Source organism: Anolis sagrei, chromosome 3, assembly GCF_037176765.1.
Source record: "Anolis sagrei isolate rAnoSag1 chromosome 3, rAnoSag1.mat, whole genome shotgun sequence".
NCBI classification, from domain to species: Eukaryota; Metazoa; Chordata; class Lepidosauria; order Squamata; family Dactyloidae; genus Anolis; species Anolis sagrei.
In genome coordinates, this window is record NC_090023.1 from 14,662,928 (window position 1) to 14,804,606 (window position 141,679).

General features: G+C 42.1%; 4 protein-coding genes across 4 annotated transcripts in view; 1 reads left to right on the top strand and 3 right to left on the bottom strand.

The window, feature by feature from the left end:
• The window catches only part of LOC132772259 (transmembrane protein 126A-like), an 8,832-nt gene extending 3,172 nt beyond the window's left edge, over nt 1–5,660 (top strand). Inside the window, exons 2-6 of the mRNA XM_067466509.1 lie at nt 388–507; nt 1,043–1,163; nt 2,965–3,158; nt 4,435–4,549; nt 5,445–5,660. Coding sequence (XP_067322610.1) covers nt 1,051–1,163; nt 2,965–3,158; nt 4,435–4,549; nt 5,445–5,646 — 624 coding nt within the window. The 5' untranslated portion in view covers nt 388–507; nt 1,043–1,050 and the 3' untranslated portion in view covers nt 5,647–5,660. The remainder of the gene's footprint in view (nt 1–387; nt 508–1,042; nt 1,164–2,964; nt 3,159–4,434; nt 4,550–5,444) is intronic.
• A 4,270-nt stretch (nt 5,661–9,930) lies between these two features.
• CREBZF (CREB/ATF bZIP transcription factor) lies at nt 9,931–16,481 on the bottom strand. Its single transcript, XM_060771163.2, has 3 exons — nt 15,327–16,481; nt 12,354–12,432; nt 9,931–11,188 (listed from the first exon to the last, which is right to left on the bottom strand). Exons 1-2 carry the CDS (start codon nt 16,109–16,111, stop codon nt 12,384–12,386), a joined length of 834 nt encoding a protein of 277 aa, XP_060627146.2. The 5' UTR covers nt 16,112–16,481; the 3' UTR covers nt 9,931–11,188; nt 12,354–12,383.
• A 3,024-nt stretch (nt 16,482–19,505) lies between these two features.
• Nucleotides 19,506–23,304, bottom strand: CCDC89 (coiled-coil domain containing 89). Its single transcript, XM_060766972.2, has 2 exons — nt 23,243–23,304; nt 19,506–20,860 (listed from the first exon to the last, which is right to left on the bottom strand). Exon 2 carries the CDS (start codon nt 20,655–20,657, stop codon nt 19,572–19,574), a length of 1,086 nt encoding a protein of 361 aa, XP_060622955.2. The 5' UTR covers nt 20,658–20,860; nt 23,243–23,304; the 3' UTR covers nt 19,506–19,571.
• A 4,567-nt stretch (nt 23,305–27,871) lies between these two features.
• On the bottom strand, nt 27,872–95,234 carry SYTL2 (synaptotagmin like 2). The gene is made up of 19 exons (XM_067466217.1): nt 95,036–95,234; nt 77,984–78,132; nt 74,557–74,680; nt 70,726–70,807; nt 64,458–64,560; nt 62,470–63,354; nt 56,188–60,099; nt 52,839–52,940; nt 52,396–52,449; nt 50,369–50,416; nt 47,336–47,430; nt 44,057–44,176; nt 41,790–41,959; nt 39,922–40,024; nt 38,428–38,598; nt 36,753–36,831; nt 34,634–34,733; nt 31,606–31,811; nt 27,872–29,373 (listed from the first exon to the last, which is right to left on the bottom strand). The coding sequence occupies exons 1-19, from the start codon at nt 95,134–95,136 to the stop codon at nt 29,228–29,230; spliced, it is 6,750 nt and encodes a 2,249-aa protein (XP_067322318.1). The 5' UTR covers nt 95,137–95,234; the 3' UTR covers nt 27,872–29,227.
• Between the last annotated feature and the right edge of the window lie 46,445 nt (nt 95,235–141,679).

A 141,679-nucleotide genomic window follows, 5' to 3' on the forward strand; every position in this document is an offset into this window, starting at 1 on the left:
ACTTCTCCCAGGCTCCTATACTTCCAGAATAACAAAGTAAATAGCAGGTAGTGGTGGTAAAGGGGAATTTTCTGTACTTTTGAGGGGGATACGAGTGCAGGGAAGGCAGGAAACAGAGCCCATGCCCAGCCCTGCTGAACCAGCTTTGGCACAGATGGGCCAACAGCTGCTGTCCCACTGCAGATGTGGCATAGAATGGCCTAGTGTGCAGCTTAGAATCAGCATTTTTAATGCTGGTTCCAAATCTTATTATGTGCCCTTGTGAAAATGTCCGTAACACTATGTAACACGACTTTTGTTGCTGGTTTATAAATGTCATTTCCTAATTGGTTCTGTCAGAAAAACATGGAAAAGGTTTACTAAATTGCAAAATCTTTGCTTTTGCAGGACACCCAGCAGCACATTTTGCTATAATTTTTCAGTGAATCTCTCAAGAGTCTCAACCAATTCAAGAGTTTGTGGCAGCCACAAAAACGAAACTTCTGGAGTATAACAACTGCTTTCAAAGTAAGTACCACATAATTAAACAGGAAACAACTTTCAAACCAAGAAGACTTCCCCCGCCCCTAAATTTTGTTTGTTTATCCAGTGGCTTCTTTCCTTACAGCTGTTGCAAAGGCCGTCTTTCCATCCTTGCTTACGTCAGCATAGTTACACCTGTGTAGTGCACCTTTAAGATTCAGGCCAAGTTATCTAGGTAAATCAAAGTGGTTGACTTGTACAACTACAACTATGGGGGAAAGGGCGGGATAGAAATGTACGAAATAAATAAATAAAACGTAACTTTTAGGGTAACTTCTGGGGAATTACCTGGAGAAACTTGAAAATTCCTTGAAAGGAACTATTTCATCAGGTGTGAGTAGTAAGTGAAACCACAGGCACAGCAGTAGTACCAAACTCTTGATTTTAACAGCTTCATAAATCTTTTTGTTTTTGCCATTTGGTGTGTTGCTGTTTGAATTGACTCAATTTGTTTCAGGTGTTTCTGATTTTCACACACACTTGCAGACAGCCTCATTTCATTACTTTCCCAATGTTTCAGGTACTAAAATGGCAGGAGGCGAATTTCTTGAACCGGCTTTGGAGAAGGAAGTTAATATTGCAAGAAGAGATCGAAATGAAATCTTAAAAGATAGATTTGGGCGCCTGTCAGAAGCAGATCAGTAAGTGACAAATTGTTGCATGTAACACACTTCTGCTGGATAGTCCCCATTTGAAAATCATTCATGAATTTGCAGAATGGAATATGGTGTTACTGTGTGGTGGCGCTCATGTTGAAATCTTGCACAAAGGTTTAGCATTCAGACCTCTGCCCAAACTCCTTCCCCCCCCCCCCCCCAACATACATATATACACGCAGGAGTAATAGCGTAGTCCTCTTTCATTCCAATGGCATTTTCTCATATTTATTTTCTAAAATAATCTAGTTGTTTGCATTAAACTCAAGGCCTGAGATTTAAAAAAATTAAAGATTTGTTTTTTTAAGAGTTGAGAGAGGGTGCATTTTCTGGTTTTCCAGACAATTAATCTCCTGCCTTGTCATATGCAGTGCCTGCATTATTTCTTTGCAGCTGAGAGGATTTTTTAAAAAAAATATGGCCGCAGTCATATGAACACTTGGTGAGGCCTGCAGAATTACAGCCTACATAACTTGTTAAAGCTGTAGTGATGGTTGTCCTATTATCTCCGCTATGAATCTTGTTGTCTCCATGAATCTTTAAGCTCATGCGTCTGGCACAAGAGAGACTATATTCCAACAACTTAAAATAAGCTTATGTACATTGCGTGCAGAACAGAAATCCAATTATGCACCCTATTGGCAAGCAAGCAATTTTTACTGGGATTGGAGCAGCCAAGGCAATGACTATAACACACGATTTCACTTATACTATAAATAATCTAAACACCCAAAATAATACATTATTACATTTGCTTTGTGGTGAAATAGAAATTACTCCAAGTTTATTGCATTCACATATAGCTGTCCAATTATTTCTCCTGTAAAAACATGCTAGATTTGGCTAAAATGGTGTACATGGTGGAAGTCATGATGATTACAAAACATGTTATCATGCCTTCCACTAATGGTAACCTTATTCTAGGTTTTTCTTGGCATGATTTATTTGGAGGCAATTTGTCATTCCCTTCCTCTATACATGCATTCAAACCCTGGTCTTTCAGATCCAATACTCAAAATCACTGCAGAACAGTGTCTCACGCTTTGTGGATTAAAGTAGTTCATATCCAACTGAAACATACATTGATGAGAAATTTCCACTTAAACCATTTGTTTTTAGTTGCTTTTAAGTCAGGTAACATATAGTGACCTTGTGAATGAGATACCTGAAACCACCAATAACCTTGCAGAAGTTCTGTAAACTCAAAGCTGTAGCTTCCTTGATTTGAATGTTACCATTTGTAATGTTTTCCTACAGCCTCCCACTTCACTAAGCATTATCTTCTTTTCTAACATCCAGAGCTCAATTTAGTCATTTCCGAGTGGGTTTTTTTCCCATGTACATGAAATTCTTGGAGAAATGTGTGAAACCCCATATTTGACATTTTGGCTACTAAATCCCAGCCAGAAGTAGGAAGAGACTTGAGGCAACCAATACCTTTTACAAGAAAGGTTTGATGCCCACAATACAGAAAGGGAGCTGTACATGTGCTTATTTGAAAGCCCTCATAGAATCAGATTTTAATGACTTACCAATTGTGAATGTCTTACAAGTAGCAGATGAACTTTGGGAGAAAGTAGGCAGGGCAATACACTGACGTGTGTCCTGCAAATGCCATGTGGGAAAATGCTGTCAATGCTTGGAAGCTGGATATGGATCCTTAGTTAGGACTGCACTTCATTTTAAAAATCGGTTTGTGTTTGGGGATCCTCCTTATTCCAGGAGAAATCCAAGAGGATAGACAGTTTAAAAAATGAGGCTAAGCTAACTTTTATCTTTCTAACAGGAGTCTGTTTCAATCTGGATCTGTCATCCTTTCGTTAAACTCAAGCTTGTGTGGCTTAGTAGCTAACACTTTAGTTAGGAGACTCCTACATGTTACCCAGGCTCCTTTCGCATCCGGTTTGCCCATGGTGGTCCTACCATTCATCTCAACTATGGTCGTTTACGAGGCATCAATTAACCAGCCATTAATGGAAGGTATGTTTCTCTGCATCCAGCTAAACTATAACGTTTCACTTGTATGGACACTTTTTATTCAATAATGAATGGTATAATGCTTCCAAAGTTTTAGTGGGTCCTAGAAACTACATAAGGCTTGGCCCAATGCTGACAAGTAAATAATAGCAAAATCATTCCCTGCTCATAGCAGTAGGGGACTATGAATACTTCTATTTTAATCAAATCACTTGTACATGTACTTGTACATGTGCATTAACTTGTGAACAGAAAGTGAATTTGACTGGTTGACTACCAACAAGTCGACTTCAACTTTGAATGAGATTTCCAAGTCAACCTGTCATCAACAGCCCCACACAGGCCTTACAGACTCAGGGCCATGGCTTCCTTGATTGAATCTACCCACCTGTAGTTTGGTCTTCCACACTTCCTGCAGCACTCCAATTTCTACCAAGCACTGTTGCCTTTTCTGAGTCCTTATCTTCTCGCGATATTGCCAAAGTACAAAGGGTTCAATGTAATTGCAGTGGCTTCTTAGAATCCAGGCTGTATTTAGTTTATAATGCATTTATTTTTTGGCAGTTCAGAGGAGCCTCAGAATTCTCCTCCAGCACATTTTAAATGATACACTGTTTTGTTTAAAACTGGGACACATTTACCTTCAGTATTGAAAACATTGTTACTAGTTACAGAAAACATTTTAACTTTCATGTTTCCAACCTTCTATATTGCCTAGTTGCTGAACATGGCTTCTTAGAAACCAGGTGAAATCTTTTAGGGAGGGGCTGAGACAGCAAACAAACACCACAGGAGTGTTAACCCTTCCCTTCCCGATGCTATCCAAAGCTACAAAATATGTATGCTATGGCTGGAATTACACTTTTAATATGTATCCATTCTGACTTACACACACATTCAACTTAAGAACAAACCTACAGAACCTATCTTGTTAGTAGCTTGGAGACTTCCTGTACTGTACTATGACAGATCCGAAAGAAATCTAAGCAGGTTCCTATTTATCCTGGAAGTTTATGTTCCTAACACATTCTCGGGTGTTTTCTTGGCAACTTTTATTTGGAGTTGCCTTTGCATTCCTGAGGTTATATAGATGAGGAGGGATTCACACCCTGTTCTGCAGAACTGTACTCCAATGCTCAAACCATTATACCTTGCTGGCTCTCCATTCTAGCAGTATCTCATTCAAATTATGAAACCAGGTGTCAAATCCTAGCCTGTAATAGGGAAGCTTAGCAACATACACTTGTCAAACTCTCTGGTGTCCACTTTCCTTCTTCAGGTGATTTGAACTGTGCAACCTGTGCTTGGATTAGAGGTGGTGCAATTGGAGCCTTTGTTGGCAGTGTGTACCCTATTTTTCTAGCTTTACCGCTCAATGCAGCTCTTGCATCAAGGTAAGTCTGCTCTGTATTTCAAATGTTGCATATTGACCATTTTGGAATGTGGTGGTGTTCAATGAAATGAAAAAGCAAATGGCTAAACTGCAGTGCCTTCCAAGTTGCTTGTAGGATTGGAAAACTTTAGGGGAAATAGTTTTAGAGGACAATAGACTACACATTATCTGCAAACTGTATCAGTATCAACTTCTAAGAAGATACAGCTTCATTTTTTATGAAGCACACATTACTTTTAATAAGAGACCTTTGTTTTTGGACTTATGCGTGTGAACTTCAAGGCTCTATCATTTTTTTTAAAAAAAGCTCTATCATTTAAAAAAAATCTATAAATTGTTTTTGTGATTATCTTACACCACACTGTCTAAAATATTGTCATAACTCTGAGGAAACTGCTTATATATGGACTTGTTCAAAGAAACCAAAATGCACAGAAAAATAGCAGTTGCCACAGGGCTCCAGGTTTCAGAGTTATTTTAGAAAATGGCTTATAATCCATTACATAGATAATGAAATGAATTATAATCGTTCTTAGTTTGTGTTTGATTCTAACATTTGTAAGGTATTCCGTCAATAGTGTGACAACACTATTCTATACAGAAAAAAATCTGCAAAGCACTCTTGTCAACAATAACCTATTAAGCATATTTCTACATAAATGGTTTCCCAGTTATTATACTGCAGTTAGATAATGCATCGATGAGCAATCGCTTTGAAAACCTACCACTCACATCTGAACACTCAATAGATATTGTATGTTAGGCACACTTCAGCGCTTGCTTCTTTTTCAGCTAGCAAACTGTTTATCTTCAACTGATTTGCACAGCAGTTGCAATTTTGTAGCCACTGAAGTATGTATTTACCATTTTTTAAAATACCACTTATCCTTCTCCAGGTACAAAACATCTCCCATGCCAAGTAAAGAAAACACTTTCCACTACTGGAAGTCAATTTGTAAACCAGTTTTCAGCAAGATGAAATTTGCTATTCTCCTGCAAATTGTCTTTGGCACATATCTGAGCTCAAAGCATCATGAAATATATTTGAAGATGCTGCAGCAGCCTGCCCCTGGAAAGGATCCTGAAGAACTCGAATAAACTTTGAAACTGTAGTCACTGCGTATTCTTTTTTCCTACGTGTTTACCTATGTGTTTATTATACTTTTTCTAAAAAATATTTCGAGGCAACATATATAGTAGCTGATGTGACTAAAGTTATCTTAACTGGACTTAGGAATGTTTGAGACATTTATGAAATCTGACTTGCCTGCTCCATTCCTCTCCCATTTGTGAGGAATGTGACTCCTCATATCTGCCAGACATCAGGTTTTTTTATAGGCTAGAAGTATCAGAAACATGCTGTATAATTAACAGAATTGGAAGAGATCACAAGGGCCATCCAGGCAAAACCCCTGCCATGCTAAAATACTGTCAAAATTTTTGATACATGACCTTATCCAGTTCCTGTTTTAAAACCTCCAGAGACTCCACCACACTGAGGCAATGCATCCCATTGTTGAGCAGCTCTGACCATCAGGAAGTTTATTCTAATGTTTAAGCGGAATCTTTAAGGGAAGGAGAAAGACCCTCCACATTTGCATGGCTCACCACTGCTGTATCCTAACTGATATCAGAGCCACAGCCAATTATGCTGATTTTGCAACAGTACTTTGGGTCCAGAACCAAGCAGTTCCTAACTTATCTCCAAGGATACAAAATGGCAATTACTTCTAGCTTAGAATACGAACACGTTGGGTAGGAGTGGAAGGCAAGCTGCTGACCACACAGTAATGCTGCTGAACCTTTTAAAAGTATGGGGCCAGCCCTACCTGGTGGCTTATTTTTGTATGTTCTTGACAGTGAGCTGACCGTAAACAAGGTCTTGTGTGAGTCAAATTTTGGCAATCCCAACTAGAGTAAATCCAAACAACCATTAATGGTGACTCAATACATGCACAAATCCAACTGAGTCAATATCATCACTGAGGCTGGGATTTACAATAGGATTTAGGTCTAAATTAGAGAGGGATAAGATTCTGGCACTCAAGTGAGTAACTGTAGGCAAAGTGTCTTCCCTAGTATTCCAATTTCTGTAAGGATCAGCATCTTTGAGAGATCCCCTTGGCCTCTAAGGTAAGAAGAAATGATACTAGAATTTTTAAAAGGCTCTTCTTAGGCATGAGGAATTTACAGACGCCTTCTGCAGTGCCCTTTTGCTTACTCACATATTTTAACCTATGCTGTTAAAATATTTTTACCCAACTGGAATAATACATAAGTTTAACTCAAAATTTTCATTAAATATTTTTAATCCCCACAAATAGCATAAATTATTATTTTGTCAGTGTGGGGATCTCAGCATAATCAATCTTAAGCGAAAGTCTAAAGGTATAAGGACCACATCTAAAAAGGAATACCTCCCCTACTTCTATTCATGTTAACCAAATACATGTGTGCATCTCTTAACCCAAAAATGGCCAACAGGCAGGTAGATTATACAGGCAATATCTACAGTGTAAGCAGAACCACCCAGGAAAAACATACAAAGTGCCCGGTGGATCTAAAGACATACTATCTGGTTCAACAGGTGCCTCATATTGCATAGCATCAACACCCAAAACAGTACAACAAATCACATGGTATTTTGCAAATGTCCTTTAGCTAAAAGTTTTCTGCCCAAAACCAATGGTATGCTTGTTCATTTTGCAGCAACACACCCCCTATTTCAAGCACTACTTACCTGTAAGTTTCTGATTTTTGGCAAGTCTAAAAGGTCATGAAAATTCTTTTAAATTCTCCAAATTTTAAAACTCACAGGTTCAACTTTATAAAGATGTGGACAATTGTAGCTTTGGAGGTATTTTTAAACAGCCAGTCAATTGTTTACATACAATTATGTATGCTGCCTAGAGTTACTGGATGTTGCAGTATAACATTTAGAAAATTGCAATTATTCTTTCTGACCCAAACCATGTTTGCAACAAACTCTTCAGGGATTCAGAGAATAAAAGATTATTTTTGGTCAAGATCAATAAATTACCTTTCACCTAGAAGGCGGGTAAACCTTACCTAACATTTATGACAAATCTTCTACATAAACGCCTCAAATAAGTGATTGAAAGGGGTATGTTTTTAGTTAAATGGTAAGACTGATATTAATCCAGTATTCATTTTGTTGGATGACAATGTGAGATATGGCTCTACACTTGATCTTAGCCAAATAATAGTATTTCTTATTGTATGGAGGCACTGGATGTTTTCATTTGTTGGAATCCACCCTGAATCCCCTTGAGGAGATAGGGCGGAAAATAAATAAATAATAATTATTATTATGGCTCTCCACAATTACTTGATGCCATCTCACTCCAAGTAGCTTATGAGGTGACGAAAAATGATTCCACCTACAATACTACTGTTTAAAAGGGAAGAATGAAACAAGAGAATGGTTAATTTGCAGTGTTAAGATGTACATACACATTACACCACATTTTAGAAATGACAGAATATGCAATATAACATAAGCTCGCTAAAAATTGTAATACAGAAATATTTATGTACTTGAGGTTCATAAATATTGATATAATGCAAGTTGCCCAATCTTAATTATTTACATTTATGTAATTCTTGGGACATTTCACAATTTTGTCCAATACACCTGAATTAAACAGTAATTGAGCCCTGAGTATTCAAGCCATAAGCAAAAATACCACTTTTAATCATGTTGAAGTCTCTTTCCTGGAGGTATCTTTCAGGGCTTTTGTTAGTCTGATTTAGATGTCTAGATTACTATATCTCTGATTTAAGCAACAGGAGTTTCATAATGTCCCATGTGCCACTTATTTATTCTGCCCTATCAGAGTTACCTAAGACACCTTTTGTTAACAAAATGCCTTACGAAATCTTGTAGTCTCCATATAGATTTCACAGGCCTCTTACAAGTTTAGCCAGGAGACTCTTCACTATAGACACCAGAACCAACTGAATACATGTTAGTGTTTCAAATAAGGTAGTACCATGAGACAAACATCATGCCCATGATAATGTACCTTAGATTACCAAGATTTCTCTGCAGAGATCATTCTTAAAAAAACAGGCTATGCTGAAGAGCAATATAATCTTTCACAGATTATTGAACTGAGATCTTTTGTTACAGCCACATTCTCATTTTTGTTCAGTTACATAAAGCACTGAAGAAATTCCATTTTGAAAGACAATGTGATAATAATGGGCAAGGTTTTGGACGAAAACAAGAAAAAACTATTGAACATATTAAACAGCAACTCTATCATGCTATTTGCAGTATTACCGTTCTTTTTGCATATGTTTCAGGAATGAAATGTGAAAAAGAAACACCTTAAACAGCACCTCAAGGTCCTTTGAGGAAAGATAGGCGGGCAGAGAGGCAACCACTGGCAACACAAGAGCCAGGCCAAAGTATCTCAAAACCAGAACAAAGATTTTATCAGCAACCCAGTCCCAACGATTGGATTTTTAAAACATTCAACAGAAAATATTTAAATATGTACTGCAAGGTGATAAATACACTGCAGCCATACCATGTTTTCCCATGTTAAACAAAGTATGTGTAAGGTATATTTTTTAAAGCCAACACTTATGTCAAATGGAAATAATTTCTTTTGCATATTAGTTATGAGTTATGTTTATAGAAAATGAGGGATCAAAAGGCTAAAGCAAGCTAAATTATACGGACCCTGGAAGAAAATGGTTTTGGCCAAATTTACTGTGGCAATATTAGTTATCAACTGTGCTCATTATCTCAGCCTCCAAAGAAGGAGCCTCCACCATACTCTGAGGCAGCCAGTTCAGCAGCAGAACTCTCTGCCCCAGAATGTGGTGGAGGTTCCTTTTTTGGCCATCTATCGGGGGTGCTTTGAATGTAATTGTCCTGCTTCTTGGCAGGGGGTTAGATTGTTTGGCCCACAAGGTCTCTTCCAACTCCATGATTCTATGATTCATGTAGGCAAAATGGCATAAAAACGTGAACCTGTTGATGTTGAGAAAGTAAATGTGACTATAACATATGTTGATTAGTTTTTTACACTCCCCCGCCGCCATTGTCTTATTTTTTATAATTTAAAGTACTCTGCTCTGAAAGGTGCTGCTGAAGGGACAGAGTACAAAATTCATAAACTGAGCAACAACTCTACAAAAGTAATATAATCAGAATACTGCCTGTAAGTGATATTCTGATTAAATCATCCCCAACCTGAACAAAGAATAAGCATTTGTAATCCTTCAAGAGAGACTAGTGTTTATTAGCTCCTGCACAACCATTTTTTTTCAGAAAGAGACAGTGACTTTTAAAATGTCTTCTAAGTTAATTTAATAACTTGAGATAAAAGAATCCTTTGAGTCTGTAACTGGAAGATAAATACATCTTTTTTATTATGACATTGTGTTCTCATAAGAATGACAGAACTAATTACACAGAAGTATTCATACATACTTTTCAAGTACTGTTGTATTATTCAATTCAAGGTTTCCATTTCAAAGAAATATTTAACAACATCCACCAACAGATTAGCAAGATAGGGAAAAAGTTGCAATTTGATTTGGCTTCAACATGCATCAAGAGGCACTAAAATCCCTGCAGTCATGTTTCTGGGGGTTTTGCTAAGCAAATGTGTCACTTGCCCTGTTTAAAAATTAGCTATACTTGTATTCAAATACAACATCTTAGTCAAGAGGCAATGACACACAAGATGCAATCAAGTACCCAGGATGTTTTTATCCAAATGTGGTACTCATATGAAAGAAAACTAGAGTAGACTTTTCACTTTCACATCAATGTCCAATCAACAAAATATGCCTATTGTGAAAAGCAACTATAAAAATGCAGCAACTTCAGAAAATATGCACACAAAAGAATGTGTAGAAAATGACAATTACTCAACTGGAGAAATCAACTAACAAAAAGAAAATAACATGTCAGTTACTAGAGGAACAGTATAACTGAAAACTAATGCACAGAACACTGAGCAAAATTACAGGAAAGGAAAATCCTTTGCACAGATTTCATCTGTAACAATTGTGTCCAGTCTGTCAAGCACTGGCACAGATATTTAGATAACTTCTTAAAAGGGCTACTATTAAGAGCAAACAGATTATGGGGCTCTGGATATGAACCAGCAGAGATTACTCCCCATTTTCTAGCTCTTCTAGAAATGAGTGTGACTTATCCTGCATAGAGAATAAATATACTACACTAAATATAACATATGAACATCCATACAATTGGAAATATATTAAAGTCTCCTTCTGGCTGGAATCTTAAATTTATCTCAAAAATTAACTGCTAAAATAAAGCCAATGTATTTTGCTATCCCCGGTGAAGGGAAAGTTTTGCCCATCAAACAATGACTATACAGCAAACTAATAGGTGAGAAGGTGCATGCTTTTTTACCTTGTTACTTTTCACAATAGTGCTATGTTGACTTTCTTCACAGATTATATCAGCTACTCAAAATCATTCATATTATGCCATTGTGGTTTTAAAGTGAAATACAGCAAATGCCCTGTTACCTTTCCCCCTTTTTTTCTCATACTACCTTTTAAAATAAAGCAGGAAGTGTGGCCAGCAGCTGGTCCCGTCTCTTCTGCCCCATGACAGCTGTATCCACTTTAGCATAAAAAAAAACAAGGATGCTAAATATACATATACTTTGTTAAACAGCAAGGTTTCACAAAGAACTATTTCTTGTTGCAACTCATGAACTCCAATCAATTCTGAGAAGGGAGCATGTATTTAATTAAGAGAGAATCTCCAACACTACTTCTAATTCAACAAAAAATTAAGAGAATAAAAAGTAAAGCAAGAAGCCTCCCTTAAAGGGACCTTCTTCCAGATTTAACATTCTTTGTGAAACCTCACTTTACATTTATTTTTTCACAACCCTTATTTCCCCAATGTACAGAAATTTAATTTTAATACAAACAGAAAATGATGATGCAGAAAAAATCATGGTGTTGGCCCAAAGCCAATTTAGTGGAAATTTAGAATTTTTTTTTTCAGTTCTGGACATGGACATTTCCATGAACAGTATGGAGAGTTTGTTCACTTCCTCTCCCCCCTTTAAATTATGAAAACATAAACGGCATATCAGCTTAGTGATATGTCAGCTGCTAGTTTTAAAAACCTTGTAAGATAGAGGATAGTGAAAATGAAACTAGATTAAATATGTCCCTTCATGTTAAGAACTTGGAACTGAACTTTAAAAATTCTCTATGTTGCTGTTTTCAAATTGTCTATACCTGTTCAGTGATAAAACACTGACAGACCTGTGAAAATACAGCTGTAGTTTCTTGCCTCCAAAATCCCAATTACTTTTAATTTTTGAAAGACCAGCAAGACAGATGGACCCAACTTAGTAGCCTTACTTGACCATGTGTCTCACACTTCACACTAAACTTGGAAATTGCAGGTCCCATTAACTGCAGAGATCGTACTTTATATCACTGGAGAAATGAACCTTATTTCTGCCTCCAAAGATAAAGATAAATCCTCAACATCTAATTTAAGCTAGTCTTGACCTTCTATTATCATACATTGCCAAAATATACAACTTAGCAGCAAATATTTTTAAAGTTTTTTTTTTCAGTGTGCAGAAACGTTACATTAAAGACTTGTCAGACATGCCCTGCTCAATTTCTGTCAGAAATCAATGTCTACAGCACTTCTGAACGCTTTCAAAGAGTGGTCCAGGCCAAATAATTTTAAACAATCAAACTAAGTATCAATGCAAAGCTGTCTGACACCATATTATGGGAATATTATGGATCCTTACCAGGTTGCGAGGTGGAAAACGACTTTTCTTTTAACCCCTACACAACGGAGCCTGGCAGGGCAAGCACCTAAAAGAGAAACTGTCAGAGAAATTTAATAGTAATGTATAACAGATGCGTTATAATTTCACATGCACGGTTAATGCTGTGCAACAAACTACTATTTTGCTCTTAAATCTGTCCAGTTGATGTCGAAGTTTACGCGCTGTCAGGATTCCCAGCAAAGCAGGCTAGACTCGATCTTATAGGTGGCCACCAAGTTCTCGCCAGTTTTGGGGGGAGTTCGACCTGTCAAGTCTCCACAACTGCAACCATCTGCACATCAGTGCAAGAGATGCTTTCACCACCACTGTGCCTTAACAACATGTCCTCGGTTACAACACTTTGGCCTATTTTACAGGCGGCAGACTGGCATCTCAGAATGATCCCCATGCATAGGTTTCACTTTCATTTTTTTTCCTATGAGTGACTTCCTCCCATTTTCTGCTTCCCTCCTTTGACTTTCCCCTCTTCCACTAGCTACCCTCTTGGGTGAAGGCAGGTAAAAAAAAAATACACACTCAGAGCATCAATTCTGTGTAGAATAGCTGACCCTACATTTTGGAGGTGAAGGAGGAGGAAGGCTGAGACAGATGTTAAGTCTCCCAACTACACAAAAGTGCATGGGATGCTTTGACCATTGTTGCCTTAACAACACGTCCTCAATTACAACACTTTGGCTTATTTTACACACCAGACTAGCAAGTCAGTATGATTGGCATGTAAAGGTTTCACTTCCATTTTTTCTGACTTCCCCCATTTTCATGCTTCCCTTCTCTTCCTTTCCCCCTTGACTGCCTCTTCCACTAGCAACCTCCTAAATGGAGGCAGGCAAAAAAAAAAAAAAAAAAGACACCCAGAGCATGAATTCTGTCTAGGAGCGGAATAGTTGACCCTACATTTTGGAGGCGAAGGAGGAGGAAGGCTGAGGCATCTGTAACCATTTACACAAAGTGCAATCGTCCTCGGTTACAACACTTTGGCATATTCTATGCCACCGACTGGCATATCTCGGGACGATCCTCTCTGTTCAAACATGCGTGCAAAACCTTTTTTTAAAAAAAATTACCCTCTTGTAAGAAAAGAAGGCACTTCCATTGCATGCTGAGTTTTGATACTTTATACACTTCAGGGTGACTCTCTCATAAGGCCCAGATTTCTGATTATCCCTCCCTCCTTAGTTTTCTTTCTTCCTTCTCCCTCTGAGGCCCCTTCCACACAGCTGAATAAAATCCCACATTATCTGCTTTGAACTGGGATATATAGCAGTGTGCACTCAAGGCCCTTCCAGACAGGCCCTATAGCCCGGGTTTTCTGCTATAAACTGGATTGTATTGAGTCCTTACTGCCAAATAATCTGCTCATGCAAAGCAGGTGAACACAGCACTGAACGAAAAATGCAGAATAATCACAAGATGTCTTAAACCTACACCTGTTGACCCCACGAGGGTCTTCCTCAAGGGCATTGGTTCTCAACCTGTGGGTTCCCGGGTGTTTTGGCCTACAATTCCCAGAAATCCCAGCCAGTTTACCAGCTGTTAGCATTTCTAGAAGGTGAAGGCCAAAACATCTGGGGACCCACAGGTTGAGAACCACTGCTCCAGGGGAAACCAAGAATGGGCCACTTGGAAGTCCCTGAACAGGCTCCGAAGTGGAGTGGGCAGATCAAAAGACAACCTGGCAAAATGGCACTACCTAGAACAGTGGTTCTCAACCTGTGGGTCCCCAGATGTTTTGGCCTAACAGTTGGTAAACTAACTGGGATTTCTGGGAGTTGTAGGCCCAAATACCTGGAGACCCACAGGTTGAGAACCACTGACCTAGAAGAATCCTCCACCTTGTGCAACTGTGGAGCAGAACAAACAACTCAGCATCTATATGCTTGTCCACTGTGCCCTGCCTCATGCACAGAGGAAGAATTGTTGGAGGCTACAGACATTGCTGTTGCCCATTTTTGGTCAAAACATATTTCTCATCTCATCTCAAATTACTTATTAATCGCCCTCCATCCGAGATGCTCCAGGCGATTTACACTGCAGAAATTACACAGGATAAAACACATACATACAAATATTAAAATTAACATGAGTCAAATGCTCCAGTAAAAAGCCAGGTCTTAAGCACCAGGACAAAACGCCCCAAGTCGCGCATGGCTCTCAAATAGGGAGGCAAGGAATTCCCACAAGGCAGGGGCAGAAATAGAGAAGGCCCTGCATCTGGTGCTTTCCAAGTGCACTTCCCTAGGACCCGGTATATAGAGCAGATTGCGTTGGGATGGTCGTGGCGACCTCCGATGATGGTAGAAGGAGAGACGGTCTCTAAGATACAATGGACCCTGGCCATTGTATCTTAGAGACCCATTTCACCACCTGCGCTCCTTCTATTTTTATTGGTTTTATACTAATTTATGCAATGCTTTTGATGTGAAAATAAAATAAATCTGGGATAAACAGAAAGCCTGGCTTGTCTGGAAGGGCCCTCTGATATTCCAGTTCAAAGCAGATATTTGTGGGTTATTCTGCCTCGATATTCCGGATTACAGGGCTGTGTGGATGGGTTATTCTGCCTCGATATTCCCGATTATAGGGCTGTGTGGATGGGTTATTCTGCCTCTGGTATTCCGGATTACAAAGCTGTGTGGATGGGTTATTTAACTGCCTCTTCCACTAGCAAACCCCCTTGAAGGTAGGCCAAAACAAGACACCCAGAGCATCTGATATTCCAGTTCTAAGCAGATATTGTGGGTTATTCTGCCTCGATATTCCAGATTACAGGGCTGTGTGGATGGGTTATTCTGCCTCTGATATTCCGGATTACAGGGCTGTGCGGATGGGTTATTTAACTGCCTCTTCCACTAGCAAACCCCCTTGTTGGTAGGCCAAAACAAAGACACCCAGAGCACGAATTCTGTGAAGGAGCAGAATACTTGACCCTACATTTTGGAGGCGAAAGAAGAAGAGGAGGAAGAAGTAGAGTTGGTGGCTGCCCTCCTGGCGCAGAGGGAGCAAAACTCCACCGAAACCTGGTCCCGATCCACGTGGAGGCAAATGCCACCTGGGCTGGGAGAAGATGCTGCTGGTGCTGCCACACTTTTGTTGTTGTTATTGTTGTTCTCTTCTTCATCATCGTCTTCTGGGACGGGCAAGGCGTAGTCGTGGTCACTGCTGTTGCTGTTTTCCCAGGCAAGGCTGGAGGAAGACTCTTGCACAGGCCTGTCTTCCTGGGCGAAGAGGCTGCTGTTGAGTCGCATGCCGACCCTTCCGGCTCCCAAGCGGCTCAGGAGGCGGCCTAGCGCGCTCTGGTTGGCCAACACCGCCCTCAAGTAGCCCGTCTCCCGCTCCAAGTCGCGTAGGCGCCGGCACAGACCGCGGTTGCGCTCCCGAAGGAGCCGGTTCTCCGCCGCCAAGCCTTGGAGGCGGCTCTCGAGGCCAGAGACGTATTGCTTCTTCTTCTGGCGGTTCAATCGGGCTGCTGCGGCCGCCTTGAGACGGTTGCTAGGCCGGGATGGATGCGGATGGTGATCAGGACAGTGAGGCGGCTCAGGCTCGGGGCCTTCTGTCATGGCGGCCTCCAACCAACCGTCGAGGTCCAAACCCAGGCCTGGGAAGAGCAGCTCGTCGCCGGAAAGGGCGGCCTCCTCATGGCTGGACGCCGCTTCTGCGTCTCGGGGGCTCTCTCCGCCGGAGGACGACGCCATGAGCTGGGCCAGGCTCTGGCGCATAATGGCGTCACGTTAGGCCCAATCCCCCTCCTCTTGAGTCCGTGGTACAGCCCGAGTGATGTTTAGAATGGAATCAAAACAGGCCGACGCTACCACTCTGTATTTGTAGGGGGGGAGGAGAAGTCTCACCTCAACGCCGTCGCCTCAAAGTCCAATTCAACTCCCTTCTTCCCCCCCTTCGGAGTTCTAGTCAGCTCTCGTCGCCCCCCGCACAGTTCGTGGTAGCGTCCAGCATTGAGTTAGGCAGAATGGACGAACGCTACCTGGGCGTTTTGTACAGGGGGATTTAGAGAGAGAAAGCGAGTCCTATTCAGCTCTCTTCGCCCCCCACATTGTTCGTGGTAGCGTCCAGCATTGAGATAGGCAGGATGGACGTCTTTGTACAGGGGGGTCGAGAGAAAGAAACCAAGCAGGCCTCTTGAGTCTTAGCTCTCATCGCCCCCCACAGTGTCCGTGGTAGCGTCCAGCATTGAGTTAGGCAGGATGGACGAACGGGATCTAAAGAGAGAGAAAGCGAGTCCTATTCAGCTCTCCTCGCCCCCCACAAGGTTCGTGGTAGCGTCCAGCATTGAGTTAGGGTGGATGGACGGACGCTACCACTTCGAATTTTTAGGGGGAGGGGGGGAGAGACGGTCTTGCTCACCTCCGTAAAGCTTTCCCCATGAGAGAGAAACAGACAACAGCCGGCGCGACACTCCCCCGTAATGGCGGCCCAAGCCTGCCCCGCCCCTTTCTGCGCATGCGCAGTGGCTTCAAGGCGCCCCGAAGAGCCAAAATGGCGGCGGCTTCATTAAACATAGAGTTTGAGGAGGGGTACTGCAAGGCTATCTAGTCTGACCCCCTGGGGTTAACAATACGCAAAACAAATGCTTTCATCTTATGATATAGTATAATATCTAATCCTAATAGTACAATATACTGGTTGTGTATTTTATACATATTGTGGTATACTAATATTTATTTACAGGATTTATATACCGCCCCTCTCAGCCTTCCGGCGACTCGAGGCGGTTTCCAAGGCAAAATTCAATACCACCAAAAACACAGTTACAATATAAAAGCCGATTTATATTCTCCATAGGAAGGGTGTTCCATAGCCGAGGGGCCACCACTGAGAAGGCCCTGTCAGCTGTGCTTGCGATGATGGTGGGACCGAGAGCAGGGCCTCTCCGGACGATCTTAAGGTCCTTGAAGGTTCATAAGGGGAGATTCGTTCGGACAGGTAAGTTGGGCCAGAACTGTTTAGGGCTTTATAGGCCAAGGTCAGCACTTTGAATTGTGCCTGGTAGTAGACTGGCAGCCAGTGGAGCTGGTGCAACAGGGTGGTTGTATGCTCCCTGAGAGCCGCGTCAGTTAGCAACCTGGCTGCTGTCTGTTGGACCAGTTGAAACTTCTGGACAGTCTTCAAAGGCAACCCCACGTAGAGAGCATTGCAGTAGTCTATACGGGATGTAACAAGAGCGTGGACTACCATGGCCAAGTCAGACTTCCCAAGGTATGGGCGCAGCTGGTGCACAAGCTTTAACTGTGTGAATGCTCCCCTGGTCACCACTGAGACCCGAGGTTCCAGGCTCAGCGATGAGTCCAGGATCACACCCAAGCTGCAAACCTGCGTCTTCAGGGGGAGCGTGACCCCATCCAACACAGGCTGTATAGTACAATATAGGAATATATAATACTAATGTACTATGCTAATAGGTTAAGGTTTCCCCCTGACATTAAGTCCAATTGTGTCCTACTCTGGGGGCTGGCGCTTCTCTCCATTGTCAAGCCAAAGAGCCAGCACTGTCCGCAGACACCTCCAAGGTCAAGTCAGCATGACTACATGGAGCGCCATTACTGGTAGTGTATTTTATACATATTGTGGTATACGAATATAGTACAATATAGGAATATATAAGACTAATGTGCTATGCTAATACATTATAGTATATACATATACATGCCAGCCACATGTATATGTATATATAGTCAAGACAACTTGGAGGTGTCTATGGACAACGCCAGCTCTTCGGCTTAGAAATGGAGATGATCACCACATCCCCAGAGTTGGACACGACTGGACTTAATGTCACGGGAAAACTCTTACCTTTAATATAATATATTGTAGTAACAATAATATACTATAATAATATTGTTGCAAAGACAATCAGAAAACACACTATTTTCTATTGGTCATGGGGATTAAGTGTGGGAAGTTTGGCCCAATTCTATCGTTGGTAGGGTTCAGAATGCTCTTTGATTGTAGGTGAAATATGAATCCTAGCAACTACAACTCCCAAATGTCAAGGTCTGTTTTTCCCAAACTCCACCACTGTTCACATTTGGACACACTGAGTATCTGTGTTTGTTCCAGATTCATCATTGTTTGAGTCCACAGTGCTGTCTGGATGTAGGTGAACTGCAACTCCAAAACTCAAGGTCCATGGCCACCAAACCTTTCCAGTATTTTCTGTTGGTCATGGGAGTTCTGTGTGCCAAGTCTGCTTCAATTCCATTGTTGGTGGAGTTCAGAGTGCTCTTTGATTGTAGGTGAACTATAAATCTCAGCAACGACAACTCCCAAATGTCAAGGTCTATTTCCCCCAAACTCCAACAGTGTTCACATTTGGGCATATTGAGTATTCCTGCCAAGTTTGATCAAGATCCATCATTGTTTGAGTCCACAGTTCTGTCTAGATGTAAGTGAACTGCAACTCCCAAACTCAAGGTCAATGAACACCAAACCCTTCCAGTATTTTCTGTTGGTCATGGGAGTTCTGTGTGCCAACTTTGGTTCAGTTCCATCATTGGTGGAGTTCAGAGTGCTCTTTGATTGTAGGTGAACTATAAATCCCAGCAACTACAACTCCCAAATGACAAAACCAATCTCTCCCCCCACCCCCGCAGCCTATTGAGCAATCTCCACTGGCGGCTGGTCTGCTACCGAGCACAATTGAAAGTTCTGGTTTAGCCTATAAATCCCTAAACAGTTCTGATCCACCATACCTATCTGAATGTGTCTCCCTTTACAACCCAGCTAGAGCGTTAAGATCGGCTGAGGAGGTCCTGCTCTTGGTCCCACCACCGAGGGGGTAGTGTCCAAATTTCGTGTCAGTTTGTCCAGTGGTTTTTTAGTTACGTTAATCCCACAAATGAACATTACATTTTTATTTATATAGATGTCTAAATGGCATTGAATGTTTGCCATGCATATGTACATTGTAATCTGCCCTGAGTCCCCTGCGGAGTGAGAAGGGTAGAATACTGTAAATACTTAGCTTTCGTTGTGCAGTCTTTCTCTGAGCTGAGCTACCAACTTGGGAATCATCATCATCATACAAGTATGTTTATCCTAACCCTGAGCAATAGATTTTAAAAGATGTGGATGACAATAGAAAATTAATGCTTTGTTTTATTATGTTTTAAATATTATAAAGAAAGGTTTATATTACGGCATGGTTCAGCAGGCGTCCAAGACCTATGCCATGAAATGCCGCAGTTTGGCATTTAACTCTTTCTCCTTCGTGAGCAGCTCTGTGCTGTGCTTCTTGTAAGCTTCAAAATGCATCCGGAGTTCGGCATACGCTTGCTGTGCGCGGCCCAACTGATGCTGCAGGTCCCGCACGCGGAGGCAACTGTCCACCACGGCGGCCTCAATCTCAAAGCGCTGTTCCGCGTCCAGTTTGGCTTTCTCCATCTCTTCCACCTTCTTCTCTAGTTGCACGATCTCACATTGCCTTTCTTGCAATGCTTTGCCTCGATCTATGGCCAGCTTCAGCAGCTCCTCTTTCTCCTTGATCACCTTCTCAAGCTTGGCCTGCAAGTTGCTCTCGCTTTCCTTCAGCTGCTTTTCTGTTTGCTTCAGCTCCTCGGTGACATGATAGTGCTTCTCCCCAAGGATTTCCAGTTGGCTTCTCAGGGACTTCATTTCCTCAACATGAACTCTGGCTTCCTGGCTCTGAGCTTCTAGAAGCTCCTTCTCTCGTTCCTGAGCCCGCCGACTGTCCTGCGTGTAACTTTCCTTCAAGGAAGCCATTTCCTCAGAGAGCATCTTCAGCTCAGATGTGACCTGCTCCAGCTCTGCTTCTCTCTCTTTCAAAGGCTGGCTGAAGAGGTTTTGGTTCTCCTGGCGCAGACGCTGATTTTCTTCCCTCAGCAGTACGTTTTGCCGTTTGTGTTCATCTTTGAAGTGGATCATGTCCTCGTGGTTGGAAGCCAAGTCCATAAAACGTTCTTCCAGCTGCTGAATACGTCGGGTTTGAGTCTCCAATTGGAGGGCATTCGCCATCCTCATCTCTTCCAGCTCCGTATTGATCTGTTCGAGGGTCTTGCAGCGCAAGAGATGTTCATCCGCTCGCTTCTTCAGGATACAGATCAGTTGAGATTGCTCATGGATGCGTGCACGCAGCATGGCTTTCTCTCCTTTCTCCTCACTGGTGAGACTCTGCAGTTTCTCCAAGGCCTCAAAGGGCTCTCCCACATTCCACTCTACGAGATCGCCTTCTTCCTCTGTTGGTATTGTATTTGGAAAACCCATTTCTGGATTCTTCTCATCCTGAGGCATGTTGGGGAACTGTTGCTGGCACTCAGTGCTCCAAACTAAAGATCTTCAGCACTTTTTTTTTCTAAGTCACATCGGAGATGAGGTTGAAATGACCGTTGGTGGAAACGTTCTAAGAATTCTGTGATATCACAAGGCATGATATCACAGAACTAACATGCTTGACAGGTGCCTGTAGACCTCATTACATCTGTTCTGGTCTATTGCTGGAAAATAAATTACATGGAATTTAGCAGTTTGCTTTTGCCTAAAGCTACTGGGAAGGGTAGGCCTAAATACTCTAAAGGTAGATCTAAATACCGTAAAGGTGCCAGGTTTTGGAAACTAAGAAGGATCAGTGCTTAGATGGGAGACCACCAGTGGATATCAGGTGCTGTAGGTCATATTTGAGAGGAAGGAAATGGCAAAACCACCACTTAAGTCTTCCTTGTCTTAGAAAATAGGAGGCAGGCTTACCAAATTTGCAGATAACACCAAATTGGGAAGGATATCTAATACCCCCAGAGAACAGAATCACAATCCAAAATGACCATCACAGGTTAGAGAGCTGGACCAAAATTAACGAAATGAATTTGAACTGGGAGAAATGTAGGGTACTACATTTTGGCAATTAAAATGAAATGTACAGATAGAGCATGGTGACACCTGGCTTGAAAACAGTCTATGTGAAAGGGATCTAGGAGACTACAAGCTGAATGTGAGTGAACAGAGTGATGCAGCGGCTAAAAAGGCCAATGCAATTCTAGGCTGCGTCGATAGGGGTATAGTGTCAGGATTGAGGGAAGTCATAGTCCCACTCTAATCTACTTTGGTCAGACCTTATCTAGAACAGCACTATGTCCAGTTTTGGACATCATAATCCAAGAAGGATATGGACAAGCTGGAAAGTGTCGAGAGAAAGACCACCAAAATGATCAAAGATTCGGAAACCAAGCCCTATGAGGAATGGCTGAGGGAGCTGCATATATTTAGCATAAAGAAAAGAAGGCTGAGATCAGAGACATGATAGTCATGTTTAAATATTGAAAAAAATGTCACATTGAGGAGAGGGGAAGCTTGTTTTCTGCTGCTCTGGAGACTAGAGAGTCCACCTAAAGATCAGGTAGAACTTCCTGATGGTCAAAGCTGTTTGACAGTGAAATATGCTGCCCTGAAGATGGCCATCTGTCAAGGGTGCTTTGATTGTATGGCCGAGCTTTGGACTAGATAGTCCTTTTAGTCTCAACCTTTATGAAAACCCTATCGAATCCCTGTGGTTTCCATAACAGGTGACTTGAAGACACTTCTGTGCAGGTTCCAATGGCAAATCCCAATACTTGCTAAAGTTATTTCTAAGTATATATTCCATGGATGGATTTGCAACCTATGCAGTTAGCACAATTCATTGTTGGACCAGATGCAAAAAAGAATTGGAGAAAAAGAGGCACTATTGGCATGTTAAAAGGACAGTTAGCTGAGGGTACCAAGCTTATTCATTAATCAAAAGAGTTTAATATAGTATGTTCTGAGTAATTACAAGCCGAATGCACCGATAAAAAGGCAAAGACTAATAAATCTCCCTTAAAGCAATTGCCGGTCTTTGCAAACAAAGTAAGCATTTATGTGCAGGAATGGCTACTGATCGTATCAAAGAGATTCCAGCACCTGATTCTATATTACTTAATGAGAGCGGTCTTTTGCTCTTTATCAAGCCATGGGAAACGTAGATAAATATTTCATTATGAACCTCTTTGCTTAAGTCTCTGCAAGACATTATGGAGGTAACTCACACAACAACAGAAAGGAAGAGACCATGAAAATGAACAAAATCTTGCTCCCAGTATTTAAAAAACTCAAAAATCATAACAGTAAATAAAGAGCAACACTCACAAACGGGAATTCCAGACAAGAAACAATTGGGGCCAGCTAATCACCTCCCAACAAAGGATTCCCCTGGGCCATAAGAAGCCAAACCTTGAAACTGCTAGGCCATTAATTGCTAATCAAGGTGGCCAATTGAAACATTCACACCTACCTCAAACAGATAAGAGTTCTTTCTCTCACCCTGGACAATCCACAGATATATAAACCCCATTTTCCCAGTTTCCAATAAACCTCACAAACTCTGAGGATGCCTGCCATAGATGCAGACAAAACATCAGGAGAGAGTGCTTCTGGAACATGGCCATACAGCCCAGAAAACTCACAACCCAAAAGAAAGCCAATGTTGACAATTTAGAATGCATAAAGTAGTTATGCAAAATCAAAAGCTAGCCGAAGTGATATAATAATTTATTTTAAGAAATGGTCTAATTACACAAGCTTTTTCAATATGCTTTTAATTTGTTCACCAAGTAATGAAATGGGAGAATTGACTTTAGAGTTGTTATATTAAAATCATCACATTAAGTGAGTTGTTAAAATTGTTGGAACAAACATTTGAAAAAAGGAAAGGGAGCATCCAATTTCCTTTGAACAGATTCTTAACTTGGAGGGGGTTCTTTTGTATATAATCTGTTTCTGTTTTAAAAGATTCCCATCAAATAAGAACTATATGCACAAGCTTCCATTCACTTGTCATTCGCTGAAATCATAAAATGATTCCTTACCAAGCCTTTATTCTTTGGCCATTCCCGGTCTCACAGTCCTCTGGAGTTTGCATCTCCATGGCAATAAGGGATCAAAACAGTGTTCAACTATTCCTTCCTGGGCTCAATGCCTTCCGTCTCACTGACTTGGAAACATGAAAGAAAGAAAAAAGGGAACCTAGCGGGGAGACAACGCCTCCTCCAAACTGGTCAGGACTGAGAAAGCTGAAACCCCCTCATACTTCCCTTCTCCAGGAAGCCTGGAAAAAGGAGCTGCACACCCCTGCAAGACCTACAAGCAGCTCCAGAAGACTCTTACTACTCCAGGGATTAACTACTAATGAAATCTGTACCTCAAATAATTATGGAACCCATGGCTTTACTTACATATACCTGGAAAGAAATTTGTTTCTCTAGCAATGTACTAGCTCCTCCAGGTGATTGTATGTTATGCTTCTCCTCAGATGTTATTACCAAGTTGTGCCTAGGAATCTCTAGATCCAATGCAACTTTGTGATATGCTAGAACTTGAGGTGAGGTCATTCAATGTTGTCCAGTCACATCAGTGGTTTCATGAAACTAGTTAGGTCAGGAACTTATTTCCCATAAATCCAGGTGCCTTACATTATGCTAAAGCAGGGGTCCACAAACTTTTTAAACAGAGGGCCAGGTCATAGTCCCTCAAACTGTTGGAGGGCCGGATTATAATTTGGAAAAAAATGAATTAATTCCTATGCACAGTACACGTGTCTTATTTGTAGTGCAAAAACACTATGAGAAATAGTGTGCGTTAATCTGCTCTGGGGCTGTCCTGAGTTGCCCTTCAAAAACAGGCTTTAGACAATGTTGAAAGTAAAAGAAAAATGCTTTACTTCAGCAAACACAAAGGATACGCAACTGCAATTGAAAAGTGCAAAGGAAAGCAAGGAAGTCTTAATCCAGACACAAAGTAAAGTCTCTTACGAAGTCCCAAAAGAAACACCAGTCTTCCGTCAGACAACGGACAATGAACTAAGTTTTTAGCAGCAGACACAAAGCAGATTCCATGGGAGTGAAAACATCAGTATCAGGGTTGTTGTTACCAGCGAAAGCTGACTGCTCCTGCTACTGATTTATAGCCCTGAATTTCCCACGCAGGAGGTGCTAGGGCGTCTCCCAATTAGCTCAGCGTTTTTAGCAGCTATCCTAGCTGAATGCCATCTGTACTGTCTCCTTTCGTCTCTCTAGAAATGTGGGCACTTTCAAACCCTCATCATCTGATTCTACTTCTCCCTCCAATTCCTGAGCACTTCCCTGCTCCCCTTCATTCTCTGAAGATGAGAAATCCCTAACAGGGACACTTTAAAGGGATTTTCCATGGTGTTGAACCCATTGAAGGTAAGATCCAGCACCTTGGATCATAACTTCAAAGCTCAAACTAAAACTTATCCACCGTGGACTTCGTGATCTACTGACATGGAATTCTTTTTGCCATTATATAAAATTTTTGTAAAATATTCACTTTTAGAAGAAGGAATGGCCAAAGTTTCACAGGTAGCTAAAGGTTGCATGCTATTGCTATTCCCAACTTGAAGAGACTCATTCATATAGTTCCATACCCTATATATATGTGTGTCTTAAGTATTGAAATTTTAGTTTAAAAACAGAACCCAAAAAAACCCAGGTCAACTTACCCATGGGTCAATGTGAGTACTATAGCATACACCTTATCAACACACACAAAAAGTACCACCCCCTTCTCTGGGGAGAATGGCAAAAGGCAGGAACATAATCCATCCCAGGATAACCCAAAAAAAGAAGCACCATCTCTCTACTTTTTCAGCCATGGTGCCACTTCGGTCCTTTTTGAATTCCTGTGCAAAAGTTTAATTGCAAAGCTGTGTCTTTCTGTGCTAATAATTGGAATGAAATCCCCACTTTTCCCTTGTTGCAGTTTTGATTTTAGTTTAGTGACCTTTCTGTTTGCAAGTTGTGCTTTGGCCCTTTGGTTTATTTTCATTTTTCGAAGACGTTGCTATCATGTGGATAAGACTGCTTTTGCTTAGCATTCCAGCTTACTAGACATGCCCTTTCTCAGGACAACACATTCTAGGCTGAATATCCTCTGACCTTCTTAGTCTGTTGCACAACTTCTAGGATTTTTAATGCATTCCGTTCCAAAATAAAACGCGTTTTAACATAAGCTAAAATAGTTTACGGATGGAGAAACCTTGCTGCCCAGATGTTCTTATCATTGGGGAAAACAACTGGAGTTGTAGAATCACAGAGCTGGAGTTTATAACCAGAATTTCTCTACCATTGACTCAAGGTTTTTCTGAGTCACAGTAACAAGTATTTGCCCGTCTAGGGCAGTTTTTTGGTTTGGGCTACCAGCAGCTCTTCTTGTTCTTTTCCAACCTTATTTGGAGCATAGAGTCATAGAGTTGGAAGAGACCTTGTGGGCCATCCAGCCCAACACCCTGCCAAGAAGCAGGAAAATCACATTCAAATCACCCCTGACAGATGGCCATCCAACCTCTGCTTAAAAGCCCCCAAAGAAGGAGTCCCCACCACACACTGGGACAGAGAGTTCCACTGCTGAACAGCTCTCACGGTTAGGAAGCTCTTCCTAATGTTCAGGTGGCATCTCCTTTCCAGTAGTTTGAAGCCATTGTTCCGCGTCCTAGTCTCCAGGGCAGCAGAAAACAAGCCTGCTCCCTCCTCCCTATGACTTTCCCTCATGCTCCTCACAGGAATTGTTCTCCAGACCCTTGATCATTTTAGTTGCCCTTCTCTGGACACCTTCCAGCTTGTTGTGCCCAGAATTGGACACAATATTCCAGGTGTGGTCTGAGCAAGGCAGAATAGAGCATGGGTGGCATGACTTCCCTGGATCTAGACCAGTGATTCTCAACCTGTGGGCTGTAGCCCAATAGTGGGCCACAAGAACAAAAATCTGGTCCGTGAACCTCCTTCCTCTTTATTTATTTTATTTCCGCTCCTTTTGGCAGAGCTAACCAGCCCCACACCTTTTGGTACTAATGTTGGAGAGTGGTCCCTGCTCAAAGTGTTCCCTTAGCAAAGTGGTCCCTGGCCAAAGTGTTCTCCAATCAAGTGGTCCCCATTCAAGTGATCCCTGGCCAAAATGTTCCCCAGTCAAGTGGTCCCTGTTCAAGTGGTCCCTGGCCAAAGTGGTCCCCGTTCAAGTGGTCCCTGGCCAAAGTGGTCCCCGTTTGAGTGGTTCCTGGTCAAAGTGGGCCCTGGTAAAAAAAAAAGGTTGGGAACCACTGATCTAGACACTATACTCCTATTTATATAGCAGGCTTAATGTATCACATACTGAATTCATATATATTGTCCCTAGTTAGGACTCACAATTTTGACTATGCACTTTACTACTGTTTTATCCAAAATTAGAGTTGACCTCTTTTATATTGCTCTTATCCTTAACACTGCTACACGCCCTATGGACTTTACTCACTGGCCCTATCCTCCAAACTGTTGTACACCAGGCCGCCCACCCATATGGAGGCTTGAATTACGTTATTGCTGTTGGTTTTGATGCTTGTTTTATATTTTGTATAATGCTGTTTTATGTTGTTTTATATTGTTGTGATGCACTCTAATGGTCCACATTCTTAACTCTGTCTTAACCCTGTTATTTGAGCTTGGCCCCACATAAGCTGCCCCGAGTCCCTTTGGGGAGATGGAGCCGGGGTTTACAAATAAAGTTGTTGTTGTTGTGTTTCAAATAATAACAACAACATGAGTCCACAGCAGACAAGATCACTCTGCTGGCTGTTGAATTGGATCACACGTCGGACACTTCCCAAGTTTCTAGGACTGTGTGATGTAACGGCGAATAATGCGTGCAGATCCCAGTAAGGTGGCCTTCTGCAACTGGCAGATGGTAATTTTGTCAGCGCCGATTGTGTTTAAGTGCAGGCCAAGATCTTTAGGCACTGCACCCAGTGTGCCGATCATCACTGGGACCACCTTTACTGGTTTGTGCCAGACTCTTTGCAGTTCGATCTTTAAATCCTCATATCGTGTCAGCTTTTCCAGTTGTTTCTCTGCAATCCTGCTGTCACCTGGGATTGCGACATCAACGATCCATACTTTGTATTGTCAAAGGCTTTCATGGCCGGAATCACTGGGTTGTTGTAGGTTTTTTCGGGCTATATGGCCATGGTCTAGAGGCATTCTCTCCTGACGTTTCACCTGCATCTATGGCAAACATCCTCAGAGGTAGTGAGGTTACTTTGTTTTTTAAAATGATACTTTGTTTTTTAACACGATTGTGAGGTCAGGAGTATTATGCACCAAAACTCTATCTGTCTGAATCCGGAAGTCCCAGAGGAGTTATTATTATCATTAGTTTTTTCAGGCTATATGGCCATGTTCTAGAGGCATTTCTCCTCTGAGGATGCTTGCCATAGATGCAGGTGAAACGTCAGGAGAAATGCCTCTAGAACATGGTCCTATAGCCCGAAAAAACCCACAAGAACCTAGTGATTCCAGCCATGAAAGCCTTCGACAATACATTATTATCATTATTTCAGCTTTAAGAGGATATAGGAAGTAAATTTAGCTTTCCATATTTCACAACAAAAACTCCCCAATTAAACCTTCCATTTAAAAAAAAAATGACAAAAACACATGCTTCTGCAATTTGCAGTTCAACGTGTGCTCATTTGAGCACGAAAGCAGTTTTAATGGACTTTAGAGTTTGAAAACTGTATACAAATAACATCATATATTTTCAGCATTTGATTACATACAGTTCTTTGCATAAAGGTTTATTTGTACTTCAGGCATCATTTCCATCTTTACCCGATTGGTGGCACCAGAGAACGTAAAGAAAAACCATGACACATCCAGCCAGTGAACAGCAGCATATTTTAGAGCTTGGTGAACATGGTTTCTTTAAAAGCTTGATGTTAGTTTTACAATAAATAAAAATCAGGTGTAATTAAAAAAAATGAAGAGTCATGTTTGAACCAAGTGAATTTTATCTTGCTTCCTGGAAAGAAAACACATGGTTTCAATATTAGCAAGTTAACATTCTCCTAAAAGACACGTGCGGAGAACAGTTTGGGCCAAATAAAATCACAGAAAATGTAAACATTTAAGACTAGAACCAGACTTCGCAGTAGAAATAAGGCCATGCCTTCAACCTAGAGTGTTTTCCAGAGTTAAGAGCCATGCTGAGAACCAGAGTACAAAATCCCTAGTTCAATCTACGAAGTTTAAAACTAAATGGCTGAATAGGTTTTCAATGCAAGAGGAGAGAAAAGAAAACACAGGAGGGTTGTTTTAGGATCAACAATATATCTGCTATAATATGTATTCCCAGCTTGAAATATAAGAAATCAATACAACCATATAATATCAGCTTGAATGTGCAAATGTGAGGAAGAATAGACTCACCAAATCAACTGTTGAATGGTGAGTCACCAAATAAGTATATCACAATTATTCAATGGTTGAAATTTAGTTGAGATTACTAACGTTATATTAAATAATATGGACAATTTGACAGGTTGGCAATTATTATAGATTTCCTCAATGTGGGCATCAAAATTTTTCAAGGCAGTGAGTGCACATAAATAGCACCACAAAACAGTGCCACTTTGCCAGGTTCTTTCACATATTGGAAGAATAGCATGTATTGAAGTTCAACTAACTTAAGCAAAATCATTGATTTTCTTTTCAGGCCTTAGTCAAGGTGGCCACAGAAAGCAACTATACATAGCTTTTTAAATACTATTTAAGTTTCATCTTTAATAGAGCATTAAAACTTAAGTTAAAGAGTACCTGCAGACAGGCAAAAGTTAACATGCATTATCAAGGTACCATTGGGCAAAACGATACAAAATTATATTGAAGAAAAAGACACCATACGCCAAAGTTACAGAGAAAGACATTTGCTCTTAAAATGTATCAGCTTCGTCTCTGCCTGCCTTTTGTCACCATTCAGGCTCCAGGAGGACGCACAAAAGAGTAGCGACCAACCAAAGCATCATCCTATTTGGTCATTTTTGTCGTCATGAGCATCCTGAGTGGCAGCGTGTCTTCTGCCCAGGTGTTTGGTGTGTCAATCATCCTCTCCCATAAGTTGGATTCCTCTAATGTAGAGTCCATCCAGTCTACAGGTGTGCCATAGCTCTTTCCTAGGAAGGAAATATTTGAAGGAACAAAATTAGAAGAATGTTTTTTTCTCTGTGTGTTCTGGTACGGCTGTACCAGGAGCTCCAATTTTATTTGCTTTGTATTAAATGTTTGCTTGCAGTCCAAGGTTTCAGGGACTCTGCAGAAAGGTGGCTTCCTTTGGCTGCAGTCATAGGGCAAGTCACCTGTACATCATCGTTAAGTTTTGGTTCCGCCCCTTGCTCAGGGCAATTGGGAAGGGAGCAGTTTTTAGTTAGTGTCAGCAAGGAAAGCTAATGTACAGGACGTGTGCAAGCTTCCCCTGTACAAAAGCTTCAACCCTTAAGACTTTCCGGGGGAGAACAGTTTTAAGAGCATCGAAGACCTTCCGGGGGAGAACAGTCTTAAGCGTCTCCAAAGATTTCCAGGGAAACAGCCCTATAGACCAAAGAACTCCAGCTGGAGAACATCTAAGCCTTTACTGGTAGGTCCACTCAGCGTTCGAGACGCAGTTCGACCTGGTAGCGGAGGCCACATCAGTAAGGGTTAGATTCCAGTCAGCCTGGGAGAAGTTAAAAAAAGGATTTCCATTTAAAGTAAAGAAGAAGTTATTGAAGACAGTTGCCTGTCCTTTGTGGGCAGGTTTAGGAAGCTACCAGTTGCATAAAAGCCTGGAACCATTTGTTTATCTTTACTGAAGAAAAGAGAAGTTCCTGTTTGATTGTTCATTAATAAAGAACTTTGTTGTACTTTACAAGCCATCTAAAGACTATTTGTGGTGGAAACCCTCTGAGAACTTCTCTTTGGGCCCCCTAGCTTCTGGCTGGGCAAAAGTTGCACATCCTATTCTAAAGGAAATTCTTTACAGGCCCAGCGTACAACAGAACACTCTGGTTTACATCAGAATTACAGTTCTCTTCAGATATTTTGGGGAATACAACTTCCAGATAGATAGAAATGGGATAGCATTTCTAATCCCAGAGAAAATACTGTTTGATGAATATGTGGTATATTGATAGCACCTGGGTATGACTGTGAACGTCATGATGCAGTACCTAAGGGAATGTGGTAATGACTGAGTCACCATATGAAGTGAGGTGTATTGTAAAGGTGTTGCATCAGCCCGTGTCCCTTACTGATGACATATCAGCTGGTGGCTATATAAGGAGGATAGAATCATAGAATCGTAGAGTTGGAAGAGACCTCATGGACCATCCAGTCCAACCTCCTGCCAAGAAGCAGGAAAATTGCATTCAAAGGATGAAGGAATCCATCTTCCTCTCTCCTGTGTGACTCAGTGGGAGTATCTGCTTGTGTTCTGTAGTTGACTGATTATTTTAAAGAAAAAGGAAAGTTGATCTGTGTATCCTGTTTGTATATTTGTATGTAATGCAACTATGAAGATTAATGCCTTAGGTTTTGGATGAAAACCTGAATCGATGAGTTTACTAATACAGCGAGTAGATAGGGTCATATGCTGGCAGTTAGACTCTGCTGATAGATGGACTGAAGCACATGTGTTATGCTGTGAAATGTCATGATGCAGTACCTAAGTACCTAAAAATCTGCTGCTGGATTTTTGCTTGCTTCTGGGACACTTGCTATCCAGCTTGCAGGGGTTCATGATTTGGAAACTATAAATCACTTCACGACCAGCATCCCGTGACACAGGATTCCTCACCATTAGCTGTGCTGAAGAGGGCTTCTTGGATGTGCAGTCCAAAAATGTCTGAAATTCCACATAATCCCTTATCCTTTACCTAATGCCTCTGGACACGAGTCTTCATCATGCACAGAATGTTTTCCAACTAAATTTATTACAATATTCTGCATGAAATTGTGCTTATTTTATTCTGTAGCTTTGGTGTAAGAAATATAACTCACATGACATTTTAGAAATATATCTGAATGAAAAACAATGGCCAGGTAATTGTGGCAACAGTTTTATATTTTTCTACACTTTCTTTAAGCTCAGGCATGGGCAAACTTGGGTCCTCCTGGTGTTTTGGACTTCAACTCCCACAATTCCTAACAGCCTACCGGCTGTTAGGAATTGTGGGAGTTGAAGTCCAAAACACCAGGAGGACCCAAGTTTGCCCATGCCTGCTTTAGCTGAAGATGGTTTGAAAAAGATGATTTAAGAGGGTGTATTTCTGACCCATTATGTCTCCTTGGTTCTTTCCAAAACAAGGTACCAATTTACACACCATCCATTTATAGAGTGAACTTGGGGAGGTCAATTCAGCTGAACCCACCTGTTCCAAGTCCTATTCTGAGGCCTCCAATGAAGTGGTTGGCTAGTTTGTTGTGGTCCCAGACAGTGAGCTCTACACAAGCTTCTTTCAGGTCTTCAGGCCTGAAGCCATCATAGACCATGGTATGGTTGAACACAGGATTTGTCGTCTTGGACACGGCTCTTGTTTTCTGGCGGCTTTTTCTACTTGTATCCGGCAGAATAGTACTTTGGACAAAAGGAGAGAAAAGATCACACTGAGGATGTGCATGGACAGGACAAGACAAAAGCCACAGATTCGACTATAACACTTTTAATCAGTATCAGCCAAACTTCCATGGCTTGCGTTCACCATGATTTGAGCCATGAACTGCAGAGTAAAGAATCAAACAAATTATGACTTGTCTTCCCAATTTCTCATCCCTTTTTGTCATCTCCTCTTTCCAAGAGGAAACAGCCGGAAACAAACCATAACTGTGGACAAATATGTCACAATAAGCCATGATTTAAACAAGCCATAGTCCAAAAGTCAACAACAAACTATAGGTTCATAAATAGTATTTCTAAGCTATGGGTACACATAGCATAAGATATTGGAAACATCCAATGGAAACTGATATTAAGTAGAAACAGAATCTCAGTATGTGTATAAAAATATTTTTTTCCAAGAAGCACCCCAGTGAGTTTATATAAGGAACTAGCTGTGCCCTGCCACGCGTTGCTGTGGCCTATAGTAAAACTTATCAAAGTTGAGGTAGATATCTGGACTATTATGAAAGAGAGGTACCTACCTATTCCTTCCCTCTTTTCCTCCCCCTTTCTCTCCTTTCTTCCTTCTCTACCTCTTTCTTTTTTTCTTTCCTTCTTTCACTACTTGGTTTCATCCTTCTCTCTTTCCTTCATTCCCTCCCCCTTTCTTCCTTTGCCTTTCTTCCCTCCCTGTTTGCTTCCTTCTTTCACTTTTTATTTCCTTTTATTTCACCACCATCATAACAATAACAATAATGCAATGCATTGCCTCTGGGACCTGACACCACTCCTATTCCCTCAGGGTCTAATAGGAATAATAGCGTGTGTGTGCGGCGGTGGGGGGAGTGATGGAGCGTGGGGTTGTGTATGTGTGTGCGGCGGCGGTGGGAGTGATGGAGCGTGGGGTTGCGTGTGTGTGTGCGGCGGTGGGGGGAGTGGGGTTGTGTGTGTGTGTGCGGCGGCGGGGGGAGTGATGGAGTGTGGGGTTGCGTGTGTGTGTGCAACGGCGGAGGGGAATGATGGAGCGTGGGGTTGCGTGTGTGTGTGCGGCGGCGGGGGGAGTGATGGAGCGTGGGGTTGCGTGTGTGTGTGCGGCGGCGGGGGGAGTGATGGAGCGTGGGGTTGCGTGTGTGTGTGCGGCGGCGGGGGCAGTGATGGAGCATGGGGTTGCGTGTGTGTGTGCGGCGGCGGGGGAGTGAGGGAGCGTGGGGTTGCGTGTGTGTGTGCAGCGGCGGGGGGAGTGATGAAGCGTGGGGTTGTGTGTGTGTGAGCAGCGGCGGGGGGAGTGATGGAGCGTGGGGTTGCATGTGTGTGTGCGGCGGCGGGGGGAGTGATGGAGCGTGGGGTTGTGTGTGTGCGTGCGGCAGGGGGTGTGTGTATGCGGGAAGCGGCGTGGCGGGGCTTGGAGTGGGCATGGCTTCCGCAGAGGGAACATTGGCCGGAAGGCTGTGTGTGCACCCAGGGAACTTGCGGCTGGGCGCCAATGCGCATGCTCAGTTGTTTTGCTGTTTTGTGAGTGTGTTGTTGTGTTGTTTTTTCATTTTGAGTAGATATGTTTGTACCTTGTGGGTTGTGTTATGGGCATGGGAATTTTGGTTAAGTTTCGTTGGGGAGTTTTTTAGTTTTGTTGTTTTGCCGTTTTGTGAGTGTGTTGTTGTGTTGTTTTTCATTTTGAGTAGATATGTTTGTACCTTGTGGGTTGTGTTATGGGCATGGGAATTTTGGTTAAGTTTTGTTGGGGTTTTTTTGAGTTTTGCTGTTTTGCCGTTTTGTGAGTGTGTTGTGTTGTTATTCATTTTGAGTAGATATGTTTGTACCTTGTGGGTTGTGTTATGGGCATGGGAATTTTGGTTAAGTTTCGTTGGGGGGGTTGTGGAGTTTTGCTGTCCGGTTGAACCAACCTAACAGATTTATATATATAGATGTTTCAGTGGTCCTTGAATGCTCTAATTGGAGCTCAGCTGTGACCAGCAGTGTTGCAGGATTCGAAGAGGCACAAATGGAGGGTGAAAGGGTTGGCGCGTCAAGCCAACCCTGACCGGGACTGCCTTCCACCTGGAAATTGATGTTCTCACTACAGGAGAACATGCTGATAGGGCTCTACAGCCACCCATCGCCATGACACTACACTTGGAGGACCATCATCCTCGGGCTACGAGGGATCACCAAAGTAAGTAAGCTTTCAGAGGCTGTTTAAAAACCAGGGAAAGAGCGACAACACATATAAATTACATGATTATGACCAAGTCGTAAACAGAGGTGGCACGAATCTTGTCTTGTGCATTTTCAAATTAATTTGCAAAGAAAATCCGCCCAAAATAATAAAAATAAAGTACATATAAAATGGAACTCTCTATGTACGTTCTAATCAATTTGAAAATCCACCCACAGAAATATGACTCCAGTTAATGCAAACGTATGTGCAGTGATATAACCCCAATTGGTAATAGTAAAAACAAGTAATTTAGGACCATTTGTTAATATTAGGAATTAGCTGTGAGAATTACATGTACTTAAAATTTTGCAAAGGACAATTAGGTATTAAATATCTTCTCACAAACACTTCTAAGCAATACATCAGGGCATCTTGTTCCAAAGGTCACCCAGGTCTCTAATTTTGGCCTGAGGCCCCTTCTACACTGCCATATAATCCAGATGATCAAATCAGATAACCCACACTACTTGCTTTGAACTGGATTTTATGACTCTACACTGCCATATACTCCACTTCAAAGCAGATAAACTGGATTTTGTATGGCAGTGTAGATCTAGCCTGAGTTTTCTCAAACCAGCATGCTTACCACTTAACAAAGGAGTTGAGTTTATTGCCCCTGAGGACTGGGAGGTCGTTGCATTCCTTCACCCAAATGTGGACTTCTCCAGTGGCTGGGGTCTTTTTACCTTCAAAAAGAGACGTATACATTCAATCAAAACAAAAGAACACAATGTTGTATTGTTCAAAGAAATGGGTACAATCAGTATGGAATGGATTCTGCTTGCATGGATCAACCATCTACAGCTTGAAAATCTCTCTAGATCAGTCGCAGTCTGGTTTCAGACCTGGGCACAGTACTGAGATGGCTTTGGTCGCCTTGGTGGATGATCTCCGCAGGGAACTGGACAGGGGGAGTGTGACCCTGACTCTGTTGGTTCTCTTGGACATCTCAGCGGCTTTCGATACCATCGATTATGGTATCCGTCTGGGATGGCTCTCTGGGATGGGACTCGGGAGCATGGCCTTGCTGTGGCCCCGGTCTTTCTTGGAGGGCCATTCCCAGTTGGTGAAGCTAGGGTACACCTGCTTGGACCCCTGGCCTTTGACCTGTGGGGTCCCGCAAGGTTCCATTTTGTCCCCCATGCTTTTTAACATCTATATGAAACCACTGGGACAAGTCATCCAGAGTTTTGGAGTTCGGTGCCATCTCTACGCAGATGACACCCAACTATTACTCTTTTCCACCAAAATCTAAGGAAGCCCCTCAGATTCTGGACCAGTGCCTGGCTGCTGTGACGATCTGAATGAGGGCGAAGAAGTTGAAGATCAATCTTGACAAGACAGAGGTCCTCCAGGTCAGTCACATGTCTGATTCTGGTGGCAACCTGTGTTTGACGGGTTTGCACTCCCCCTGAAAACTCAGGTTCATTGTTTGGGGGTCCTCCTGGATTCAGCACTGATGCTCGATGCTCAGGTCTTCATAGAAGCATAGTGTCTAGGTCCAGGGAAGTAATGCTACCCCTCTATTCCGCTTTGGTTAGCCCACACCTGGAATATTGTGTCCAATTCTGGGCACCACAATTCAAGAGAGATATTGACAAGCTGGAATGTGTCCAGAGGGGGGCGACTAAAATGATCAAGGGTCTGGAGAACAAGCCCTATGAGGAGCGGCTTAAGGAGCTGGGCATGTTTATCCTGAAGAAGAGAAGGCTGAGAGGAGATATGATAGCCATGTATAAATATGTGAGAGAAAGCCACATGGAGGAGGGAGCAAGCTTGTTTTCTCCTGCCCTGGAAACTAGGACACGGAACAATGGCTTCAAACTACAAGAAAGGAGATTCCATCTGAACACGAGGAAGAACTTCCTGACTGTGAGAGCCGTTCAGCAGTGAAACTCTCTGCCCTGGAGTGTGATGGAGGCTCCTTCTTTGGAAGCTTTTAAACAGAGGCTGGATGGCCATCTGTCAGGGGTGATTTGAATGCAGTGTTCCTGCTTCTTGGCAGGGGGTTGGACTGGATGGCCCATGAGGTCTCTTCCAACTCTTTGATTCTATGATTCTATGCTCCTATTGATGCAGGCCAAAATCCCATTGGCTTTTTTTGCTGCCACATCACATTGCTGGCTCATGTTTAACTTGTTGTCCACGACGACTCCAAGATCTTTTTCACATGTACTGCTCTCGAGCCAGGCGTCCCCCATTTTGTATTTTTGCTGGTGGTAACTGGGAGGGCCATCGCACAATTAAACTCGTGTGCCAGCTGCAACTGTACCTCATGAAGTCTGATCAGGTCATGGTAGTCCACACCTTAGTTACCTCTAGATTGGACTATTGTAATGCACTTTACGTGGGGCTGCCCTTGAAGATGGCCCAGAAACTTCAATTGGTCCAACGATTGCCAGCCAGACTGCTAACTTGGGCGAATTACAGGGAGTGGTCTACCCCTGAAGCTGAACGGCAGCTCCATTGGCTGCCATTCATTTTCCAGTCCCAATTTTATGTGCAGGTTATCACGACAGTATTGCAATAAATGAGACTTGAACATCCATGGATTTTGGTATCTATGTCGGTCCTGGACCAAATCCTTGCGGATACTAAGGACTCGCTGTATCATTCTTTCATTTCATGACTAAATAAAGGACATTAGGAAGAGGACATAACAGCATAGAAAGCAAATCTGGGAAGTGCTGAAGAGGAATACTCACCTGCAGCAGGCTGTGGGATATACTGGAGAGCAATCTTTACTTCTCCTCTGTTCTCTAGCTCAAGAGCAGTTAGTGGAGTCTAGCCATTCACAAACAAAACAAAACAAAACAAAACACATAATCACTGGAGAGGCTGGGGAATACAGCCATTTAATAGTGTAAAGAGCACAGATGAAAACTCAAGTCATCACCTAACTAAAAAGCTGTCCTATTAGATCTGCTCAGAAATAAGTCCCTTTAACTCACTGACACTTTAGAGTAAAAGAGTGCAACTTCCATCAACTAAATTTGCATGTGAATAAAAACCATAGATTTGAAAGAAAACCAATCTTTTTCCCCCATCACATGAAGGGAGAGGTATGAAATATAAGACAGTGCTGTGGAATCCTATAAATACACAATTAAAAAAGGATCTGCTGTATGATGACCAACTTTCCATTTTTTAAATCAACCAGCTAAACATTTACACGATATGATGGCTATGATATATTTCAATAAACACCTGTGTTAGTATGCAATTCATGCTTAACTGTTTTTAATTATATATATTTAATGTTTACACATCCTAGTTTGCTGTCTAATTGGTTAATTCCCCATTTTAACATTTAATTATTTCATCATAAGTTTATTGCTATTATTGTGTATTATTTTGTATTATTCCTGACATTGTTTGTTTACTTTGTAAGGCATTGAATATTTGCATAAATCAGGGGAAAGATGATCTGGCAATGATTTTGGTGTTGTAAACTGCCCTGAGTCCCTTTTGGGAAAAAAAATTGTAGTTGTAGTTGTTGTTGTTGTTGTGCTAGTGCAAATGCTATACAGGCAGCCCGCAAATTATGAACAAGATAGGTTCTGTAGGTTTGTTCTTAAATTAAATCTGTATGTAAGTTAGAACAGGCACATTTTTAAGTGTAGCTCCAGAGATAGATAGATAGATAGATAGATAGATAGATAGATAGATAGATGTTTGTTTTGGGTAGCATAGGGAAGGATTAACACACTTGTGGTGTTTATTTTGCTATGTGTGCCCCTGTTCAGAAGATTTCACCCCACTTTCTGTCCCTGTGACAATCAGATTTTGACAAATTTGGCTTGTTGTAGAAACAAGGATTGGTGATAAAACTTCAGAAGAGACACCTTCTCTTCATTCTTTCAGGAATGAATTTCCCTTCCCAAGAGTAGATTTCTCTCACTTCCTGTTTTCTCACCTTAGTTCTTAACTAGGAGTCATTTGTAAGTGAGAACCGTACAGCAGTGGAACTCTCTGCCCCGGAGTGTGGTGGAGATTCCTTCTTAGGAAGCTTTTAAACAGAGGCTGGATGGCCATCTGTCAGGGGTGATTTGAATGCAATTTTCCTGCTTCTTGGAAGAAGGTGGATGACCCATGAGGTCTCTTCCAACTCTATGATTTTATTATTCTACATGTTTGTAACTCGGGGACTGACTATATACTGAAGATCTGCAATAAGCAAAATTATAGGTTCCAGTTTTGACAACAATGTGCAACATGAAAGCAACACACCCTAGCACATGTCTTACGAACCATTTTATGATTCAGAGAAAGTTTCTGAGTGTATGGTAACCTCCTTAAAATAACATTTGAAAAGGTCTCAGGAAGAAAAATAAGAGTTTGCTTTTTAAAATATGCATCAAGCAAAAGCCATGGACTTACTCTTGGCTTAAGTGGGTACCAGTTCATCTGTTTGTTCTGTTTATCACTCCAATCCCAGTTTCTCAAGTCGAGCTCCACTTCACCCAAGAAACTATTGCGCCCAAAAGTATCATTGTGCCAAACGGAGATATTCAGCCTCTGGGTTGCCAAAAGGTCCTTCTCAACTTTATACTACAAATAAGACAAGGTAATGGTTAAAGAGGTTGCCCACAATATAAATGTACAATCTGGTGTAACTCAGCTTCAGTTGTACAGTCAGCCCTCCACATTTGCAGGTTTGACTTTTGTGGATTTGAATATTTGCACATTTGATTAATATGTTCTTTCTAGGGATCTTTAGGTCCTCCAGAGCAACACTACAGTCATCTTCGGCCATGGAATTGCAAAGGAGAACACAGTGATAAAGAGAGCAATCACTTCTCTAGGCATTTGTAGGTTCTCCAGTATGATTCTATGGTCAGGCTGATGATATATGAGGATACAGAAATTTGTCATTTCCCTACTTCTGTAGGGGTCTTGTGCCCTAATACCAGCAAATGTGGAGGGCTGGTGTGCTTGTTTCTCCAAAATCATATTGACTACCATAGCTGAAATTTCTATTCCAGGCAGCTCAGGAGTTTGGGAAGATTGGATGAGAATTCAATGTCTCCCCAAACTTTGGTCCTCTGGGATTTTTTGGACTTCAGATCCCAAAATTCCCAAGTGTCGGCCAAGCTGATTGAAAGTTCAAGTCCAAAACACCTGGAGAACTAAAGTTTGGCTACCGGTGGACTAGATTTACCAACATGTTGTAAACAAGTGCCTTGTTGGAACAAACTAGGAAGCAAGGGTTGCTTGAGCATCCAGTCTTCCGGAAGCAGACAAAAATAGTGACAATTATTCCCCAATTAATTACAAGTGTCTGCATTGAGTGCCTTCTTGGTGGTTCTTCTAGACCAAGCATGGGCAAACTTCGGCCCTCCAGGTGTTTGGAGTACAACTCCAACAATTTTTAACAGCCTACCGGTAGGTTGTTAGGAATTGTGGGAGCTGAACTCCAAAACATCTGGAGGGCTGAAGTTTGCCCATGCCTGATTTACTGTATAACAATAACAATGATAGCTATTATTAGCACTTAGTATTCCTATCCTACTTTTTTCTCCCAAGGAAGACTCAAACTGGCTAACACTAAAAATCTTAACAATGTGTAAAGTGATATCCAAAGCATATAATCATTAAAATAGAATTAACTATAGTACTATTAAAATACATAATTAAAGCCAGCTAAAAGTTAGCTGCCGCCAATGGGGCTATATCTCCACTGTTCTGTTAGGTGAACGTTTCTTTCATCCCTTCCACACATTTAGAGGGTTTTTTTCCTCATTTTTTTCACATTTCAAAAAATTTGGGATTCCTGCTAACTCATAGAAACCTCCCTCTTCTGTACAATAATTTTGACTATTTAAGAAAAGGCATATCCCAAACATCAAAAAGAGAGTGACTAATGCAAGTTACCCGTAATATCTCATTGTAAACAGGGTTCAGTGTTTTCTTCTTCACAGTTGTCTTTCTTTTGCCCAGTTTGTACTTCTCTGGTAGCAAGTAACTCTTCACATACCTATTGGAAAAAGTTTAACAACCACTGAGTCAGGTGACATATTGTTTTAATATAAAATGGATATGTTCAGTGAAGACCAAGAGCAAAATAAAATATTTTTGGCTGTAGTAGAAACAGAAGTCTACTTCACAGAAGAATCAGAAGAAGGATTCCTGGAGGAGGAGTTATAAGTATTTCGTGTTATATTTCATAACCTACAAGATATATAACATACAAGTTATAAAACTTAACTAGTAACTTACTAGAGCCAACCATTTCATGTTGGTGGTGCACATTTTAGACATGTATCGTTTCGTGACACAGTAATTTTGCTAGCAATCTAGAAGTTAAACCAACTTCTTCATAAGAGATCAGGCACATACATACATTATAATACATACATTATAATTATAATAATGAAATATATGGTGACACAACATGACCTACAAAACCCTTTACTGTTCCGGTCCAGCGTATCTGTCCGAACGTATCTCCCTCTACATCCCACCCCGGAATCTGAGATCATCTGGGGAGGCCCTGCTCTCGACCCCATCGCTATCACAAGTGAGGCTGGTGGGGACGAGGAGCAGGGCCTTCTCAGTGGTGGCCCCCCACCTGTGGAACTCACTCCCGGGGGATATCGGGGCATCAACATCCCTCCTTGCCTTCAGGAGGAAGGTAAAGACATGGTTGTGGGACCAGGCCTTTGGGCATCCTGACAATTAGATATGGAAACCAGATGGATAGGACCGACAATTGTGAAATTGGAATTTAAACTATGAGACTGTGAAACGCTGACCATCAATGAGGTTTGTATTGGTTTTATTGCTTTTATTGCTTTTACTGGTTTTATGGTTGTTTTTGCCGATAATAATTATTGTTTTCTGTTAATTGTTGTTATTGCTAAAATTACTGTTTTGTTAACTGATGTTATTGTCCTTTGCTGTTATGTAATGCGGGCATCGAATTGTGCCTTGCTTTTGTAAGCCGCCCTGAATCCCCCCCGGGGTGAGAAGGGCGGGGTAGAAGCAACCGAAATAAATAAATAAATAATAAATCTCATTAAAACTTTGTTGGCGCACATAAAAATCAGTTGGTGAGTGTGTTAACTGAAAAATGCAAAGCACAAAGCTGATTGGTTACCGGCAACAGCATTGTTTATCCATTCTTCGAACAAATAGTTCAACCTGTTACCATGAAGCTAGCTGAGCCTGGGAGTTTCGGCAACAGTTACATGTTTAGGTTTCGCTGTGAAAAGAGGTTACCAAGTCAGATTGCATTTTGTAAGATCTTTCACAAGGACACCTAAGGATCATTTGAATCTCTCTCAAACAACCGTGTGTGAGTCAATGCAACTGTTCACATGACTGTATATATGTTGCTCTGCATAACAAAGAGCAAACATCTTATTCTTTACTGATCATCTGTGTGGCATATCTTTTCCCTAGCAAGGCAGTGTGTGGATTGGTAAAGAAGTGAACTATGCATTATTTTCATTCCGCCACAAACTTTTCATTTATATTTTCAAAAATATATAATTTGTAAGATCATTTCCAAGATTTCTGTCATTTCTCATTATACTTGTGCAACACACACTGAAGCCGACGCACTAATGTGTCACAACACACAGTTTGGAAAGTTCTGAACTAGAGGTTTGGAAAGTTTTGGAAGTATTTCAAGAAAGAAAGTACAAGGGTTAGCATACATTGAAAATGACTTGAAAACACACAGCAGCAAAGACAACAACAACAGAATACAAAAGAGCACAGCTTCCATCTATACTTACGGGTCTGAACGTTGCTTCTTCACATCTGCAATTGCCAAGTCCTTGCCTTGAGCAATAAAAATATGGAACTCTTTCAGCTGATCCACATAATCAATGGCAAACTGGATATTGCCTTTCACATCCACATTGCCAAAATCTCCACTGTAGACACTCATCACACTGGTGCTCACCTGCAAATCCCACACAGCAGAGCAAAACAACTTTAAAACAATTTCTTTCTCCATTAAAAAAAACTTAGGATATAAATAAATCTAAGTATAGGATAGAGGTTCACCTCTGTATTGCCCAAAGCTGCAAAGTATGATTCTGATGTCATCTACTAAAAGATAACTTTCACACTTAGATTATGCATGCTTGTTTACAAACAAATCATTAATAGAAGCCATGCAAAGAATAATTTCATACAATGAGTTGAACAGAATATTTTTACCTAATTCTCCCTATAATCTATTAACAAATTTCCCTTCAACTTTTCTGTCTGCAAACGAAACTACTTGTAAACTTGCACTGTTAAGATATAAAACTATTGATAGCATTCATATCCATCACAGCGTTTAGTGATGTCAGAGTATCAGTTGTCTTACATTGTCATCTCATTCTTCGAAAGGAGTTGCTAGTATTCCCCTTTGAAATATTTACAGAAACAACTGAGGATTACAGGAAAACAAGCAAATACTATTTTGGACATTAGATTTTCCACAAAAAAATCTAATTCCCAAAAGTGGCTAAGAAGGTAGTCTTATTTCCACTCCTATGTCCAAACCAACTGGGGCAAAACCTAAATGTTTCTTTCCTTTAATATATAATACAGATTGAGAATCCTTTTCTGAAATCCCAATATCCATAAAAATAATAATAATACTAATAATAAACTTTATTTATACCCCGCCATCATCTCCCCCAACGAGGACTCGGGGCGGCTTACATGAGGCCAAGCCCAAAATGATCAGAAATGATAGCACATGTCTTGAGGAAATGACACACGACACCTTGCTTTTGATGGTTCAATGTATAACAAACTTTGTTCCATGCAAAAAATGATTATAAAATTGATATTCAGGTGATGTGGATAAGGTGTACATGAAACACACATGAATTTCATGTTAAGACTTGGGTCCAAGAAAACTTGTGAAAAGGTAAAGGTTTCCCCTTGACATTAAGTCTAATCGTGTCTGACTCTGGGGGGTGGTGCTCATCTCCATTTCTAAGCTGAAGAGCCGGCATTGTCCGTAGATGCCTCCAAGGTCATGTGGCCAGCATGACTGCATGGAACGCCATTATCTTCCTGCAGAAGTGGTACTTATTGATCTACTCACATTTGCATGTTTTCAGACTGCTAGGTTGGCAGGAGCTCACCCCGCTTCACGGATTCAAACTGCCGACCTTTCGGTCAGCAAGTTCTGAAGCTCAGCAGTTTAACCCACTGTGCCACTTATTGTGTACTTTAATGCAAATACAAGTTATTTTAAAAAATCCAAATTTCTTGAGTATTTCATATAAGGGATACACTTCTTGTACCAACAAGCATGAAAAGCTTCCAGAAGCTCCAAAAGTGTTGGTAAGCAAGGTCAGGCATCCAGTTTTCAGTGCAAGAATTAATTCTGTGCACTTTATTTAGAAGTTTCTGTGCACTTTATTTAGAAGTTAATTTGGGCCCCTGGGAGTCATCCTTGGGCACTGCCAAGTTTGCTGGGGAAACACCTTTTGTGTTGATTTAATATTACAAAATAAGGTTATTTTTTGCAATTTGCTGGCAGAACTCTGGCAAACAGATGCTACACCATCATGTTTTGGGGAGGAAGTTTGACCCCAAGAAGTCAAGAAATGACCAAAATCCCCCCTCAAGTAAGATTTTGAGAATAATGAGCAAAAATGACTCATTAATTCCCCTAAGATAATAGCTAAGGCACTGAAATATATAAAGACAGTCCACAATTGTGGATTTCACTTTTGCAGATTTGATATAAATCTTGGAATCTCTCGGTTCTCCGGTGCGGTTCTATAGCCAGCTTCTGCTGGAAGTTAACCACCAAATCATACTGTAAACAAATCCATTTTTACCCTGCTTTCTCCCAATAATATAGTTTCAAGTGCACCATTAAAAGCCATTTTAAAATCTGACTGCAGATATATATCTGAGTGTTATCATTTCCGTCAGTCATCAAGTGTAACAACACCAAACAGAGGCTCTGCTATCCCTGCAAAGGTTACAGACGCAAGACGATTAGTAAGAGCAGTGTTATTAATGTAGGCTTTTGTTTACATACAGAAGACAAGGACGCCAAGCCAGAAGAGCCACTAAGATTGGTTAGCGAGCTGGGGCTCTTCTTGATCCTGCCAAGTGGGTAACTGCTGTCTGATGCTGTGTCTGTCTCTCTGTCATCACTCTACAAGATATTGCACAAAGAGAGAAAATGAATACAAGTCTGTGCAAGGGGTTGGGAAGAAAAACAGCCCTGCGGCGCACTTCCAGGGAGGTGACTTGCCAAGGTTTGCAGCCCTGGGATGCAGCACTGTAGGACAAATGGTTAACGAAAGCTTTAGGTGGCATGCCTATGTTGCATGCAGGCAATACTTTTACAAAGATAGAGAGAATTATAAAGAAATTAAGCAGAACGACAAGTCCGTGTTCCATGCGTTCACTGGCAACAGCATCGCTCGTCCATTCTTCGAACAAATGGTTCAACCTCTTACCATTACTTCCTTTAGTACTACATCACACTAGAGAATGAATCCACTTCAAACCTGGTTTCTGTGTCCTGCAGAATTCTGGGGTTTGTAGTTTAATGAGGCTGTTAAAGGCTCCTCCCTAAACTACAAACCCCAGAATCCTGCAGGAGGAAAAACTGGATTTAAAGTGGATTCATCCCCTAGTGTGATGAGGTCCTTATTTAGGTATTGTAGAGTGCATCTTAATGCAGTTCAACACCATTTAACTGTTATGGCTCAATGCAGTGGAATTATAGGCTGTTGTAGTTTTATTTTTGCTACCAAATTCTTCTGATGCATCACCAAACGACAAATCCCATGATTTCATAGCATTGACCCATTGCTATGGTCAACTGAATTGATCCTGCAGTGTAAATACACCCATTATCTACTATACTCCTAGCAAAGACCCAATCTATATGGTCACTGCCAACACTTTACATTCAGTAACCCTGGTGCTACGTCCCATACTGTCATTGCCAACTGGGATGTATATCTCTGCATTGATTATTTGAGCAAGAAATGATTGAGGAACTGATTCAGAGTTTTGATTCCTTGAACTCTTTTGATTCAGGTTTATAGCAAGAGACTAATATGCAGACTTGTGAAAGCTGCTTAACGCAAAACAAAAGAGAGCAGTTGAGTCCAAAATTGGAAGAAACAAGGAAGATTGGTTCTAGTTAAGCTGCTGCGGGACTGTATAACAATCATCACAATTTCATGCTTTTATTTCTCATTTTAAGGCTGAATTAAATTTTAACTCTCATAGTAAAACCAATGTTGCAAGAAGCAGGCTGGATAGATTCAGAATTTCCTTGGAACGATGGTAATAAGGAATCACTTGCTTAACCCGCTGCTCGAATCCATATTCTTCATTATGCACCAAGCAAAACATTATAGGAATAGACTTGTATGAGACAAAAAGTAAACATTTCACCAAATGATTGTGGGGCTTATCCAGGATAAAGCAGGTTCCCAACTGTTTTCTTATTATATTCTTCCACACTCTGCCTGAAGTCATTCAATTGAAATATAGCATACAACACCTGGTATCCCTTAGTAGGTCTTCTGGACTTAGAAAAGTTTCTAATTTTGGACGATAATTCCCCAAATCCTCCAACAGCATAGGAGAGACAGCCCAAAAATGTGCTGTATGTTCTAGTCAGAATATGGAGAAAATGGACCAAAGCCAGATCTTCTCAGTAAATATGTGCATTCAAGTCAACTGCCAACTTATTACGATCCCCTACATTTGATAGGATTTTCTTAGACAAGACATCTCAGAGGTGGTTTTTAGTTCTTTCCTATGAAATATAGCTTATGATTCCAGGTATCTGTTGGCAGTTTCCCATCCAAGTACAAACCAGTGCTGATCCTGCTTAGCTTTGAAGAAACATTCACATAAATAAAACCCACTAGGCTTTCAACAAGTTGCTGTACAGCAGTGGTTCCCAACCTGTGGTCTGTGGACCACCAGTGGTCCCCAAGAACAAAGATATGGGCTGCAGCCTCACCATTATTATACCATTGCCTCAAAACCATGGGGCAATGAGAGTGACTGGTCTTGCAAAACCCTCTTATAGTGCCGAGCCAAAGGGGAAGTTGGGTGGAAAGAGACCGACTCCCCACAAAAGATTATTACTACCACATCAGCTGTAGATTATTAAATATGGTTTTCTGTGGATGACCAGATGGCAACTACTGGATGGCATATGTTCTGTATCAGAAACTAGAGCTGATGTGGTCTATCCAATGCAATTTTTTGAATCAGCACCCCAAATAACCAAACCAAAACTAAAGTTGACCAAAAACCGATACGTAACCCTTGTGGTATTAATGTTGGAGAGTGGTCCCTGGTCAAAGAAGGTTGGGAACCACTGCTGTACAGGTAACGTAACAGCTGGGACCAAAGATTAGTTCAGTGTATTGTTGAAGGCTTTCATGGCCGGAATTACTGGGTTGTTGTAGGTTTTATGGGCTGTATGGCCATGTTCTAGAAGCATTCTCTCCTGACGTTTCACCTGCATCTATGACAAGCATTCTCTGAGGATGCTTGCCATAGATGTAGGTGAAACGTCAGGAGAGAATGCTTCCAGAACATGGCCATATAGCCCAAAAAACCTACAACAACCCAAAGTTTAGTTCATTCAGGACTGGAATTTACTTTGGGGGTTATTCTGCCTAGAATCCCACTGGCATTGGTAGCCACCACTAGTTGATGGTTTTGGGGAGTTGTATTCCAAAACAGTAACTTTTCTGTTCAGAATCCATATTAAGACATTTTAATACTTCTTGCTTAATAATCTTCAGAACTGAACCAGAGACGAACTACTGAATCTGCTCAACCAGGAGCAGAATATCATGAGGATGATGCCAGGAATCTTCTCAAGCCATGGATACTTTGTTATCAACAGGTATGTCAACAATTATTATTTATATATATAATCTTTCCAGAGATACAAAATGTTGCATAGTCAAGGACCGCACTGTTAAGTGTGTGAGAGACTTTTGTGACAGTGATGGAAGTACAATAAATTGTGGACTGTGTGAAAAAAACAAACAATGATTATATTATCATCTGGGATGAACAAAAAAATCACCTAATGGTTAACTACGACATGGTACATTACATGTATAATCTTATCACAACATAATTCAGCACTTCATAAAACAGAATTCCTCAAGACTCCCTCCTGGCTTACCCTCATAAATGCCCATTTATCTTAAATCTATATTCTTACTGCTTTCTGTTTTCAGCAGGTCAGCACTCCCTTAAAACAAATTTAAAGCAGACTTTTTGATAAATAAACGAAAGAAAGAAACCAGCAAACACTTGCCTCATCCTGCGTAAATGCTGGGACCGATTTACTCATCTGTTTGACTTTTTCCGGATGCGAGAATTTGTTATCAGGGAAAGAAGGTGCTGTGGAAACTAAAGAGCAGCAAATTAATATTTTAGCAAAGTAATTAAGAGTCTATGACAGGAAAAGAGTGAGTCATAAAATGCCTCAAAAACACATTTGCATGCATAAAAACCATCAACGTGCAAGACGTACTCGCTATGAGCAGCAACACACACTACAAGAAAGCTGCAGCAACGGATGCAGTAACGGCCTGAAGACTTTCTTTTCTTTGCTTCCAGATACCTATGAAGAGCAATTTCTTATTTCTCCCTGAAAACGAGACATTTGGACCTTTCTGCTCCTGATGCAGGTTTTGTTTCCCCGTTAAACACTACTCATAAGCACAGAGAGGCTACAACGTTAAATTGGAAGTGACTATATTTAACTAGATTGCCAATGATTATGAAGGAAACCTTATTTTATTTGACTTGATATATACATACAGCCTCTATTCGTTAAGCAGCTGAGAGGGGAAAGAAAGGGGCCTCAGGCTATTAGGAATTGTGGGAGTTGAAGTCCACACACCCCTGGAGGAATGAAGTTTGCCCATGCCTGCTCTATATCCACGGGACCAATACTTGCAGTTCCATTTATCCAAAATATGTCATCTCTAGGTATTTTAGGGCCTCCAACACAATTCTATGGCATCCATGGTCTGAAGGTCTTCTCTCCAATAGGGTTCACTATTGTCCCCTGCAAATACAGGGTCATACTGTACAGTCCACCTACAAGGTGTACTATCAAGTATACAAATATATCTTACCTACAGTCACCACACTGTCCAATACATCTCCCCGTATGCTTGATTCCAGACCCAACATACAGAATCCTAGAGTTGGAAGAGACTACAAAGGCCCTCAAGTCCATCGGCTCTAGTAATACACAAGGGTATATTCTACATATAGGGATGAACATGAGGAAGAACTTCCTGTGAGAGCTGTTCAGCAGTGGAACTCTCTGCCCAGGAGTGTGGTAGTGGCTCCTTCTTTGGAGGCTTTTAAACAGAGGCTGGATGGTTATCTGTCAGGGGTGCTTTGAGTGCGATTTTCCTGCTCCTTGGCAGGGGGTTGGACTGGATGGCCCACAAGGTCTCTTCCAACTCAAGGTGACTGGATGGTCATCTGTCAGGGGTGCTTTGAGTGCAATTTTCCTGCTTCTTGGCTGGGGGTAGGACTGGATGGCCCACAAGTTCTCTTCCAACTAAAGGTGGCTGGATGGTCATCTGTCAGGGGTGCTTTGAGTGCGATTTTCCTGCTTCTTGGCTGGGGGTAGGACTGGATGGCCCACAAGGTCTCTTCCAACTCAAGGTGGCTGGATGGTCATCTGTCAAGGGTGCTTTGAGTGCAATTTTCCTGCTTCTTGGCAGGGGGTAGGACTGGATGGCCCACAAGGTCTCTTCCAACTCAAGGTGGCTGGATGGTCATCTGTCAGGGGTGCTTTGAGTGTGATTTTCCTGCTTCTTGGCAGGGGGTAGGATTGGATGGCCCACAAGGTCTCTTCCAACTCAAGGTGGCTGGATAGTCATCTGTCAAGGGTGCTTTGAGTGCAATTTTCCTGCTTCTTGGCTGGGGGTAGGACTGGATGGCCCACAAGGTCTCTTCCAACTCAAGGTGGCTGGATGGTCATCTGTCAAGGGTGCTTTGAGTGCAATTTTCCTGCTTCTTGGCAGGGGGTAGGACTGGATGGCCCACAAGGTCTCTTCCAACTCAAGGTGGCTGGATGGTCATCTGTCAGGGGTGCTTTGAGTGTGATTTTCCTGCTTCTTGGCAGGGGGTAGGATTGGATGGCCCACAAGGTCTCTTCCAACTCAAGGTGGCTGGATAGTCATCTGTCAAGGGTGCTTTGAGTGCAATTTTCCTGCTTCTTGGCAGGGGGTAGAACTGGATGGCCCACAAGGTCTCTTCCAACTAAAGGTGGCTGGGTGGTCATCTGTCAGGGGTGCTTTGAGTGCAATTTTCCTGCTTCTTGGCAGGGGGTTGGACTGTATGGCCCATGAGGTCTCTTCCAACTCAATGATTCTATGATTCTAATTTGTTTACAATGTTGGTGTAAAGTTTGTTTAGTGCTGATGGTAGACATGGTACCTTCATCTCCAAATTCTATTTCAGTCTTGGCCTACAAGAGCAGATTTTAAACAAAAACGTTAAGAACCATAAGGAAATGGCAAAGAGGGGCATTGCATGGAAGGAAAAGTCCATCTTCTCTTGAGAAGTGGGCAGAAACACTTCAGTGAGTTACTCTTGTTCTGAAGCCAAAGCTTCCATTGGCAGGAGCTGAGCCAATCCAGTCTACCAATCTTATGAAGGTTCCTCAGAAGTTAATGGACTCTACTTCTCTGGAGATCTATAAAAAGTGTTGTCTAGATTCTTGCATGACAGGATCTTTGTGGCCCCCAACATGGCCTTTGTAATCCCTTCCATGACTCTATGTGCCTCTGTACAAAAGCATGGACATCTCAGAATCTTTAGTGAGGGATTACTACACTGGAAAGAGGTTGGGCAATACAACCCTTGGAGTTGTTTCCAACTTAACAATGTTATGGTTCTGCAAGTGCTGCACCACCTCTGAAGTATCAGCAATAGGGGGTACCTTCTACTCTCCCTAGTTCCATCACTATGGCTATTTTACTATTTCCTTGCCATTTTTCTTTCCACCATGGCTTTCCAGGGATGCTTTCTATCAAAAAGGTTAAGGTGGAAAGAGCCACAGAAACTTTTCCAACTGCTCCTCTGTGCAAAACAGTGCACAATGACTTTGGCTACAAAAAGCAAATGGAATCACACTTCACATTTCAATACGCGTGAGCTGTCAGCAGTGCCACGTTAGTAGTAGTTTGACTAGACACAAACTGCAGGACAAGAACAGACTTCAGACGTATTATTGGTTAGTTGATATCACATATATATAGAAAGTGTGAAGTTACAAAACCTTTTAGCCTCTATGAGCAGGAAGGGTCTTAGTACTCACTTCCTGGGGCGTTTTCATTTGTTTCGTGTGGTTCATCTAATTTCCGGTCTGGTCAAGATTGGGACATTAAAGAATACACTGTCACTCTCAACAGTGCAGACACTGTGCAGGCTTTAATTACAGATGAAACATATACTTTGCCTGTCCCATTTCAAGTATTCCCTGCCGCTTTCATCACAATCTTTTCATAACTATGTCACACAACTCTATAATCTTCTCAGATGACATAAGATTATCATGGGGCCACCCATAGGTAGGAAAGAACTTAATTTGACTCCCAGTAGTAAGTAACATTTATGGGAATCTTGAGAATGAACCAAACCCAGTATCTGGTGAGCATTTGTAAATATTTGCTGACTGGTTTGCATTTTTGGTTGTTAATTGCTATCAAGTCAGCTTCAGTTTATGGAAACCCTACAAATGAGAGACATCCAAGGTTCTGTTCTGCACTTTACCCACATCCCCGGCCCTCTTATATCTGTGCAGTAGGCACAGTGGCGCAATGGGTTAAACCCTTGTGCTGGCAGGACTGAAGACCAACAGGTCCAAGGTTCAAATCCAGAGAGAGCACGGATGAGCTCCCTCGGTCAACTCCAGCTCCCCATGCAGGGACACAAGAGAAGCCTCCCACAAGGATGGTAAAAACATCAAACATCATCCGGGCATCCCCTGGGTGATGTCCCTGCAGACAGCCAATTCTCTCATACCAGAAGCAACTTGCAGTTTCTCAAGTAGCTCCTGACATGGAAAAAAAAGTAGGCTTTGGGAATAAATAGCTCCAGATCCCACCCAGACCATCAGGCAGGACCATGCTTGAACCTTATCCACTCCCAGTTGTATTAGCCCAGCCCTCTCCTAGCTGTCGAGGCCCACTCTGGAATTTTGGCAACTTAACTTGCCAATGGAAATTAGTATTGAATTGACTTTTAATTTTAAATATGTACAACTTATATAGTACTAGCCGGCCCCTGCCACGCGTTGCTGTGGCCAAGTCTGTGTATATGTTTTGTGTGTGTGTATATATATATATTTGTGTATATATGTATGTTTGTGTATATATATGTGGTTTTAAACATGCATTGTAATGTATTTTTTGGGCTTTTAAGTCTCTTCCACTGTGTTTTTCAGTGTTTTTATGAGTGATGGCCACTCGTTGGCCTGATCGGTGTATTGTGTCCAAATTTGGTGTCAATTTGTCCAGTGGTTTGTGAGTTATGTTAATTCCACAAACTAACATTACATTTTTATTTATATAGTTTTTATTATTCTATTATTATTTTATTATTTATATTATTATATAATTATCATTCTATTATTCTATGTTATTGTTTTTGTTGTTATTATTATTATTATTATTATTATTATTATTATATTTCTATGATCCTCTGTGCATGCTCAGGAACAGTAGCCTAGCTTTGCAGTGCTGGATTTCTAATTATTATTATTATTATATTAATATTATTAATAATAATTTTAATGTATTTTTTGGCTTTTGAAGTCCCTTCTGTTGTGTTTCCAGTATTTTTATGAGTGATGGTCACTCATAGGCTTGAGAGGTATATTGTATCCAAATTTGGTGTCATTTTGCCCAGTGGTTTTTGATTTATGTTAATCCCACAAACAAACAAACATTACATTTTATTTATATAGATTATGTTTTTGTTTCTGCTTTATAATGTTTACTCTGTATGTTTTTATGTCAGTAATTGCAATGCTTTACCTATGTTGGAAACCGCCCGAGTCACCTCGGGGAGATAGAGTGATATACAAATAAAAGTTTTGTTATGATTTATTATGATGGATTATGATGAATATATTTAATGGGCAGTCTTTATACTCAGCCAAAAAACCCATAAAAACATTATCCAAAATCCCAAGATGAATGTTATCCAAAGTCATGTCACACGTTAACTATGTAAAAATCTGGCTATTGTAGAAAGGGAATGGAAAAGCATGTCACGGTGGAAAATTCACACAACTATCAAAGCACAAAGTCACATCCATGCAGCCACAAAGAAAATAGTTACCATCTTCCGCACTAAGCACTAAGTCTCCCCTTGGAAGGTTTACGTTTCCTTTATCTGTGCAAGGGAGAAAATTGTGATATAGTTAGACATTTCAGTGGTTCAGGAGATCACTGCGGACTCACAACAGAAACCTCTAGAGACGGAAAAAAGATGGAACTTGGAAGGAACAACAGAGTCAAATGCACAGAATATACCTTTACTATGAAGCATTCAAGGTAAAGTAAATGCATCCTAAAAATTGGTCATTTATCGGGCAGTTTATCGAAGTATTAGATGCAAGGAACAACAGGGTTTGACTAAGTCAAAGGTGACATTTAGAAAAGGACTCTTTGTAAGCAATTTCACAAAACAGAGAAAGCGCCTTTTAATACCTAGAATTCAGAATATTTTTAAAAGAGAAACCATGAAGGACATGGAAGATGTCAGGCAAACTTTTTGCTCACTTGATGTGGCTGATGGTATGTCCTCTAGACTTTTGGAAGGAGCTTGCTTATTTGAACTCCTTTGCAAAGCATCCATAACTGGGTTTAGTCCTTCTTCCGAACCTGTTTCAAGACAAAACACATGAATACTGCACAACGCACAAACTTTTCTCTCAAGTAAACATAGCCTAAGTCTTCCCCAGGTTCCTCCAACTAAGTCCTACAAAAAACATGGAACTGCCATCAAAAAATCAGCTCAACATCACATCTCCTCCATAACATCTCCTATAACTCAGATCCTGTCGTGATGCCATTGACACAGCACAGTTCCCTTCTTAAAATCATCCTTCGCCATAGCAAAGGAGAGAAGAACCCAAAGACAACTGCTAGACCTGATTTAAAGTTGAGTCTCAGTGAGTCAACTTTAATCAGACTTACATAAGTGTTGATGTAACATCCTTGGCCTAATGAAATTAGCATGGGATTTGGGCAAGTGTGGGATTATACAGATCTCCAAACATTGCTGGTTTGCTACAAGTACAAACTGGTTAGGACTCCAAGAATTATAATCCAACAATACCAGAAGGTAACAAGATATAGGCCAGTGCCATCAAAGCATGGCATGAATTGTGCAAGCAGTTACGTCAGGAGAGAATGCTTCTGGAACATGGCCATACAGCCCGGAAAACCCACAACCACCCAGTTATGGAAATGTTAATCCAACCATGACCTGCCATTTTTTACAGAGTGTTCTGTCAATTGTATATTTCTTGTAATATGTCATTCCACCCTCCTAAAAGGTTTTGTCTTTCCCAAAGGGACAAATGTACACAACATGTATAAAACTGACTCCAGAATTATAATAAAACTTCTGCAGAGAGACAAGTATATGCATATACTAGCCGTCCCCTGCCACATGTTGCTGTGGCCCAATCTGTGTATATGTGGTTTGTGCATATATATGTGTGTATAAACGTAAAGGCTGTCCCTGACATTAAGTCCAGTCATGTCTGACTCTGGGGTGTGGTGCTCATCTCCATTTCTAAGCTGAAGAGACACCTCCATAGACACCTCCAAGGTCATGCGGCCGGCATGATTGCATGGAGCGCCGTTACCTTCCTGCCGGAGCGGTACCTATTGATCTACTCACATTTGCATGTTTTTGAACTGCTAGGTTGGCAGAAGCTAGGGCTGACAGCGGAAGCTCACGCCGCTCCCCGGAATCGAACCTGTGACCTTTCGGTCAACAAGCTCAGCAGCTCAGCACTTTAACCTACTGCGCCATGTGTCTGTATATATTTGTGTATGTGTATATATGTGGTTTTGCGCATGAATTGTAATGTATTTTTTTATTTTTGGCTTTTTAGGTCTCTTCCATTGTGTTTTCAGTGTTTTATGAGTATTTTGATCATTGGCCTGATAAGTGTATTGTGTCCAAATTTGGTGTCAATTCAGCCAGTGGTTTTTGAATTATGTTAATTCCACAAGCAAACATTACATTTTTATTTATATAGATTGGAGAACCTTGCCCCAAACTGTATTTGTTATGTTTTGCTGCAGAAATCCTTGCTCCTAAAGTGAATGAGTTCTGCTTTTCTAAACTGAAGACATTCTTTCACTTAAAAAGCAGTTTGGGATCATGATGGATGGGAAGATTAGCATATGCAAGTCGCAATGACACTCTCATCTGCTGGCAAACAGAGCTTGAAAAGTATAGTGGGATCCAATATTGATATCTGAATCTCCCTTTCTTCCTTATATTGGGAGAAAGGCAGGATTTAAAAAAAATCCCCAGGGATGTCCAGGACTGCTGCTGTTTTGAAATAATGAGTCCCAAGTTATTAGAGCATAGAAAGTGTACCTCTTTTGAACTACAACTCCAAGAATTGCACATTAATAGAGAAATTCTGGGCATCGTGGTCCCGAAAGCAACTTTTTATGTCTTTGCAATTGTATACAGGAACATAGCACAGAACACTCTCCACTTTGGGGTGGAGGAGGTTAAGGGGCACAGGACTCCCACAAAAGTGGAAAGAAGGCAAATATAAACCCACTACAGGCAGTCCCTGAATCACAAACATCCAATTTACAAATGACTCACAGTGAAGAACAGGAATGAGACAAATCTACTCTTGGAAGGGAAATTCACTCCTGGAGGAGTTATTATTGTGGGAAAAAGGTGTCTCCGCTGAAGCTTTATCACCATTTTTTTCCAAACCAAGCCAAATTTTTTCAAAATCCAATTATCACAGCGACAGAAAATGAGTGAAATCTTGTGAACAGGGGCACAGACAGCAAAACAAAACACCACAGGATTGTTAACCCTTCCTGCTATCCAAAGCTAATATGGATGAAGTTACACTTTAAAAATGTATCCGTGCCAACTTACAAACAAGTTCAAGTTAAGAACAAACCTATTGAACCTATCTTGTTTGTAACTTGGGAACTGGCTATATTTTTTTACCTGAGAGAACATCCTTCTGGGAATCTCTAGGTCCTCCAGGTTGAGGCCCTTTCCACACAGCTAAATAAACTCCCACATTTTCTGCTTTGAACTGGAATATATGGCAGTGTGGATTCTGGGTTCTAAAATAGTAGTAATAATAATAACAACAACAACAACAACTTTATTTTTGTACCCCGCCTCCATCTCCCCGAAGGGACTCGGGGCGGCTTACATATGCCACAATGTGCCTAAGACATAAAATAAAACACATAATAAAATAAAAGATAAAACCAATACCATATAAAACAATGATTTAAACTCAAAACAGTGCCCAATAACCTATCGTGAGAACTGTCATAAAACATGGCCAACCATAACCAGGAACAAGGGAATAGGATAGTGCAAGTTGTAGCTCATGAACTAGGACATGGGACAAAAGTGCAATATATGGCTGTGTGGAAGGGCTCTGAATCCATGATCAACTCCTATTGAAGGTTCACCATTGAATCCTTATGGGGCAACCTAGAGAAGTGTTCTCTCTAAGAATCTCTTATGTTTTCTAGCATAACTCCAAAGTCAACGTCTGATGGAAGGTGACCATAGATTTGCCCCAGAGCATATATATTTCCTAGAGATAAAATATTAATCAAAACCACAAATAATCAAAAGTTTAACCCACAAACGTGGAAGGCCAACTGTAACGTGCCATAAGGAGCACTAAAGTATATTAAAAAAATTAATCTCCCATGTGTGACATATAACCATCCTTCAATCAGAGATAATATGTCCCAATATCCAACTGCCTTAAATGTTATCCAAATATTTGGCCTTGGAGACTAATGTTCCACATTCATATGGTTCTCTACATTTGTAAACAAATGCATATAAATACCCAGGACATTAAAAGAATTCAAAAGTGCTCACGGATTCTACTTCTTTGGATTCGCACAAAGGAATTGCCGTTTTCATCGGAATGATCTGATCTAAAGCTCCTGGCATCTTCTTCACTTTCATCAGCATTTGGGTGAGCACGAAAGAGCTCCATATTACTTGTTTCAGGAGAATGTTCATATTGTAAAAGTGGGGTGCTTGACCTCTGGGATCCAGGCATTACTGTCACTATTTCGTTTCCATCATCTAAGGAAGCACTTGTCCTGGAGACCCTTTCTTCTCTCTTTCTTTCATACTTCTCTCCCTCATTTGTCTGCAAATTGGTGGGAGGACCTTCCCCCTTTTCCACAAGTTGGTCTCCAGTTGATGCAATATTAACCTGGACAGTTTTCTGGAAAACCATAATCCTTTCAGGGATGACAGTTTGGCTATCTTGTTTGAAAGATTTGCCCCTGAGTGGTATTTTAACCTCAGTGCGATAGTTACTTGACTCACTGGATGTTGGCATTTTTACAGATGAGCTTTCTAACTGAGATGTTGAGTCATCAGAAACTTCGACGGATGGTTGTGAAGCAACGTCAGAACTTTCACTAAGCAACTTTCCTAAGATAGCTTTGAATATAGCATCGTCTTTTACTGGTACTGTAGATTTTACTACAGTTTCATCTGCTTCTTGGGGACGGTCCATGCTTTCTAAACCACGACTAGCCTGGATGCTCGCCTTTATTTTGTCATCTAAACTTCCCAGCTGAACAAGTGGCATCTGCTCTTCAAGCAGTTTCTGGAAGCCAGAATTAAATTCTCCTGGCTTCAGCTTGGGTGGAACAACAGTTCTGTTTACAGATTCATTAACTTCTTGACAAACCAAATCTACATCCTGGTTAGGTTCCCTCTCTGATTGCACTACAGTGTTGACATCTATGTTTTTCTGGTTGTTGGGCAGGATTTCAGAATCTTCCTTGAGCAATGTTTGGAAGTTCACTTGATATCCCACCTGTCTGGAACGGGAGGGAGCAGTAGCCTTTTCTACTGTTTCAATTATTTCTTGACGATGTGTTCCATCTTTTCCAAAAATTGATTGCATACTCTGACTTGAGAATAATGGGGCATTCGTTGATTGAAGGACCGCTTTGTCTTCTGAATGCTCTTCAAGCAGTTTTCTTAAATTGGCTCTAAATGCTGCAGGATCATATGGATTTGACTTAACAGTGTTTGCCACTGTCTCTGCCACATCCTCAGTTTGACTGTCAATGGCATACCTTTCAGCTTCTACATTTTTCTGGTTTGTTGAAGGCAACAAAATATTGACCTCTTTGGTTGGTTCACTTGGTACCACAGCAAAGCCAATGGCGCCATCTCCACGTGTGTCTGTGCTTTTCCCAGATGCCTCAACGGTGGAAACTTGAAGAGGACTGACCATTTGAGGTGAGGCAGGAACAGTTTTTTCAGCCACTTTCTCAAAATACCTTGGTTGGTCCTCTTTGGGAAGGTTGCCAATTTGTGATTTTAGAATATGCTCAGTAGCAGGTGAAATGCAAGGCGTTTCTGTTGATTCTTTAAGAAGGAAGATCAGTCTGGCATTCAAATTGTTGCATTTTCTGGTTGATGGGGCCTTGATTCCTGTAACTGTCTCGGAAACCTCTTCAGCAGGTGAGACTGCGCTCTTCTGAGCAGCAAGAGAAGCATCAGGAAGTATCAGTTTGGGTGTGGGAATCTGAAAGGCTTCTTTCCGAGAAGGAATATAATCTTGATGAATTCTACCTTCTTCCATGTTAGAAGCTCTCTTGTGTACTGAGCCCAATTTTTCCATTGCTGTAGGCAAATTCCCAGTGCTCGTTTTAGATTCAAAAGATTGACCTTTTGGCAAGTCATGCTTTTGCACAACTCCTTCCGTTCCCTGTGGACTTCCCACTCTTCCGTTTCCACTCTTGTTTTGACCACCATGGCTGAGTTCCATCATCTTGTTAAAAAAACGGCTCTTCTCTGGTAGAGAAACAGCTTGTTCAGAAACATCCTCCATCACTGGATGTGTGGGAGATGTTTTCACATCTGAGACTTCCCTTAGCAATCTTTCTAAGTTCACGTTGAAGGCATCAGCATCAAATTTCGATGGGACCAGAGTTCTGTTGACAGTCTCTACAACTTCACTTGATGTAAAGCCAACTTTTCTATCTAAACTCCCATTTGGACCAACATCTACTGATGGAGACATATCTGGCTGTTCTACTTCTTCTGAGAATACCCTGCTTCTTTCTAAAACATTTTGGGGTGAAACTTTTGCATTTGGTTCCTCCACCCTTTTTTCTCTGAGGATTGTTTTCTGTTGTTTCCCTTCCCAAACTGCCTGGCTATTTTCTGCATTAACTTCCTTTATATCATCTGATTCTCTCTGGTAACTTTCTGTGCTGCTATTTCTACTCCTGGGAGTAGCTGGCTTTACCTTTCCCACTTCTGCACCACTTACTGGCTTAACTCCTGCACCCCAAAAGCTTCTTAGGTTTTGAAATTGTGAAGGGCTGAGCATCTCTGCCTTGGACTCCTCATCTATTTTTTCCTTTAAAGAATGGATTTTAAAGTGAGGGTTCTGTTGCTGGTCACCAGCCTGTAAACCTCCTCCATGGTCTTTAGAAAAAGATACTTTATTGTCTCTCAGATGCCAATTCTTTCCACCCATCTGTTCTACAAATTCATTGTTCTTCTGTTCACTTGGAAGCTTTTGGGCAGAAACATCAACAAGACGGCTTCTTTTAGAATTATCATTTGGGTTTGGTTTCAATTTTCCTGAAGACAACCTGAAGTCATTATTTTTAGGTTCAGAATCACTGTCACTTAATTCAACTTTTCGGAAAGTAACTATACTGTATTTGCTTTGTTCATTGTCCGATTCACCCGTGACATAGCCTGAAGATCCACTCATCGGTTTGGTTCTATTGGATCCCTTTTTATCATCCAGTATTGTTTTACTCACAGTTTTACTTCCATTTACTACATCTTCCTTATTTGTAGACTTTGGGGTAGCTTTCTCTCCTTCCCAAAAGGCCCTGATGTCCTTGATTCTTTTTTTATCTTCCATCAAAGATGATTTTCTTAATTCTTGTTCCTGCACAAGAAAAGGATTATTCCTATTGGTAGGTTGCATGATTTCCCCATCTAGAAATTCAGACCATTTTCCTTCAAACTTTTCAGGTTGATACTCTTCCCAAGGAGACTTAACATTCCTCTCTCCATCAGCATATGCAGGTGTGTCATTTTTCCCTTTTGTTGTTTTGACAGGAGAATCAACCCTCTTCAAACCCAGTTTCATGTTTTTGTCTCGAAATGCATCCAGTTCTCTGCGTGAAGGATTTTCCATTTCTGTTTTGGGCTCATCTCCCATAAATCTTCCATTAGTCTTGTCTGTACCCTTATCAATGCTCTGGATTTGTGTTTTCACACTGGGGTGAACATCTTGCCCATGGTTGCCAGAGCCTCTGACCTCTTCTGGTCTGCTTTGACTCCAGTCTTTTTGTTCTCTTACCAACAGGCTCCTTGGACTTCCTCCATTTTTTGCAAATGATACTGGGTGTGGTTGGTTTATAATTTTGTGGAAGTTATAGTCTTTATTAGTTGGTGTTTCTGTTTCACGTGTGGAAGAATCTTGGTTGAATACAATGGTACTTAATCTGTTATCGTCTCTTGGCAACACTCTTGGCTTGGGCACCTCCATCTCTTCTTCGAGTTGTTTCTCTTGAGGGCTTAACAAAACTGTTTCGGTACCATCAGAACTGGAACTTCTTTCAAACCAGTCTAAAACTTTTGATATAGATTCATCGGCTGCCTTCAAGACCTCGGCAGCATGTTTGTCAGGTTTAGGAGTGGTTTTAGCACTCTGACCCTCAACAAGTGCCGGCTTACCTTGTTCGGGGTCTGCAGAGCCCACTTGTGGTGCCTGAGGCAGCTGTTGGCCTAGAAGAGACAGAGTCAATTTTAGCTGCAAAAAATTGTATATGATCAAGACATTTTGAGAAAAATTGCTTTGTTTAAACATTTATAATTTATTATTATTACATTTATTATTTTACTCTATTTATTATTATTATTATTATTATTATTATTACATTCAGTATTTTACTCTATGATTTTTATTACATTTATTATTTTACAGTATTTATTGTTATTTTATTTTATTATTACTGATATTATTACATTTAGTATTTTACTCTATTATTATTATTATTACATTTATTATTTTACTTTATTTATTATTAGTGTTATTATTACATTTAGTATTTTACTCTATTTCTTCTTATTATTGTTGCACTCAGACCAGGAAAAGCCCTCTGACTTTAAACACCACACAGTTGAGTAAAAACGCAATCCGTTTATAGAAGATAATTAAAAAGCAGTAAAGTAAAAAGCACTTTAAAGGAATAGGTAAATCCAATTAGGTAGGAAGATAAGCCGGAACAAAATAGTCCAGGGAATTAGTCCATCAAAGTCCATGAAAAACCAAGGCAGAAACGTCTATAAAAAAATCCAAGAAACCAGGAAACATTAATCCAAGGTAAGTGAATACAAAATCATAGAATCCAATAATCAAAACCATGAAACAAAGGCACTTTAAACATGAATCTTTTCCAAGCAAAGCTTCCAAGAAACAGGAATGAGATCTTGACTTAATTCCAGGACTACTTGGGACTTTTATCTCCTTGTTAGCTATGTCCCAAGTGCTCAGAAATTGGTTTTGCTTTAGCTTTGAATCTTTCTTTCTCTGAGCCTGGCAGAATGCTGAAGCCACTGCTCTGCTCTTCTGTTTTGACTAACCACCTCCCGTCTATCTATTTGCTCATTAATTTCTGCAACTGGGCCAGGTGCGGAGCTGTTCTCAAGCTCCAAATCATGGGAATTCTCTGGTAGCAATTCAGAGAGCACACCATCATCCCCACACCCCTCAGGGACATTCTCATGAGAAACTACACTTTGAACAGGGATTTCCTGGTCATTCACTGCATCAATATCATTGACCAGACCATTACCTTCTTGAAACTCATTGTCTTCACTCCCCACATCTACAGCACCCTTGTCCTTAAACACAATCACAGGCTGAGCTCCAACAATTATTATTATTATTACATTTAGTATTTTACTCTATTTATTATTATTATTATTATTATTATTATTATTATTACATTTATTATTTCATGTAAATATTCAAAAACATTTAACCTTCTGGTGCCTCAATTAATGTAATTTTATTAGTATGTATTTTATTTTGAAATTTACCAGTAGCTGCTACATTTCCCACCCTTGGCTTATACTTGAGTTTTCCCAGTTTTCCCAGTTTTTGTGGTAAAATTAGGTGCCTCAGCTTATATGCAGGTCGGCTTATACTTGAGTATATACGGTAACTTTAAAATCTTTTTCTTATTGTACATTCCTGCTTAAAAAAAACCCCAAATATGATGGCAAAATGGAAAAAAAATCTCAATTCAAATTCCTCATATAAAAGGTTGCAAAGAGACAGAGCCCTGAGATGCAGCTTTGTTTCTCTTACAGTTTTCAGGTACAGATGAAAGAGGTAAACATTTGTCTAAAGAAAGTTCAGACTGAAAGGCAAACCATGGTTTTACAGAGTATAAAAACTACAGCAAACTATGGTTTGCCCTTAACAGAGGAAGAAAAAGAAAGGAATTGGAGCAGGAAAACGGTGCAGTTCTTCAATCCTGGCATGTGCTTCCAAAGGATACAAAGGGCATGATTAGATTTCAGACTTTTCCTTAAGGAGTTGTACTTACCCATGATATAATATTCTAACCCAGTAAAGGTTTAATAACCTACAATTTTTTCCTAGTCAACTCATCAAAACAACAAACAATGAGGTGACCAGAAAGAATCTAAAGAAGTGATATTAACCCAGTAAATATGTTTTTGTTGTTCATTCGTTCAGTCGTCTCCGACTCTTCGTGACCTCATGGACCAGCCCACGCCAGAGCTCCCTGTCGGCCGTCACCACCCCCAGCTCCTTCAAGGTCAGTCCAGTCACCTCATGGATGCCATCCATCCATCTTGCCCTTGGTCGGCCCCTCTTCCTAAATATGTAATAGCCTGCAATTTGTTTCTAGTCCATTCATCAAAACAACAAACAACAAAATGACCAGCAAGTATCTAATGAAATGATGTTAATAAATGGCAAATGGTATTGGTTAGTATTTGAAATAATCAATGTTAGATGCTAAAGCGACAGCATAGTGCCAGATGCAAAACAGCCAAACAGGGCTACTCAAAGCCAAAACATTTAATAGTTGTCAACAAATGGGGCCACCCTATAATTCTTACCAGATGTGCTTTTGGATACTCTGTCTGGCTCAGGGCTCAGATGTTTAGTTTTGACTTGTATGTCAACAGTTTGTTCTTCCCCAGGACTGGGAAGGACTTTGCCGGACATTTTGCTTGGAAGTATGGGCTCCACATTGGGGCTTTGGATGGACGGTGAAGGATCTGATGGAAGATCTGAACTGTGAGTGCCATAAGAGCCTGGAGCGGTTTCTTCTTCTTGGGACACTCCTCCGTCCTCAACGTTGCCATTTAGAGCTGGAAAAGGGGACTGAGGCAGCTTTGCTGGCGGAGATGCCCCACGCTGAAGTTCATCTAAGTCGCACACAGCATTGTCATTGGCTTTGACATGATCAGAGTCTAACAATGTGAATTCCCCGGTTTCTTTGCCCTCTTGCAACTCAAGGCTTTGTGGACGTTCTTTCCTACTTACGCTGGAGGAGAACCTGACCTGCTTGAGTCTTTCAAGTGAGTTTTGTGAGTATCCTTCCAGTTCTCCATCAGGAGAAGCCTCCTTCTCCGCAACGCCTTCAAGGATAGCTGTGGCCGGCAATCCGCTTTTACTGGAGGGGTCCAAAGTTTGGTTCATACGGAGCACTTCTGAATCGGTGGAGCTTGAACTTGAATTGCGTTTCAAGATGCCTCTCGGAGGCGTCCCTTGACCGTTTGCTGGCTTGATCCTTTTCGACGATTTGGAAAAGGAATCCTCGCTTGTCAAGCTGACGTCCGACGTCTTGTGGATGTTCTTCCGGGCTTTGGGCACCGGAGGCTTTCCTGCCGGTCGTTGCAACTCACCCGGTTCTGTGGGATCCTGCTCTGGCCCTTCTACCCTGCTGTGGTTTGTTAAGTTTACCCTGGGACGATTTTCTACTGAAGGCAAATGCGTGTCTGCAAGACAAGACAGGCACATAAAGAGAAGGGTAAAACACAAACGACAAATAAAAAGGAACAAACAAGCCAACATGCAACTAAATATAAGGAATAAGTATGTCTTTGTGGAAGAAGGAAGAAGCTTGCTTGTTAGGGGATGCAATACAAGGGAACATAGAGCTTCAAGTCATTTGTTAGCCTGATAAGCCATTTAACACAAGGAAGACTATTACTTTGTGCTGTAGGTCTTGTGTGTGTCCTTGTGCTTTGCATGTTTATTTTTTATTATATTTATAGCCCGCCCTTCTCACCCCTTTGGGGACTCAGAGCAACTCACATATATAGGCAGCGATTCCATGATCATACATCAAGTAAAATAAACATATACATTAAAATAATCACTTTTTTTTGTCATGTCAGGAGCAAGTCACTTCTGGTGTGAGAAAATTGGCCGTCTGCAAGGATGTTGCCTAGGGGACGCCTGGATGATTTGATGTTTTTATCATCCTTGTGGGAGGCTTCTCTCATGCCCCCACATGAAGAGCTGGAGCTGATAGAGGGAGCTCATCCGCCTCTCCCCGGATTCGAACCTGTGACCTGTCAATCTTCAGTCCTGCCGGCACAGGGGTTTAACCCACTGCGCCACCGGGGGCTCCTTCTTCTGGAATTAAAAGGAGGAAAAACCTCTCAGAAGGAAGCTCTAGAGTTTGGGAGCCACCATCAAGAAGTCCCCGTATCAGAAAGTTTTGTCAAATTTTCCCTAACTTTTCGGTGCACCACTGATAACACTATGTAACAAAATTTGAATTTTTTCTTCTTCCTGGTTTGAAAGTGTTAATTCCTATTTAATTGTAAGGTACTTACTTTGAAAGCAGTTGCTATACTCCATTAACTTCATTTTTGTGGCTGGCACAAACTATATTGAATTGGTTGAGACTCAATGAGATATTCATTGGAAAAAACTATAGCAAAATATGTGCTGCAGGCTGTCCCACAAAAATAAAGTTTTTTGCAGTTTAATAAAAGTTCTCCATGTTTTATGATAGAACCAATTAGGAAATGACATTTATAACCCAGAAGCAAAACTCGTGTCACACACTGTAATTAAAACAATATTTCACCTCTGTCCAATCCTCCTGATAAACGAGCCACTCCATTTTCAGGTTGCCCACTTTTTGCGTTATCTTCTGTGACTGTTGAGTCATTAAATGGATTTTTCCTTTGCTGAAACAAATTAAATGTTTAGTTTAATATTACGTGTTCAAAAAAGTGATGATCAAGAAAACACATAATTCACAGAAAAAGAGGAAGAGTAATCATGTACGGCAAAGATGGGCAACAGTGGCTCACCAATTTTTTTCCCCATAATCCCCAACCACTGACTACGGTTGACTGAAATTGTAGGGCAGAAAGATTTGAAAGATACCAGAGTTGCCCACCTCTGATTTAAAGGGACATAAGGAAAATTAAACAACCATATTTCAAACATTGGACTGTTGTTGTCAAAGGCTTTCATGGCCAGAATCATTGCGTTTTCCGGGCTGTATGTCCATGTTCCAGAAGCATTCTCTCCTGACATTTCACCCATATCTACGGCAGACATCCTGAGAGGTTGTGAGGTCTCTTGGAAACTAGGCAAGTGGGGTTTATATATCCATGGAATAATGTCCAGGGTGGGAGAAAGAACTCTTGTCTGCTAAAAGCAAGTGCGAATATTGCCACTGACCACCTTGATTAGCATGAAAAAGCTTTGCAGCTTCAAAGGCTAGCTGCTTCTGGGGAATCCTTTGTTGGGAGGTGTTAGTTGTCCCTGATTTTTTCCTGTCTGGAATTCCCCTGTTATCTGAGTGTTGTTCTTTATTTGCTGTCCTGATTTTAGCATTTTTAATACAGGTAGCCAGATATTAAATAGCTTTAAAATGGGATGACAAAGAATCGATAGGGATTGTCCCTCTTAAATCTGTCCAGTTCCAGGGTGGGTCATCTTGCAAGACAGAAATATTTCAACAGAAAGCCTAATGCTTTACAACATTTAGTGGGTTTTTAAATTTCATTTCATAAAAAATAATGCTATTTGTTAAGGTGGGTTGAGAATCCATCATCCGTAGAACATCATGTCTTAATGTGGTGTTATGATTTGAGTGTTTCAACTCTAGTGACAATGGTTCAAATCACTGCTTGGCCATGGAAACCCACTAGGAACCTATGCTTTGACAACACTTTAACTGCCATGGCTCTACACCAGGTATGGGCAAACCCTTGGGCTCTTTTCTCAGGCCCTTCTCTTTCTCACCATCCTGTCTGTCTGTCTGTCCTTCCTTCCTTCTGTCCATCTCTCTTTCATAGAATCATAGAATCAAAGAGTTGGAAGAGACCTCATGGGCCATCCAGTCCAACCCCCTGCCAAGAAGCAGGAATATTGCATTCAAATCACCCCTGACAGATGGCCATCCAGCCTCTGCTTAAAAGCTTCCAAAGAAGGAGCCTCCACCACACTCCGGGGCAGAGAGTTCCACTGCTGAACGGCTCTCACAGTCAGGAAGTTCTTCCTAATGTTCAGATGGAATCTCCTCTCTTGTAGTTTGAAGCCATTGTTCCGCGTCCTAGTCTCCAGGGAAGCAGAAAACAAGCTTGCTCCCTCCTCCCTGTGGCTTCCTCTCACATATTTATACATGGCTCTCATATCTCCTCTCAGCCTTCTCTTCTTCAGGCTAAACATGCCCAGTATGTTCCTTCCTCCTCCCCTCCCTCTTTCTCCTTCCCTCCTTCCTTCCTTCCTTCTCACCCTTCCTTCCTTCCTTCCTTCCTTCCTTCCTTCCTTCCTTCCTTCCTTTCGTCCTTCTGTCCTCCCTCCTTCTCTCTCTCTCTTTCCTTCTTCCTTCCTTTCCTCTTTCTCCTTGCCTCCTTCCTTCCTTCCCACCCTTTCGTCCCTTCCTTATTTTCTTTCTTTCTTTTCTTTCTTTCTTTCTTTCTTTCTTTCTTTCTTTCTTTCTTTCCTTCTTCTTTCCTCCCTCCTTCCCTCTCTCTCTTTCCTTCCTTCCTTCTCTCTTTCCTTCCCTCCCTCTTTCTCCTTCCCTCCTTCCTTCCTTCCCACCCTTTTGTCCTTCCTTTCATCCTTCTTTCCTCCCTCCTTCCCCCTCTCTCTCCTTCCTTCCTTCCTTCCTTCTCTCTTTCCTTCCCCCTTCTCTCCTTTGTTCTCCTTCCCTCCTTCCTTCCTTCCCACCCTTTTGTCCTTCCTTCCTTCCTTTCAACCTTTTTTCCTCCCTCCTTCCCTCTCTCTCCTTCCTTCCCTGTTGTCTTTCCTTCCTTTTCTCTTTCCTTCCTTCTTCCCTCTCTCTTTCTCCTTCCCTCCTACCTTCTTTCCCACCCTTTCATCCTTCCTTCCTTTTGTCCTTCTTTCCTCCCTCCTTCCCTCTCTCTCGCCTTCCTTCCTTCCTTCCTTCCTTCCTTCCTTCCCTTTTGTCTTTCCTTCCTTCTCTCTTTCCTCCCTCCCTCCCTCCCTTCCATTCTTCTCATTCCCCCTTTCTTCCTTCCCTCCTACTCTTTTTCCTTCCTTCTTTCCTCCCAGGGAATGTTTAGTTGGGAGGAGAGAAGATAGAGAGGGAACACAGAACCATGTTTCAAGATTTAAACAGGTGTCCCATTGAGGAGGAGAAACCAGGGCAGAAAGGAACAATTGCTTCAAATGGTAGGGAAAGTGATTCAACTGAAAACATTGGGAAGTCCTTCCTGAGAGTAAAAGCTGTTGGAGAGTGGCATAGGCTGCCTGGGAGTGTGGTGGAGTCTCCTTCTCTGGAGGCTTTTCCACAGAGGCTGTTTATCGGGAGCGCTTTCATTGTGCCTTCCTGCATGGCAGGGGGTTGGACTGGATGGTTCTTGGGGGAATCTTCCAGCTCTAGGATTCTAGGATTATATATCAGGAGTAGGCAATACGGGGTCTCATGGGTACACTTTTTCTCTTTTGTCTACCAGCTCATCCTGACCAAAGCCAGCCCTTTTGTAGTCCAAAAGTTTCCTGTCCTTCTGCCTCCAAAGGAGAAGAGGAAGGAGAGAAATGAGCAGGGAGAGGGCTTGGGGAGAACCTCATCCCTCCCTCCCTCTGGCCCGCCATGCAGCCCTCAAGTTAGAAAGTTTGCCCTTGTCTGTTCTATACTATGGAATCCTGGGAGATGTAGTTTGGTGAGGCACCAGCACTCTTTGGTATAAAGGGCTAAAAGACACTGTAAAGCTATAACTCCCATGACAACATGAGGAAGAACTTCCTGACTGTGAGAGCTGTTCAGCAGTGGAACTCTCTGCCCTGGAGTGTGGTGGAGGCTCCTTCTTTGGAAGCTTTTAAACAGAGGCTGGATGGCCATCTGTCAGGGGTGCTTTGAATGCAATATTCCTGCTTCTTGGCAGGGGGTTGGACTGGATGGCCCATGAGGTCTCTTCCAACTCTTTGATTCTAAGATTCTAAGAAGATACCACCTGAACATTAGGAAGAACTTCCTAACTGTGAGAGCTGTTCAGCAGTGGAACTCTCTGCCGCAGAGTGTGATGGAAGCTCCTTCTTTGGAGGCTTTTAAGCAGAGGCTATAACATAGCATTGAGCCATGACAGTTGCAGTGGTGCCGGACCTGAAACCAAATCCCAGTGGATACCAAAGGCTCACTGTATTGGCTTATTATAACATAAACCTGTTACTTGAACCAAAGTATGTCTAATCTTTACATAAGTTGTGCTTGACTGTTCAACATTTACTGCATTGTTGGCATATTAGCAAGACCTTCTCCCTTCAATAAATGCCAAATTATGTGGAACCATGTATCTAGCTTCTCCTGTCTAACCAGAAAATCCAGACTAAAATCCGTTGCTGTTGCTCAAATTTCAGTTTTCTTTAAGTTGTTTTGTTCTTTTATCTTATACACATGTCAAAGTAATTTTCAAAATGCTTCGAAAGACGTGACTGCATAAATACCGAAGCAGAAAGGTGATAAGGTTGTTCCCTGCCCTGGTCACATAAATTCCTTTCCTTGGTGTTTTTTTTCTCCCTGTAATCATAAGTGTGGAAACAATCCATTTTGAGAATGGATAAAGGGAGCCAAAGCCTGTTAATAATACTGCTAGAATCATTCTGGTGTCTGACAGCAACTGTTGTATTTTATCTATACAATAGCCATCCCTTGCCACATGTTGCTATGGCCCAGCCTGTGTTTTGTGTGTGTTTATATGTGTACATGTATATTGTGTATATGTGTGTGTTTGTCTATATGCATAAGGTAAAGGTAGTCCCCTGACATTAAGTCCAGTCATGTCTGACTCTGGGGTGTGGTGCTCATCTCCATTTCTAAGCCGAAGAGCCAGCGTTGTTCATAGACACCTCCAAGGTCATGTGGCCGGCATGACTGCATGGAGCGCCGTTACCTTCCCACCGGAGCGGTACCTATTGATCTACTCACATTTGCATGTTTTCGAACTGCTAGGTTGGCAGAAGCTAGGGCTGACAGCAGAAGCTCACGCCGCTCCCCGGAATTGAACCTGTGACCTTTCGATCAACAAGCTCAGCAGCTCAGTGCTTTAACCCACTGCACCACCAGGGGCTCTGTCTATAAGCATATTTGTGTGTATATATGTATGTATGTGGATATGTATATGTGTGTGCATGTGTATATGTATATATGTATGTGTGCATGTGTATTTATTTATCGTGTCAGGGGCAGACCAAACAGTTGCACTGCACTTCTTAACAAACAAACAAACAAACAAACAGAACACAAAGTTTGCAAGCTTGGTAGTTGATTAAATGTCCTTTGACCAGTATCTGGCCACTTGGAGTGCTTCTGGTGTTGCCGCAAGAAGGTCCTCCATTGTGCATGTGGCAGGGCTCAGGTTGCATTGCAGCAGGTGGTCAGTGGTTTGCTCCTCTCCACACTCGCATGTCGTGGATTCCACTTTGTAGCCCCATTTCTGAAGGTTGGCTCTGCATCTCGTGGTGCCAGAGTGCAGTCTGTTCAGTGCTTTCCATGTCGCCCAGTTTTCTGTGTGCCCAGGGGGGAGTCTCTCATTTGTTATCAGCCATTGGTTGAGGTTCTGGGTTTGAGCCTGCCACTTTTGGACTCTCGCTTGCTGAGGTGTTCCAGCGTGTGTCTCTGCAGATCTTAGAAAACTATTTCTTGATTTAAGTCAGTGTTTCTCAACCTTCCTAATGCTGTGACCCCTTAATACAGTTCCTCATGTTGTGGTGACCACCAACCATAACATTATTTTTGTTGCTACTTCATAACTGCAATTTTGCTACCTTTATGAATCATAATGTAAATATCTGATCTGCAGGATATATTTTCATTCACTGGACCAAATATGGCACAAATTCCCGATTCACCCAAATTTGAATGCTGGTGGGGTTGGGAGGTGGGGGTGGATTGATTTTGTGATTTGGGAGCTGTAGTTGCTGGGATTTATAGTTCACCTACAATCAAAGAGAATTCTGAACTCCACCAACGATAGAATTGAACCAAACTTAGCACACAGAACTCCCATGACCAACAGATAATACTGGAAGGGTTAGGTGGGCATTGACCTTGAGCTTGGGAGTTGTAGTTCACCTACATCTAGAGGGCACTGTGGACTCAAACAATGGTGGATCTGTACCAAACAAGGCATGGGTACTCAATATGCCCAAATGTGAACGGTGGTGGAGTTCGGAGAAAACAGACCTTGCGATTTGAGTAGTTGCTGGGATTTGTAGTTCACCTACAATCAAAGAGCGCTCTGGACCCCATCAACGATAGAATTGGGACAAACTTCTCACACAGAACCCCCATGATGAACAGAAAGTACTGTGTTTTCTGATGGTCTTTGGCGACATATGTGCATGTGTAAATTTATATATGTGTGTATGTGTGTATATTTGTGTGTGTTTATGCATATGTATACGTGTGTGTGTATGAATGTGTGCATGTGTGTGTGTGTGTATGTATATACGGTGTATTTTGGGGGGTTTTAAGTCTGTTCCGTTGGGGTTTTGTGTGTGTTTATGGGTGATGGACACTCGTTGGACTGTTAGGTGTATTATGTCCAAACCACACTTTATCTCAGTAAACTAAATCCATGTTTTTTGAGATATCACAAAGGTAACGAATGTGGAGTCATGATAGAGAAATAGGTATGTTTGCTTCAATGCCCTGGAGATGTGCACAAATTGTTTACTCCCCCCACATTGCTTTCAAATTTCTGAAACATTTGTTATACATCAGAAGGTCTGTGATTTCTGTCTAATGCATACACGTTCTATCCATTGATGATCTTTGTGGATGATAATAATGGAAACAAATGGTAAGGAAATTCTTTTCTGCAATACGTTAAAACAGGCACCTGGTTTTCAGAAGACGTTGAGACTGAACCTACCTTAGATGGAGAGACTTCTGCACCTTTTTTATTTTCTTCGGGCTTCTGTAATGTCTTAGAGGTTGCTATAAATACTCTGGAACTGTAAAAGAAAAACAAGAAGGTGCCGCCCTGTTACTTATATCCTATCTCTGTGCTAAATTTAAAGCAGATCATACATCAAGGATTATCAACAAGCCACCTTAAGGATTGTACTATTCCTACCCTCCTTTGATAAAATGCCTATCACTGACTCAAAGTTGGAGTCCAATCTATCTATATAAATAAAAATGTGATGTTCGTTTGTGGGATTAACGTAACTCAAAAACCACTGGACGAATTGACACCAAATTTGGACACAATACACCTGTCAGGCCAACGAGTGACCATCACTCATAAAAACACTGAAAAACACAGAAGAAGAGGCTTAAAAGGCCAAAATAAAAATAAAAATAAAAATAAATACATTACAACGCATGCGCAAACCCACATATACACAAATATATACAAACACAAAACCACAGCAACGCATGGCAGGGGACAGCTAGTCTATATAAATAAAAATGTAAGGTTCGTTTGTGGGATTAACATAACTCAAACACCACTGGATGAATTGACATCAAATTTGGGCACTATACCCCTAACAGACCAATGAGTGACCATCACTCATACCCTCCCCCCAATAAAACAGCAGAAAGGACTTAAAACCCCCAAAAAAGCTAAATGACAATACAGAAAAAGGGAAGGAAGAGGGAGGGAAGAAAGGGGAGAAAGAAAGAAAGAAAGAAAGAAAGAAAGAAAGAAAGAAAGAACAAAGGAACAAAGGAAGCTTGGAAGCAAAGAGCAAAGGAAGGAAGGAAAGGTGTAGAGAAGGAAGAAAGGAGTGAAAGAAGGAGGGAAGGAAAGAGAGAAGGAAGGATGGAAGCAAAAAGCGAAGGAAGGCAGGAAAGAGGTAGAGTAAAAAGAAAGGAGAGAAAAAAAGAAGATAAAGAAAAGGGGGGAAGAAAGGAAAGAGGCAGAGAAGGAAGGAGAGAAGGAAAGTAGAAAGGGGAAGGAAGGAAACGGGGAGCGAAGGAAGGAAGGAAAGAAGGAGAGAAAGAGGGAGGGAAGGTTGGCCGTTGCAATGTGTGACGGGTACAGCTGGTCAATATATAAAAAAGCATTCTGCAAATAGATCTTCATTGGGGAGACCTCATTTCTTCAATTACATTTTTCACTTTCTATCTTCTTTTGCATTTACATTCGAAAGTGGTATCTTTATGGCTAGAAAGGCAACCTAGACAACAGCATTGGATTCAAGATGAACACCATCACTGTTAAAAGGTGGAACCAGACACTTCTTATATAGACCTCTGAGGTTTCCAAACTTGGCTACTGATATGCTTTCTGTGATGAGAATTAGCCTTAAAATCCCTTTCAAGATGCTTCTACACAAAGGAAGTGGACTTGGCTACAGAGCAAGACTCAACAGATCCATCACATGGAAAACATGCATGGATGCTCAACCCTAGCATTTCAGAAGGAACAGAGATTGTAAAAGTTACTTTTTCAAATTTCGACTTGAAAAATCTCTCAACCTTTTTTTATCATGTCAGAAGCAAATTGAGAATATACTGCAAGTCACTTCTGGTGTGAGAGAATTGGCCATCTACAGAGACGTTGTCCAGGGGACGCCCGGATATACAGGGTTAGTCAAAATGCATAGGCCAATAAGCCATTCAATTGAATGGCTTATTGGCCTATGCATTTTGACTAACCCTGTATTACTATCATGTATCATGTTCTGCAGTTGATGGTAGTTGGTGGTGGTAGGCCTAGCAGTTGGTGATGGAAGGGTTAATGTAAGTCTTAGTTCTAAAGGGTTGAGTAATCTGTAAGTAATAGTCCATGGGTGAAAGCAATTAAAGGTGGAAGTATGCAAAAGATAGGTTGCAGGTGGGTGTTTCTGGATATATTGAGCTAGCCTTGGGACTGATCTTTGGGGAGAAAAGTATTTGTCTTATTTGGGTGGTACATGCTGCTGGTTTCCCCCCAGGTTTGTGGATTTCCGGTATTCTAATCTGTCTCCTGAACCCTTGGAATCCTGGAACTTTGAATCTCTGGACTGGCTTTTGACTACGGTATAGACTCTTGATCCCTGGGCTTTGCTCATTGAACTCTCAGCATTTGACCACTGAACTGCACCCTTTCACTACAGTGTAGCTTTTGGTATCAGTTTTTGATTTATATTCTGTGGCTGAGTGCTATCTTTATGTTTTATATTTTGGACTATTAAAACAGCCAGAAAGTAAATGCTGTTTTAATTGAACTGTTTGATACAAACTGGGTGTTTGTTTGGTTCATCTCTACCTGAATAAGGCAGAGTCCTGACATCGTGACAGTTACCATCCTGTGGGAGGCCTCCCTCATGTCACCTCATGGGAAACTGGGCCTGATAGATGGTAGCTCACCCTGTCTCACAGATCTGAACTGCCAACCTGTCAGCAGTTCAGCCGGGTTCACAGGGTTTACAGGGTTTAATCCATTGCACCACTGTGAGTCCCTATCTCCCATCTGACCTGGCTGCAAACCCAAAGGATTCTGGAAAAGGTTTCCCAAAAAAGAAGCAGAGCCAAGCTCTGGGTTGGAGGCAGTTACCCTGGAAAGCCCCAAAGGAAAGAACCCTTAGGACAGCTGCCCCTTAACTCAATGCACGAAAGTCCCTCCCAGTGTAAATGCTAACCATTCTCTTTTTCTCCACAAAGGAGAAAGTAAATACTTCTTTAAGGAAGAGCACAGTTCAAGAAGTACAACCTTTCCCTCACTTTAAACAAGGGCGATTCTCCTTTATGTACCTTGGAGCACAGATCACATTCTTTCGGACTTAACACCTACAGCTATGGGAGTATGTATGTGTGTATTTCTATCTCCCATATAGTTAACATTTACTCTTTCAAAAAGAACAAAACCAAAAAAGATCCAGCATGCCAATCCACAAAGTACCATCAGATGCTACATATTCACACAAGACTATGCCTATGACACTGGAATAAAAAAATGTTAAGAAATCACCAGCAATTTCAATAAGCATAATAATAATAATAATAATAATAATAATAATAATAATGGCTTTGATGTGCATGATATTGGTACCCATTATTAGATATGGAAATGTAGACCTCCTTTTCATAGAGTCATAGAATCAAAGAGTTGGAAGAGACCTCATGGGCCATCCAGTCCAACCCCCTGCCAAGAAGCAGGAAAATTGCATTCAAATCACCCCCGACAGATGGCCATCCAGCCTCTGTTTAAAAGCCTTCAAAGAAGGAGCCTCCACCACACTCCAAGGCAGAGAGTTCCACTGCTGAACAGTTCTCAAAGTTAGGAAATTCTTCCTAATATTCAGGTGTAATCTCCTTTCCTGTCATTCAAAGCCTTGCTCTGTATCTTAGTCTCCAGGGCAGCAGAAAACAAGCTTGTTCTCTTCTCATTTCCTGACAGTGAGAACTGTTCAGCAGTGGAACTCTCTGCCCCAGAGCATGGTGGAGGTTCCTTCTTTGGAGGCTTTTAAACAGAGGCTGGATAGCCATCTGTCAGGGGTGCTTTGAATGCAAATTTCCTGCTTCTTGGCAGAGGGTTGGACTGGATAGCCCATGAGGTCTCTTCCAACTCTGATTCTAACGAGGCCTGGCCCTGTTCATCTTCCAGATAGGCTCTGTTATCTTCAGGATGTTTAGGCAGACAGTGTTAGTTATACGCCGAAGCTAATTAATAAATAAAATGAATGAAATCGCTGTATGAAAGCTTTTGGCATTGCAACACCTTACTACAAAAACAACAAAAGTTAGCAGCAAGTTCCTCTGGGTGTCAAACCTCTGACTAGATTTTGATTCCTCGTCTATCGCACTCAATGGTCCTGGAGGCGTGGGAACTTCTTTGTTGACATTGTTCACCCAGCTGTTCCTTGTCTTGTCTGACCTGCTTTGATTTGGCTCTGCTGAAATATAACATAGACAGAAAGAGAGAGAAAGCAAGAAAAAGATTAAATCTTGCATGATGTCTGTGAATGCTTAAAAGTAAAAGTGAGAACCATCAACAATTACAACTTTAATATCTATCCCACAGCCAGGCCTGTAGCTAGGTTGGAAATTAAGCTATCTTATTAATTTACTAGCTGTCCCCTGCCACGCGTTGCTGTGGCCCAGTGGTAAGCTGGAAAATAAAGTAATGAAAAAGTGTTGGTTTCTAATATATGTAATTTCTTTATGCCTGTGGGTGAACAATACTTGTTGTTTCTTTGTCAGTGTTGATGTAGAGATTGTCTGGTTTGTCTACTCTGGACCATGGAACATATTATTGTCCTTCGTTAGGGGTCCCTTGCAAATCTATGATATTATATCTGTGTGTGAATCATATAGATCTATCTATATCTATGGCTGGATGGCTCTTTGTCAGGAGGGCTTTGATTATGTTTTCTTTCCCTGGTGATGGGAGGTGGACTGGATGGCCTCCAAGCAGCATTTCTCAACCTGGGGGTTGGGACCCCTGGGGGAGATCATGAGGGGGTGTCAGAAGGGTTGCCAAAGATCACCAGGAAATACAGTGTTTTCTGTTGGTTGTAGGAGTTCTGTGTGGGAGGTTTGGCCCATTCTATCATTGGTGGGGTTCTGAATGCCCTTTGATTGTTGGTGAACTATAAATCCCAGCAACTACAACTCTCAAATGTCGAGGTCTATTTCCCTCAAACCCCACCAGTGTTTACATTTGGGCATATGGAGTATTCGTGCCAAGTTTGGTCTAGATCCTTCATTGTTTGAGTACACAGTGCTCTCTGGATGTAGGTAAACTATAACTCCAAAACCCTTCTACTGTTGGTCTTGGAAGTCCTGTATACCAAGTTTGGTTCAATCCCATCATTGGTGGAATTCAGAACGCTCTTTGATTGTAGGTGAACTATAAATCCCAGAAACTACAACTCCCAAATGACAAAATCAATTTTTTGAGAGATGGTCACTCATTGGGTTGTTAGGCGTATTCTGTCCAAATTTGGTGTCAACTGGCCCACTGTTTTTTTAGTTCTGTTAGTCCCACAAACGAACATTACATTTTTATTTATATAGATGTATAAGCCTAGAATTTTTAATTTAAAAAATCAACCCAAGAAACCTGGGTTGTGAGTACTACCATAACTCTCATCAAAAAAGGAATCATCCCATTCTCTGAGTCATACCAGAATCCATAACTGTGGACCCAAAACATGTCTTTGACTTACACATGAGGTTAACGCTCGGATTGAAGAATGTTTCTTTGACCCATAGATATCATATCACCCGACAAGATTTATTTACTTATTTATTTATCGTGTTATCAGCAACCAGACATTTGTATTACATTTTTTAACAAAAACAAACAAACAGACAAAACACAGAATTTGAAAGCTTAGTAGTTGATTAAATGTCCTCTGACCAGTATCTGGCCACTTGGAGTGCCTCTGGTGTTGCCGCAAGAAGGTCCTCCATGCATGTGGCAGGGCTCAGGTTGCATTGCAGCAGGTAGTCAGTGGTTTGCTCTTCTCCACACTCGCATGTCGTGGATTCCACTTTGTGGCCCCATTTCTTAAGGTTGGCTCTGCATCTCGTGGTGCCAGAGCGCAGTCTGTTCAGCGCCTTCCAAGTCGCCCAGTCCTCTGTGTGCCCAGGGGGGAGTCTCTCATTTGGTATCAGCCATTGATTGAGGTGCTGGGTTTGAGCCTGCCACTTTTGGACTCTTGCTTGCTGGGGTGTTCCAGCGAGTGTCTCTGTAGATCTTAGAAAACTTTTTCTTGATTTAAGTCATTGACGTGCTAGCTGATACCCAAACAAGGGATGGGCTGGAGATGTCACTGCCTTGGTCCTTTCACTATTGGCTGCTATTTTCCGGCAGATGTCAGGTGGCGCGATACCGGCTAAACAGTGTAATTTCTCCAGTGGTGTAGGGCGCAGACACCCCGTGATAATGTGGCATGTCTCATTAAGAGCCACATCCACTGTTTTAGCGTGGTGAGATGTGTTCCACAGAGTAGCAAAGCAAAGGGCAGATGTCTTCACTGTGTCTGGTTGTGATCTCCACGTTGTTCAAGTCAGCTTTCATATCATACTATTTCAAGCCCAGGTCAGGGTGAGCTCCTGCCATCACCTCAGCTTCTGTTCACCTAGCAGATCTAAAACAGCAGTTGTGAGTATATAAACAGGTACCGCTTTAAACTGAGAGATAATAAAAAGGCATTGTGGTGATTCGATCGGGAGGATGTTTACGAACAACAAAAGCTCCATGGCTTGGAAGATGGAGTGACAGCACCACCTCATGGCCAGAATCGAGCATAGCCTCCAGATGCCAGAGATGGAAAAAGATGGGAAAGCCTATACCTCTGTTTATGTGTTGTCTGGTCTTGTTAATTATATACAACGTTGAATGTTTGCCATATATGTGTTCTGTAATCCACCCTGAGTCCCATCGGGGAGATATAGTGGAATATAAATAAAGTATATTATAAATGAAATATTATTATTAGAAAGGCAGAAAATGGAATCCATAGAAGAAAGACGGCATTGGTGGTGCAGCAGGTTAAACCACTGAGCTGCTGAACCTGCTGACCAAAAGGTCAGCGGTTCAAATCCAGGGAGTAAGGTGAACTCCGCTGTTAGCTCCAGTTCCTGCCAACTTAGCAGTTCGAAAACATGCAGGAAGATAATGGTGCTCCATGTAGTCATGCTGGCTACATGACCTTGGAGGTGTCTACAGACAATGGCAGCTCTTCGGCCTAGAAATGGATATGAGCACCGTCCCCAGAATCGGACACAGCTAGGCTTAATGTCAGAGGAAACCTTTACCTTTACCTTAATGTATCAAGTCCTTGGATAACTGCTAATGCTACTATATTGCATCAACTTAATTCTGTCCTAAATTGGCTTGGATACAAGTAATTTAATCTGCAAACTGTTGTGCAATTTGGTCACAATGGGCCACTGCTCATAGTTATCCTTAAAAGACAAGGGTGCCATTTAATAATAATATTAAGAGCATATTTCAGCAAAATGGCATGCCACTGTTGCAAAAACCGGTTAGGAGTGTAAGGGAGGACAGATTTATAATGCAAAGACTAGAACACATTCAACTGGGTATTTCATGGGCATATGTTCCACTGACAACTGAACTTAATGGGTTTCATGTGATTTCAGGGTTTTGTTTTGATTTTGCACACAGAATTAAACATACATCTTTGTGGCAAAAACCTCTTAAAAATAAAGTTAGTACTGCATACCTGTTTTCAAGGGTTTCCTCCTGATTGAGGCTCGGATGATATCTGCTCCATGAATTTTATCTCGGTGCCTCTTGGACTTGGCTTCATAAAACCATTGTCCACTCATGTTCTTCACTTGGCCATCATCTTTAACCTTTTCAGGTAAATGCCTGGTGAAAGAAATTTAAGGGATTGTTACCATTTCATGTAGGAAAGCAAACTTGAATGTACAGTTATGAAACCAGACATTGGGTACTCTAAAAATACTTTTTTTAAAAAAGAGGAGCTTCTATCAATCTTGTCCCCATCCATGTATGTGAGATTACAACTCCTTCCACCTGCTGTCTGGGGATGATGGGAACTGTTGTACAAATGCTTCCAAGAGCACTATGTTGGCAAATGAGCTTTTCCTGCTTCTTGGCAGGGGGTTGGACTGGATGGTCCATGAGATCTCTTCCAACTCAAGGATTCTATGAATGCTATCTTAAAGCAATTTTCTTCTTTGTCGTTTTCCTACCTAAATTTGAAGACACTTTCAAAAGAAAGGAGGAGGAAAGTTACGCATGCAACAGAGGTGCACAAACTTGAAATCACATATCTGGTGCGCTCTGGATGTTTCATACTATTTATTTATTTACTGTATTTGTATACCGCCTTTCTCAACCCATAGGCAACTCAAGACGGTTAACAGGGTAAAATTCAATGCTCACAATGTTATAAATAAAATTAAAAACATCACATATAATAAAAACTAAACAAATCAATAAAATATACATTCATAATGTCTCCTTGTTAAAAACGTTGTCCGGACTCATTGTCTAGTCATTCCATTTTCCTGTGCATTTGCAAACACTTGTTCAAAAAGCCACATCTTGACTTTTTTCTGGAATATTAAAAGGGAGATGGCCGATCTAATATCTATAGGGAGGGCGTTCCACAGCCATGGGGCCACCACCGAGAAGGCCCTGTCTCTCGTCTCCGCCAAATGTACTTGTGACGAAGGAGGTAACGAGAGCAGGGCCTTCCCAGACGATCTCAAGATCCTAGATGGTTCATAAGGAGAGATGCGTTCGGACATGTAAGTTGGGCCAGAACCATTTAGGGCTTTATAGGCTAAAGCCAGCACTTTGAATTGTGTCCGGTAGCAAACTGGCAGCCAGTGGAGCTGGTGTAACAGAGGAGTTGTATGCTCCCTGAGCACCACTCCTGTTAGCAATCTGGCTGCCATTCGTTGGACCATTTGAAGCTTCCGGACAGTCTTCAAAGGCAATCCCACGTAGATCGTGTTGCAGTAGTCTATGCGGGATGTAACCAGAGCATGGACTATCGTGTCCAAGTCAGACTTCACCCTTGTAAGCTTCTGCCCAAACAGCTTGTGGTTAGTGTTAATGGGAACTATAGATCAATACATCTGGTAGGTTATTGAAGGCTGCTCTACAAATATCTAGAATCTAAAACCAGCTTTGAGTGAGGAAAACACTAAGAAGAGAGGAGAGGAGATTCCATCTGAACATTAGGAAGAACTTCCTGACTGTGAGAGCCGTTCAGCAGTGGAACTCTCTGCCCCGGAGTGTGGTGGAGGCTCCTTCTTTGGAAGCTTTTAAGCAGAGGCTGGATGGCCATCTGTCAGGGGTGATTTGAATGCAATATTCCTGCTTCGTGGCAGGGGGTTGGACTGGATGGCCCATGAGGTCTCTTCCAACTCTTTGATTCTATGATTCTATGACTACAATCTATTAATGGATAAGGAATAAATATATCATTTTCTCCCTTTCATCTATGCAAATTCCCACCAGCTTCCACTCTTAAGCGTTAAACCTTTTGTCTGCATTTTTCCTTCCTTCGGTTACAAATTCCCCCCAAGACCGTTCTTTTGTAAACCAGGATAAGAGTGTTTATTTTCACAGGGAAGCCAAATGCTTTGAAACATTCTTCTTGCAATGGTAATGAAACCACTAATATAACTCCTGTTCTGCTTCATTTATTTTCAAGTCTTGTAGCTCACTTCTGCCTGCTTCCTGCCAAGAATAGAGGGACCTGCAAGTTTTCTCCATACACAGAATGATATAATCATAGAATCATAGAGTTGGAAGAGACCTCATGGGCCATCCAGTCCAACCCCCTGCCAAGAAGCAGGAAAATTGCATTCAAAGCACCCCCGACAGATGGCCAACCAGCCTCTGTTTAAAAGCTTCAAAAGAAGGAGCCTCTACCACACTCCAGGGCAGAGAGTTCCACTGCTGAACAGCTCTCACAGTCAGGAAGTTCTTCCTAATATTCAGATAGAATCTCCTTTCTTGTAGTTTGAAGCCATTATTCTATGTCCTAGTTTCCAGGGTAGTCGAAAACAAGCTTGCTCCCTCCTCCCTATGACCTTCTCTCACATATTTATGCATTATGCTGGAGAAAATGGAAGGAAAAAGGAAGAGGGGCTGACCAAGGGCAAGATGGATGGATGGTATTCTTGAAGTGACTGCATTGACCTTGAAGGAACTGGGGGTGGTGATGACTGACAGGGAGCTCTGGTGTGGACTGGTCCATTAAGTCATGAAGAGTCGGAAACGACTGAACAAATGAACAACAACAGGAATCATCATGTCTCTTCTCAGCCTTCTCTTCTTCAGGCTCTTTAAGCCGCTCCTCATAGGGCTTGTTTTCCAGACCCTTGATTATTTTAGTCGCCCTCCTCTGGACACATTCCAGCTTGTCAATATCTCTCTTCAGTTGTGGTGCCCAAAATTGGACACAATATTCCAGGTGTGGTCTAACCAGGTAAAAACAAAGCAGAACAGGACCTAAAAAGAACAGCAGGCCTAACTATCCTAACGACACCAGACACCATCTGATTTTGGAAACTAAGCCTCATGAGCTAGGTGTTGTTGTTTATTCATTCAGTCGCTTCCAACTCTTTGTGACCTCATGGACCATCCCACGCCAGAGCTCCCTGTCGGCCATCACCACCTCCAGCTTCTTCAGACTCAAGCCAGTCACTTCAAGGATACCATCTATCCATCTTGCCCTTGGTCGGCCCCTCTTCCTTTTTCCTTCCATTTTCCCCGGTATCATTGTCTTCCCCAAGCTTTCCTGTCTTCCCATTATGTGGCCAAAGTACTTCATCTTTGCCTCTAATATCCTTCCCTCCAATGAGCAGTCGGGTTTTATTTCCTGAAGTGTGGACTGGCTGGATCTACTTGCGGTCCAAGGCACTCTCAGAACTTTCCTCCAACAACACAGTTCAAAAGAGCTATGTAGTCCTTAGATGAATACCAGGTGCTGTAGGCTCAATTTCTAAGGAAGAAAGTAGCAAACCACCTCTGAGTATTCCTTTTGTAAGAAACCCCTATGAAATTCATGGGGTCACCAGAAGTCAAGAGGTGACTTGAAGGCAAATACAAACACTGGGAGGATAGCATAAGGGATTTCTACAGGGGAAGATTTGTACTGCCTTTCTCTTGTTGTTGTTCATTCGTTCAGTCATTTCTGACTCTTTGTGACCTCATGGACCAGCCCATGCCAGAGCTCCCTATCGGTCGTCACCACCCCCAGCTCCTTCAAGGTCAAGACAGTCACTTCAAGGATACCATCCATCCATCTTGCCCTTGGTTGGCCCCTCTTCCTTTTTCCTTCCATTTTCCCCAGCATTTTCCCCATTGTCTCCTCTAAGCTTTTCTTTCTTCTCATGATGTGGCCAAAGTACTTCATCTTTGCCTCTAATATCCTTCCTCAGATTGTATAAATCTTTCGCCTTTCTCTAAGGTTGAGAAAATATGACTTGGCCAAGATGGCCCAATTGGTTTCCATGTCTGAGTGCAGATCTGAACCCTTGTCCCATGGAGCCCAAATCCTGCTCTTACACCATTCTGTTTCTCACTTACCTAAGGAACAGGCCTTTAAACAACCTTAAAAAACTCTCCCAGTATGACTGACCTTCCTTACCTGCTATTGTGTAAGACCACTTGAATAAATGTGACTGGTCATAAGGGAACTAAAATGCCAGCGATAATAGAATGCATAACTTTGTCTTCTCTCATTACTGAAGATCATCTCATGAACACAAGGTATGTTAAATACTGTGAAATACAATTCTATTCAAATAACAAAAAGGATTCTGAACAATTTAGTTCAGCTGCCTAGGTTATCCTGTTCCTTCAGTTGTTTGATTTTGTTCAATGCCAGCTTTGTGGGAAACACAACAATTGTGATCACATTCAGATGTCAATATTAAGCCAGAATTGTTGTGAATAACCAAATGTCCTACTACATGCACCAATGATTTCTGCAGAGCTTGCTTTGCCTGAAGACAGACCTCAATGGAGTGGGAAACTACACTGAGAGAAAGGGCCACCACCACTCAGCCAAATAATCCCCTCTCCCCCAAGGAACCATACTAACACATCGTAGATGACCTGGAAAGGACAACAAATCTCTTGTGTTGTTTCTTCTTTTGTTTTGGCTAACATTCAGCCATTTTGTCCTGTTTTATTTTTCCTCTTCCCTCGTTGTTTGTAGTTATTATTTTGATTTTTTGTGTGTTTATTTTAAATCCTGCCACTCCTCCATATTCCTGTAGTGTTTTCAATCATGGTTCCATCCTATTCAGGGGTCTTTCAAGACTATCATCATATCGTCTGCAAATATATTTGACATACAACTTTGGCCTTATATATGCAGTCCTTCAAAGTCTTTGTTTTAAATATTTTAAAATACCTTGTTAAAGTAAACCTGATCAAGATTTCCATTGATGGGGTAAAAAGTAGTGGGGAAAGTGGACAACCTTGTGTTGTTTCCTTCTGGATTTTGCCTGAGTGTGAGTGTTGCAAATGGATTTTATCCATGATTTTATCCATGATATGTAAATGGATTTTATCTATGATGTGTAATTGGTCCCCAAATCCATATTTTTCTGTTAAGGATCTAAAGAATCCCCAGTTCAGTTTATCAAAAGATACAATTCTCATGCTTCTGTAGCATTTAGTTATGGCACCCTGAAAGTCTGGCGAGGCTCAACTCCTTCTCCTTTCCTTGATTTGAGACAGCTGCTATGATATATCGAGAATGGCTTTTTCATTAAAAAGGGACTGACGTAATTTATGATGAATCTGAGATTTCTGATTCACTTCCCTTAGCTCTGTGTTTCACGAGCTCATTGAGCAAGGGTGTGACCCAGGTAATCGTATCAAGGCTGAGTCACCTAGATTCAAAGGACTGGCAATATTAAACACATTTCCATCTGGGTTTTTAAAAGAAGTTTCAAAACTCTACTTTAGTTACATCCAGAATGGACTACTACAAGGGGCTGCTTTTGAAGACAGTTCAAAAACTGCAAGTGGTCAAGGGCAAGGTTTCTTAAACTTTTCCACTCTTGACCCCTTTCAGCCAGAGAAAATTTTACACAACATTGGGCATATAGGTATATCAAATAGGTATTAAGAATAGAGCACTGATAACAAATCAGCATTTGCAAGGCTTATTAAACAAGCTTTCCCTTTTTATGAAGTGCAGCTGAAGCTTCTTCTGCAGAATTTACTGTAAACATTGCACAGCAGATTCCTAGTAAATGTCTAAAACAGTCACTAGGTGACCCTTAGAAAACTTTTAGGGTTGCTAGATTTTTCAAAACCTCAATAGTGAGTGAAGTGGACCCCATTTGGGGTCAGGAACCATAGTTTAAGAAGCAGTGCTCTAGAAGACAGCAACTCAAGGATCAGAGCATTAAACCAAGTATGTATTGAACAATGGCTGCATATTCGTTTCCAAGATTAGTAGCATCCTGAAGATCTTTAATGCTCTGGGATGTTGCCTAAGATACTAGTGGATTTTTTTCCATGTCAGGAGCGACTTGAGAAACTGCAAGTCACTTCTGGTGTGAGAGAATTGGCTGTCTGCAAGGAAGTTGCCAGGGGACACCTAGATTTTTTTTTATGTTTTTACCATTCTTGTGGGAGGCCTCTCTCATGGAGCTGGAGCTGAAAGAGGGAGCTCATCCATGCTCTCTTGAGATTGGATTCGAACCGGCAACCTTCAGGTCAGCAACCCAACCTTTAAGTCATCAGTCCTGCCAGCACAAGGGTTTAACCCACTGTGCCACTAATGGATCAATTTAAATCTTTCTCTCTCTCATCCTCAGAGAGAGCCCCCGGTAGCGCAGTGGGTTAAACCCCTGTGCCGGCAGGACTGAAGACCGACAGGTCGCAGGTTCAAATCCGGAGAGAGCACGGATGAGGTCCCTCTATCAGCTCCAGCTCCTCATGCGAGGACATGAGAGAAGCCTCCCACAAGGATGATAAAACATCAAAACATCCAGGCGTCCCCTGGGCAATGTCCTTGCAGACAGCCAATTCTCTCACACCAGAAGCGACTTGCAGTTTCTCAAGTCGCTCCTGACACAACAAAAAAAAAATCCACAGAGAGATATTTTTCTGCAATTTGAATCAATGTAAGTTCAGCAAATATTTTAGCCCTTCCTTTACAAGAACCTGAACAGCATGGCACTTGGGAGGTGCAGATTCTGTAAATATCAGGGCTTGTTTACACAGTCATTACTACCAGCAGATAACAACCCTTTAAGCAAATGGATGCTTGATGTGAACTAACAGCATAAAGATAAATATTTACTCCACATAGAAAGCACACCCAACCATGTAGACACGAAACCACTTTCATTCCACGAGTATCTCTCCTAACTATGAAACTTGGAAAATAATGAATCCTTGTATATTCCAACATTGTAGTTCTGTTAATGTCATTACACGTGTGCACATTTCCCTTACATATACTATTGTGTTTTTTGTTGTTATATAATGGTTATGTATTCAAATAATGGCTGCATAAGAAGATTTCCACCCAAGCAAAGCTTGCACATGAACCTAAATCATATTGTTAGTCCCAGCTAGAGAAGACCCACTGGATCCATCAGATCTACCAGCATGTTGACTTTCAGGAGTAGAGCATTCTTGAATGGTATAACTACAGTAAAACCACGTATTCATACATTCCTGGACTTCACATGGATACACATGGATACATATGCATTAGCAAACCCTATTAAAATGAAGGACTTCTGGCCCAAATATACCATAGAATTGAGCTGGAGGACTTAGAAAATGCCTAGACATTGATATGGAGATCCCCGTATCCACAGGGAATAGGCCCCCAAAAAGTAACTTTTGCAAGCTATGATACAGATATAGAGAGGCTGTGCAGGGAGGTGATGAATAGAAAGGTTCAACACTCCTTCGCCATGTATTTGTTCTTTCCATCTTCAGAGTGATAGATCCAGATCCAATATTTACATTCTCTGCCACTATCTGAAATAATTTTAACCTATACAGTAAGATTTCTATGGCTCTTAGGAATTGTGGGAGTTGAACTCCAAAACACCTGGAGGACCGAAGTTTGCCTGTGCCTTATCTAGAGTGAGATTGATATATGTATGGGAGATACATCCCCAGTTACATGAACCTGCAGGTACATGTAACTTAAAAACTCTGGCATAGACACTGAGAACTGGGAAGCCCTAGCCCTTGAGCGCTCCAGCTGGAGGTCAGCTGTGACCTGCAGTGCTGCAGAATTTGAAGAGGCACAACTGGAGGGCTAAAGAGAGAAACGTGCCAAGAGGAAGGCACATCAAGCCAACCCCGATCGAGACGCCTTCCACCTGGAAACCAATGCCCTCACTGCGGAAGAAAATGCAGATTAATAATAGGGCTCCACATTCACCTACAGATGCACCAGAACACTGATCCTGGAAGACTATCCTACTCGGCCAACGAGAGATCGCCTAAGTAAGTAAGTAAGCAGGTACAACTGAATCCTACTGAATTACCTGACTTCTGGTCCTGGCTTACCATCAATATATATTAGAGGACCCTTAGATTCCTAGAAAAGTATTCCCTCTAGGAAGTAGCTAGGTCCACCATCGCAACATAGAATCATAGAACCAAAGAGTTGGAAGAGACCTCATGGGCCATCCAGTCTAACCCCCTGCAAAGAAGCAGGAATATTGCATTCAAATCACTCCTGACAGATGGCCATCCAACCTCTGCTTAAAAGCCCCCAAAGAAGGAGTCCCCACCACACACTGGGACAGAGAGCTTCACTGCTGAACAACTCTCACAGTTAGGAAGCTCTTTCTCATGTTCAGATGGAATCTCCTCTCTTGTAGTTTGAAGCCATTGTTCCGCGTCCTAGTCTCCAAGAAAGCAGAAAACAAACTTGCTCCCTCCTCCCTGTGGCTTCCTCTCACATATTTATACATGGCTATCATATCTCCTCTCAGCCTTCTCTTCTTCAGGCTAAACATGCCCAGCTCCTTAAGCCGCTCCTCATAGGGCTTGTTGTCCAGACCCTTGATCATTTTAGTTGCCCTCCTCTGGACACATTCCAGCTTGTCAATATCTCTCTTGAATGGTGGCACCCAGAATTGGACACAATATTCCAGGTGTGGTCTAACCAGAGCAGAATAGAGGGGTAGCATTACTTCCTTAGATCTAGACACTATGCTCCTATTGATGCAGGCCAAAATCCCATTGGCTTTTTTTGCCGCCGCATCACATTGTTGGCTCATGTTTAACTTGTTGTCCACGAGGACTCCAAGATCTTTTTCACACGTACTGCTCTCGAGCCAGGCAATGTCCCCCATTCTGTATCTTTGCATTTCGTTTTTCCTGCCAAAGTGGAGTATCTTGCATGGTAACTTCCACAACATTGCCTGGATTCCTAAACAGATCATTTCTGTCTAGGAGTATGTGGGGGGGGGGGGGGGGACGACCCACAAATAAGGGTTCTATGGTTATAGACTGAATTGCAAGACCCTTTAATATTACTTAGCTTCACTATCTCAGAAGAGGATACATAGGGATGTAAAAACAGTTCAAGACAGTTCCAGCAAACAACAGAACGGAGATCTCCTGACTTGCACGCCGCATTGCCACTCAACCACAGGAATTCTCCGTCACTAATTGTTGTTTCTAAAAAAAACAAACTTTAATTCTAGCAGCCCTTCTCCACAGACCACCTGATGCAGCTCCACAATTACTGAAGGGACAAGACACTCCTTGTACTTTTGTCTTTCCAATATCATTGTGATCCAGTCTTGTTAAGTATTTGTTGTTGTTAAACTGCCTTCGAGCTTGACCTAGGGTGACCCTATGAATGAGAGACCTCCAAGTCACCCTAGCTAGCATCAGAGAAACACAACTTGCATTGCAACAGGGATGGAGACCTGGTACGCCTTTAGATATTATGGTATCCTGATTTATGATCATGGAGTTAGAAGGGACCACAAGACCATCCATAGTCATGCAGCAATACGCAATCATTGTGAGCACCGGGATTGTGGCGCAGCTGGCTGAGTGTCAGCTGCATTAAGATCACTATTGACCAAAAGGTCATGAGTTCGAAGCCAACCTGGGTTGGATTGAGCTTCTGGCCAATTGTGTAGCTTGTTGTCGAACTTTACAACCCAAAAGACAGTTGCATCTGTCAAGTAGGAAATTTAAGGTACCACCCATGTGTGGGGAGGCTAATTTAACAAATTTAGGAAGCCATAAAAATCTCCAGCAAAAAGCATGTGGGGAATGCGGAAATTACTTCATCGTTGTCACAGATGGATGGTGAAGCGACAGCTCCCCTGGTGGCCAGAAAACTGGAGTGTTAAATAGCCTCTGACTGTCTGTCTATATATGTTGTGTGTCTATGGCATTGAATGTTTGCCATGTATGTGTACATTGTAATCCGCCCTGAGTCCCCTGCGGGGTGAGAATAGCAGAATATAAACACTGTAAATAAATAGCCCATACTAGCAGAGGTTAATGGACTCAAGTGACATCTGGAGAGTGAAAGTACCCCCAGCCTTTTCTATAGTATTCCTTCTTTGGGTTGTTGTAGGTTTTTTCGGGCTATATGTCCATGGTCTAGAGGCATTCTCTCCTGATGTTTCGCCTGCATCTATGGCAAGCATCCTCAGAGGTAGTGAGGTCTGTTGGAACTAGGAAAAAGGGTTTATATATCTGTGGAATGACCAGGATGAGACAAAGGACTCTTGTCTGCTGGAGCTAGGTGTGAATGTTTCAACTGATCACCTTGATTAGCATTTGATTGCCTGGCAGTGCCTGGAGCAAACTTTTGTTGAGAGGTGATTAGATGTCCTTGTTTGTTTCCTCTCTGTTGTTGTGCTGTTGTAATTTTAGAGTTTTTTTTAATACTGGTAGCCAGATTTTGTTCATTTTCATGGTTTCCTCCTTTCTGTGGAAATTGTCCACATGCTTGTGTACACAGAAAGGAGGAAACCATGAAAATGAACAAAATCTGGCTACCAGTATTAAAAAAAAACTCTAAAATTACAACAGCACAACAACAGAGAGCAAACAAACAAAAGTTTGCTCCAGGCACTGTCAGGCCATTATATGCTAATCAAGGTGGTTAGTTGAAACATTCACACCTAGCTCCAGCGGACAAGAGTCCTTTGTCTCACCCTGGTCATTCCATAGATATATAAACCCTTTTTCCTAGTTCCAACAGACCTCACTACCTCTGAGGATGCTTGCCATAGATGCAGGCAAAACGTCAGGAGAGAATGCCTCTAGACCATGGCCATATAGCCTGAAAAAACCTACAACAACCCAGTGATTACAGCCATGAAAGCCTTCAACATTACATTATTCTTCTTTGTTAGCTGCAGCTAGTTAGGTTGTCCTCTTCCCTTTATACTCAAAACAATCCTTTAATGTAAGGTTGAGAGGAGACATGATGAGGTTCATGTATAAAGATGTGAGGGGAAGTCATAGGAAGGAGCGAGTAGGCTTGTTTTCTGCTGCCCTGGAGACTAGGACACAATGGAACAATGGCTTCAAACTACAGGAAAGGAGATTCCACCTGAACATGAGGAAGAACTTCCTAACTGTGAGAGAGAGCTGTTCAGCAGTGGAACTCTCTGCCTCAGAGTAGGGTAGAGTCTCCTCCTTTGGAGGCTTTTAAGCAGAGGCTGGATGGCCATCTGTCAGGGGTGCTTCTTGGCAGGGGTTGGAGTGGATGGCCCACGAGGTCTCTTCCAACTCTATGATTATATAAGTCAGACTAAGAGAGAATGATTGGACAAGGTTATTGAGGAAGTCTTATGGCTCAGGAAAGACTTGAACCTAGTTGTCACAAATCCCAGCATCTCTCCCTCTAACAGAGCTTCATTCCCATTGCTACCAAAATAAATTGAACGCTGTTTGGGTTGCCTTAGAAATGAGATGGCAATACAGTATACATTTTTATTGTCTTCAGATACCAGAAGAACCGTTAAGTCCAGAAATAACTGATATAGTGCGACATGTGTGTCCATAGGGGGTGCATTCCTGGTTGGACTATGGTCAACTTGAAACCATGGATGTGCTGGCATAGCTGTGCCAGGAGTTTAGAATGTCCTTTCTTACATGGCTAGTTTGCTTTAAATTACTTGGGCCATGCATTTTGCAATAAGATAGCTTCCCTCAGTTTGCAACCATAGGGCCAACGACCCATCAATCATTGTTAGAGCCTTTAGATCTGCCCCTTTTCCCAGGTTCAGTTTACAGTTGGAAGCCTTACAGAAAGCATGTGTGGTCTTTTCTCTCCCCACCTGTAAAAAGTTTCATTTTGCACAGCTTTTGCTGGGGAATAAAGTTATAGTTACAGCCAGCTTTGCTGGGGGAAAATAAGAAATAGATCTACAGCTAGCTTTGCTGAGGAGAAAGGTTGCAGCCAGCCTTTGCTGGGCAAAAGGAATGGTTCCACAGCCTGCGTGGAAAATCTAAAGGACACCAACTTGGCAGATTCACAGAAGACCTTATCTGGTAAGGGACACTCAGACAATCCATAACACAGCTTGGAGCCAGGAGTAGGGGCCTCACGCCAGTAAGGTAAAGGAAGATTTGCCCAAGGAGGGGTCAGAAGGTTTCCCCAAGGAAAAAGGAACAGTTCATTAAGCAGTTGCCTGTCCCTTGTGGGCAAATTAAGAAAGTTACCAGTTATGCTGGGGAAAGTAGAAGGTAAAAGGAAGAGGGGCTGACCAAGGGCAAGATGGATGGATGGCATCCTTGAAGTGACTGGCTTGACCTTGAAGGAGCTGGGGGTGGTGACAGCCGACAGGGAGCTCTGGCATGGGCTGGTCCATGAGGTCACGAAGAGTCGGAGACAACTGAACGAATGAACAACAACCAGTTTTCCACATTTTACAGTATTTAATTCCTTTGTGGAAGATTTAAGCACCAATAAAGAACTTTGTTGAACTTACTTTAAGCCTCTACAGAACTTTGTGGTGGGAAACCAAAGGGCCCCTTAGCTGAGGCAGCCCCGGTGTCCCATTGGGCATACAGAAAGCATGTCCTGCAAATAGACATTGCCACAGGTCCAGCATGTGACAGCACAATGGATATGGCTGAATTTGACAAAACTAACCTGCAGCACTATTTGTTCCCTTCTTTAATGAAATCTAAGTTCAGGACAGATGATCCCATGGGCTACATTTTGCCCATTCTGCCTTATATAATGACCATATAATGGGCTACATACAGTTCAAGAATGGAAGAACCCAAAGCTTCCAGTCTCTGGGCTGAACCACTGGATTCAAGCCTCAGTGGCATTTTAAAAGAAATCATCCAGTTCTGGATTAGCAAGCAGAATTTGGGGAAACCACTTTCATTTCTGATGTAATTTGATCCCAAAGGCCTTGCAACGTTGGCCAACAGTGAAGCTTCTAAATTGGAACGCTGTGGTCAAAAGATCTGCAAGTAGAAATTGAGGTCTGAGGAGTTTCCCATCCATATCTTCCCACATTGACCAGGGGAAGTAAGACTTTCCTGCTACTTCAGAACCAAAGGATGAAAGAAGAAGATACCGTGTGGCATGTCCTCTTCCCAAAACCAGGGACAGCATGGTGAGAATATTACTGAAAGCTACCATAGTTTAATGATTTTAGTAGGAGGCGCAATGGGTTAAACCGTTGTGCCAGCTGAACTTCTGACCTGAAGGTCGGTGGTTTGAATCTGCAAGACGAGGTGAGCTCCCATCTGTCAGCTCCAGCTTCCCACGCAGGGACATGAGAGAAGCTTCCCACAGGATGGTAATACTCCCTGGGCAACGTCTCTGCAGATGGCCAATTCTCTCACACCAGAAGCAACTTGAAGCTTCTCAAGTTGCTTCTGACATAATAAAAAGGTGATTTCAGTGTTGGATTATGGTTCTGGAAACCAGAGTTTAAATTCCCACTTGAAAAACCCACTGGGTAATATTGAGCAAGTGGCGCAGTGGGTTAAAGCGCTGAGCTGCTGAGCTTGTTGACCGAAAGGTCGCAAGTTCGATTCCTGGAAGCAGCATGAGCTTCCGCTGTCAGAACTAGCTTCTGCCAACCTAACGGTTTGAAAACATGCAAATATGAGTAGATCAATAGGTGCTGCTCCGGCGGGAAGGTAACAGCGCTCCATGCAGTCATGCCGGCCACATGACTTTGGAGGTGTCTATGGACAACGCCAGCTCTTCGGCTTAGAAATGGAGATGAGCACCACACCCCAGAGTCAGACATGACTGGACTTAATGTCAGGGGACAACCTTTACCTTACCATACTCTCTAAGCCTCAGAGGACGGCAAAAGGCAATGCCTCTCTGTACAAATCTTGCCAAGAAATCCCTGTGATAAATCTACCCTAGGCTCATCATACGTCAGAAATGACTTGAAGGCACACAACAGCAACAAACTATAGTAAAGACTCAACTGACTAGATCTCCAGCCACCAGACCTTCATATTAGGGGTTTGTGAAGGAATGGTGGTTGTTGTAAGCAAAACTATCTCATCATGTTCCTCCTTAGTTCGTGCAGTCCAAAAAGCAAGTAAAAAGCAGGAGATTGTGTCCCCATGGAAAGCATTGCTTGCTCTCCTAGAGCTTTCTGTCATCAAAGAAGACCTGGGAGAACAGAGGTGGTTTCCTCCCAATGTAAACATAACCACAGCATTTGATTTGTGCAGACTACATGGTGCCAGTGGCCATGGTGGTCAAAACCCCAAGGCGCCAGATTATTTTTATTGTGTCCTTCCATGTGTTGAGGGTTCCTGCACCGTAATTACTTAGAACAACCTAACAATAAGCGTGCAAGTCGAATCCACATCCAACGGGCATTGGCAAGCTCAGTCAATAAACCACCCACTATTTTCATTGAGGAGGGCTTATTTGGGAACATTCTGCATAACCCAAAACATGGTTAGAGCATACTTTTGAGATTAAATTCAAAAATGGGATGCAGATAAAAGTCCGAGCAAGAATAGCAATCGCCAGAGAAGCTTTGAGTCTCTTTTTTAGAGAGAGAAAAATGGGGTTTAGATAATAACAATTAGGCTTGGGCAATGTGGCCAAAAGGCATGCCATTCCGGGGTCCATTTTCAGCTGATCCCTCATTCTGCTTGAATTGGGAGAAGTTACTTGAATTGGGAGGAGTGTTGCTGTTTTCATTCGGCAAAGATTCGGCCCATTGGCTACAATTGAAAACTTTAAAGCAGGGGTCCTCAAACTAAGGCCTGGGAGCCAGATACGGCCCTCCAAGGTCACTCAGGGTCAGATACGGCCCTCCAAGGTCACTCAGGGTCATCCTAAGTCTGAAATGACTTGAAAGCACACAACAACAACAACAACAACAACAACAACAACAACAACAATCCTATCTAATCAGCCCACACTTCCCATTGAAATACTAATACGCACCAGGATTGTGGCGCAGCTGGCTGAGTGTCAGCTGCATTAAGATCACTCTGACCAAAAAGGCCATGAGTTCAAAGCCAGCCCGGGTTGGAGTGGGTTTCCAACCAATTATGTGTAGCCTGTTGTCGACCTTTGCAACCCGAAAGACAGTTGCATCTGTCAAGTAGGAAAATTAGTGTGCGGAAGCTAAATTAACTGATTTATGAGGCCATAAAGAAGACTCCAGCAAAGCATTCCAGCGGGGAAGCATGCGGGGAATGCGGAAGTGCTTCATCAACGTCGCAGATGGACGATGAAAGCAACAGCTCCCCTGGCGGCCAGAAAAAGTTAAATAGCCTATGTTTGTATGTCAAAAATTGGCATTGAATGTTTGCCATATATGTGTACACTGTAATCCGCCCTGAGGACCCTGCAGGGTGAGAAGGGCGGAAAAAAAAGCTGTAAATAAATAAATAAATAAGTTTATATTTGTTAAAATTGTTCTTCAATTTAATTATTGTATTGTTTTTTGCACTACAAATAAGACATGCGCAGTGTGCATAGGAATTCATTCTTCTTTTTTCACATTATAATCCGGCCCTCCAACAGTTTGAGGGACTGTGACCTGGCCCTCTGTTTAAAAAGTTTGAGGACCCCTGATTTAAAGGCTCAATCTTCAGTCATTTAAAGGCCTATCTGCATGAAACCTACCTCAGTTTTAGACCCTGTTTACAACTGCAGGCCTGCCAAGTTTCAGAACAATTCACCAATCTACTGATTTTTTAAGAATTATTTTAAGTTTTTACTATAACATTTTTTAAAATAAGACAAACCACAAGAGAGGGTCCTGGGAATTGTGGTCACCAGTTGTGTCCATTCTCAGCCAATCAGTACAGGGACACAACCAAGCCTTTTATTGGCTGAGAAACAGAGAGAGAGAGAGAGAGAGAGAGAGAGAAACTTCAACTCCCATCATGCTTTGAGAGGAACTCAGAGACTTTTCAATGCCCACCCCATGCAAGTGCTGCTGGGAAAGCAAGTTCTCTTGATTCGTTTTCCCAAGCTTTTTGGTTCTCTCTTCCCCATTCTCTTTCCAGGAAATTACAATAAATGGACCACCGAAAATTACAAATCACTTTCAGTCAAACTGATCAGGGTCCAAGACAAATAACAACAACAACAATAATACTGAGATAACGAGTTTTGGGATACCATGACATGTCACCAAATGTATAAAGATGTGTGGGGAAGTCATAGGAAGGAGGGAGCAAGCTTGTTTTCTGCTGCCCTGGAGACTAGGACGTGGAACAATGGCTTCAAACTACAAGAAAGGAGATTCCACCTGAACATGAGGAAGAACTTCCTAACTGTGAGAGATGGCTGTTCAGCAGTGGAACTCTCTGCCTCAGAGTGGGGTGGAGTCTCCTCCTTTGGAGGCTTTTAAGCAGAGGCTGGATGGCCATCTGTCAGGGGTGCTTCTTGGCCGGGGTTGGAGTGGATGGCCCACGAGGTCTGTTCCATCTCCCAGGAGTCTGGTTCACATTACCTTTTTAGTTGCTTAGAGTGTCTTCCCCTTGCATTTCTCTCAGGGCTGCTGCAGGTTTGCAAACCCCTAAAAGGTTAGCAGTTTCAGAGGCGGGAAAGCCAATCTGCAGACCCTTTGCAGCTATTGGCTTGTATTCTTGTATTCCTACTATTTTCTTTGTATGGAAGTTGGTTCACTTTGGCTAGTGTGTTTTTGTTCTTGACTATTTTTAATTAATTAGAGTTTTAATTACTAACTCAATTGGACTTGCATGTTTTTATCTATGCATGTTTTTAATAAGTGTTTTAATCAGGTATGTAAACTTTGGGCCCCAGTTCTGGCGAAATGATGGAATATACCTATTATTGCTTGTGTTGCGTGTATTGTTTGTAATGCGGGCTCGGCCTCATGTAAGCCGCACCGAGTCTCCTGGGGAGATGGTAGCAGGGTATAAATAAAGTTTTATTATTTATTATTATTATGTAAATGATGTTGTTGCTCTTATTTACCATCTAATTACCTTATGGATGGCACAACCTTCAACAGTCCCAAGTTGGCAGAGACAGTTCTGATTACACCTCTATCATCCTACTTTTTCAGTTGATTTTTAAATGTCCCAGTTTCTCTCTATTCCTTCCACTTTTCCTCTTTATTCTCATCTTATTTCAACTGCTACAAATTGAATTTAAAGGGCAAAAGTAGTTTCCATTCAGCTAACTAAGCAGGAGGAAGGAGAGGATGGAAATGCTGATATTAATGTCATAAGTATTGGTAAAGAAACAGTGTTAACAGATTTTAAATATGCACAACCCCATTGTAGTTTCCTGCAGTATAGACGTATTTGTGACTCTCACCTGATCCGTTCCTCCTCAGCTCTCTTCAAATCCGCATCCCTTTGCAGCACTTTCAGGATTGCCTCCTGCTCCTCATCGGTAAGAAAGCTCAGGTCAATCATCTTGCTAATCTTGTTTTTTAAAGGCAAAATAATCCCTAGAAGTCTTCAGCAGAAATGTGTGCAACTACACATCTGAATGATAGTGCACTGGAGCAATTTTTTTTTTAATTCCTGAACGGTGTTTTCCAGTAACCAGATGATCTTCTCTAGCCAAGCATTTCTTGACAGGACTTTGCATTCCAGGATTATTCAGATCACATGCATGTTATAGGAGAGTGTGGTTTCATTGTTCTGACAATTCATTGGATTAGCAGCATGCTCCAGCGCAATGTGAACATCACCTAGAAGACAAAAAATGGGACAAAAACATCAAGTTCTACAATTTTCAGCCAAGGAAGCGAAGCCAAATAACTACCTTCATCACAAGGTGCTGTAAACCTGTCAGTTCTGGAAGACTTCTTCAAATCAAAACTGGTTTGCATGTTAATTATTTTGATGTTCACTAGGGTTGTTTGGTTGGGGGAGAAAAAGATGAGATTTGGTGCTTAAAACAGAGATACAATGGAATGAAGAAACAAACATAACATTGGGTTTTCTGGGCTGTATGGCCATGTTCCAGAAGTATTCTCTCCTGACGTTTCACCCACATCTATGGCAAGCATCCCCAGAGGTTGTGAGGTCTGTTGGAAACTAGTCCAATTGAGGTAGTTATTAAAACATTAATTAAAAATAGTTAAAAATAAAAACACGCTAGCCAAAGTGAACCTACTCCCATACAAAGAAAGTAGTAGAAATACAAGAATAATGAGCAATTTGGTGACATGTCATGGTATCCCAAAACTAGTTTCCAACAGACCTCACAACCTCTGAGGATGCCAGGAAGCACCCCAGGAGAAAATGCTTCTGGAATATGACCATACAGCCCGGAAAACTCACATCTAAGGCAGGCATCCTCAGAGGTTGTGAGGGCTGTTGGAAACTAGTTGGCCATACAGCCTGACATCCGCCGGGAAGTAGCAGCCAATAGTGAAAGGACCAAGGCAGAGACATTTCCAGTCATCCCGTTTGGGTATCAGCCAGCACATCAACGACTTAAATCAAGAAATAGTTTTCTAAGATCTACAGAGACACTCGCTGGAACACCTCAGCAAGCGGGAGTCCAAAAGTGGCAGGCTCAAACCCAGAACCTCAACCAATGGCTGATTCTGACCACCTGCTGCAATGCAACCTGAGCCCTGCCACATGCACAATGGAGGACCTTCTTGCAGCAACACCAGAAGCACTCTAAGTGGCCAGATACTGGTCAAAGGACATTTAATCAACTACCAAACTCACAAATGTTGTATTTTGTCTGTTTGTTTTCTTTGTTCTGTTAGAAATGTAATATAATTGACTGGTTGCCCTGACACGACAAATAAATAAATAAAATACAGCCTGGAAAATTCACAGCAACCCAGTGATTCTGGCCACGAAAGCCTTTGACATCACATTAAATATAACACTGTCAAACTTAAAAAATGTTAGATCTACTTTACATTTGTCTTCACCAAGGAGTTAATGGTGGGGTATGCCTGGTTTGTACTATGTTAGACCCCTTCCACACAGCTGAATAAAATCCCAGATTATCTGCATTGAACTGGGATATATGGCAGTGTGGACTCAGATAACCCAGTTCAAAGACGATATTGTGGGTAATTCTGCCTTGATATTCTGGCTTATATGGCTGTGTGGAAGGGCCCTTAGGATTCCAAAATCACTTTCTCATCTTCACTGTTGAGTGAGGACTTGGACGCAGTAATACTCCCATAATTGTGGAAGTCATACAGCTTTATTTAGCTACACCTGGGAGGAAATAGTTTCTCTAGAAATTTGCTAGGTTCTCCAGAATTCACAGAATCCTCCAGGTGACATGGGTATCAAGACTCCAAATAGTATCGCCTCTAAGTTCTGGGAGAAGTGTTATCTCCATTTTGCAGATGAGGGGAACAGGGCACAGGAAAAGACAGAAACTTCTTTAACACCCTTTGATAACTCCATGGAAGGACAGTTGAGATATGGACTGGTGATTTCACCTGATAAACTCTGTGTCAATGAGTCACACACTCTGCGTCATGAGTAATTCCACTTCTTGTGGGAGGGGATGATCCAAATTGCTCTCACTGTCTAACATCTCAGGAGGATTGAGAGGATAAAACAGAATAACCTCAGGTATTGTATTGATACCATAGATTGTATCAATGATACCATAGATTGTATCAAGCCCTATGAGGAGCAGCTTAAAGAGCTGGGCATGTTTAGCCTGAAGAAGAGAAGGCTGAGAGGGGATATGATAGCCCTGTATAAATATGTGAGAGGAAGCCACAGGGAGGAGGGAGCAAGCTTGTTTTCTGCTTCCCTGGAGACTAGGACGCGGAACAATGGCTTCAAACTACAAGAGAGGAGATTCCATCTGAACATGAGGAAGAACTTCCTGACTGTGAGAGCCGTTCAGCAGTGGAACCCTCTGCCCCGGAGTGTGGTGGAGGCTCCTTCTTTGGAAACTTTTAAACAGAGGCTGGATGGCCATCTGTCAGGGGTGATTTGAATACAATATTCCTGCTTTTTGGCAGGGGGTTGGACTGGATGGCCCATGAGGTCTCTTCCAACTCTTTGATTCTATGATTCTATGACTCTATGATTCTATGATTGTTCTGTTTTATCCTCTCAGTCCTACCTAAGTAGATTAGATTAACAAGATGACTGGACAGAAGGTGTCATACCCGGGACGTATAATGAGACATTGCAACTCAATGAAAAAGACAATAATGCTAGGTATACTGGAAGAAATGCTTGCAAAAGAGGAAGACAACAGTACAGGTAGATTAGTTCAACCAAGGAAGCCACAACCATGAATTTGCAAGATGTGAGCTCTGCTATTGATGGTGAGGACTAACAGAAATCTCTCAGTTTGCATATTGAAGCCAAACTGATAACAGAAAATTGAACAGCAAGCTACAATGCTACAATACTTTCTTCTTGAAGGAACATCTTTAGTCCCTGGAGAAAAAAAACTCAGGTGTAGCTATGAATGATGATAATCATCCATGTGGCCGGTGTCTTTTAGATGCTAACAAGACTGCTTCATGGACAGTATTTGTTCTTCACCTTCTCTATTCTGTCTCAAAGAACCAAGATTTTAGAAGAAAGGAAGCCAGAAGTATCATATCATTTATAAACAACACACTACAATTAACCACACCAAGTGGTGCACGCTTCTATAATATACCACATCCTGGATGGTTTCTGCAAAACTGACCTAAGGGTGTGCATGTTGACTTAGCTGTTTCATGTACACAGCCCTCAACACAGGAGAAAAGCTGCATCATCTTTGGAGATGTGCCTACTCCAAAAAGGCAGGTTTTCTGGGCTGACATCTTTCCCAGTATCTCTAGACTTTAACCCATCTCTTCTGGTTGCTTCTGGACCTTCTTATAGCAACACCAGAGGCACTCCAAGTGGCCAGCTAATGATCAAAGGACATTTAATCGAATACTAAGTTTGCAAACTTTGTTTGTTTGTTTGTTTTTTAATGCAATACAACTGTTTGTTTCGCTCCTGACACGATAAATAAAAAAAACCCCATCTCTGTCTACTTGTGGGAGGAAGTAACATTCATGTGCTTTTTCAAAAAAATATGTAAACATTATTGAGGAGTTATATCTGACATGCATTGAGGATTCTCTTTCTTTTTGACCACAGATAGTGGAGAAAGGTTCTGAGAGTGCCTTGGACTGCGAGAAGATCCAACCAGTCCATCCTCCAGGAAATAAAGCCCGACTGCTCATTGGAGGGAAGGAGACTAGAGACAAAGTTGAAGTACTTTGGCCACATCATGAGGAGACAGAGAAGACAATTATGCTGGGGAAAGTAGAAGGAAAAAGGAAGAGGGGCCGACCAAGGGCAAGATGGATGGATGGCATCCTTGAAGTGACTGGACTGACCTTGAAGGAGCTGGGGGTGGTGACGGCCGACAGGGAGCTCTGGAGTGGGCTGGTCCATTAGGTCACAAAGAGTCGGAGACGACTGAACGAATGAACAACAACAACAAAGTGTCTTTTTGCATTCTTCCCTGACAGTGTCCCTGGCTTAAGTCCACGGAGTTTTTTGGCTCTTTGTCAATTAGGCTAAATACTGCACATTTATTTTTTGCATTATTTTCTACAGGAATGTTCTCCAATTTGTGTTTCCATAGAATGGTGAGATTAGTGATCTTCTTTAGCTTTATTTTTATGTTTATGGTTCATGGTCTGCAAAAGAAATCAAATCCAAACTCTCCCTAGAAGCCAAGATAAGTAAACTAAGGCTTTGGATATGAGAACATAGAACTCATTAGAAAAACCAGTAAGATTTGGTAAGGTAGAAGGCAACAGGAAAAGACACCATGACAGGCTCAATCATGGACATTAGTCTGTAAGATCTGAGCAGAGGTGTTGATGATAGGATGACTCTGAGATCTTTCATTTGTGCCATAAATCAAAGTCAACAACAGTTAACAACAAAACATGCATTGAATGAGCTTTTAAATGTCTTAATCATAGAATCATAGAGTTGGAAGAGACCTCATGGCCATCCAGTCCAACCCTCTGCCAAGAAGCAGGAATATTGCATTCAAAGCACCCCTGACAGATAGCCATCCAGCCTCTGTTTAAAAACCTCCAAAGAAGGAGCCTCCACCACACTCCAGGGCAGAGAGTTCCACTGCTGAACGACTCTCACAGTCAGGAAGTTCTTCCTCATGTTCAGATGGAATCTCCTCTCTTGTAGTTTGAAGCCATTGTTCCGCGTCCTAGTCTCCAAGGAAGCAGAAAACAAGCTTGCTCCCTCCTCCCTGTGGCTTCCTCTCACATATTTATACATGGCTATCATATCTCCTCTCAGCCTTCTCTTCTTCAGGCTAAACATGCCCAGCTCCTTAAGCCGCTCCTCATAGGGCTTGTTCTAATAATAGTGTTTTAATTGGATTGGTCAATATTTTTAAAACTTTTGGACCACTTATTGTTTAAGCTCTCTTGGTTTGTTATATATTGTATGCCATGTTGAATCCCATTGAGGGGGAAAGGCAGGATATAAATCAAATAAATAAATAAGGTGCGATGGTTACGTTTGAATTAAACTTCAATATATTAGGCCTACATATTACACAAAGGATCCATATATTAGGCCTACATATTACATGAAGGATCCATTTCAGGGCCCCCATGTATTACAATGTTCATGTATAACCTGGAAAGTTATGAACTAAAATTTCCAACCAAAACATACCATAGAATCACATAGAAGATGCCTAAAAAGTGTTCTCTCCAGCATGGTTCTACTATAGTTAACTTCTGACAGAATGAGGCCATGGTAACACAGCGGGTTAAATTGCTAACTGCAGGAAATCTGCTGACCGGAGGACTCGCAGTTTGAAGCCGCGAGTTGGGGTGAGCTCCTGACTGTTAGTCCTAGTTTCTGCCAACCTAACAGTTCGAAAACATGCGAGTAGATCAATAGGTACCACCACGGCAGGAAGGTAAAAAGGACACCCCATGCAGACATGCCAGTAAAATACGATTGGAGATGTCTACAGACAATAATAACTTTATTTTTGTAGATTAGTTCAACCTGCCTCAATCTCTCCAGAGGGACTCGGGGCGGCTTACATGGGGACAAGCCTGAACCAACATAGATTAAAAAAAACAATGCAATAAAATAAACAGCATCATAATAACATAAGACAACATCATAAAACAACCCATAGCCTTATCAGTAATAAATGCTGAACTCAGAGGGTAGGGGCTTGTGCAATATAGTTTCCAGACACGGACTGGTGGAGAAAGTACAAGAGCTGATAATAAATTAGGGCCAGATGGGCAATGTCATTTAGACAACAGGCTCCTCGGGAACAACAGCACCTGCTCTTGGCCGGAGTTGAGCATTGCCTCCAGACGCCGGAGATGAAAAAGGGAAGGTCTTTACCTTTGTCTATGTATTGTACATATGTCGGTGTTGTTCACTGTGTAAAAGGCACTGAATATTTACCATATATCTGTATACTGTAATCCGCTTTGTGTCCCTCTGGGGAGATAAAGCAGAATATAAATAAAGTGTATTATTATTATTATTATCCTGCAGAAGGTATTCATACTGTGACAGAGGGCTAAAGAGCACAGGTCTCTAAGCATCACTAGGTCCTCTTGCACATTTCTTTGGTATTCAAAGCTCTATGCACACAACTGAAACAGTATTCAACACACTCACATAAAAAGCAAGGATATTGTACTGGAATTTAGCAAGACTTGGGATTTTGCCCAAGTGCCCTTCTCTCTTTCTGCTCTCCAGACAGAACATTTCACATGAGAAAGGGGATCAGGAAACCTATCAGCCTTGAGCCGTTGCTCTTGCTGATTAAGCTACTTCAGATAAGAGGCAGAAACAAGCAAAGGAGCAGGAAGCCCTGTGAGACCCTGAAGAGCCGCTTCTGCTTCAAACAAGACTGAGATAGCCTGGGTTCAGCTCTTGCACCGACATCATTTTTTTACTTTGGTTTTATCCTGCTTGTATACCATGCTAGTGTTGGAAAGTCCTCTCTAGAGACTATGTGTTTTGCTGGATATGAATAAAGGAAACCTCAAGTTCCAGTCTTGTGGATACAGGGCTCATGCTTATAGCCTTACATTGTGTTTTGCTGTTTTTATAATACAGGTTTTAGGGTTTCATCTTGTGAATCACTCAGAAACTTTCAATTTTTGCATGATATACACATTACAGAGACATAGTCGCACTTGAAAGTGGAGGTAACATTATGGGAATGAACAACTAAAGAAGTAGTTGCATGTGCTTGTGTTTGAGGTCCATGCTGACTGGGGATAATGGACACTGATTTCAATGCAACCATCAGGGATTGTACACATCCATTTTGGCAGGCTCAAACAGAGAAGTCCTCCAGAGCAGTGGTTCTCAACCTTCCTAATGCCATGATTCCTTAATACAATTTTTCATGTTGTGGTGACCTCAAGCATAACATTATTTTTGTTGCTACTTTATAACTGTAATTTTGCTACCGTTATGAATTGTAATGTAAATATCTGATATGAAGGATGTATCTTCATTCACTGGACCAAATTTTGCAGAAATACCCAATACGCCCAAATGTGAATACTGGGTGGGGTTGCCGTTGGGGGGGGGGGGGGGGCAGTACTGATTTTGTCATTTGGAAGTTGTAGTTGCTGGGATTTATAGCTCACCTACAATCAAAGAGCATTCTGAACTCCACTGATGATGGTAATTGAACCAAACATGGCACACACAACTCCCATGACTAACAGAAAATACAGGAAGGCTTTGGTGGGCACTGACCTTGAATTTTGAAGTTGTAGTTGACCTACATCCAAAGAGCACTGTGGACTCATACAATGCTGGATCTGGACCAAACTCAGCACAAATACTCAGTATGCCCAAATGTGAACACTGGTATAGTTTGGGGAAAATAGACCTTGATATTTGGGAGTTGTAGTTGCTGGGATTTATAGTTCACCTACAATCAAAGAGCATTCTGAACTCCACCAATGAGGAATTGAACCAAACTTGGCACACAGAACTCCCATGACCAACAGAAAATACTGGAAGGGTTTGGTGGGCACTGACCTTCAGCTTTGAAGTTGTAGTTTACCTACATCCAGAGAGCAAGAGGGTGGCTTTTGGTGGGGGGATTTGCCGTCTGTTTCCAAAAAGGATGAGAAGGTCAGGCGGAGAGATCTTTAGCCTTCTCTGCCAAAGGGGTTCCTAAGATCATCAGAAGTATGTGTTTTCTGATGGTCTTTGGTGACCCCTCTGAAACCCCTTGCGATCCCCCCAGGAGTCCAACCCCCAGGTTGAGAAACTCCACTTCAGAGGAAAATCAACCATTCACAATCAGTCTACAGCAATTGTATGTGAAAAGTAGTATCTAACCATAAACTAAAAGCAATGTCAAAGCAGATTCTTAGGGGCTGTGCTAACGCATTGCAAAGGGAAAATATTTCAGGTCAAGCAACCCAGACTGATGCTATTTTTGCAAAAAACCCTTTTAAGAAAACTGGAGCCGAATGCAGGCGGAAAAGTTCCAGTAGTGAATGACTTGACTTTGAAGCAACAGAAACAAGCTGGAAACCAACCCTATCCTTCCGAGCCGCCGGGCATTTGGCAAAGACACAATCCTACCAAACAAACAACTCCGGCTAAGAGGAAAGGAAAATTATTAACACATCATCCTGTAGATTAGACTGATAAGCTTTTTAAAAACACATTCTCTTGGACAGTTTACTGTTTGCCAGATCTTGAATTGGAGGGAAGGAATTCATGTATGCACATTTAGAAATGAGCAGCAGATTATTACAGTATATGCCATTGTTCCTGATGCCTTTTCGCTTTTTAAAAAAATCACTTTTCATGGCTCAATTCAGAATGTGAAATGGGTTGAATTCCTCCCTAAAAGGGTTGCTCACTACCCTAGCGATCTTCCCAGCAACTCCGAAAGGTAGCCCGTAATTATGATCTTCGTTTTACAGATGACATGGGTGTGTTTGACCTACAGCTCAGAAGTAGTAACGCCTTAGCTAAACGGAGCCACTGAGCTCATAGACGAACTGATATTTCAACCTTGTGCAGTGCAATGGGTGGGGAATGGGTGGCTTTGCGACACAGCTGCACCTCTTTTCGGCCTGAGCCAGGTTTGCCAATTTCAAGTCCTGTCAGCCCTTCACATTTATAGATTTCATTACAAGACATAACAGATTAATTATCTCTAGCAATCTGTAGATTCTCCAGTGCGACTCCAGCATTGAAGGAATGGCAAAGCCCAATGGTTCTGATGTAGGCTTGTGCATTTGGAGTAAAACTTGACTAGTTTTGTGTCTCTGCTTTTTGGTGGGGGTCTGATTTTTGGGAACCTCCTGAAACCGGGAGGGCACATATCTGTTTTTGCCGAAAGATCCATTTTCTTTCAGCCCATTATGGGGGGGGGGGGATCCAAACTCCCCTTTCCGTCATTTTAGGCATTTAAGGTGTTTTACTCTAGAGGAGAGGCCTGCATGCCCCACACACACTCTCTCTTGAGGCAAGGAGGCAAGTTCTGACAGTGACTTTCTTACTCTAGAGGAGGTGAACAACAGCACATTCTCTCTCGAGGCAAGGAGACAAGTTCTGACAGTGAATTTCTTACTCTAGAGGAGGTGCACAACTGCAGGCAGGTGCCCACACTGAGCCTCCACACCACACACACTCTCTCTCAAGGCAAGGAGGCAAATTCTGACTGACTTTCTTACTTTAGAGGAGGCACACAACTGTAGGCAGGTGCCCGTGCTGGGCCTGCACACCACACACACTCTCTTTCAAGGCAAGGAGGCAAGTTCTGACAGTGACTTTCTTACTCTAGAGGAAATGCATGACTGCACATTCTCTCTCGAGGCAAGTTGGCAAGTTATGACAGTGAATTTCTTACTCTAGAGGAGGCATACAACTGCAGGCAGGTGCCCTCGCTGAGCCTGCACACCACACACACTCTCTTTCAAGATAAGGAGACAAGTTCTGACTTTGACTTTCTTACTCTAGAGGAGGTGCATAACTGCAGGCAGGTGCCCTCGCTGAGCCTGCACACCACACACACTCTCTTTCAAGACAAGGAGGCAAGTTCTGACTTTGACTTTCTTACTCTAGAGAAGGTGCACAACTGCAGGCAGGTGCCCTCGCTGAGCCTGCACACCACACACACACTCTTTCAAGACAAGGAGACAAGTTCTGACTTTGACTTTCTTACTCTAGAGGAGGAGCACAACTGCAGGCAGGTGCCCTCGCTGAGCCTGCACACCACACACACTCTCTTTCAAGACAAGGAGGCAAGTTCTGACTTTGACTTTCTTACTCTAGAGGAGGCACACAACTGCAGGCAGGTGCCCTCGCTGAGCCTGCACAACACACACACTCTCTTTCAAGACAAGGAGGCAAGTTCTGATTTTGACTTTCTTACTCTAGAGGAGATGCATGACTGCACATTCTCTCTCTCGAGGCAAGTTGGCAAGTTATGACATTGAATTTCTTACTCTAGAGGAGCCACACAACTGCAGGCACGTGCCTGCGCTGGGCCTGTGCACCACAAACACTCTCTCTCAAGGCAAGGAGGCTAGTTATGACTTTGACTTTCTTACTCTAGAGGAGGTGCACGACTGCAGGCAGGTGCCCTTGCTTAGCCTGCACACCACACACACACTCTGTTTCAAGGCAAGGAGGCAAGTTCTGACTTTGACTTTCTTACTCTAGAGGAGGTGCACGACTGCAGGAAGGTGCCCTTGCTTAGCCTGCACACCACACACACACTCTGTTTCAAGGCAAGGAGGCAAGTTCTGACTTTGACTTTCTTACTCTAGAGGAGGTGCACGACTGCAGGCAGGTGCCCGCACTGGGCCTGCACACCACACACATTCTCTCTTTCCAAGGCAAGGAGGCATAGAGTGCCACATGTCACATGCTCATCCTGCTTGCTTTTGTGTCGAGCTGATTTTCGTACCAAAAGGGGCTTCCCGTTACGTGCTCCCGAAGGTAAGAAAAGTAACGAAAAAACTGATTTAGAAAAAGGGAAACGGTTCCACGCACAACTCTGTTCTGATGTGTCAATTGGTCAAAAGGTGGCTCTGCTTTACTGTTGTGCAACCACAATAGAAACAGCTACATATCCCTCTCGATTCCTGGTCTAAAAGAGCCAGCAAGCTGCATAAAAAACCTTTCAAGTGAGACTTCACGGTATCTAGAATCCAAAACAGCTGTTTCTATACCTGGAACGCTTATCAGGAAGCTTGCGATAGGATCCTATCCAAAGGCAGGGCTCAGGAATAATATCACAATACTAATAGAGGCAGAGGTTATCACATTAAATGCTGATTAGTCAAGGAGCAACAAGAAAAAAAACCCTTTTCTTTCTTGTGTGTTTTGGTTTCCTTTGTGGTGTTCCTCTTGGCTAATCATTTTATATGCATGACTAAACATCAAAGCTTATTCCAGGCTGGGGGGATGGAGGAGAATAACTAGAACATTTCATTGTGAATTTACGACACATAAGGACAAGGGAACACATGGACCGGAAGGAAGATCACACCATACACATATCTCATGTTTTTAGTTTCATAGATAAATGCATTTTCCACCCATCATGTTGTTTACTGCATGCTCCCTGTCTGTAAGGCCTGGCTGGAAATGTCACTTTTTTGAAGAAAAATTTCCCTTTTGGTCAGCATGACCAGTAATTAGTAGAGAACTTTTTATGTTCTCCACTAGTCCCATAGCCCGCCCACCCCCCCCCCACCCCCGGCCTGGTGGCACAGCAGGTTAAACTGCTGAGCTGCTGAATTTGCTGACCAAAAGGTCAGCGGTTCAAATCTGGGGAACAGAGTGAGCTCCCACTGTTAGCCCTGGCTTCTGCCAACCTAGCAGTTCAAAAACAAGCAAATGTGAGTAGATCAATAGGTACCGCTTGGCAGAAAGGTAATGGTACTCCATGCAATCATGCTGGCCACATGACCTTGGACGTGTCTGTGGACAACACTGGCTCTTAGGCTTAGAAATGGAGATGAGCACCATCCCCCAGAGTTGGGCACAACTATAGTTAATGTCAGGGGAAACCTTTACCTTTACTTTACTACTAATCCCATAGAATCGGGGAGCTGCAACTGAAACCTCACCTACTTCAGTCTGAATCAACTGGGCCGCGACAGCTCAGTGGGTTAAATCACTAGCTGCAGAAAATTAGCTGAACAGAAGGTTGGCAGTTCCAAGCCACGAGTCGGGGTGAACTCCCTCTGTCAGCCCTAGCTTCTGCCTACCTAACAGTTTTTGATCAATAGGGGACGAGAAGGTAAAAGGCAGCTTGCAGCCATGCTAGCAAAACACAACCACGAGTGTCTATGGATAGCAGGCTCCTTGCCATGGAAAATGGAACAAGAGCACCTCCCCATGGCCAGAGTTAAGCATTGCCTCCAGACGCCGGAGATGGAAAGGGAAACATTTGCCTTTGTTTGTGTTTTGTATGCCATTTTTCACTGTATAAAAGGCATTGAATGTGTATACTGTAATCCACGCTGAGTCCCCTCAAGGAGATAGAGCGGAATATAAATAAAGATTATTATTATTATTATTATTATTATTATTGCTTTGAAAATCTTAAGTTGATAGTTCTGGTTGCAATATAGAATCATAGAATCAAAGAGTTGGAAGAGACCTCATGGGCCATCCAGTCCAACCCCCTGCCAAGATCACCCCTGACAGATGGCCATCCAGCCTCTGTTTAAAAGCTTCCAAAGAAGGAGCCTCCACCACACTCCGGGGCAGAGAGTTCCACTGCTGAACGGCTCTCACAGTCAGGAAGTTCTTCCTCATGTTCAGATGGAATCTCCTTTCTTGTAGTTTGAAGTCATTGTTCCGCATCCTAGTCTCCAAGGAAGCAGAAAACAAGCTTGCTCCCTTCTCCCTGTGGCTTCCTCTCACACATTTATACATGGCTATCATATCTCCTCTCAGCTTTCTCTTCTTCAGGCTAAACATACCCAGCTCCTTAAGCCGCTCCTCATAGGGCTTGTTCTGCAGACCCTTGATCATTTTAGTCACCTTCCTCTGGACACATTCCAGCTTGTCAATATCTCTCTTCAATTGTAGTGCCCAGAATTGGACACAATATAGTACAAACACAGTATAGTACAAACCAATCAGAAGTATGAAACATATAGTTCACCTGTGTATGGATATCGATGACTCGTATCTAGAGTTGGAAGAGACCATGCTATTCAACTAAATGTGAGTAATGAGGAACAATGACATTTGAAGTCTTAACAGGGAAAACTACACAATCCCTATGCCTGTGTTTGGAACCATGGCCCAATTCGCACAAACAATAGCATATTAACTTCCGTGGCCGCATGCTATGGAAACCTGGGTCTTATAGTTTGATGAGGCACAAGAGATCTCTGGCTGATGATTCCAAATACTTTCCCCCAAACTATAAATCTCAATATTCCATAGGATGAAACCATGACAGCTACAATGGAATTATTGTGAAGCACGAAAGAGACCCAAACCTTTTTAGTAACACAAAAGATACTCCCACATATCAAAAAGCATCCCAAGGACTGTTCTTTCCGGAGGAACAACAAGACACAGCAATGGGTTAAAAGAAATACCAAATGCAGCCGCAACCTCAGATCACATCCAGAGATTATGGCTATGCCTCGTGAGCAAGTCAAAAGGCCAATTCTTGGTTCAGAAGCATTTAATAAGCATTTTACATTTAGCTTTCAGTGGTTAACAGAATTTGACATTAACATTCCCTGGGCGCCCTAGAGCACAAGTAATCCAGAATGGGGAGGAAAACAACCTCGCTAGAAAACCACGTTGCAAAGGATTTTCAGATTGCTAGGTTTGTGTGATTATGTGGGTGTAAAGCAGCAAGAAGCAAGGATGGTCAGAACAAAAAACAAAGGGTGACGAGATAGGTCAGCCAACAATGGTTCTTCCAAAAAGTCTCGAGAACTTTGTCTCAATCAACACCTCCATTTCTTTCCAGATGTGCTGGACTATAACTCCCACAACTAGCAGTTATAATCCAGAAGCATAGTCCAGCACATCTGAAGAGCATCATCTTGAGAAAGACTGCTCTCCTCTCCCCAAATTTCCTCTCCCCATATAAAAATCAAAATATGCATGTATACTGGTTGGTTTGTACCACAAAGGACCTCAAAAGGTAACAAAGGATAGTGCATAGATACAAAGGATTAGCCACTGACCTACAAATATGTATGTATGAAGCATTCAGATGCAACCACGAGAAGTCAGTATAGAGATAGAAAGGATTAGCCACTGATAGAAACAATGGCTGCACCAAAATATGTGTGTATGTGGATTTTCAACTACAAAATCCACCCTTTTTGGCGGCAAGGGTCCCAAAAGGTAACAAATAGCAGTGTATGGATAGAAAGGATTAGCTCTACTGGCCTATGGATATGTATGTTTGCAGTATTCAGATGCAACTGCAAGAAGTCAGTATATAGATAGAAAGGATTAGCTACTGAAGGAAAAAAATGGCTGCACCAAGAGGTTATAAAAGTCAAAATATGTGTGTATGTTGGTTGGTTTGTACACAAAGTCTCCTTACATAGCTTGCTGGATCTGGACCAAACTTGGCAAACATACCCTCCACTGCCCAACTTAAACTAATTGTGGATTTTCAACTACAAAATCCACCCTGTTTGGTGGCAAGGGTCCCAAAAGGTAACAAATAGCAGTGTATAGATAGAAAGGATTAGCTCTACTGGCCTATGGATATGTATGTTTGCAGCATTGAGATGCAACCGCTAGAGGTCAGTATATAGATAGAAAGGATTAGCTACTGATTAAAAAAATGGCTGCACCAAGAGGTTTATAAAATTCAAAATATGTGTGTATGTTGGTTGGTTTGTACCACAAAGTCTCCTTACATAGCTTGCTGGATCGGGACCAAACTTGGCAAACATAGCCTTCACTGCTCAACTTAAAATAATTGTGGATTTTCAACTACAAAATCCACCCTGTTTGGGGGCAAGGGTCCCAAAAGGTAACAAATGGTAGTGTATAGATAGGAAGGGTTAGCTCTACTAGCCTACAGATATGTATGTTTGCAGCATTCCGATGCAACCACAAGAGGTCAGTATATAGATAGAAAGGATTAGCTTTTGTTGTTCATTCATTCAGTCGTTCGGACTCTTTGTGACCTCATGGACCAGTCCACGCCAGAGCTTCCTGTCGGCCGTCACCACCCCCAGCCCCTTCAAGGTCAATCCAGTCGCTTCAAGGATACCATCCATCCATCTTGCCCTTGGTCGGCCCCTCTTCCTTTTTCCTTTCATTCTCCCCAACATAATTGTCTTCCCTAAGCTTTCCTTTCTTCTCATGATGTGGCCAAAGTACTTCATCTTGGCCTCTACTATTCTTCCCTACAATGAGCAGTCAGGCTTTATTTCTTGAAGTATGGACTGGTTGGATCTTCTTGCTGTCCAAGGCACTCTCAGAACTTTCCTCCAACACCATTGCTCAAAAGTATCTATCTTCCTTTGCTCGGCCTTCCTTATGTTCCAGCTCTCACATCCGTAGGTGACTATGGAGAATACCATTGCTTTAACTATGCGGATCTTCGTTGCCAGTGTGATGTCTCTACTCTTCACTAATTTATCAAGATTGGTCATTGCTCTCCAAGGATTAGCTACTGATAGAAAAAATGGCTGCACCAAGAGGTTCACAACACAGTCCTGAAGGCCACACTCGGGACATGCAACCCATAAGAGAGAAAGCAATTTAATGAAGATTTGTATTTTGGAAGGTGTGTGTGTGTGCCCACACCTTGCTCTAAGGCTGAGAGATTGTGACTTCCAAGAAAAACCTAGAAGGAGAAAGACAAAGGAAAGGGGGAATGTATGAAGGAAAGAAAAGGATGAGAGAGAAAGAAGGGACGAGAAAAGAAGGGGAAAGGGGTCAAAATTGGGAGGAAAGAGAAAAAGAAGGGAAGAGAAAGGAAGGGAAGAAAGAAGGGAGGGAGGGAGGGAAGGGAAAAGAAAGAGAAAGCCAGGGAAGAGGGGAAAGAAAGGAAGAAAAGAGAAAGGAACAAGGTATAAAAGGAAAAGGGAAGAAAAGAAAGAGCTACAAAGAAAATGCAAATACTCGAGTGATTGATATTCTTGATCAATTTTCCTCATGACTCTTCCACATTGGCACATGATTGTTTCAAGTTTTAAAACTTTAATGGCCAATATTATAATGTATTTTTAAAATCTTGTTGGTTTACTTAATGTTAATTGTTTGTACTGCAATTGTTTGTTGGCATCTAATGATTGCCAGTTGTAAGCCACCCTGAGTCCGCCTTCGGGGGTTGAGAAGGACGAGATATAAATGTTCGAAATAATAATAAATAACAATAATAATTTCCAGTCACTGGAAGCAACAAGGAGAGAAAGAGGTAAGTTAGCACATTTGGGATGAGATGGAGATCACAGAAGGGTAGAAAATTAGCCCCTGGCTCTAACACAGTGGCCCATCTCCATAGAAATATAAACATAGGTACTGAAATACATGCATACACACACTATAATAAAATCTGTGTTGCATTATTTACATTGCAATAGTTTCCCCTCAGAAAAATGGCTTACTGTAAGAGCTCATGAATCTTCAGACCCTCTCCCAGGGAAGTAATAGCAATACTACTACTACTACTACTACTACTACTAACAACAACAACAACAATTCTAACCTACCTCTTCTCATGTATTGATGTAACCAGTAAAAGACATATTCTGTGTGTGTGTATGTGTGTGTGTGTCTTCCTTGTTACGAAAGAGAAGAATTCAGCTTTTGAAAGAGCACACAGGAAATTATATTTTCACACTCAACATTATGTGGTTATGTGGTTATCTATGAACAATCAATTTTAACAGTTTTTGCATAATGGTTGCGCAAAAATATAGATTTGATCAAAAAACAAACATCCTGACAGGCAAGAGGGTACTTTTAGATAACAGCTTAAGGTTACCAGCCAAAGATTTTTGTGAATACCATTCCCAATCTTAGGATGCTTCTGCACTCAAGAGTTAATGCTGTTTGATACTGCTTGAATTGCCACAGCTCAATGTGATGAAATCCTTGGAGTTATAGTTATAGTCAAACTGCATTAACTCTACAGTAAAGATCAGGCATGAGCAAACTTTGGCCCTCCAGGTGTTTGGACTTCAACTTCCACAATTCCTAACAGCCAAGCTCTGCAAGTGCAGCCTTTTTCTGAATGAAGCAGAGTGTTTGAGCATTGGGACATCTGTAGGGAGACGGATATGAGAAGCTCAGCCTCTCATTGAACATCGCGAAAAGTAAAGTGCTCTTCCAGCAGTCACCAGCCAATCCTTCTCCAATGCCAGAAATACAGCTTAATGGTGCAAAGTTAGAAAATGCTGACCATTTCTACTATCTTGGCAGCCATCTCTCCACAAAAGTCAACATTGATACAACATTGTCTGAGCTCTGCAAGTGCAGTATTTTTCCAAATGAAGCATAGAGTGTTTGAGGACCCGGACATCCTTAGGGAGACCAAGGTGCTTGTTTATAAAGCCATTGTCCTCCCAACCCTGTTATACGCCTGTGAGACATGGACTGTCTACAGATGTCACACGCAACTCCTGGAATGATTCCATCAGTGTTGCCTCTGAAAAATCCTGCAAATCTTTTGGGAAGATAGGTGGATAAATGTCAGCGCACCGGAAGATGCAAAGACCACCAGCATTGAAGCAATGCTCCTATGCCATCAACTCCGCTGGACTGGCCACATTGTCAGATTGTCCAATCACAGTCTCCCAAAGCAGTTATTATACTCCCAACTCAAGAACGGAAATCATAATGTTGGTGAACAGGAAAAGAGATTTAAAAATGAGCTTCAATCCAACCTTAAAATCTGTGGCATAGACACAGAGAACTAGGAAGCCCTAATCCTTGAGTGTTCTAGCTGGAGGTCAGCTGTGACCAGCAGTGCTGCAGAATTCAAAGAGACACAAATGGAGGGCAAAAGGGAAAAATGTGCCCAGAGGAAGGTGCCTCAAGCCAACCCAGACTGGAAACCAATGTCCTCACTGTGGAAGAACATGTGGATCAAGAATAGGGCTCCACAGCCACCTACGTATCCTCCGCCAAGACACTACTACACTTGTAAGGCCATCATACTCAGACAACGACGAATCGCCTAAGTAAGTAAGTCAAGTCATCATGCAAACCTTTTGTGAACAAATCTTACCAAAAAGAAGCCCGTTGATAGGTTTGTCCAAGGTCTGCATAAGTCAGAAATGACTTGAAGGCACACAACAACAATAACATTATAGTACAATGAAGAAAAGAAGGGTATCCAAAGGCAATCCTTCAAAAGAAGAGCTGAACCTTTATTTTATTGCGGTCACAGGCTCAGAAACGTCTTTGCAGGAAGTTTAAGAATGTCAAACACTTAGCACGACTCTAAAAGTTTTACTGAAGCTGATTGCCAGTTCCTGTCCGCATGCAAAATGTAGCATCTGAGTTAAAGAGATAAAGAGACCGGAAATGTAGAGTTGTGCCAGATATATTGCGTCTCCTAAATAAAGCATCATTTGTGAAGAATATCTGTAAGGAATGTTTAAAAGTAGATTCTGTTTCATATCTCCTGTTATAAAAGGATTGAAGTCCAATGAACCACCTCCATGAGTTCCCAAATATAGGGTACATCTACATTGTACAGTTAATGCAATTTGACACCATTTCAACTGCCACAGATTCATGCTATGGGATCATGGGAGTTGCAGTTTTACAAGGTCTTTGGGCTTTTCTGCTAAGGAGTGCTGGTGCCTCTTTATTGTTGTTTATTCGTTCAGTCGCTTCCGACTCTTCATGACCTCATGGACCAGCCCACTCCAGAGCTCCCTGCCGGCCGTCACCACCCCCAGCTCCTTCAAGGTCAAGCCCGTCACTTCAAGGATACCATCCATCATGCCCTTGGTTGCCCCCTCTTCCTTTTTCCTTCCATTTTCCCCAGCATCATTATCTTCTCCAAGCTTTCCTGTCTTCTCATGATGTAACCAAAGTACTTCGTCTTTGCCTCTACTATCCTTCCCTCCAGTGAGCAGCCAGGCATTATTTCCTGGAGTATGGACTAGTTGGATCTTCTTGTGCCTCACCAAACTACAAATCCCAGGATTCTATCACATTGAGTCATGGCAGTTAAGGTAGAGTCAAACTGAATGAATTCCACAGTGTAGATGCATCCCTGCCTTGCCATAATGCATTCTGGGCACCACAATTGAAGAGAGATATTGACAAGCTGGAATGTGTCCAGAGGAGAGTGACTAAAATGATCAAGGGTCTGGAGAACATGCCCTATGAGGAGTGGCTTAAAGAGCTGGGCATGCTTAGCCTCAGAAGAGAAGTCTGAGAGGAGACATGATAGCTATGTATAAATATGTGAGGGGAAATCATAGGGAGGAGGGAGAAAGCTTGTTTTCTGCTTCCATGGAGACTAGGACGCGAAGTTCAAAGTACAAGAAAGGAGATTCCACCTGAACATTAGGAAGAAATTTCTGACTGTGAGAGCTATTCAGCAGTGGAACTCTCTGCCCCGAAGTGTGTTGGACGCTCCTTCTATAGAAGCTTTTAAACAGAGGGTGGATGGCCATCTGTTGGGGGTGCTTCTTGGCAGAATGGGGTTGGACTGGATGGCCCACGAGGTGTCTTCCAACTCTATGTTTCTATGATTCTATGAAATAAATACTTGCTTCTCTGTCTATTTTTGATAAGTTCAAACAATCATAAGAGTTAAATTTGGATGTGAGTTGTTTCTTATGAGTTGCCGGAATTCTATTCCGACTAGCATTTTTGCCATTATTTATGTTTGTGTTATCTTCAGGGACTATGGGGACATGGTTTGCATTCAAAAAAGATATTTCTTTCTCTTCTTTTCTCCATTTTTCTCTAATTTCCTCATCGAAAGGATTCCCCTGGGAGAGAGATAAGCCATAAAAATGATTATCTATGTCCAGTGTACAGAAATCTAAAGTATGTGCCCCAGATAAATGTCTATCGTTTATTTTTCTAGACTTTCAACTAAAACCAAGTGCATTTTCCATGCTTTGGAAGCAAAAATGTCTCTGTGGTCTCAAAGTAACTGCCAAGTTTTAGGCTCAGAACTATTTCTATCACATTTTTCAAAGTATTTTTTATCTTCTTCCATCTAGTGACTGCTATGACCCCAACAACTGGGGAAAAAACAATTAATACCTCATTTAACACAGTTGCAATACAATCTGCTAGTAAGTAATAACTCAGGCTGGATCGACACTTGCATATAATCCAGATGATCTGCTTTGAACTGAATTTTATGAGTCTACACTGCCATATAATCCAGTTCAAAGCGGTTTCGGTGATCTGGGTGTTAAATGGCAGTGCCGATGGGGTCTTAGGCTGGATCTGCACCGCCATATAATCCAGTTCAAAGCAGATAATCTGAATTGCATATATCAGTGTGGATGGGGTCTTAAATAAATGTTTTTAACCTGCGGTAACACAGCGAGTTAAACTGCTAGCTGCAGGAAATCTGCTGACAGGAAGGTTGGCATTTCGAAGCCACAAGTCAGGGTGAGCTCCCGACTGTCAGCCCTAGCTTCTGCCAACCTAGCAGTTCAAAAGCATGCAATGTGAGTAGATCAATAAATACCACCTCGGTGGGAAGGTAAAAGGGCTCCCCATGCAGACATGCACAGTCGGAGATGTCTACATATAACAGGCTCCTCGGCATGGAAAATTGGAACAAGAGTACCTCTCCATGGCTGGAGTTGAGCAACACCTCCAGACGCCGGATATGGAAAAAAGGGGAAGGCCTTTACCTCTGTCTGTGTTGTTTGCCATTGCTTACTGTGTGCGTTAAAAGGCATTGAATGTTTGCTTCATATGTGTATATTATAATCCACTCTGAGTCCCTCCAGGGTGATAAAGTGGAATATAAATAAAGTGTATTATTATTTTGCAGGTGATTCCCAAACTGTTGGACTGCAACTATCACAATCCCTTTGCACTACTTGTTCTGCCTGAGACTTCTGGGACAAGAATGACAAAACATTCAGAGGACCAAGTCTCTACACTGTAGAATTAATGCAGTTCAACATCACTTTAACTGCCATGGCTCAATGCTGTGGAATACTTTACCTCGGCCAAAGAGTGCTGATGCCTCATCAAACTACTATTCCCACAATTCTATAGTATTGAGCCATGGCAGTTAATGTGGTATCTTACTTACTTACTTAGGCGATCCCTTGTTGACCGAGTAAGATAGTCTTCCAGGATCAGTTATCTGGTGGGTCCATAGGTGACTGTGGAGCCCTATTCTTGATCTGCATCTTCTCCTGCAGTGAGGACATCGGTTTCCAGGTGGAAGGCGGTCTCGATTTGGGTTGGCTTGGCGCACCTTCCTCTTGGCACATTTCTCTCTTTCGCCCTCCATTCGTGCCTCTTCAAATTGTGCAGCACCGCTAGTCACAGCTGATCTCCAGCTGGAGCACTCAAGGGCCAGGGCTTCCCAGTTCTCAGTGTCTATGCCAGAGTTTTTAAGGTTGGCTTTGAGCCCATCTTTAAATCTCTTTTCCTGTCCACCAACATTCCGTTTTCCATTCCTGAGTTTGGAATAGAGCAACTGCTTTGAGAGACGGTGGTTGGGCATTCGGACAACATGGCTGGTCCAGCAGAGCTGATGGTGGAGGACCATCGCTTCAATGCTGGTGGCCTTTGCTTCTTCCAGCACACTGAAGTTTCTCCACCTGTCTTCCCAAGAAATTTGCAAGATTTTCCGAAGCAGTGCTGATGGAATCGTTCCAGGAATGTGGTATCAAACTGCATTAATTCTAATCAAACTGCATTAATTCTACAGTGTAAATCACAGAATCACAGAGTTGGAAGAGACCACGTGGGCCATCCAGGCCAACCCCCTGCCAAGATGCAGGAAAATTGCATTCAGTAGAAAAAGGAAAAACAAGGAGGCGATAGGACCTCTTCGAGGAGAAGATGGGGCAATGCTGACAGGGGATAGGGAAAAGGCAGAACTATTTAATGCCTTCTTTGCCTCGGTCTTCTCACAAAAAGAGAGTCTTCAACCTCAGCAAGATGGAGTGGATGAGGGATTGGAGGACATCCAACCCCAAATTGGGAAAGAAGTCGTCCAGGAATACCTGGCCGCTCTTAATGAGTTCAAGTCCCCAGGGCCAGATCAACTACACCCAAGAGTATTGAAGGAACTAGCGGAAGTCATTTCGGAACCATTGGCAACCATCTTTGAGAGTTCTTGGAGAACGGGAGAAGTTCCAGCAGATTGGAGGAGGGCCAATGTGGTCCCAATCTTCAAAAAGGGAAAAAAAGGATGACCCAAACAACTACCGTCCGGTCAGCCTCACGTCGATACCGGGCAAGATTCTGGAAAAGATTGTTAAGGAAGCGGTCTGCAAACACTTAGAAACAAATGCAGTCATCGCTAATAGTCAACATGGATTTATCAAAAACAAGTCATGCCAGACTAATCTGATCTCTTTCTTCGATAGAGCTACAAGCTGGGTAGATGCGGGGAATGCCGTGGATGTAGCGTACCTGGATTTCAGTAAGGCCTTCGACAAGGTCCCCCATGACCTTCTGGCAAGGAAACTAGTCCAATGTGGGCTAGGCAAAACTACGGTGAGGTGGATCTGTAATTGGTTAAGTGGATGAACACAGAGAGTGCTCACTAATGCTTCCTCTTCATCTTGGAAAGAAGTGACGAGCGGAGTGCCGCAGGGTTCCGTCCTGGGCCCGGTCCTGTTCAACATCTTTATTAATGACTTAGATGAAGGGCTAGAAGGCATGATCATCAAGTTTGCAGACAACACCAAATTGGGAGGGATAGCCAATAGTCCAGAGGACAGGAGCAGAATTCAAAACGATCTTGACAGATTAGAGAGATGGGCCAAAACTAACAAAATGAAGTTCAACAGTGACAAATGCAAGATACTCCACTTGGCAGAAAAAATGAAATGCAAAGATACAGAATGGGGGACGCCTGGCTCGAGAGCAGTACGTGTGAAAAAGATCTTGGAGTCCTCGTGGACAACAAGTTAAACATGAGCCAACAATGTGATGTGGCGGCAAAAAAAGCCAATGGGATTTTGGCCTGCATCAATAGGAGCATAGTGTCTAGATCTAAGGAAGTAATGCTACCCCTCTATTCTGCTTTGGTTAGACCACACCTGGAATATTGTGTCCAATTCTGGGCACCACAATTCAAGAGAGATATTGACAAGCTGGAATGTGTCCAGAGGAGGGCGACTAAAATGATCAAGGGTCTGGAGAACAAGCCCTATGAGGAGCGGCTTAGGGAACTGGGCATGTTTAGCCTGAAGAAGAGAAGGCTGAGAGGAGATATGATAGCCATGTATAAATATGTGAGAGGAAGCCACAGGGAGGAGGGAGCAAGCTTGTTTTCTGCTTCCTTGGAGACTAGGACGCGGAACAATGGCTTCAAACTACAAGAGAGGAGATTCCATCTGAACATTAGGAAGAACTTCCTGACTGTGAGAGCCGTTCAGCAGTGGAACTCTCTGCCCCGGAGTGTGGTGGAGGCTCCTTCTTTGGAAGCTTTTAAGCAGAGGCTGGATGGCCATCTGTCAGGGGTGATTTGAATGCAATATTCCTGCTTCTTGGCAGGGGGTTGGACTGGATGGCCCATGAGGTCTCTTCCAACTCTTTGATTCTATGATTCTATGATTCTATGAAAGCACCCCTGACAGATGGCCATCAAGTCTCTGCTTAAAAGCCTCCAAAGAAGGAACCTCCACCACACTCCAGGGCAGAGAGTTCCACTGCTGAACCGCTCTCACTGATCCCTAAGTACCACTGAAGTCAATGGGCTGACCTCTGAGCATGATGTCTTACTGGTCAAACTCTTCTAGAAGCACCAATTGCATGAGCCTGGTACAGTAATTCCATAAGTAGGTCCCAAAAGTATCAGCAAAGTCTCTCTGATAATATTCATTACAAATACCACAAAATCTCATAATATACCCAAGGGTAATAGATTTCAAGCATGCAACAGTGTTCGCCATTTCAGGCCCTAAAGCAAATGCTATCTGATTGTGCACTAAATGAAGACGTATCATATGCGCCTAGTAATTAAATTACTACCAGTTACACAAATAGAATTCAGCACCTTCTTGGAAAGCACTGAACAAAAGACAGACGTCCCTTCACCTCCAGCACTCAACCATCGCACCTGGAAAGAACCAGGTAGTTTCTGCATCAAAAAACCTGCAATCACTTTGCTTACAAGCCAAGAGCATAAAGTCAAAAATTGCCCCAGGACAGATCCTTATACATGCTGATTCTTGTCAAAATAAAAAGCTGAGGATAAGCCACCTCTTGATTTCCCATTTCGGCTGGTTAGTATTATAGCTAATGCTTTATTTAATTGTGACCAGATTCCACTTCCCCTCTCATTCACCCTTTCTGTTTGCAAAGCTCCAGCCTATAAGTAAATATTTTCATGGTTGATTTGGACCAAAAATTGGATCTGGAAACAGCAGTACCTGCCTTGTTTGCACCTTGCTTGGGCTACTGAACTGGGCTGTAAATGGGGATGCTTTTGCAAAGTGCTCAGAAGTGTCCATCAACTCAAAGAGCTGAAGACAGGTTGTTGACCAAGGATGGCACAAATCAAAGTGCTGTTTTGGACCTATAAAGCCCTATATAGCTTGGGTCCAAGTTATAGGGGCCGTGGTGGTGCAATGGGTTAAATCAGGCATGGGTAAACTTTGGCCCGAAAAAACCTACAACAACCCAGTGATTCCGGCCATGAAAGCCTTCGACAATACTTTGGCCCTCTAGTTGTTTAGGACTTCAACTTCTGCAATTCCAGCCAGTAGGCTGTTAGGAATTGTGGGAGTTGAAGTCGAAAACAAGTGGAGGGCTGAAGTTTTGTCGAAGGCTTTCATGGCCGGAATCACTGGGTTGTTGTAGGTTTTTTCGGGCCAAAGTTTACCCATGCCTGATTTAACCCATTGCACCACCACGGCCCCTATAACTTGGACCCAAGCTATATAGGGCTTTATAGGTCCAAAACAGCACTTTGATTTGCTGAACTGATCTGAAGATTGGCAGTTCAAATCCGCAGGATGTGGTGAGCTTCTGCTGTTAGCCCTAATTCTTGCCGACCTAGCATTTCGAAAACATACAAATGTGAGTAGATCAATAGGTACCACTTTGGCGGGAAAAGGCACTCCAAGCAATCATGCCAGCCACATGACCAGGTGTCGTCTACGGTCGCAGGCTCCTTGGCTTGGAAATGGAGAAAGAGCACCATCTACAGAGCTGGAAATGAAAGGAGAAGCCTTTGCCTTTGCCTGTGTATTTGTGTCTCACTGTGTGTCGTTGTAAACATTGTAAACAACCTCCCAATGCCGGTGCTGTTAAAAAAAAGTTTCCAGCAAGGCAGAGAATGTGGAGGACAACAAGGAGTCTGGATGAACATACAAAGGCTTTGTAAACATCAACATAATTGTCTGAGGTTTTGTTTGCTCAGGTATGCTTATACTCTTGAAGAAACTTGGACAGCAAATTTCAATTTTTCACACACAGAAAGAGGAATTACAGCATACTTTAAAAGAGATTAGAATCCAGCACAGCAAGTTACCATGCCCGGGCGAGAGTTTGATGACTCTCCGCTGCAGGAATGAAGACTGGACTGAATCAACCGTTAAAAAATAGCACCACAAATTGTACAAGGAACTCACAAAAACAAGTCACTGGAAAAAGCCAGCCTTGATTTTTCAGAATGAAAGAAAGCAGGAATTGCCACAGAAACAAAACAACGTATAACAACGTAGAAGTATCCGAACAGACAAAGCCGCTCATTAAAATGATTTCATACGAACGTGTTAGGCTTTTCAGCCTGAAAACAAGTGGATTAACTTCCCTCTTGCAGAAAGTTAGTTTCTTCCATCTGATCAAGTCTTACAGGTCTTAATTACAACTTTGAGAAATTAGTAAGTCTTGCTTCCTACAAGTGCTTTCTGTGTTGCTCAAACATGAGCATGCTCAGGTTTCCAAGCTCTGGTTTTAATCACCGATTCATGCTACATGTTAAATTGCATGCTTTACCAAGTGCTATCATCAGACCAGAGTCTGAAAAAGTTGTTTTTTCTGACTACGAGAAATCCCTCAACCAGAATGGCAACTGATAGAGTGGTTTCTGGATGTTGTAGTCACCAAAAGTAACTTTTCCAAGCTCTGCTTCAAATGTATAGCCAATATATCTTACAAGATTGTCTTGGTGTAGTTGGCATCAATTGCAGCCAAAAGCTGAATACCAACTTGATCCAGACAGCATTAGAGACTTACTGTAATTATGCAGAACCTACAGCTGACCTGAGTCATAGCTTTTAAACTGTCTGCCTGCCATAATCCCATTTTCTAGTTCATGCAAGTCTTGCTTGGATGACTCTGTATGTTGTACAAGGGTTACCCGGAAAGTAAGGTTACAAGATTTTGTTCAAATACAAAGAATGAATATATTTTAATAAAGCTTACATGGACTGTTGGATAGGTATTACATTATTAATCCACATAATCACCATTCAGTTCAATACATTTTGTCATCCATGGGACGGGTTTTTGATGCCTGTGTCATAGAAGTTCACCTTTTACAGCCAGTTCATCACTTCGATTTTCACCTCCTCCTCGTCAGAAAGGTGTTTTCTACCAAGGTATTCCTTCAATTTGGTGGATTATAGTCACTGAGTGCGAGATCGGGGCTGTGAGAGGGGTGGCTTAAAACAGCCCAACCGAATGAAGTCAACAACTCTTGTGTTGCATGAACAGTGTGCGGACACACATTGTCATGAAGAAGACAGCCTCCTGCTTTCAGGATCCCACGTTTGTTTTGGATGGCTCTGTGCAATTTCTTCATGGTCTCACAATATATTCTGTACTCATTTTGACACATGCTATCTTGACATTATGTCCTCTCCATAAACTGAAACAATTTTGCGATTAATACCTTCAAATTTAGGTAGCATATCACAGTGCAAACTTTGCACTTGGAGAGAAACGGAATGAGGACACTCATATCTAACCTTCACCACAACACCAATCGATGAGCTACTGACAACTGGCACTGCTCGTTCGCTTCCGCTGGCTTCCCACTACACAGCAGTGATACTAACTTCCCCCGAGAAAATTCCCTGTGAGAGCTACATGCCTTGCAACTTTACTTTCCGGATAGCCCTCTACTTTCCAGATAACCACACTATGAGGAGCGGCTTAAGGAGCTGGGCATGTTTAGCCTGAAGAAGAGAAGGCTGAGAGGAGATATGATAGCTAGCCATGTATAAATATGCGAGAGGAAGCCACAGGGAGGAGGGAGCAAGCTTGTTTTCTGCTTCCCTGGAGACTAGGACGCAATGGGACAATGGCTTCAAACTACAAGAAGGGAGATTCCATCTGAACATGAGGAAGAACTTCCTGACTGTGAGAGCCGTTCAGCAGTGGAACTCTCTGCCCCGGAGTGTGGTGGAGGCTCCTTCTTTGGAAGCTTTTAAACAGAGGCTGGATGGCCATCTGTCAGGGGTGCTTTGAATACAATATTTCTGCTTCTTGGCAGGGGGTTGGACTGGATGGCCCATGAGGTCTCTTCCAACTCTTTGATTCTATGATTCTATGAACCCTCGCACTTGCTCCTCACACTTGCTCTGGTCTCCGGCTAACACCAATTCTGCAAATCTATACAGTATTGGCTTTGAACTGAATTCTCTGTACAGTAAAAGCAGATAATATTTGTGCTTATAAACATCTTCTCCTACTCTTGCAAAACAGAAAACACAATTCCTCAACCCAGTGATTGGTTGAGGAATTGTGTTTTCTGTTTTGCAAGAGTAGGAGCAGATGCTTATAAGCACAAATATTTTCTGCTTTTACTGTACAGAGAATTCAGTGTCAACCCTCTGTACCCATGGATTTTGCACCCACAGATTCAACCTAGTCACAGAAAACGAAGCAGCAATGTGCAGAATTTCACCTTTCCTGACACCATAGGTTATTTCAGCCCTTGGGATTATATTTCACATCGGGAAAAATTCCAGGCAAAGTTGTTCAGTTGAAACAGAAGTCAAACCCATTTCTCTTACAAGTAACCTGATAGTAACCCAGAGGACAATGGCATCCCTTGACTTCATCTTTCTCTTTGGTTTCTTAGTTAAACTCCTTTGCATTCTATGAATGTTACCTGTGACACAATCTAACCTCACAGTCCCCAACTGCAAAAATATAAGAGCCTAATGCTAGACGTTTGCATGCTGTAATCAGGATTAAGGAGAATAGAAAAAACTGTCACGACCAGACAAATATTTGGCTCAATGATTCATCTCAATGCCTCACACTGTCGCAAGAGAATGAACTTCTGAAGAATTTATAAGATTGTTGCTTTCAACATTTCTATTTCTCCTTTAACTTGGAGTGGTGCCTCAGAGAGCAGGCAGATTTCTAAACAACATGGAGGTGGAATCCCTTCTAGATTTTGGGACTAGAAGCAATTGTTTCATAAACAGGATGACAACTAAATGCTAACTTTTTTCAATTAAAAAAAGGTATCTCCTGCACTATTTAGCCCAGCCTCAAATGTTGTGAAACCCATGGCTCCTGCGGGTGTGAAGTACATAGGAGTGTGGGGTAATTTTGCCCCATTAAAATATTTTTAAAGGGACATAGCGGAGGGTGCGGCCGTCCAAGATCTGATGGAGAATGTAGTCCTTCCACTCTCTGACAATTGTCCACCCATTTTACCTCGAAAACAAGATAGCTCCATCTTAAATTTTATATACTTTCAGATATTTTAACAGGGCTGTCATATCATCTCTTAACCTTCTCTTTTCCAGAAAAACACACTGATCCATATAGTTTCCAGACCTTTGACCATTTCAGTCACCTTTCTCTGGACACCTTGTAGCTTGCAAGAAATAACATCATATGAAAGTTGACGGGCACAACCTGGGGATCACAATCAGACACAGTGAAGACATCTCCCTTTGTACTTTGCTACTCTGCTGCTGAATACACATGCCAAGTATGGAATATATCTCACCATGTTAAACAGTGGACGTGGCTCTTAATGAGACATGCTGCATTATCACAAGATGTCTATACCCAACATCACTGGAAAAATTACACTGTTTAGCCAGTATTGAACAACCTGATATCAGTAGGGAAGAAGCAGCCTGTAATGGAAGGACCAAGGCATTGACATCTCTGGCCCATCCCCTGTTCAGATATCAGCCAGCATGCCAATGACTTAAATCAAGAAACAGCTTTCTGAGATCTACATAAATACTCGCAGGAATACCTTAGCAAGTGAGAGTCCAAAAGTGGCAGGTGAAAACCCAGAACCTCAACAGACTGGATGAGAAACTGCTCCCTAGTCACACAGAAGACTGGGTGACTTGGAAGGTACTGAACAGGATGCCCTCTGGCACCACGAGATGCAGAGCCAATCTTAAGAAATGAGGCTACAAAGTAGAGTCCACAACATGCAAGCGTGGACAAGAACAAACCACAGACCACCTACTGCAATGCAGTTTGTACCCTGCCACATGTACAATGGAGGACCTTCTCACAGCAACACCAGAGTGTTAAGCAAGTCTAATACATCTCAGTGGGAATTTCATTCCAGTAAACACTATGTCGCCCCAAATGCAACATGGTTATTGGAAAATTAAAGCAAAACTTCTCCCCTTGTGCTAATCAAAACACTTGGAAAACATTCTCAGAATTCAAAATTGCACAGCAGTTAGGCTGCTGTATCATAAAACCTGACTTCAAGACCCAATTAAGGCAGATACCCTAATAGCCTTTAATTTAATTAGGCAGCTTGAGAGATAAAACTTGCATTTAGTGTGCACTAACTGACAATAAAATCTTAACAAGATTCTAGAAAGTGTAGGGAAATTCACACGCAAGACACATCCCATGAGTCACTCAAACATATTCATCATGTCCCAAGGAGCCCCCGGTGGCTCAGTGGGTTAAATCCCTGTGCCGGCAGGACTGAAGACCGACAGGTCACAGGTTCGAATCCGGGAAGAGGCAGATGAGCTCCCTCTATCAGCTCCAGCCTCTCGTGCGGGGACATAAGAGAAGCCTCCCACAAGGATGATAAAAATATCAAATCATCCAGGCGTTCCCTGGGCAAGGTCCTTGCAGATAGCCAATTCTCTCACACCAGAAGCGACTTGCAATTTCTCAAGTCGCTCCTAACACAACAAAAAAAATCATGTCCCAAGACAGTGTTGCAGAATGGTCAGAGTACTCCATTTTAGGGAGCCCTGGGTTCAAATCCCCCCAGTTACCCACTCCTTGCTGAGTGATGGGAAGCCAGACAGTATTTCCAGAGCGACCGACCAGTCAGGGCTGTTGTGAAGAAAATCCCTGGTTGCATAAACCCAAAGCTCCCTAGATAAGCAGCAGGTGTCTAAGGTTGGATCTAAACTGCCATGTGATCCAGTTTCTGAATCCAGGATATCTGCTTTGAGCTGGATTATATGAGTCTATACTGCCCTATCATCCAGTTCAGCCCTCTAAGCTGCAGAACTGGATTATATGGCAGTGTAGATGGCACATAAGAATTCCTCCATTGTGTGACCCTGGATAAGTCACCTATACATTTCCCCTTTTCCTGATATCTATCTATCTATCTATCTATCTATCTATCTAACACCTTGTAAGAAATTTTATATTATAGTACCTACTCCTTGTTTTCATGGCAGCTACTGCTTTAGCTATTACTATTATCCTTATTATTATTATTATTATTATTAACTTTAATTACAAGTATGCAAGTGTGGGGCCACACTGGCGCAGCGGGTTAAACCTCTAAGCTGCAGAACTTGCTGACCGAAAGTTCAGCAGTTCAAATCTCTAGGACAGGGTGAGCATCCATTGTTAGCCCCAGCTTCTGCCAACCTAGCAGTTTGAAAACATGCAAATGTGGGTAGATCAATAGTACAGACTTGATTTTGGATGACATGATTTTAATAACAGTTTTTAAATCGTGTTGTTTATCAGTGGCTTTTAATATAAATGTTATTGTATTATTGATATTTATTTTTTATGCTTTTTGTCTAAATGCCCTTTTATGCTTTAATTTGGATAAGTTAATTTATAGTTTTGTTTTGTTGCCTTGCTATTATATTTTGGTTTTCACATGTATGTACGGCATTGAATTTTTCCTGTATAATGTTGGAAACCGCTTTCAGTTCCCTTAGGGGAAGAAAAGCGGTATATAAATGTAGTAAACAAATAAATACGCTCAGGTGGGGTGGTAACGGCACTCCATGCAGTCATGCCGACCACATGACCTTGGAGGAGTCCACAGACAACGTCGACTTTTCATCTTAGAAATGTCGGACATGACTACACTTGATGTCAACCTTACTATGCTTAAATATCTCAAGAAGTGGTTCCCAATCTGTGGGCAACAACCCAGGAGTGGGCTGCAAGAATTAAAATCCAGTCCACGAATCTCCTTCCTGTTCAGTTATTTTATTTTATTTATTTCTGCTCCTTTCTGCAGAGCTGACCAGCCCTGCCCCTTTTGATACAAATGTTGGAGAGTGGTCCCTGGTAAAAAAAAAAAAAAGGTTGGAAACCACTGATCTAAAGGTACCAGAGCCACCTGATCTTGGAAGCTCGATTGGGCCAAGATCTGGTTGGAAGTTGTATAGGAAATGACCAATGAATTCCAGGTACTACAGGCAATATTTCAAAGCAAAACTACTTTTTGGCTAAGAAAACCTTATAAAATGTATGGGGTAGCCATAAGTCAAGAGGAAACTTGGAGAAACATAGATACACACATACAAAATGCAGCTCAAATCTAGGCAAGTCTGCTCAGGAGCAAGAGACTGCACAACAAACGCCTTTCCAGACTACATGCCTATCCTCAGTTCCAGATATGCAATTAGCTCCATATTCTTCTTTGGAGGCTTATAAACCGAGACAAAACACCCCATCTGTTGGGGTGTTTTGATTGTGCTTTTCCTGCATGGCAGGGGTTGGACTAGATGGCCCAGGTGGTCTTTTCCAACTCAGTGTTTCTAAAAATACTTTGTGCAGCAAGCAAGGGATAGGCATGGGAAGGCTTCTTCAAGCTTGTCAAGGGGAATACCTTCAGGAGAGCAGTGAGGCAAAAAAAAAAAACATTCATGCAAGATGCATCATAAGTTGCCTGATAGTATTTTTTTTAACGTTTATTAAAAATCCATCGATGTTTACATAGAATAAAAAAACAAATACTGAAAGACCAAGGCTGTCAGAAACACCCAAAAGGTAAGTAGCAGCATCCTGGAAGAATTACAGTATCTCCCAAGTATTGTCGAAGGCTTTCATTGCTAGAATCACTGGATTGTTGTGTGTTTTCCGGGCTGTATGGCTATGTTCCAGAAGCATTCTCTCCTGACGTTTCACCTGCATCTATGGCAGGCATCCTCAGAGGTTGTGAGGTCTGCTGGAAACTAGATGTGGGCATAAAGTCAGGAGAGAATGCTTCTGGAACATGGCCATACAGCCCGGAAAACTTACAGCAACTCAATGTTATGTTTGTTTCTTCGTTTCATTGCATCTCTGTTTTAAGCACCAAATCTCTTCTTTTTCTCCCCCAAACAAAAAACCCTAGTGAACATCAAAATAATTAACATGCAAACCAGTTTTGATTTGAAGAAGTCTTCCAAAACTTGACAGGTTTCCCTAATCTATGCAAGTCCACCTAATCTATGCAAAGCTGACAAATGGACACCATAGAGATGACTTCTCTTGGGTTGCTGTGAGTTTTCTAGGCTGTATGGCCATGTTCCAGAAGCATTCTCTCCTGATGTTTTGCCTGCATCTATGGCAGGCATCCTCAGAGGTTGTGAGGTCTGTTGGAAACGAGGAAAATTGGGTTTATATATTTGTGGCATATCCAGGATGGGAGAAAGAACTCTTGTCTGTTGGAGGCAAGTGTGAATGTTGCAATTGGCCACTTTGATAGCATTGAATGGCCTTGTAGCTTCAAAGCCTGGCTGGTTCCTGCCTGGGGGAATCCTTTGTTGGAAGGTATTAGCTTGCCCTGATCAACAAAGGATTCCCAACAAAGGATTCTTGTCTGTTTGATGCAGGTGTGAATGTTTCAATTAGCCACCTTGATTAACATGTAATGGCCTAGAAGTCTGGCTTCTTACTGCCTGGGGGAATCCTTTGTTGGGAGGTGATTAGCTGGTCCTGATTGTTTCTTGTTTGGAATTCCCCTGTTTTTGAGTGTTGTTCTTTATTTACTGTTATGATTTTGGATTCTTTTTAAAATACTGGTAGCCAGATTTTGTTCATTTTCATGCTTCTGGAACATGGCCATACAGCCTGGGGAAAACTCACACCAACCCAGTATCTCCAAGTGTTTGTAAAGTAAAAGCTATCCAACTGGAAGGGAAATCCTTCCATGACTGTATTATCGAAGGCTTTCATGGCTGGAATCACTAGGTTCTTGTGAGTTTTTTCGGGCTATAGGGCCATGTTCTAGAGGCATTTCTCCTGACGTTTCTCCTGCATCTATGGCAAGCATCCTCGGAGGTAGTGAGGTCTGTTGGAATTAGGACAATGGGTTATATATCTGTGGAATGGCTGGGGTGGGGCAAAGAACTCTTCTCTGCTGGAGCTAGGTGTGAATGTTTCAACTGACCACCTTCATTAGCATTTGAAGGCCTGGCTGAGCCTGGGAAAATCTTCTGTTGAAAGGTGTTAAGATGTGCCTGGTTGTTTCCTCTCTGCTGTTTTGCTGTTGTACCTGATGAACCAGCCTGGAAACAGCATATTATTTGAGAACACAGAAATGCTGGACCACACCAACAACCACCATGTCAGACTACACAGAGAAGCCATTGAAATCCACTAGCATGTGGACAATTTCAGCAGAAAGGAAGAGACCATGAAAATGAACAAAATCTGGCTACCAGTATTAAAAAACTCTAAAATTACAACAGCAAAACAGCAGAGAGGAAACAACCAGGCACAGATTAACACCTCTCAACAGAAGATTTTCCCAGGCTCAGCCAGGCCTTCAAATGCTAATGAAGGTGGTCAGTTGAAACATTCACACCTAGCTCCAGCAGAGAAGAGCTCTTTGCCCCACCCCAGCCATTCCACAGATATATAACCCATTGTCCTAATTCCAACAGACCTCACTACCTCTGAGGATGCTTGCCATAGATGCAGGCGAAACGTCAGGAGAAATGCCTCTAGAACATGGCCCTATAGCCCGAAAAAAACCCACAAGAACCTTCCATGACTTCCTGCAGCAGCCAGTTTTGAACCTTCTCCTTCCTTTAAGAGAGAGGCAAGTCCTTCCCTCGCTCCCAAAGTAGTCCATGAAAGAAGGCATCTCCTCCCCTCCAGCTCTGCGCTTTTACGCACCTGTGCGCTCTCAAGAGGAACTCCTGCTTCTCTTCCTTCGCCTCCAGAATTGCTGCCCTGCTTCCAGCCCTGAGAAAGAGGCTCCAACGCAGCCCGCTCCTCCTTCTCTTCTCCTTCCCCCTCCAGGTGAGGGAAAGGTGAGAGCTCGCCCTGGCAGTCTTGGTTCCCTTTGAGCCTCTTTGCAAACTCTCCAGCCTGGAAGAAGGCGAAAGGTGCGCCTTGCGCTTCAGGCGCAGCTTCCTCCTCTTCTCTCCCCACTCCGCCCCCCGGCGGGCCCTTTCCGCTGGGCCAATGGGGAGGAGGCCAAGGCAGAAGAGCCTCCCCGCCCCATAAGATCAGGGACTCCTCCTTTGCCCTCCCCCGCGCCTTCAACTCACAAACCTGTGGGTGAGTGAGGCCAGGTTGGCCAAGCAGCAAGAAGGAAGAATGCACCTCCTGGCAATCAGGGAAAGGCTGGAAACTAGTTTAGGGTGATGATGGGCCTTCAGGTCATTTCCAACTTATGGGCATTTTAAGACAAACTTACCATGGCAAAATTGTTCTTTGCCTTTGCTTATTTATTTATTTATTTATTTATTTACCATATTTATATACCGCCTTTCTCAGCCCAAAGGTGACTCAACGCGATTTAGAGTCAGCAATCAATGCCCCCAATGATGGAAAATATAATTAGAACCTGGGTTGTTGTAGGTTTTTTCGGGCTGTATGGCCATGGTCTAGAAGCATTCTCTCCTGACGTTTCGCCTGCATCTATGGCAAGCATCCTCAGAGGTAGTGAGGTCTGTTGGAACTAGGAAAAAGGGTTTATATATCTGTGGAATGACCAGGGTGAGACAAAGGACTCTTGTCTGCTGGAGCTAGGTGTGAATGTTTCAACTGACCATCTTGATTAGCATACAATGGGCTGACTGTGCCTGGAGCAAACTTTTGTTGAGAGGTAATTAGATGTCTCTGCCTGCTTCCTCTTTGTTGTTGTGCTGTTGCAATTTTAGAGCTTTTTAATACTGGTAGCCAGATTTCGTTCATTTTCATGATTTCCTCCTTTCTGTTGAAATTATCCACATGCTTGTGTATTTCAATGGCTTCTCTGTGTGGTCTGACATGGTGGTTGTGAGAGTGGTCCAACATTTCTGTTCTCAAATAAAATGCTGTGTCCAGGTTGGTTCATCAGGTGCTCTGCTATGGCAACAGTGAGGACACCGGTTCCCAGATGGAAAGCAGTCCCAGTCAGGGTTGGCTTGACGTGCCTTGCTCTTGGCATGTTTCTCCCTTTTGCCCTCCGTTCATGCCTCTTCAAATTCTGCAGCACTGCTGGTAATGGCTGACCTCCAGTTAGAGTGCTCAAGGGCCAGGTTTTCCCAGTTCTCGGTGTCTATGCCACAGTTTTTAATGTTGGCTTTAAGCCCATCTTTAATTCTCTTTTCCTGTCTACCAACATTATGTTTCCCATTCTTGAATTCAGAGTAGACTAACTGTTTTGGGAGATGGTGATCGGGCATCCAGACAACCTGGCCAGTCCAGTGGAGTTGATGGGGGAGGAGCATCGCTTCAATGCTGGTGGTCTTTGCTTCTTCCAGTACGCTGACATTTGTCCGCTTGTCTTCCCAAGAGATTTGCAGGATTTTTCGGAGGCAGCACTGATGGAATTGTTCCAGAAGTTGCATGTGACGTCCACGTTTCACAGGCATATAACAGGGTTGGGAGGACAATGGCTTTGTAAACAAACACCTTGGCCTCCCTACGGATGTCCCAGTCTTCAAACACTCTCTGCTTCATTTGGAAAAATACTTCACTTGCAGAGCTCAGGCCGTGTTGGATCAATGTTGACTTTTGTGGAGAGGTGGCTGCCAAGATAGCAGAAATGGTCAACATTTTCTAACTTTACACCATCAAGCTGAATTTCTGGCATTACAGACAGATTCACTGGTGACTGCTGGAAGAGCACTTTGATTTTCTCGATGTTCAATGAGAGGCCGACCTTCTCACATGCCTTTGTAAAGGTGTTTAGAGTGGCTTGCAGGTCTTCTGAATGCGTACAGATGACGTTGTCACCAACACACACACATACACACCCAACCATGTTTCCATGAGCCTGTGGCATTTGGACCCTATTCTCTGGAGCAGGCATGGGCAAACTGAAGTCATAGTCAGACGCTGAAACTACTTATGCTACATATTTCATCTTTTTGGAAAATCAGCCATAACAGAGCAACTGATGAACCAACCTGGACATAGCATATTCTTTGAGAACACAGAAATGCTTGACCACTCTAACAACCACCATGTCAGACTACACAAAGAAGCCATTGAAATCCACAAGCATGGGGAAAATTTCAGCAGAAAGGAGAAAAACATGAAAATGAACAAAATCTGGCAACCAATATTTAAAAAGAACTCTAAAATCAGGACAGTAAAGAAAGAACAACACTAAATCAGCAGGGGAATTCCAGACAAGAAACACTCAAGGCCAGCTAACACCTCCCAACAAAGAATACTCCCGAGACAGCAATAAATCATGTTGCTACTTCCTGATGGATGTCAGGTGGTGCAATACCATCTAAACAGTATAATTTCTCCATTGGTTTGAGGCATAGACATCCTGTGATAATGTGGCATGTCTCATTAAGAGCCACATCCACTGTTTTAACATGGTGTGATGTGTTCCACACCGGGCATGCATATTCAGCAGCAGAGTAGCAAAGCAAAAGGGCAGGTGTCTTCACTGTGTCTAGTTGTGATCTCCAGGTTGTGCCAGTCAGCTTTCGTATATTGTTTCTAGCACCAGAAGCGACTTGCAGTTTCTCAAATCGCTCCTGACATGATTTTTTCCCCCCTAGTCTTTCTTGTAAGTCAGAGTACGGTCCAGAGTGACTCCCAGGTATTTTGGTGTGCTGCAATGCTCCAGTGGGATTCCTTCCCAGGTAATCTTCAGAGCTCAAGATGCTTCTTTGTACTTAAGGTGAAAAGCACACTTCGGTGCTTTAAATGGATTAGGAATCAGCTGCTTTTCCCTGTAATAGACAGTAAGAGTGCCTAAAGCTTTGGAGAGCTTTGTTCATCCATTTCAAAGCTCCGTGCTTGAGCAGTGATGGCATGATCATCAGCATAGATGAAACTCTCTGGTTTTCCCTGCAATAGGCAGTAAGAGCACCTACTTTTGGGATATCCATCACAGTTAGATAATTGTCTGCCTTAAAATCCATTTATAATCAAGACGATTTTAGAATGGGAAGACATTCACAAGGACCTTCTAGTCCATTTACTCCATCCAACGTCTATTTAAAACCTCCAAAGAAAGAGAGCTACCAACCGCTGAGGTAGTCTATTCTATTCACTGTTGATCAAATTTTACAATTAAAAAAAAGTATTGGAACCTCTTTTCTTGTCATTAGAATCCAATAAGTATAAGACACTTGCTTCAATTGGCATTTTTTAAAAGCTGGTTTCTATTTTCTTTTCGAACATTCTCATTGTATCCCTTTATCTAGCTTGGTGTCGCCTGTCACTAAGGGATAGTGGAATGTGGTCTTACTGGGCGTTTGGAGCGGAAAAGCAGCATTCTGCAGATAGGAAGAATATGGGGTCATTTTTTAAAATTGTTTTTGACCAAGCGAGAATATTTTTAGAGATAAAAACTGGCTTTGTGACATTGGGAAAAAAAAGTGTTTCTCAGCACTGGGTTTCATAAGAAACTTTTAAAATGCTGCCCCCGGAGACAAGAGATCTGATGTTACATGAGCAAAACAATTAGCAAAACCGTAGCAGCAATTCTTAAAATGGATAAATTGAATTGTCGCTATGAGGAGAGGAGATGAAGCCAATGCTACTGCAAAATAATGTTTTTCCTCCAGTGACTAAGTTTTGTAGCATTGCAATAACTTTATAAACTTCAGTTGAGCATTGATAAAGGCACTTTAGCCATGGAAAGAAAAGGACAGGCAAATACACCATGAGGAAAAATACCCTTTTTAAGCTCTGAGAGGAACACGGGGATAATGCTTTTTATAACCTACATATACAAAATTCTACTTTATAGTGTCTTAGATTTTGTAATCCATGCTCAGACCATATGATGGGAAATCCAAAAGTGCACTTTGTTATGATACACATATTCCACCTGAAAATTAGGAAGAACTTCCTGACCATTTGAGCTGTTCAACAGTGGAACTCTCTGCCTTTGAGTGTGGTGGAACTCCTTTCCTGAAATTTCATTTCCTTGGAAGCTTTTAAACAGAGGCTGGATGGCCATCTGTCAGGGGTGATTTGAATGCAATATTCCTGCTTCTTGGCAGGGGGTTGGACTGGATGGCCCATGAGGTCTCTTCCAACTCTTTGATTCTATGATTCTATGAATAAGCAATAAAATACCAGTTAACACCTCCCAAACTGAGAATGCCTTCAGGCAAGAACAGCTAGGCTATTTCTATGCAGATACCCTCACTAATTGACTTTGAAGCTTCATGGCTACTCCATGCTATACAAACTTGCCAATTGCAACATGAACACTTGCTTTAAACAGCCAATGGTTCTTTCTCCAACCCTGGACACTTCATTATATATACACTCCACTTGCTTCATTGCCAGCAGAACCTCCGAAGATGCCAACCACAGATGCAAAACGTCAGGAGAGAATGCTGCTTGGACATGGCCATACAACCCGAAAAACTCACAGAAACCACCATTCATGTTATGTCTGTATTCTGAACTGAATCCATGTTGCTCCTGTATATGGAGAATCATGACAAAATGTGTGTTTGAAATATTACATTAAATTCGATGTATTTATTTCATACTAACTGTACGCATTGCTGTGGCCAACCTTCCCTCCCTCTTTCTCCCCTTCCTTCCTTCCTTCCTTCCTTCCTTCCTTCCTTCCTTCCTTCCTTCTTTCTTTCTTTCTCTCCTTCCTTCCTTCCTTCCTTCCTTCCTTCCTTCCTTCTCTTCTTTCTCCCTTCCTTCCCTGCCGCACCTTTTCTTTCTCTTCCTCTTTCTCCCCTTTCTTCCATCTCCACCTATTCTAGGACTGCAACTCCCAGCTACCTACCTATCTCCATCTTATCTATCTATCTCCATCTTATCTATCTATCTGGAAGATTGCTGGGAGTTGCAGTCCAGGAATAGGAAATTGGAAATATGCAGGGACTGGGATGCTCTCAAAGAAATCCAAGGAGAAGAATGCTTGCAGCTTGGAAGCAGTGCATTTGGAGCATCCTCCTCTCCTAAATGACCTGGACTAGGGGATGCTGGGAGTTGTAGTCCGGAAGAGAGTGGTTTTTTATTTATTTATTTGTCATGTGAGGCAACCGAACAGTTGTATTACATTTTTGACAAAACAAATAAACATACATACAAAAGACACAGAGTTTGCAAGCTTGGTAGTTGATTAAATGTCCTTTGACCAGTATCTGGCCACTTGGAGTGCTTCTGGTGTTGCTGCAAGAAGGTCCTCCATGGTGCATGTGGCAGGGCTCAGGTTGCATTGCTGCAGGTGGTCTGTAGTTTGCTCTTCTCCACACTCACATGTTGTGGATTCCACTTTGTAGCCCCATTTCTGAAGTTTGGCTCTGCATCTTGTGGTGCCAGAGCGCAGTCTGTTCAGCGCCTTCCAAGTCGCCCAGTTTTCTGTGTGCCCAGGGGGGAGTCTCTCATTGATTGATTCTCTGGGTTTGAGCCTGCTACTTTTGGACTCTCGCTTGCTGAGGTGTTTGAGCAAGTGTCTCTGTAGATCTTAGAAAACTATTTCTTGATTTAAGTCGTTGGCGTGGTGGCTGATACCCAAACCAGGGATGAGCTGGAGATGTCTCTGCCTTGGTCCTTTCACTATTGGCTGCTACTTCCCGACGGATGTCAGGTGGTGCAATACCGGCTAAGCAGTGTAATTTCTCCAGTGGTGTAGGGCGCAGACACCCTGTGATAATGCGGCATGTCTCATTAAGAGCCACATCCTGCTATTGTGTGTTTTATTTGCCAGGGGGGAGTTGTTTTTGCACATGCACTGTAGCATCTTTTTGCTTTTTTGGCTTTTTAAATCCCTTCCGCTGGTTTTTATGTGTGATGATCACTCGATGGCCTGATTGGTGTATTGTGTCCAAATATGGTGTCAATTCGTCCAGTGGTTTTTGAGTTATGTTAATCCCACAAACGAACATTACATTTTTATTTATGTAGATTCTGCCTTTTTTCTTAATGGAACTCAAGGCAGCTCACATATGACAAAGATTTTGGTATCCACAGGGTTTTGGAACCAAACCGCAGCGGATACCAAGTGCCTACTGTATACAATACTGGTAATATTATTTAGGATATGGTCCAAAGCAAACGCAAAATACAAGAGTCAACTTTCACAATGGGAGAGGGGGAAAAAACAGCCCTGGAGTTATGTTTCTCAGCTTGCTGAAAACCAGAAAGCTGACAGCTCTGGCATGATACTCCTTGAACCTATTACGAGTTTGTTATTACTATATGCCATAGAGTTTGCTTGTCTTTGCTTTCCAGACCTTATTTCTATTCTCCCTGGGTGTAACATTATTTTGTCAACGTTCGAAACATTGCTCTGAGTCACCTGTTTGCTGGCCAGGCCCAGTTAGTATATATCTCATTAGCAGGCAGCCTCCACACCCATTGGGTGCATCTGCACTGCAGAATTATTATTATTAATAATAATAATAATCTTTATTTATACCCTGCCACCATCTCCCCAAGGGACTTGAAGTGGCTTACATGAGGCCAAGCCCAACAACACATCAATAAAAACAACAAGCAATAAGCAAATAAACAATACAATTAATATAACTCACATATAGGCAAAGCACATAGAGATTTAATAACTTATGCAGTTTAATGCAGTTTGATATCACTTTAACTGCCATGGCTCAGTGCTATCAAATCCTGGGATTTTGTAGTTTGTCATTCTCTTTGTCAGAGAAGACCTTGTAAAACTACAAAGTCCCCTTTTTTTGTTGTGTCGGGAGCGACTTGAGAAACGGCAAGTCGCTTCTGGTGTGAGAGAATTGGCTGCCTGCAAGGACATAACCCAGTAGACGCACTGATGTTTTGATGTTTTTACCATCCTTGCAGGAGGCTTCTCTCATGTCCCCACATGGGGAGCTGGAGCTGACAGAGGGAGCTCATCCACACTCTTCCCGGATTTGGAACGCCGATCTGTTGGTCTTCAGTCCTGCTGGTACTATGGATGTTTTGATGTTTTTACCATCCTTGTGGGAGGCTTCTCTCATGTCCCCACATGGGGAGCTGGAGCTGACAGAGGGAACTCATCCACACTCTCCCCGGATTTGGAACTCTGACCTGCCGGTCTTCAGTCCTGCTGGTACTAGGGTTTAACCCACTGCACCACCGGGGGCTCCCATGATGCCATAGCAGTCAAAGTGGTATCAAACTGCATTAATTCTGCAGTGTAGATGCTCCCTAAGTCCAACACATTAAACCTTTACGGAGCCCCCGGTGGCGCAGTGGGTTAAACCCCTGTGCTGGCAGGACTGAAGACTGACAGGTCGCAGGTTCGAATCTGGGGAGAGGCGGATGAGCTCCCTCTATCAGCTCCAGCTCCTCATGCGGGGACATGAGAGAAGCCTCCCACAAGGATGATAAAAACATCAAATCATCCGGGCGTCCCTTGGGCAACATCCTTGCAGACGGCCAATTCTCTCACACCAGAAGCGACTTACAGTTTCTCAAGTCACAAAAAAATATCCTTTACACTTCTTGGCTGCCCACCTATCACTACTACAATGAGATCCAAATTAAATCGGCAATCTTTCCCTCTTATAGGAATGCAACAGCTGTTTAAAAGTTGGCAGCTCGCAAGAAGGTAAACAAGAGCCTTCCCTCTCCAGCAAAGCAAATGAAATTGTCCTTTGGCAAATATTGAAGTTGTAGGAGTGGGTCCTCGCGGGGAATGCAGTCGCGCCGGTCGGCCTGCAAAACAGATCTAGAAAAGGAAAGAACAGACAGTTTAATCAATGACTCAGGCAGCGGCACCTAGGCTGTAGGGAACGAATGCGGGTGCAGCATCGAGGTAAAGGTAAAGGTTTTCCCCTGACATGAAGTCCAGTCGTGTCCGACTCTGGGGTGTGGTGCTCATCTCCATTTCTAAGCTGAAGAGCCAGCGTTGTCCATAGACACCTCCAAGGTATGATTGCATGGAGCGCTGTTACCTTCCTGCCGGAGCGGTACCTATTGCTCTACTCACATTTGCATGTTTTCGAACTGCTAGGTTGACAGAAGCTGAGGCTGACAGCGGAAGCTCACGCTGCTCCCCGGATTCGAACCTGCAACCTTTCGGTCAACAAGCTCAGCAGCTCACTTCACCACCGGGGGGCTAACCGCAGCATGTACACGGTAGAATTAACGCAGTTTGGCACCACTTTAACCGTCATGGCTCATTGCTATGGTATCATGACAGTTGTATTCTCAACACAGAATACAACAGAATACATCAAACAAAAAGTGGGTGCTAGAAACAATATCATACGAAAGCTGACTGGCACAACCTGGGGATCACAACCAGATACAGTGAAGACATTTGCCCTTGCGCTATGCTACTCTGCTGCTGAGTACACATGCACAGTGTGGAACACATCTCACCACACTAAAACAGTGGATGTGGCTCTTAATGAGACATGCCGCATTATCACGGGGTGTCTCCGCCCTACACCACTGGAGAAATTACACTGCTTAGCCGGTATTGCACCACCTGACATCCGCCGGGAAGTTGCAGCCAATAGTGAAAGGACCAAGGCAGAGACATCTCCAGCTCATCCCTTGTTTGGGTATCAGCCAGCACGCCAATGACTTAAATCAAGAAATAGTTTTCTTAGATCTACAGAGACACTCTCTGGAACACCTCAGCAAGCGAGAGTTCAAAAGTGGCAGGCTCAAACCCAGCACCTCAATCCGTGGGTGATACCAAATGAGAGACTCCCCCCTGGGCACACAGAAGACTGGGCGACTTGGAAGGCGCTGAACAGACTGCGCTCTGGCACCACGAGATGCAGAGCCAACCTCAAGAAATGGGGCCACAAAGTGGAATCCTCGACATGCAAGTGTGGAGAAGAGCAAACCACTGACCACCTGCTGCAATGCACCCTGAGCCCTGCCACATGCACAATGGAGGACCTTCTTGCGGCAACACCAGAGGCACTCCAAGTGGCCAGATACTGGTCAAAGGACATTTAATCAGCTACCAAGTTTGCAAAATTTGTGTTGTTTTTTTTAATCTGTTTGTTTGTTTTGTTCTGTTAGAAATGCAATACAATGTTCTGGTTGCGGATGACACGATAAATGAATAAATAAATGACAGTTGTAGTTTGGTGAGGTGTCTTTTTGGCAGAGAAGGCTAATAAATACCTTGTAGAAATATAACTCTCTGGATCCCACTGCTTTGAGTGAAATGAAGTCCAAAGTGTCGCACAAGAGTCTTCCCAGGCTTGAAATAGCGCATAAATTGTGCATGGAGGTGCAGCCATTCCTGAATAGAGGCGCAAGAGGGAGATGTTGCCTCAGGAAAGTTTGCAAAGAGAGCAACTCTCCATTCAGAGAAAGCAGGGAAAGAGAAAAGATCAGCCAATAGGAAGGCCATCCTGGTACGGTTGCCACGGTGACCGGGAAAGTTTGGACCAGGCTTGGAATTAGTGGCTGGGAGTTGGAAAACAACACAAGGCCTTGGTAAGGGATTATATGGAAAAGCAGGGGAAAGTAAAATATATATATGTGTATGTGTATATATATATATATATATATATATATATATATATATATATATATGCTTATATATGTAGCAGCTTTTGTATAGGTTTGTGTACCTGTGTATATATTTATGTATTTATGTATCTGTGTTTGTGTATTGTTGTTGTTGTTGTTGTTGTTGTTGAGTCACCACTGGGGAGATGGTGGCAGTGTATAAATAAATTTATTATTATATTATTGTTGTTGTTATATTTATATCCCGCTTTATCCAAAGGGGGATTCTGTGTTCTCTGTGTTTGATTATTATTATTATTATTATTATTATTATTATTATTCCCTAATATATCTCTCCCAAAGGGGACTCGGTGGCCGTTTATGTATCTGTGTTTGTATATTATTATTATTTTACTGACACAAAAGCACAGTATGTCACAGCAAACGAGATCTATATGCTGGATTATTATTATTATTATTATTATTATTATTATTATTCCCTAATATATCTCTCCCAAAGGGGACTCGGTGGCCGTTTATGTATCTGTGTTTGTATATTATTATTATTTTACTGATACAAAAGCACAGTATGTCACAGTAAACAAGATTATTATTATTATTATTATTCCCTAATATATCTCTCCCAAAGGGGACTCGGTGGCCGTTTATGTATCTGTGTTTGTATATTATTATTATTTTACTGATACAAAAGCACAGTATGTCACAGTAAACGAGATATATATGCTGGATTATTATTATTATTATTATTATTATTCCCTAATATATCTCTCCCAAACGGGACTCGGTGGCCGTTTATGTATCTGTGTTTGATTATTATTATTATTATTATTATTCCCTAATATATCTCTCCCAAACGGGACTCGGTGGCCGTTTATGTATCTGTGTTTGATTATTATTATTATTATTATTATTATTCCCTAATATATCTCTCCCAAAGGGGACTCGGTGGCCGTTTATGTATCTGTGTTTGATTATTATTATTATTATTATTATTCCCTAATATATCTCTCCCAAAGGGGACTCGGTGGCCGTTTATGTACCTGTGTTTGATTATTATTATTATTATTATTAATATTATTATTATTCCCTAATATATCTCTCCCAAAGGGGACTCGGTGGCCGTTTATGTATCTGTGTTTGTATATTATTATTATTATTATTATTATTATTATTATTATTATTATTCCCTAATATATCTCTCCCAAAGGGGACTCGGTGGCCGTTTATGTACCTGTGTTTGTATATTATTATTATTATTATTATTATTATTATTATTCCCTAATATATCTCTCCCAAAGGGGACTCGGTGGCCGTTTATGTATCTGTGTTTGTATATTATTATTATTTTACTGATACAAAAGCACAGTATGTCACAGTAAACGAGATATATATGCTGGATTATTATTATTATTATTATTATTATTATTCCCTAATATATCTCTCCCAAACGGGACTCGGTGGCCGTTTATGTATCTGTGTTTGATTATTATTATTATTATTATTATTCCCTAATATATCTCTCCCAAACGGGACTCGGTGGCCGTTTATGTATCTGTGTTTGATTATTATTATTATTATTATTATTCCCTAATATATCTCTCCCAAAGGGGACTCGGTGGCCGTTTATGTATCTGTGTTTGATTATTATTATTATTATTATTATTATTCCCTAATATATCTCTCCCAAAGGGGACTCGGTGGCCGTTTATGTATCTGTGTTTGTATATTATTATTATTTTACTGATACAAAAGCACAGTATGTCACAGTAAACGAGATATATATGCTGGATTATTATTATTATTATTCCCTAATATATCTCTCCCAAAGGGGACTCGGTGTCCCTTTATGTATCTGTGTTTGATTATTATTATTATTAATAATAATAATAATAATAATACCATGCGTTATCTCTCCCAAAGGGGACTCAGTGTCCATTTATGTGTCTGTGTTTGTATATTATTATTATTAATAATAATAATAATAATAATAATAATATGTTTATTTATACCCCGTTTTATCTCTCCCAAAGGGAACTTTGTGTTTCCTTATGTATTTGTGTTTGTCTATGTATGTCTATATACATATACATATATATGCATGTGTATCTGTATGTCATAGAATCATGGGTGCTTTTAAATATGTATATGTATATGTATAACCTTTTTTCCTGTTGTTACTACTGAAATTTATGTGTGTCTTACAATTGATGGCATTTTATATTTGAATAGATACCAGATACCTTATATTATTTAACAGATTATATGTGTTTATATATGTATCAGATTGTGTGTGTGTGCACATATAGTCTCCTGTAGTTCATAGGTGTGTTCTGAAAAATGTTTTCCCCACCCCCACAAACAAAGACTGGCACTCTTCAAGTATAGGTATTGTTATAACTTTTATAATTTGCAATAATTGCCACTAAAATGTTTAAGTTCTTAATTTAGAAAAGGAATCTGTTGACAGTTATGTTTATGATGAACCACATGGAGTGGCTGCAGAGGAAATGACACAAGAATCAACCGTAGTAAAGGGGGGGAAATCCATACCTTGTTTATACAGTAAATAAAACACACACATAATACATTATATGAAACTGATGTATATTATACATTATTTAATGTATGGAGCCCCCGTTGGTGCAGTGGGTTAAACCACTGAGCTGCTAAACTTGTTGACCAAAAGGTCGCAGGTTCGAATCAGGGAGTGGTGTGAGCTCCTGCTGTCAGCCCTAGCTTCCGCCAACCTAGCAGTTCGAAAACATGCAAATGTGAGTAGATCAATAGATACCGCTCCGGCGGGAAGGCAATGGCACTC

Coding starts and splice junctions, on each gene's coding strand:
- CREBZF (XM_060771163.2), bottom strand. CDS start 16,111: ATGCGCCAGAGCCTGGCCCAGCTCATGGCGTCGTCCTCCGGCGGAGAG. Junction 12,433..15,326: donor TCTTCTTTCGCCTCCAAAAT/GTAGGGTCAAGT, acceptor TTTCTCTGACAG/TTTCTCTTTTAGGTGCTTGC.
- CCDC89 (XM_060766972.2), bottom strand. CDS start 20,657: ATGCCTCAGGATGAGAAGAATCCAGAAATGGGTTTTCCAAATACAATA.
- SYTL2 (XM_067466217.1), bottom strand. CDS start 95,136: ATGATTGACCTGAGCTTTCTTACCGATGAGGAGCAGGAGGCAATCCTG. Junction 70,808..74,556: donor GAATCAAAATCTAGTCAGAG/GTTTGACACCCA, acceptor TTTCTTTTACAG/TTCCAGAGTATTTATAGCAA. Junction 60,100..62,469: donor AGTATCCAAAAGCACATCTG/GTAAGAATTATA, acceptor TGTCTCTTCTAG/GCCAACAGCTGCCTCAGGCA.